The sequence below is a fragment of the Globicephala melas genome, chromosome 8, assembly GCF_963455315.2.
Source record: "Globicephala melas chromosome 8, mGloMel1.2, whole genome shotgun sequence".
Classification (NCBI taxonomy): domain Eukaryota; kingdom Metazoa; phylum Chordata; class Mammalia; order Artiodactyla; family Delphinidae; genus Globicephala; species Globicephala melas.
In genome coordinates, this window is record NC_083321.1 from 69195727 (window position 1) to 69339905 (window position 144179).

Sequence of the window (144179 nt, forward strand, 5' to 3'; positions counted from 1 at the left end):
GTTTACAGACACTACACAGATGAGACTTATTCCACAGAGATCCCCAAACCTCCCTGGCTTGGATTCTTGGGCCCTATCTTGAGAGCTGAAGTGGGTGATGTGATTGTCATCCATTTAAAGAACTTTGCTTCCCGACCCTACTCCTTGCATCCACACGGCGTTTTCTACAACAAAGATTCAGAAGGTAAATATCAATCCTATATTATTGGTGTCTTCTCTCTCCTTCTTAAGTAAGGCAACTGTCAGTTGCAATGAACGGGATTCTAAGAGCACATTCTAAGATTACATGTATTCTTTTGTCTTCTCCCTGCCTCCCCTCCCCTCCCCTCCCCTCCCCCCTCCCCTCCCCCCTCCCCTCCCCTCCCCTCCCCCTCCCTCCCCTCCCCCTCCCCCCTCCCCCTCCCCTCCCCTCCCCTCCCCCTCCCTCCCCTCCCCTCCCCCTCCCCCATCTGTCCCCACCTTTTCTTTCTCTTTTTCTTACCCTATTTCCTTCCTCTCTTCGTTCTCACTTTTGTTTATGTTGCTGCAGAACTGGGTGTTGGCGTCCCTTGACACGTGCTCCACCGCGGCCCCAGAAACACACTAACCTTCCTGTCAGTCAGTCTTGACTGGGTCCCATGTTGGATAAGGAGCAGAGTGCACAACGGATTCCTGTGTCCTATCACCAGTAACAGCCTCAGCTATGGGGAGGGTGTCTCAGTGCACGTGGACCTCAACTTCCCTGCTTAAGGATACTGTCTTTGGTACTTCCTTTCTGAAGCATCCCTGCCTTCTTTTTTTGGTTTGTTTTTTTAATTTGATTTATTTGTTTGTTTATTTATTTCTTTAGGCTGCGCTGGGTCTTCATTGCTGCGCGTGGGCTTTCTCTAGTTGTGGCAAACGGAGGCTACTCTTCATTGCAGTGCATGGGCTTCTCGTTGCAGTGGCTTCTCTTGTTGTGGAGCTCGGGCTCTAGGCACATGGACTCAGTAGTTGTGGCTCGAGGGCTCTAGAGTGCAGGCTCAGTAGTTGAGGCACACAGGCTTAGTTGCTCCGCGGCATGTTGGATCTTCCTGGACCTAGGGCTCGAACCTGTGTCCCATGCAGTGGCAGGCAGATTCTTAACCACTGCGCCACCAGGGAAGTCCCCCATCCCTATCTTCTTGTTTGTACTTAAATAGCTTCAATAGCACAGTTTCCTGAGTACTCCCTAAAGTTAAATTTTTTTTAAAAGCAACATTCTTAGGCTTTTGAGATGGAAGTATTTCTCCGTCTTCAGAAGTATTTTTCACATCTCTCATTTTATTCTTGCTCGTGACCAGGTGGAATGTGTCAAATGATGTTAAACCTGCTACACTACTGGCTCTGAGGAACATGCCAGGAACAGCACCATTAACTCTGATGCAGCTTACTTTACCACCAAGGACGAGCTTCTGGCTATTAAATATTGTCCTAAGGCAACAAAACTTGCCTGGCAGTTGTCATAGACAGGTCTGTCTAAGCAGCCAGAGGAGACACCTCTGATGATGGACACAAGATTAGGAGTGCCCTTTGTTCTTGGTGCTTTTCCTCCATCTGAAGTGCAGCAAACCTCTCGGTCCCAGATTTGGTTAGTTCTGAGTAGGTGAAGGTGAGCACGTAAAATTCATTACCTTCATGATACTTCTACTGAGCGCCCACCAGGTGCCAGAGACTGACTGTGGGTCCTGGGAATAGAAGATAAATGATTCATAGGCTATAGTTGAAAATCAATAACTATAAGTATAAGGGTTTATTTCAGGGCTTTCAATTCTGTTCCCCTGATCTATGTGCTTACCCTTGCACAAACACCACACTGTCTCGATTACTACGAATTTATAGTAAGTTTTGAAATTGGGTAGCATAAATTCTCCAACTTTGCTCTTCTCAAGACTTTTTAGCTACTCTAAGTCCTTTGCATTTCCATATAAATATCAGATGAACTCGTTAATTTTTACCAAAAAACCCCCACAGAACATCAGCCGGGTTTTCATTAGGATTGCATTGAGTTTTATCAGTCAGTTGGGGGGAAATTGTCACCTGCATTTAAAAGATGAATTGCCATTTTGACAATATTGAGTCTTTCAATCTGAACATGGAATTTAGACTTCTATTGTCTCTAAACAATGTTTAGTTTTTAGTGTACAAGATTTGCATTTCTTTTGTTAAATTTATTCAGAAATATCTTATTCTTTCTGATACTGTTATAAATGGAATAGTTTTCTTAATTTTATTTTTGATTGTTTGTTACTAGTGTGTAGAAATACAATTGAGTTTTATATATTTATCTTGAATCCTACTATCTTGTTAAACTTGTTTATTAGTAGATGTTTAAAGGGTTCCTTGGAATTTTCTAAATACAGAATCATGTCACTATGAATATAACGTTTTATTTCTTCCTTACCAATGGGTATAACTTAGCTTTTTCTTTGGCTTATTGCACTGGCTAGAACTTTCAGGACAATATTTAATAACAGTGGCAAGAGCAAACATTCTTGCCCTGTTCCCAGTCATAGGAAGAAAGCATGCAGTCTCCCTCCCATTAAGCATGATGTTAGATGTGGATTATTCTTAGAAGGAAGTTCCTGTCTATTCCTAGTTTGAGAGTTTTTAATTTGATAAGTACTGGATTTTTAAAAATTTAATCTTTATTTTATATTGGGGTGTAGTTGATTTACAATATTATGTTAGTTTCAGGTGTGCAGCTAAGTGATTCAGTTATACGTACACATATATCCATTCTTTTTCAGATTATTTTCCCATATAGGTTATTACAGAATACTGAGTAAAATTCCCTGTGCTATATAGTAGGTCCTTGTTGACTATCTATTTTATCTATAGTAGTGTGTATGTGTTAATCCCAAACTCATTATTTATCCCTCCTCCACATTTCCCCTTTAGTGATGATATGTTTGTTTTTGAAGTCTGTGAGTCTGTTTCTGTTGTGTAAATAAGTTTCAAATTTTCTACCATTTTCTTTAGATTCCACATATAAGTGATATCTTATATTTGTCTTTGTCTGACTTACTTCACTTAGTATGATAATCTCTAGGTCCATCCATGTTGCTGCAAATGGCATTATTTCATTCTTTTTTATGGTTGAGTAATATTCCATTGTATATATGTACAACATCTTCTTTATCCATTCCTGTGTCTATGGACATTAGGTTGCTTCCATGTCCTGGCTATTGTAAATAGTGCTGCAATGAACATTGGAGTGCATGTATCTTTTCAAATTATAGTTTGCTCTGGATATATGCCCAGGAGTGGGATTCCTGGATCATATGGTAGTTCTATATTTAGTTTTTAAAGAAAACTCCATACTCTTCTCCACAGTGGCTACACCAATTTACATTGCCACCAATAGTGTAGGATGGTCCCTTTTCTCCACACCCTCTCTAGCATTTATTGTTTGTAGACATTTTGATCATGGCCATTCTGACTGGTGTGAGGTGACACCTCACTGTAGTTTCAATTTGCATTTCTCTAATAATTAGTAATGCTGAGCATCTTTTCATGTGTTTTTTGGCCATCCATATGTCTTCTTTGGAGAAATGTCTATTTAGATCTTCTTCCCATTCTTTGATTGGATTGTTTGGGTTTTTTGATATTGAGCTGCATAAGCTGTTTGTATATTTTGGAGATTAATCCCTTGTTGGTCTCTTCATTTGCAAATAATTTCTCCCATTCTGTGGGTTGTTTTTTTTGTTTTGTGTATGGTTTCCTTTGCTGTGCAAAACCTTTTAAGTTTCATTAGGTCTCATTTGTTTGTTTTATATTTTATTTCCATTACTCTAGGAGGTGGGTCAAAAAAGATCTTGCTGTGATTTATGTCATAGAGTGTTTTGCCTATGTTTTCCTCTAAGAGTTTTATAGTGTCTGGCCTTACATTTAGGTCTTTTATCCATTCTGAGTTTATTTTTGTGTATGGTGTTAGAAAGTCTTCTAACTTCATTCTTTTACATGTAGCTGTCTAGTTTTCCCAGCACCACTTATTGAAGAGGCTATCTTTTCTCCATTGTTTATTCTTACCTCTTTTGTCAAAGATGACCCTAGGTGTGTGGGTTTATCTCTGGGCTTTCTATCCTGTTCCATTGATCTATATTTCTATTTTTGTGCCAGTACCATACTGTCTTGATTACTGTAGATTTGTAGTATAATCTGAAGTCATGGAGCCTGATTCCTCCAGCTTTGTTTTTCTTTCTCAAGATTGCTTTGGCTATTCGGGGTCTTTTGTAAAGACTTTTACATACAAATTGTAAAATTTTTTGTTCTAATCCTGTGAAAAATGCCATTGGTAATTTGATACAGATTGCATTGAATCTGTAGATTCCTTTAGGTAGTATAGTAATTTTCACAATTTTGATTCTTCCAATCCAAGAACGTGGTATATCTTTCCATCTGTTTGTATCATCTTTGATTTCTTTCATCAGTGTCTTATAGTTTTCTGCATACAGGTCTTTTGCCTCCTAAGGTAGGTTTATTCCTGGTATTTTATTCTTTTTGTTGCAATGGTAAATGGGAGTGTTTCCTTAATTTCTCTTTCAGATTTTTCATCATTAGTGTATAGGAATGCAAGAGATTTCTGTGCATTAATCTTCTATCCTGCAACTTTACCAAGTTCATTGATTAGCTCTAGTAGTTTTCTGGTAGCATTTTTAGGATTCTCTATGTATAGTGTCATGTCATCTGCATCAGTGACAGTTTTACTCCTTCTTTTCCAATTTGGTTTCCTTTCATTTCCTTTTCCTCTCTGATTGCTGTGGCTAAAACTTCCAAAACTATGTTGAAAAACAGTGGTGAGAGTGGATATCCTTGTCTTGTCTCTGATCTTAGAGGAAATGCTTTCAGTTTTTCACCATTGAGAATGGTGTTGGCTGTGGGTTTGTCATATATGGCTTATATTATGTTGAGGTAGGTTCCCTCTATGCTCACCCATTTACCATAAATGGGTGTTGAATTTTGTCAAAAGCTTTTTCTGCATCTTTTGAGATTATCATATGATTTTTATCCTTCAATTGGTTAATATGGTGTATCACATTGGTTGATTTGCATATATTGAAGAATCCTTGCATTCCTGGGATAAACCCCACTTGATCATGGTGTATGATCCTTTTAATGTGCTGGTGGATTCTGTTTGCTAGTATTTTGTTGAGGATTTTTGTATCTATGTTCATCAATGATATTGGCCTGTAGTTTTCTTTTTTGTGACATCTTTGGTTTTGGTGTCAGGGTGATGGTGACCTCGTAGAATGAGTTTGGGAGTGTTCCTCCCTCTGCTATATTTTGGAAGAGTCTGGAATGATTGGTGTTAGCTCTTCTCTAAATGTTTGATAGAATTCACCTGTGAAGCCATCTGGCTCTGGGCTTTTGTTTGTTGGAAGATTTTTAATCACAGTTTCAATCTCAGTGCTTGTGATTGGTCTGCTCATGTTTTCTATTTCTTCCTGGTTCAGTCTTGGAAGGCTGTACTTTTCTAAGAAATTGTCCATTTCTTCCAGGTTGTCCATTTTATTGGCATAGAGTTGCTTGTAGTAATCTCTCATGATCCTTTGTAATTCTGCAGTGTCAGTTGTTACTTCTCCTTTTTCATTTCTAATTCTGTTGATTTGAGTATTCTCCTTTTTTTCTTGATGAGTCTAATGGTTTATGAATGTTGTTTATCTTCTCAAAGAACTGGTTTTTAGTTTTATTGATCTTTGCTGTTGTTGCCTTCATTTATTTTTCCTTTATTTCTGATCTGATTTTTATTTTCTTTCCTTTTGCTAACTTTGGAGATTTTTGTTCTTCTTTCTCTAATTGCTTTAGGTGTAAGGTTAAGCTGTTTATTTGAGATTTTTCTTTTTTCTTGAGGTAGGATTGTATTGCTATAAACTACCCTCTTAGAACTGCTTCTGTTGCATCCCATAGGTTTTGGTTCGTCATATTTTCATTGTCATTTTGTTCTAAGTATTTTTTTATTTCCTCTTTGACTTCTTCAGTGATCTCTTGGTTGTCTAGTAGCATATTGTTTAGCCTCCATGTGTTTGTATTTTTTAGTTTTTTCCTGGAATTGATATCTAGTCTCATAGCATTGTGGTTGGAAAAGATGCTTGATGTGATTTTAATTTTCTTAAATTTACCTAGGCTTGATTTGTGACCCAAGATGTGCTGTATCCTGGAGAATATTCCATGTGCACTTGAGCAGAAAGTGTATTCTGTTGTTTTTGGATGGAAGTATTATTCCTTTTAAATTATTGAGATTTATTTAATGTGTAGCTTACTTTCTATCCTGAAGAATGTTCCATGTGCCCTTGTAAAGAAGGTGTATTCTGCAGTCATTGGATGGAATGTTCTATAGGTATCAGTTAAGTTGAGTTGTTTGACAGCATTGTTGAAGTCTTCTATATCCTTGCTGATGTTCTGCCTAGTTTTTCTACCAGTTATTTAGAGAAGGGTATTGAAATCTCTAACAATTACTGTTCAGTTGTGTATTTCTCCTTTCAGTTATGTCAGTTTTTGCTTTATGTGTTTTGAGACTCTTGTTAGGTATGAACAGCTTTATATTTGTTTTATCTTCCTGATATATTGACTCTTTTATCATTATGAAATATCTATCTTTGTCTCTCATTACATTTCTTGTCTTAAAATCTAGTTTGTCTGTTATTGAGAGCCACTTCAGCTCTCATATTGTTGCTATTTGCATTCTTTTGCTTTCAATCTATTTGTGTTTTGAATCTAAAATATAGACTGCATATAGTTGGATGTTACTTCTTTGTCCAATTTGACAATCTCTGCATATTGATTGGAGTGTTTAGACCATTCACATTTAATGTAATTATTGATTGGTTTGAGCTACACTTATTTTGCTAATTATTTTCTATATGCATTTTGTCTTTTTTATTCCCCTGTTCTTCCTTTACTGTCTTCTTTGGTGTGAAACAATATTTTAAAATCTACTATTTATATTTCTCTGTTAATTTTTCAACTATATATTTTGAGTTCATTTCTTATTGGCTGGCCTATGGATTGTAATGTGCATTTTAACATATCACAGTATACTTCATATTTTTTACCTACTTAATTCTGGAAATATATAAAAGCTTTACTCCAACAGAGCATCATTCTCACCCACCTCTTTTTTGTTATTATTGTTATATTGTCATTACATCTCTCTCTCTGTAAACCCAACAATGTGATGTTATACTTGGAACTGTATATTATCTTATGAATTTTAAAGAAGTTAGGATAAAAAAGGAAAAATATATTTATAGAATCTTTTATATTAACTCCCATTTTTCCTGTTTTTGGTGCTTTTCACTTCTTTCTGTGGATTCACATTCTCTGGTGTTATTTCCTTTTAGTCTGAAAAACTCTTTTAGTATTGCTTGTAAGACAGGTCTGCTAGCAACAGACTCACTTATCTTTGCTTATCTAGAGCATCTTTATTTTGCCTTATTGTTTTGAGGGCTAGTTTTGCTGGATATATTATTCTTGGTTGGTATTTTTCCTCTAGTACTTTTAGTATGTCATCCCACTGTCTTCTCATATCAAATATTTAAATGGGAAGTCAACTGTTAATCACGTTGGGGCTCCTTAGTATGTGATCATTTCTCTTTGCCTTTTTTTCCTCCCCAACAGCTTGACAACAATATATTTGTATATGAATTCTTTGTATTTATTCTACTTGTGGTTTGTTGTGCTCCTTTGATGTGTAAGTAAGTTAATGTTTTTCATCAAATTTGGTAAAAATTTCTGCAATTATTTCTTCACATATTTTTTTCTGCCCCCATTTCTTTCTCCTCTCCTTTGGCAGACTACATTACACACATGTTAATATACTTGATTTAGTCGCATAGGTCTCTGAGGTTCTGTTTATTTTCTTCAATCTTTTTTTAATCCTCTCTTTTTCAGATAGCGTAATTCTGTCAATGTCTCTTCAAGTTCACTGACTCTTTTGCCATCTTGAATCTGTTGCCAAGCCACTCTAGTGAATATTTTATTTCATTTATTGTATGTTCCAATGCCAAAACTCCAACTTGGTTCTTTTTTTTAATTTTGTATAAATTTTATCTCCTTATTGAGATTCTCTATTTGTTGAATAATTTGTCCTACTTTCCTTTAATTATTTAAACATAGCTTCTTTCAGTTGCTTGAATATATTTATAATAACTGCTTTAAAGTCTTTATCTGCTGAATTCAACACCTAGAAGCACTTAGAGATAGTTTCTGTTGGCTGCTTTTTTCCCCTTGAGTATGAATCACACTTTCTTATTTCTTTGCATGTCTCATTTTGCTGTGGCTGTTGTTCTTCTTGTTGAAAACTGTAAATTATTGAGAATATACTGTAGCAACTTTGGATTCTGGATTCTGATCCCACCATCATCCAAGTTTGTTTATGTTACTTGTTTTTCTGTTTAGTAACCTGTCCGGGTGAAACCTGTGAAATCTGTATTCCTTATAGTGTGTTGGCCACTAAGGTTTCTGCTCTTTTTTTCCCTTGTTTTTATTTTTAAGCCTGGGTGCTGAGTGTTCACCTCTATACCTGCTTAGCTTTGAGGTCAGCAGATCTTTTTCATGAGACCCAAAATCTCTCAGGTCTCAAATTTAGGTGTTGAATGTGTAGTAAGTGCCCAAGAAGTGTTTGTTATTTCTTCTGCTGCTTCTCCTTTCCTTCTTCAGTTGATGTTAAGTGAAGCAGATTGATGTCTTCCTGATTGGTACGGGAGGCCTGTCAGAAGGGGTCTTCATGAATATTTATTAAACATCTGGCTCTGTGCAGGACACTTCATATATACTGCCTCATGTAGTGGGGGTAGATATAAACATTCCAGCTTTACTGGTAGAAAACCAAGGCAGTGAGAATTTAAGTAACTAGCCTCAAGTCCCATAGCAAATAAATTTTAATTCATGTGTGTTTGATTTCAAAGTTCTAGCTCTTTCCACTATAGTGTGTGATCTCTGCATTTTAACTATGTTTTATATTTTCTTGGAAGGAGCCCTGTACCCAGATGGAACATATGGAAGGAACAAGGATGATGACAATGTTCCTCCTGGCAAAAACTATACCTATGTCTGGCCAGTGAGAGAAGAATATGCTCCTGCCCCAGCAGATGCAAATTGCCTGACCTGGGTGTACCATTCGCACATCGATGCCCCTAAGGACATCTGCTCTGGGCTAATTGGCCCACTGCTGGTGTGCAAAGAGGGTAAGACGTCTCTTCCCCACCCTCTCTGTCCCTAGGAGCCTATTCCCAGGTGTGTTGAAAAGTGTATATAATCTTCAGGTCGTCTTGCCTACCTCCCTTGCTTTACACAGAGTGTGCCTCTTCTTCCAAACTTTCTGTAACATTAAAGAAATTCTTCTAACATAGAATATCTATGACAGGGACAATAATTCAGGCTTCTGCCTAAATAAATCATAGCATTCTGAAACTTACGTGCTTTAAAAAAAATACACACTGACACCACACATAGGAAAGTGTAAAATGTAGTCAAATGACCAGGAATGCTTTTGCTTTATTATTTAACCCACATAATCACTTTGTTATTTTATTCCCTATTAATTGATATGGTGTATCTGTGCTCTGTCAATAAAGTATATTTCCTTTAAGGACAGCCAGGTTTCCAAGTCTGTGGTTGTGAGGATTTCTGTTTTATGAGTTTTCTATGGTTCTATCATTTCCATCAAAGCCTTTCACTGATTTTATGTTGTGGGTTACTCTTGTACATGTAGGTCTTTCAAACTTACCTGATACCATTGGCAGGAAGAAAAACTAATCTTGATTTAGTCCACTGTGAATTTTTTTCTTACTCTTTTGAATGTGCCTGATAGGTATCCTGCATAAATATTCAGGGACAAGGACTGATGTGAATCAAGAGTTTGTTATAATGTTTACTGTTGTGGATGAGAATCAAAGCTGGTACCTTGAGGAAAATATCAGACATTTCTGCACTGACCCTGATTCAGTTGACAAAGAAGATGCTGTTTTCCAGAAGAGTAACAAAATGCACGGTGAGTGCCTCTCATGTTATCAAGTATATACTGACTGCCTTTTGTGTATCTGGCACTACATGGGATACAGAACACACAGAAATATTAAACCTAGTTTTCCAAGATTTATAACTTCGTAATGAGAATAATAAGAAAGTGATGAAACATAATCCCTGTCAGAACCTAAAACAAAGAAAGAGAGCAAGAGAAGAAGAAAGGAACAGAGAGGAACTACAAAAATGGACAGAAATTAACAAATGGAAATAGGCACATACTTATCAATAATAACTTTAAATGTAAATGGACTAAATTCTCCATTCAAAAGACATAAAAGGGCTGAATGGGTTAAAAAAAAACAACAGCAAAAAAACAAAAACCCATCTATATACTATGTACAAGAGACACACTTTAGTTGTAAGGACACACGTAGACTGACACTGAAGGGATGGAAAAAACTATTTCATGCAAATGGAAAACAAAAGAAAGCTGGAGTAGCTACACTTATATCAGACTTGAAATTGACTTTAAAACAAAAACTATAATAAGAAGGGTGTTACATAATGGCCAATCCAACAAGAATATATAACATTTAAAATATTTGTGCACCCAACACAGAAGTGCTTAAATATATAAAGCAAATATTAACAAACATAAAGGGAGAAATAGACAGCAATACAATAATAGTAAAGTACTTTAATACCCCACTTATATCAATGTAAGTATCCAGAAAGAAAATCAGTTAGGAAACTTTAGCCCTAAACAATATGTTAGATCAGATGGACTTAGCAGATACTTATAGAACATTCCATCCCAAAACAACAGGATACACATTCTTCTCAAGTGCACATGGAACATTTTCCAAGATAGATATGTTAGGCCATAAAACAAGTCTTAATAAATAAATTTAAGAGGATTGAAATTATATCAAGCATCTTTTCTGACCACAATGATGTGAAACTAGAAATTACATGAAGAAAACTGTTTAAAAACTGTTTAACTGTTTAAACAAACATGTGGAGATTAAACAGCATGTTACTGAACAACCAACATATTGAAGAAGAAATCAATTAATCTCTATTAAATCTCTATTAAAATCCCAATGGTATTTTTTACAGAAATAGAACAATCCAAAAATTTGTATGGAACCACAAAAGACCCTGAATAGCCAAAGCAATCTTGAGAAAGAACAAAGCTAGAGGCATTGTGATCCTTGATTTTAAATGATATTACAAAACCATAGTAATTAACACAGTATGATATTGGCATAAAAACAGACACAGAGATCAATGGAACAGAATAGAGAGCCCTGAAATAAACCCATGTAAGAATATACAGGCAGAAAAGGACAGTCTCTTCAATAAATGGTGTTGGGAAAATTGAACAGCCATATACAAAAGAATGAAGCTGGACCGCTGTCTTACACACGTACACAAATATTAACTCAAATTGGATTAAAGACTTGAGTATAAGATCTGAAATTCTAGAACTCCTAGAAGAAAACATAGGTGGTGAGCTCCTTGACATAGGTCTTGGTAATGATTTTTTAAATCTGACACCAAAAGCAAAAGCAACAAAAGCAAAAATAAACAAGTGGGACTACATCAAACTAAAAACTTCTGCACAGCAAAGGAAACCATCAACGAAATGAAAAGACAACTGACTGAATGGGAGAAAATATTTGTAAATTGTATATCTGATAAGAAACTAATATCCAAATATATAAAGAACTCATACGACTCAATAGCAAAAAGCCAAACAATTTTATTTTTTAAAAATGAGCAGAAGATCTGAATAGATATATTTCTAAAGAAGAAATAGAGATGGCCAATAGGTATGTGAAAAGATGCTCAACATCATTACTCATCAGGAAATGCAAATCAAAACCACAGTGAGAGGGACTTCCCTGTGGTCCAGTGGTTAAGACTCCGAGCTCCCAATGCAGGGGGCCCAGGTTCAATCCCTGGTCAGGGAACTAGATCCCACATGCCTGCTGCAACTAAGGAAAAAGGAAAAAAAAAAAACAAGATCCCACACATTGCAACTAAGACCTGGCACAGCCAAATAAATAAATAAATATTAAAAACAAACAAACAAAAAACCCCACAAGATATCACCTCATACCTGTTAGAATGGCTATTATCAAAAAAAGAAGAAATAACAAGTGTAAATTGGTACAACCACTATGAAAACCAGTATGGAGTTTCCTTAAACAAACTAAAAATAAGCTTATCATATGATCTAGAAATTCTGCTCCTGGGTATTTATCTGAAGAAAATGAAAACACTAATTCAAAAAGATATATGCACCCCCCATGATCATTGCAGCATTATTTACAATAGCCAATATATGGAAACAGCCTAAGTGTCCGTTGATGGATGAATGGATAAAGAAATTGTGGTATATAATAATAGAATATTATTCAGCCATAAAAAAGAATGAAATCTCGCCATTTGCAACAGCATGGTGGACTTTTAGGGCATTATGCTAAGTGAAATAAGTCAGACACGGAAGGCAAATATTGTAAGACCTCTTTTATATGTGGAATCTAAGCAAACAAACAAGCAAACAAACAAAACCCCCAAAACCAAGTTCATAGATCCAGAGAACAAATTGGTGGTTAAAGAGGCAGGGGATGGGGATGGGAGAAATGGCAAAAAAAGTTAACATGTTTCATAAGTCCCTTCTAATCAGTTCTTTTCCTTTTCTTCTTGCTGCATGCTTTTGTCATTTAAGTAGCTACTATGTTTCAGCTGTCCCGCTGTGAGGTAAGACAAGGTTTCTAATTACAAGGAACAGATCTGGTGGGGAAGGTAAATATGTAAATAGAGATGGAGGTAAGAGGTGGCCAAGCTGTCCTGGAAGTATGAACAGTGCTTTTGTTTGCTCCTGATCTCATTGTGTTCACATAACAGCTCGAAGGCTGTTTGCATGTTGCTGATCACTTTTATTGAGTGCTTTTCTCTTGAAAAGACTAATGCTTTTCATTCCTTTCGGGGACTGTATTTTACCAAAGAAATCATGCCTTTCTGCACAAAAACATTACAAGCAATAATCTGTGCTAATTTTCAACTGTGCTAGAGCATGTGTTACCATTTCTTCTGGATCTGCTCGCCTCTGCAGGGGAATCTCTTCCACTAGTGTTTCTGTTTTTCAGCGCTCAATGGATACCTCTTTGGAAACTTCCCCGAGCCTGATATGTGTGTTGGTGAATCGGTGTCCTGGCACCTATTTGGAATGGGGAATGAGATAGACATCCATTCCATCTATTTTTATGGTAACACCTTCATCAGCAGAGGCCATCGGACTGATGTCGTCAACCTCTTCCCAGCCACCTTCCTGACAACAGAAATGATAGTTGAGAATCCTGGGAAGTGGATGATAACCTGCCAAGTCAGTGATCACTTTCAAGGTAAAAAGGACAGAGACCAGTGTAGAGATGCTTACAATGGTACAATTAAACCACGCAATCAATGGTGCTCATTCAGTGCCTGCTGTTGAATAGAGTCTTGTACGTGTTATATTTAATTAAATATTAAACATAGGAAAAATGTATAATGTCTATTTGGCATCTTATCGACAGATATTTATTAATCACATCCCTATGAACCAGGTAAGAGGTGATTGAAAGAAATGATAAGACCTTCTATGAACCTGGAATCTAGTAGTTAAATATAGTTAGACATTTACAAAATGAATAAAACCTGAGGCAGAATGATAAATGCTCTTTAAGTGCTCTATCACTTTGCTGGAGCAGAGAGGCTTCCTGAGGAGGTGGTCCCTAATCTGAGCCTCTAAAGGTTAGGAATTTGATAGATGAAGAAGGGGAAAAAGGTTTTCCAGGCAGAGGAAGCAACATGAGCTGGGAAAAACACATGGGCAATTGTAAATAGAATAATAAATTTTTAGCACTGAAAAGGAATTTATAGATAATCTGGACCAATCCCCCATCCAATTCTTGAATTCTCTTTTGGACATCTCTTTTTTAAATTTTTATTTTATTTTATATTGGAGTATATTTGATTTACAATGTGTTAGTTTCAGGTGTACAGCAAAGTAAGTTATACATATTCTTATATCTATTCTTTTTCAGATTCTTTTCCTATATAGGTTATTACAGAGTATTGAGTATAGTTCCCTGTGCTATACAGTAGGTCCTTGTTGATTACCTATTTTATATATAGTAGTGTGTATATGTTAATCCCAACCTAGTAATTGTAGCAGCTTGTTTCATCTCTGGGCTGCTCTGTGAGAACATTCTTCCTTATATTGAGACACAATGCAATGATAGGTACAAAATCCTATGAAAGATGAATGATAAACATTTGTTGACAAATACCTGTTGAATGATTTGGTTCAGGTTCCTTGGGAATAGGTCTTTACTTAGCTGGACCTTAGGCTCATGTCAGAGGAGTGATGAAGGAGAAGGCTTAGAGAGGCAGAATGGGCCCCAGGAAAGCATCTTTGAATGGCAAGACTGATTGTCTAGAAGGCAAGAGTAAGTGCTTCTAGATCCTTAGGCACACTAGTGACATAATCAGTGCAGTGGTTTAGGAAGATAAATATGATGTCTGTGTGCAGAAAGGACACAATGGAGAGACTCTGGCTACTGGATGCCAGTTAAGAAGCATTGGCAACATTAGAGTTATGACATATTAAAAGTTTGACCTAACATGGTAAAAACAAGAATATAAAAAGAAAATGTGTCAACGGGATAAACATAGAAGAAATAATGTGTGATTCCACTTGGATACTGACTAACTACACACAGTCACTATGAGGTCAGGGATGTAGCTCTTCAGGGCTGCTTTCATAACACATTTTTGTTCCCAAAAACCTTAAGCAAACCTCACATTTGTCCACTGGGTTATTCCAGTTAAATTCAATTCAGCAAATGTTGAGCTGATCAGTTAATATGTATAAGACACTCTCCTGGGAAGACAAAGATGAACAAGACAAAGTTACTATTCTTCCCTGCTCCTACCCCCAGCTTTATTGAGGTATAATTGACAAATAGGATTTGTATATATTTAAGAAGTACAACTTGACGTTTTGCTATACTTGTAAGGTGTGATTACCTTACACTCAAGCAATTAATATATCTATTACCTCACGTAGTTAAACATTTTTGTTGTGATGGTGGTGAGAACACTTGAGAGCTCAAAGAATACAGAGTTTCAGTTATGCAAGATGAATGGGTTCTGGAGATCTAATATACCCCGTGGTGACTACAGTCAACAATACTGTGTGGTATACCTGAAACTCCCTAAAAGGGTAAATCCTAAGTGTTCTCCACACACGATCCCTAAATCTGAGAAGAAACTAATCAAGGCATTAGCAGCCATTTGAGATTAGTAAGATTGCTAAATGTGGCCAGTAGTTGTAGACATAAGCTGGAATACGTTACTGAAATACAATGTTTCCTAAATTGTCCATAGCCTCAGAAAAAAATGTTTAAAAATTAGAAGATACGTATAATTCAATTTTAAAATTAGTAATTACCTCTAGAGATAATGGTGTCACATTTTGATGAATATCCTTCCTATTTTCTAGACCTTAATATATAAATGCTTATGTTATATATAAAATGAAATCAATCTATTAATACTGCCCTTTTCCACTTTTTAATATACCAGAAATAAATTTATATGTCAGTGAATATAGATCTACTACATCGTTGTTAATCCTTCCAGTGTCCTTTGTAAGGAGATTACAATTTACTTAACCAACAGTCTTTATTAACACTTATATTTTCCCTATTTTTTGCTAAACACTCATAAACATCAATTTATAGAAATGTTTGTACTTTGTCTGACATTTCCTTGGAAAAACTACTAGATTTAGAATTCCTGGGTTGAAGAGTTTAATTTTTTTAAGCTATGGACATATATGGCCGAATTCTCCTTTAGAAATTGTTACTCTTCACTCATAGTGTGTGAGCATTCCCTTTTCCCTGTTCATCTGACAACACTGATAATTACTAGTCTTTCTGGTCTTTACCAATCTCATAAATGAACAACAGTATCACTTGATTACTATTAAGGTTGAACTTTTCTTTTTTCTTCATTTGTTCATGGGTCAGTAGTATTTCTTCTGTGAATAACCTATAAATGTCCCTTGCACATTTTCTATTGGGATATTTACTTTTTTCTTTCTTATTTATCAAAGGTATTTACATATTAATCTTTTGTCATATGTGCTAAAATATCCCCCTACCCACTGTTTATTTTTTACTTTTAACTTTGTTTATGGTCCTGTTTTCCGTACAAAAGTTTTAAATGTTCATGAAGTCAAATCTATCATTCTTTTCCTGTATGATTTCTTTCGGAGCATTTATACCTTGGCTCATGGTTTTCCTGTCTTCTGCAGCTGGCATGCTGGGGCAATACAATGTTGGTAACTGCAAAAGTGCTATTTTTCACCCCAAGATGAAGGGTCAACAGAGGCGCTATTTTATAGCAGCTGAAAAAATTCTTTGGGATTATGGTCCTCAAGGCTATAACAAATTCAGTGGTCTTCCCCTAAATGCCTCTGGCAGGTAAGCTCTCTTTGCTGGTGTTGCTAAGTCTCTCATAAGAGAGGCATCTATCAGGCTTTTCGCTGTGATCTCATTTGTAGGCTAGGCACTGCTCTTATGAGCATATACTGCATAGATAGCATAATGGCTTCACTTAAGGAGCTCTGAGCCCTGTAATGTATACAGCTGAGACATGGAGGAGTATTTATTGCTTCATGATTTGCTGGCTAAATCAAAGCACTAGATTCATTCATTCATCAAACATTTTATGAGCATCTGCTGTGTGCAAGCTGCAGCGTTAAATGCCATGAGAAATACTAAGCTGACAGAGAAGAGAGTAAGGTGCTTGCACATATGAAGCAGACAGTTTTGAAAAGGGAATATGGCAGGACTCTCTCTTTGTTTTGTTTTGTTTTGGCCACCACGCAGCATGTGGGATCTTAGTTCCCTGACCAGGGGTCCAACCCGTGCCTCCTACATGGAAACACAGGGTCTTAACTACTGGACCACCAGGGAAGTCCCAGCAGGACTCTCTTTCATTGGAGATGAACTAGTCAAGGAAGGTTAATCTTTTTGGCTCAAGGACAGCCTGATATAACTTAAGCCCCCTCTACGCAGAATTCCTTTTTCTCCCTGTCCAGTATAATGCCATTTTTTCCTTCAAATTCTAATTCTAATGTCACCTCTTAAGTAAAGCCTCCCCTGACACCTGAATAATTTTCTCTTGGCTCCCGCAGCATATAGTATTTTTTCAAATTGAATCGAACAATTCATTAAGTGGATGCAGACTCCTGTGACTTCTTATTGTAGAATCATATGCAAAGATGTCTGTGAAAGCATTATAAAATGTGCAGTGTGATACCAACAAGTATTGCTATTATCCTATAATCCTTTTTTTAAAACATCTTTATTGGAATATAATTGCTTTACAGTGGTGTGTTAGTTTCTGCTTTATAACAAAGTGAATCTGCTATACATATATCCCCATATCTCCTCCCTCTTGTGTCTCCCTCCACCCTCAGTATCCCACCCCTTCAGGTGGTCACAAAGCACCGAGCTGATCTCCCTGTGCTATGTGGCTGCTTCCCACTAGCTAGCTATTTTACATTTGGTAGTGTATATATGTCCATACCACTCTCTCACTTCGTCCCAGCTTACCCTTCCCCTCCCCATGTCCTCAAGTCCATTCTCTACGTCCACGTCTTTATTCCTGTCCTGCCCCTAGGTTCTTCATAACCTTTTTTTTTTTAAATCCCATATATATGTGTTAGCATACGGTATTTGTTTTTCTCTTTTTGACTTACTTCACTGTGTATGACAGACTCTAGGTCCATCCACCTCACTACAAATAACTCAATTTCGTTTCTTTTTATGGCTCAGTAATATTCCATTGTATATATGAGCCACATCTTCTTTATCCAATCATCTGTTGATGGACACTTAGGTTGCTTCCATGTCCTGGCTATTGTAAATAGAGCTGGAAGTATCATTGTGGTACATAACTCTTTGGGAATTATGGTTATCTCAGGGTATGCCCAGTAGTGGGATTGCAGGGTCGTATGGTAGTTCTATTTTAGTGTTTTAAGGAACCTTCATACTGTTCTCCTTAATGGCTGTATCAACTTACATTACCACCAACAGTGCAACAGGGCTCCCTTTTCTCCACACCCTTTCCAGCATTTATTGTTTGTAGACTTTTTGATGATGGCCATTCTGACTGGTGTGAGATGATATCTCATCGTAGTTTTGATTTGCATTTCTCTAATGACTAGTGATGTTGAGCATCCTTTCATGTGTTTGTTGGCAATCTGTATATCTTCTTTGGAGGAATGTCTATTTAGGTCTTCTGCCCATTTTTGACTGGGTTGTTTGTTTTTATTGATATTGAGCTGCATGAGCTGCTTGCAAATTTTGGAGATTAATCATTTGTCAGCTGCTTCATTTGCAAATGTTTTCTCCCATTTTGAGGTTTGCCTTTTATCTTGTTTATGGTTTCCTTCGCTGTGCAAAAGCTATTAAGTTTCATTAGGTCCCATTTGTTTATTTTTGTTTTTATTTCTATTTCTCTAGGAGGTGGGTGAAAAAGGATCTTGCTGTGATTTATGTCATAGAGTATTCTGCCTATGTTTTCCTCTAAGAGTTTTAGAGTGTCTGGCCTTACACTTAGGTCTTTAATTCATTTTGAGTTTATTTTTGTGTATGGTGTTAGGGAATGTTCTAATTTCATTCTTTTACATGTAGCTGTCTAGTTTTCCCAGCACCACTTATTGAAGAGGCTGTCTTTTCTCCATTGTATGTTTATGCCTCCTTTATCAAAAATAAGGTGACCAGATGTGCATGGTTTATCTCTGAGCTTTCTATCCTGTTCCATTGATGTATATTTCTGGTTTTGTGCCAGTACCGGACTGTCTTGATTACTGTAGCTTTGTAGTATAGTCTGAAATCAGGGAGCCTGATTCCTCCAGCTCCATTTTACTTTCTCAAGATTGCTTTGGCTATTTGGGGTCTTTTGTGTTTCCATACATATTGTGAAATTTTTTGTTCTAGTTCTAATCTAAGAAAATGGTACATCTCTCCATTTGTTTGTATCATCTGTAATTTCTTTCATCAGTGTCTTATGCTTTTCTGCATACAGGTCTTTTGTCTCCTTCGGTAGGTTTATTCCTAGGTATTTTATTCTTTTTGTTGCAATGGTAAATGGGAGTCTTTCCTTAATTTCTCTTTCAGATTTTTCATCATTAGTATGTAGGAATGCAAGACATTTCTGTGCATTAATTTTGTATCCTGCTACTTTACCAAAACCATTGATTAGCTCTAGTAGTTTTCTGGTAACATCTTTAGGATTCTCTATGCATAGTATCATGTCATCTGCAAACAGTGACAGCTTTACTTCTTCCTTTCCGCTTTGTATTCCTTTTATTTATTTTAATTCTCTGATTGCTGTGGCTAAAACTTCCAAAACTATGTTGAATAATAATGGTAAGGGTGGGCAGCCTTGCCTTGTTCCTGATCTTAGTGGAAATGCTTTCAGTTTTTCACCATTGAGAACGATGTTGGCTGTGGGTTTGTCATATATGGCCTTTATTATGTTAAGGTAAGTTCCCTCTATGCCTACTTTCTGGAGGGTTTTTATCATAAATGGATGTTGAATTTTGTCAAAAGCTTTTTCTGCATCTATTGAGATGATCATATGGTTTTTCTCCTTCAATTTGTTAATATGGTGTATCAGATTGATTGATTTGTGCATACTGAAGAATCCTTGCATTTCTGGTATAAACCCCACTCGATCATGGTGTATAATCCTTTTAATGTGCTTTTGGATTCTGTTTGCTAGTATTTTGTTGAGGATTTTTGCATATGTGTTCATATCAGTTTTCTCTCTTTGTGAGATTTTGTCTGGCTTTGGTATCAGGCTGATGGTGGCCTTGTAGAATGAGTTTGGGAGTGTTCCTCCCTCTGCTATATTTTGGAAGAGTTTGAGAAGGATAGGTGTTAGCTTTTCTCTAAATGTTTGATAGAATTCGCCTGTGAAGCCATCTGGTCCTGGGCTTTTGTTTGTTGGAAGATTTTTAATCCCAGTCTCAAATTCAGTGCTTGTGATTTGTCTGTTTATATTTTCTGTTTCTTCCTGGTTCAGTCTCAGAAGGTTGTGCTTTTCTAAGTATTTGTCCATTTCTTCCAGGTTGTCCATTTTATTGGCATAGAGTTGCTTGTAGTAATCTCTAATGATCCTTTGTATTTCTGCAGTGTCATTTGTTACTTCTCCTTTTTCATTTCTAATTCTATTGATTTGAGTCTTCTCCCTTTTTTTCTTGATGAGCCTGGCTAATGGTTTATCAATTTTGTTTATCTTCTCAAAGAACCAGCTTTTAGTTTTATTGATCTTTGCTATTGTTTCCTACATTTCTTTTTCATTTATTTCTGATCTGATCCTTATGATTTCTTTCCTTCTGCTAACTTTGGGGTTTTTCTGTTCTTTCTCTAATTGCTTTATGTGTAAGGTTAGGTTGCCTATTTGAGATGTTTCTTGTTTCTTGAGGTAGGATTGTATCGCTATAATCTTCCCTCTTAGAACTGCTTTTGCTGCATCCCATAGATTTTGGGTCGTCGTGTTTTCATTGTCCTTTGTTTCTAGGTACTTTTTGATTTATTCAGTGATCCCTTGGTTATTAAGTAGTGTACTGTTTAGCCTCCATGTATTTGTATTTTTTACAGATTTTTTCCTGTAATTGATATTTAGTCTCATAGCATTGTGATCAGAAAAGATACTTGATATGATTTCACTTTTCTTAAATTTACCAAGGCTTGATTTGTGACCCAAGATATGATCTATCCTGGAGAATGTTCCATGAGCACGTGAGAAGAAGGTGTATTCTGTTGTTTTTGAATGGAATGTCCTATAAATATCAATTAAGTCCATCTTGTTTAATGTATCATTTAAAGCTTGTGTTTCCTTCTTTATTTTCATCTTGGATGATGTGTCCATTGGTGAAAGTGGGGTGTTAAAGTCTCCTGCAATAATTGTGTTACTGTTGATTTCCCCTTTTATGGCTGTTAGCCTTTGCCTTATGTATTGAGGTGCTCCTATGTTGGGTGCATAAATATTTACAATTGTTATATCTTCTTCTTGGATCGATCCCTTGATCATTATGTAGTGTCCTTCTTTCTCTTGTAATAGTCTTTATTTTAAAGTCTATTTTGTCTGATATGAGAATTGCTACTCCAGCTTTCTTTTGATTTCCATTTGCATGGAATATCTTTTTCCATCCCCTCACTTGCACTTTGTATGTGTCACTAGGTCTGAAATGGGTCTCTTGTAGACAGCATATATATGGGTCTTGTTTTTGTATCCATTCAGCCAGTCTATGTCTTTTGGTGGGAACAGTTAATCCATTTACATTTAAGGTAGTCATCGATATGTATGTTCCTATTACCATTTTCTTAATTGTTTTGGGTTTGTTATTGTAGGTCTTTTCCTTCTCTTGTGTTTCCTGCCTAGAGAAGTTCCTTTAGCATTTGTTGTAAAGCTGGTTTGGTGGTGCTGAACTCTCTTAGCTTTTGCTTGTCTGTAAAGGTTTTAATTTCTCCATTGAATCTGAATGAGATCCTTGCTGAGTAGTGTAAACTTGGTTGTAGGTTTTTCCCTTTCATCACTTTAAATATGTCCTGCCACTCCCTTCTGGCTTGCAGTGTTTCTGCTGGAAGATCAGCTGTTGACCTTATGGGGATTCCCTTGTCTGTTATCTGTTGTTTTTCCCTTGCTGCTTTTAATATTTTTTCTTTGTATTTAATTTTTGATAGTTTGATTAATATGTGTCTTCGCATGTTTCTCCTTGGATTTATCCTGTATGGGACTCTCTGCGCTTCTTGAACTTGATTAACTATTTCCTTTCCCATATTAGGAAATTTGTCAGCTATAATCTCTTCAAATATTTCCTCAGTCCCTTTGTCTTCTCTTCTTCTTCTGCGAGCCCTATAATTCGAATGTTGGTGTGTTTAATGTTGTCCCAGAGGTCTCTGAGTCTGTCCTGACTTCTTTTCATTCTTTTTTCTTTATTCTGCTCTGCAGTAGTTATTTCCACTATTTTATCTTCCGGGTCACTTGTCTGTTCTTCTGCCTCAGTTATTCTGCTATTGATTCCTTCTAGAGAATTTTAATTTCGTTTGTTGTGTTGTTCATCATTGTTTGTTTGCTCTTTAGTTTTTCTAGGTCCTTGTTAAACGTTTCTTGTATTTTCTCCTTTCTATTTCCAAGATTTTGGATTATCTTTGCTCTCATTACTCTGAATTCTTTTTCAGGTAGACTGCCTATTTCCTCTTCATTTCTTTGGTTTGTTGGGTTTTTACCTTGCTCCTTTACCTGCTATGTGTTTCTCTGTCTTCTCATTTTGCTTGACTTATTGTGTTTGGGGTCTCCTCTTCACAGGCTGCAAGTTCATAGTTCTCATTGTTTTTGGTGTCTGCCCCCAGTGGCTAAGGTTGGCTCAGTGAGTTGTGTAGGCTTCCTAGTGGAGGGGACTAATGACTGTGTTCTGGAGGATGAGGCTGGATCTTGTCTTTCTGGTGGGCAGGACCGTGTCTGGTGGTGTGTTTTGGGGTGTCTGTGACCTTAGTATGATTTTAGGCAGCCTCTCTGCCAATGGGGGGGTGGGGGTTGTGTTCCTGTCTTGCTAGTTGTTTGGCATAGGATGTTCAGCATTGTAGCTTGTTGGTCATTGAGTGTAGCTGGGTCTTAGCATTGAGTTGGAGATCTATGGGAGAACTTTTGCCATTTGATATTATGTGGAGCCAGGAGGTCTCTGGTGGACCAATGTCCTGAACTAAGCTCTCCCACCTCAGAGGCACAGGCCTGACACCCGACTGGAGCACGAAGACCCTTTTGGGAAGTCTGAGGTCTTCTGCCAGGATTCAGTAGGTGTTCTGTCAGAGTTGTTCCACATGTAGATGTTTCTGATATATTTGTGGGGAGGAAGGTGATCTCCACGTCTTACTCCTCCGCCATCTTGAAGGTCTCCCCCAAGCTTTCTCTTTAAATTCACTCTTTCCCTCACAATCCAGTAGCATGTATTATTTAATGTTCAAAATTTTCCAAGATATTACTTCCTCTAAGCTGGGGTTTTTATGAATCTGAAGTGGCTCCTCCACTGTCTTTTTCCCTTTCTGCCAATGGAAACAGAATTCTCTGAGGGTTTAGAAAGGGCAGTAGTCCTCAACATTGTCAAGATCACCAAAAATGAGGGAAGTATGAGAAATTGTCACATTCAAGAGGAGCCTATGGAGACATGAAGACTAAATGTAATGCTGTATCCTTGGCTTCCTGTGGCCATCTGGGCCCGCATCCCCAGCGAGAATCTATCCTATAATCCTTTTAATGTTTGAGGGAGTGTTTTAAAAATTGTCTTTGTGGTCAATAAGATACCCTTTGTTTCTTTCATTGTAAATTTCATTCATTCATTCATTCTTCCACCAAACCAATGCACTTGAGGCTTGCCTAAAGAATTTGTGTGGACCATATATGAAAAACTCTTTGATATGAACATTCTCTATTGACCAGTATTTCTCCATAAACAAAATAATGAAAATTAACATTGAAAATTATTTCTGAGAAGCCTTCCAGAATTCAGAAGCTCCTTATAAAATATGAAATATTAAGCTATATTCAATCAATATTTAATGTAATATGGGACAGCACAATGTACTAAGTGACATAAGGGATCCAGGGAGGTCTAAGACAATGTTCCCAATCTCAGGTAGAGAAAGATCCTGAATGCACAGGAGAAGACAAGTGATTTTGCAAGTTACAAATAAGATTTAGATGAGTTGTCCAGACAGTGAGTTCTCTGCACATTCAGAGAGAGCTACGATAACCAGAAAGACTTCACAGAGGAAGTGGAACTTAAGTAGGGTCTTAAAGAATGGTAGAATTTATATAAGTGAATTGTAAAGAGAGGGAAATTTTAGATGCAGGGGTTAATGCAAAGCATCTGCCATAAAGCAGAGTGATTAGATCAGAGAGTGAATGCCTGGTGTGGGGGATTTGCATGGGGAACGGGTACTCGCATAGAGCAATGCAGAGAGAATTGGGGTAAACTGGATATCCATTGCAGAATTCCTCCAATCATTTGAACTTTACTTGATTGGCAATTGGAAGCAAATGAAGATTTTGGAGCAAGTAAAATGACAATAAAAATTACTGTTTTGAAGATTAATGTAGTAGTAGTGTGTATGCTGAGAAAAAAATTGAATGTATGGACACCAAGGGGGGAAAGCTGCGGGGGGCGGGGGTGGGATGAATTGGGAGATTGGGACTGACATATATACACTCATATGTATAAAATAGATAGCTAATAAGAACGTGCTATATAAAAAAAAATTCAAAAAAATGCAATTTTAAAAAAGGTAAAAAAAAAAAAAAAGTGAGCCAATGTGAGATAGAGGATGCTGCGTGCACAGTTAGGAGATTTATATAATGGTCCAAGCACAAGGTGAGGAGGACATGCATGTACTGGGGTTGTGACCGTGGGAAGAAAGGAAAGGAAAAGATGGAGAAATGAAGGTGAAGAAAAGGAAGGGTGTAAAATAAAAGGTTGCAAAGTCAGGATGAACAGGATAAGGAGTTGAGGCAGAAAAAGAAGACAAAGCCTGCACATCTGCAAGAGTGATGGCACGATTGACAGAAATAGAATAGAGATAGTACTAATTGGATGTTATATCATCGTATTTCACAACTTTGAAATTTCATGTATATAGTTTGTATGGTAATTCCATTGATTAAATTATTTGATTAACTAGATGCTCCATTCCTTAATCATGCCAGATATCAGAGCATACTCTATGCAGAGTCTATTCATATTGACATCAGCAAGAGATAGAGGGATGCTTATTCTGCAAAGAAACCAGTTAGCTCTTGGTTACTTTGTAGGACACCATTCTGGGACACCAATATTGATAATGAAGGAGTTTGCCTGTGCCTTCTTCAGTAGCTGGACCTCTGGGGAAGAAAGTACAATGGCTAAGAGAGAAATGAGCTTGAGCATCAAACAGCTTCTGAAGACTTTTAAGGCTGGTTGACTATTCCTGGGAACTTTGTTGAAGACTGTGCTATCTTTTCTGGAGATAAGGGTGGATAAATGGGCTAAAGGCAGTACAATAAAGTTCCATAATTACGGCACTTGGTGGATATGCAGAGGTGTACTCTCAGCCAACTTCCTATTCTTTCCACAGTGACTCTGAGCTCTACTTCACACAAGGGGACAACAGAATAGGAGGAAAATATTGGAAGGCTCAGTATATAGAGTATGTTGATGCAACTTTTACTCGAAGAAAAAGACTCTCTGAGGCAGAAGCCCACCTTGGAATTCTTGGTACAGTGAAACCATCTGTCATGTTTTGAACAGGGGAAATGTTTTAGTAGGACATGCACACCTAACATGGAATGACTCTTCTCCTGCTCCTATCCACTTCCCTCTTTTCATCCTCTTACCTCTCCTTCTCTTAATACTTCTTAGGTCCCATCATCAAGGCAGAGGTGGGTGATACTCTGTTAGTGACCTTTGCTAACAAAGCCGACAAGGTCTACAGTATTTTGCCTCACGGTGTGATCTATGACAAGGCCTCTGATGCAGCCCCAAATGTAGATGGTAAGTCCCAGCCTCAGCCTTGGTAGGAAACAGGATGAGTGAGCAAAGGACTTAGAACTGGACAGACCTGGTTCAAATCCTGGTCCCTTTACTTACCAGCCCTGTGAGCTTGAGCAGCTATTTCAACTTTCTGAACCTTATTCTTCTCACCTATCAAATGCAGATAATGACACTCACTTCATAGGGCTTTGGGAAAGGATGGAGAGAATTTAGGACAGGGTCTGGCCCACAGTAGGTACTTAGGAAGTGTTAATGCCTTTCCTTTTCCCTCAGTAATGTAATAAATCTCAAAGTGATCTACTTTCACAGTCGCCCCCACTTCTCTAAGATGGAGAGATTTTCTGCTACATTTGGATGGAATCTGTGGCTGAAGGCTGAAAGGGAACTCTGAGTTCCAATGTTTTGTTGAAATCAAAATCTTACACGTGGTCTTTGCTTTGTCCCTATCGACAAATATTTATTTAAAACCAGTATTATGTGCTTACCATCATACACGGCCTCTCCCAATCACAGAGTATGTAGCACAGGCTCTCTACATGTAATAAAGGCATCTTCTACCCAGTGGCTGCAGGAATTATCCTTCCATTCATTATACTGCTTTTGGGAAACTCCTGGTTGCGTTGGAAGCCTTCCCCATCACTACAACAGACATCATGACTCCTGGGATACTTACTTCTTCATGCCCAAGTATGAGGCCAGTCACAGTCCAGAGCAGGTGATGGGGAGGGGACAGAGAAGGAAGGAATGGAGGGAGTATTCCCCCTCTCTACACCCACCCTCTCCTCCCCCTGCTGCAGCAACATTTCCTGTGCCTGCAGTCTCTTCCTTGGTCAAAATGCTCACAATGACTTTTGTGTGTGTGCAGGAAGAACACTAGTGACAGCACAAATGTCCACATTTTCTATTGTTTAATTTAGAAAACTTACTGGGCACCTTTTTGCCAGGCTCTGGACAAGATACAGAAAGTCTCTGGCCCCAGTCTAGTTGGAGAGATTCAATGTGTTCATCTGGCAATATAATGTAAGGGCTAAGTGCAAAGTCTTTGGAATCAGACAGCCCTGAATTTGAATCCCAGACCTGCCATTTATCAGCTTTGTTACCTTGGGCCTTCGCTTACCTCCTCTAACTTGTAGTTATTTGGGTTATTCCTAGTTCAACCTTCTAGACTTCAAACTCTTTAAAGATATGTCTCTTGTTTAACTTATTGGGGTATCCTCTGCAAGGCCAAGTATAATATATTCCACATGGAAGGTACTCAATGATATTTTATGAATTTACATTTATATATTAATATATAAATGGGCAATTATCGCTCTTCTAACATTTGCTAAACCTGGTAATTGAGTAAGAAGTAGTATCTGTGAAGATCTTAAATGTAATCTGTGAAGAAGATAATCTTTTGATATAAGCTTCTATCTCATGAAACAGCAGATTGTGGCAGTGGCCTCCCTGGTAGGATACAGTGAAAATAACTGTCCTTCCACAAAGTATATCATCAGAGAGAGACATACCAGGGCTGGAAGACCCAGTGTGACAAGTTTAGTGTTCTTGGCTGTTGCTTTGAATAACTGTTTCATTTATCTCCTCAGGATTTCTGAAGCCAGGGGCACACGTTAAGCCAGGTGAAACTTTCACATACAGGTGGACGGTGCCTGAAAGCATAAGCCCAACAGCTGATGATCCCCCCTGTCTGACCTATCTTTACTTCTCAGCTGTTGAGCCAATCAACGACACCAGCTCTGGCCTTGTAGGGCCTTTGCTAGTCTGTAAGAAGGGCATTCTCAATGCTGATGGGACACAGGTAGGCCATCAAAGGTCACCAAGTTTTTCTCAGGGTTGTATGTGAGAGAGATCAGTAATATGGCTAGAGAGTAAATATTAATAAAGAGTCAGTTTGTGTTAATTTTGAAAGTGAAGTAGAGCTAAGAAGTCCTCCAAGCTGTACTTTAATACATTCATTTCTTTCTTCTCTGTAGAAAGGAATAGACAAGGAATTTTACCTATTATTCACAGTCTTTGATGAGAATCTGAGCAGATATCTTGATGAAAATATTCAGAAGTTTACCTGGCGTCCCTTCAGTGTTGACAAGGAGGACAAAGAGTTTGTGAAGTCCAACCGAATGCATGGTATGAAAAATGTTTTTCCCTCCTGTAAAGGAAAGTCATAATTGCATTTGAAGTGAAAATGTTTGGAATGCTTTATCTTAAGTTTGGTTTCTTGGGTATTGTTCTTGGTCATGAGTAAAATATTTTGTGGCTTCAGACGCACAAGGTATGGTGAAACCTCCCTGTCTCTAGAGATGTGAAACTTAATTAATACATCTAAAGCCTTAGATAAAGCAATACAAAATTTGAACTAGCAAAGATCACAGTACATCATAAATGTAGAAAATTACTGACAAAATGCCCTCCCTTGGGTTTGCAATAATGTCATTAAGTCTGATAATCCAGCTGATAGTTGGAGATAATTATTATCCAGCAAGGCATCTCTTACCAAGTTGTATGTATAACTATCTAAAGTGTTAATTTGTAAAACATTAGCCATTCCTATCCAAGATCTTCATGTAGGAGAAATTAGTTAATTATCCTTCTCTGTCTCTTTTATATCAGTTGTTAACAATAGCAAACCCACATTGTAATTGGTGTAACATGGGATTCTTGTGAGTCTTGGAGAGATTACCCAAGGTGGCAGAGTAATGCACAAGAGTCCAAACTCAAATGGCCACCAGAGTGTGGAGTCAACAAAAATGCCTAGAGGGAAGAGATCAAGGTGGTGGAGTAAGAGAATGTGGAACTCATCTCCTCCCACAAACACATCAAAAACACATCTACAGGGTACAGAGGAAGATGGCAGAAGAGTAAGACGCGGAGATCACCTTCCTCCCCACAGATACATCAGAAATACATCTACACGTGAAACAACTCCTACAGAACACCTACTGAACGCTGGCAGAAGACCTCGGACCTCCCAGAAGGCAAGAAACTCCCCACGTAACTGGGTAGGGCAAAAGAAAAAACAGAGACAAAAGAATAGGGACGGGACCTGCACCAGTGGGAGGGAGCTGTGAAGGAGGAAAGGTTTCCACACACTAGGAAGCCCCCCCGGGCGGAGACTGCGGGTGGCGGAGGGGGAAGCTTCGGAGCCATGGAGGAGAGCGCAGCAACAGGGGTGCGGAGGGCAAAGCGGAGAGATTCCCGCACAGAGGATCGGTGCAGACCAGCACTCACCAGCCCAAGAGGCTTGTCTGCTCACCTGCCGGGACGGACGGGGGCTGGGAGTTGACGCTCGGGCTTCGGAGGACAGATCCCAGGGAGAGGACTGGGGTTGGCTGCGTGAACACACCCTGAAGGGGCTAATGCGCCACAGCTAGCCGGGAGGGAGTCCAGGAAAATGTCTGGAGCTGCCGAAGACACAGGAGAATTTTTCTTCCCTCTTTGTTTCCTGTTGCGCGAAGAGAGGGGATTAAGAGCGCTGCTTAAAGGAGCTCCAGAGATGGGCGCGAGCCGCGGCTAACAGCGTGGACCCCAGAGACGGGCATCAGACGCTAAGGCTGCTGCTGCTGCTGCCACCAAGAAGTGTGTGTGCGAGCACAGGGCACTATACACAACTCCCCTCCCAGGAGCCTGTGCAGCCCGCCACTGCCAGAGTCCCGTGATCCAGGGACAACTTCCCCGGGAGAACGCACGGCGCGCCACAGGCTGGTGCAATGTCACGCTGGCCTCTGCTGCCGCAGGCTTGTCCCACACTCCGTCCCCCTCTGTCCCCCTGGCCTGAGCGAGCCAGAGCCCCCCAATCAGCTGCTCCTTTAACCCCATCCTGAGCGAAGAACAGATGCCCTCAGGCAACCTACACGCAGAGGCAGGTCCAAATCCAAAGCTGAACCCCAGGAGCTGTGCAAACAAAGAAGAGAAAGGGAAATCTCTCCCAGCAGCCTCAGGAGCAGCAGATTAAATCTCCACAATCAACTTGATGTACCCTGCATCTGTGGAATACCTGAATAGACAACGAAACATCCCAAATTGAGGAGGTGGACTTTAGGAGCAATGATATATATATGTATTTTTTCCTTTTTCTCCTTCTGTGAGTGTGTTTGTGTAAGTTTCTGTGTGTGATTTTGTCTGTATAGCTTTGCATTTACCATTTCTCCTAGGGTTCTGTCTATCCGTCTTTTTGTTTTTTTTAGTATAGTTTTTAGCACTGGTTATCATTGGTGGACTTGTTTTTGGTTTGGTTGCTCTCTTCTTTCTTTCTTTTTTTAAATTACTTTAAAAAATTATTTTTAATAATTATTTTTTATTTTAGTAACTATTTTATTTTATTTTATTTTATGTTCTTCTTCCTTTCTTTCTTTTTTTTCTCCCTTTTATTCTGAGCTGTGTGGAGGACAGGCTCTTGGTACCTGAGCCAGGCATTAGGGCTGTGCCTCTGGGGTGGGAGAGCCAAGTTCAGGACATTGGTCCACAAAAGACCTCCCAGCTCCACGTAATATCAAATGGTGAAAATCTCCCAGAGATCTCCATCTCAATGCCAAGACCCAGCTCCACTCAACAACCAGCAAGCTACAGTGCTGGACACCCTATGCCAAACAACTAACAAGACAGGAACACAACCCTACCCATTAGCAGAGAGGCTACCTAAAATCAAAATAAGCCCACAGACACCCCAAAACACAGCACCAGACATGGACCTGCCCACCGGAAAGACAAGATCCAGTCTCATTTACCAGAACACAGGCACTAGCCCCCTCCACTAGGAAGCCTACACAGCACAGTGAACCAACTTTAGCCATTGGGGGCAGATACAAAAAACAGTGGGAACTACGAACCTGCAGCCTGTGAAAAGGAGACCCCAAACACAGTAAGTTAAGCAAAATGAGAAGAAAGAGAAACTCAGAGCAGATGAAGGAGCAAGGTAAAAACCCACCAGACCTAACAAATGAAGAGGAAATAGGCAGTCTACCTGAAAAAAATTCAGAATAATGATAGTAAAGATGATCCAAAATCTTGGAAATAGAATGGAGAAAATACAAGAAACGTTTAACAAGGAACTAGAAGAACTAAAGAGCAAACAAACAGTGATGAACAGCACAATAAATGTAATTAAAAATTCTCTAGAAGGGATCAAGAGCAGAATAACTGAGACAGAAGAATGAATAAGTGACCTGGAAGATAAAATAGTGGAAATAACTACTGCAGAGCAGAATAAAGAACAAAGAATGAAAAGAGTTGAGAACAGTCTCAGAGACCTCTGGGACAACATTAAACACATCAACATTCGAATTATAGGAGTCTCAGAAGAAGAAGAGAAAAAGAACTGAGAAAATATTTGAAGAGATTATAGTTGAAAACTTCCATAATATGGGAAAGGAAATAGTTAATCAAGTCCAGGAAGCACAGAGAGTCCTATATAGGATAAATCCAAGGAGAAACACACCAAGACACATATTAATCAAACTATCAAAAATTAAATACAAAGAAAAAGTATTAAAAGCAACAAGGGAAAAACAACAAATAACATACAAGGGAATCCCCATAAGGTTAACAGCTGATCGTTCAGCAGAAACTCTGTAAGCCAGAAGGGAGGAGCAGGACATATCTAAAGCGATGAAGGGGAAAAACCTACAACAAAGATTACTCTACCCAACAAGGATCTCATTCAGATTTGACAGAGAAATTAAAACCCATATAGACAAGCAAAAGCTAAGAGAATTCAGCACCACCAAACCAGCTTTACAACAAATGCTAAAGGAACTTCACCAGGCAGGAAACACAAGAGTAGGGAAAGACCTACAATCACAAACCCAAAACATAATAGGAACATACATATTGATAAATACTTAAATTTAAATGGATTAAGTGCTCCAACTGAAAGGCATAGACTGGCTGAATGTATACAAAAACAAAACTGGTATATATGCTGTCTACAAGAGACCAACTTCAGACCTAGGGACACATACAGACTGAAAGTGAGGGAATGCAAAAAGATATTCCATGAAAATGGAAATCAGAAGAAAGCTGGGGTAGCAATTCTCATATCAGACAAAATAGACTTTAAAATAAAGACTATTACAAGAGACAAAGAAGGACACTACATAATGATCAAGGGATCGATCCAAGAAGAAGATATAACAATTGTAAATATTTATGTACCCAACATAGAAGAACCTCAATACATAAGGCAAATACTAACAGCCATAAAAGGGGAAATCGACAGTAACACAAGCATAGTAGGGGACTTTAACACCCCACTTTCACCAATGGACACATCATCCAAAATGAAAATAAAGAAGGAAACACAAGCTTTAAATGATACATTAAACAAGATGGACTTAATTGATATTTATAGGACATTCCATTCAAAAACAACAGAATACACATTTTTCTCAAGTGCTCGTGGAACATTCTCCAGGATAGATCATACCTTGGGTCACAAATCAAGCCTTGGTAAATTTACGAAAATTGAAATTGTATCAAGTATCTTTTCTGACCCCAACGCTATGAGACTAGGTATCAATTACAGGAAAAAACTGTAAAAAATACAAACACATGGAAGCTAAACAATACACTGCTTAATAACCAAGAGATCACTGAAGAAATCAAAAAGGAAATCAAAAAATACCTAGAAACAAATGACAATGAAAACACGATGACCCATAACCTATGGGATGCAGCAAAAGCAGTTCTAACAGGGAAGTTTATAGCAATACAATCCTACCGTAAGAAACAGGAAACATCTCAAATAAACAACCTAACCTTGCACCTAAAGCAATTAGAGAAAGAAGAACAAACAACCCCAAAGTTAGCAGAAGGAAAGGAATGATAAAAATCAGATCAGAAATAAATGAAAAAGAAATGAAGGAAACGAGAGCAAAGATCAACAAAACTAAAAGCTGGTTCTTTGAGAAGATAAACAAAATTGATAAACCATTCACCAGAGTCATCAAGAAAAAAAAGAAGACTCAAATCAATAGAATTAGAAAAGAAAAAGGAGAAGTAACAAGTGACACTGCAGAAATACAAAGGATCATGAGAGATTACTACAAGCAACTCTATGCCAATAAAATGGACAACCTGGAAGAAATGGACAATTTCTTAGAAATGCACAACCTGCCAAGACTGAACCAGGAAGAAATAGAAAATATGAACAGACAAATCACAAGCACTGAAATTGAAACTGTGGTTAAAAATCTTCCAACAAACAAAAGCCCAGGACCAGATAACTTCACAGGCGACTTCTATCAAACATTTAGAGAAGAGCTAACATCTATCCTTCTCAAACTCTTCCAAAATATAGCAGAGGGAGGAACGCTCCCAAACTCATTCTACGAGGCCACCGTCAGCCTGACACCAAAACCAGACAGAGATGTCACAAAGAAAGAAAACTACAGGCCATTATCACTGATGAACATAGATGTAAAACTCCTCAACAAAATACTAGCAAACAGAATCCAACAGCACATTAAAAGGATCATACACCATGATCAAGTGGGGTTTATCCCAGGAATGCAAGACTTCTTCAATATGCTCAAATCAGTCAATGTGATACACCATATTAACAAATTGAAGGAGGAAAACAATATGATCATCTCAATAGATGCAGAGAAAGCTTTTGACAAAATTCAACACCCAATTATGATAAAAATCCTCCAGAAAGTAGTCATAGAGGGAACTTACCTCAACACAATAAAGGCCATATATAACAAACCCACAGCCAAAATCCTCCTCAATGGTGAAAAACTGAAACCATTTCCACTAAGATCAGGAACAAGACAAGGTTGCCCACTCTCACCACTATTATAGTTTTGGAAGTTTTAGCCAGAGCAATCAGAGAAGAAAAAGAAATAAAAGGAATACAAATTGGAAAAGAAGAAATAAAGCTGTCACTGTTTGCAGATGACATGATATTATACATAGAGTATCCTAAAGATGCTACCAGAAAACTACTAGAGTTAATCAATGAATTTGGTAAAGTAGCAGGATACAAAATTAATGCACAGAAATCTCTTGTATTCCTATACACTAATGATGAAAAATCTGAAAGTGAAATTAAGAAAACACTCCCCTTTACAATTGCAACAAAAAGAATAAAATATCTAGGAATAAACCTACCTAAGGAGACAAAAGACCTGTATGCAGAAACTTATAAGACACTGATGAAAGAAATTAAAGATGATACCAACAGATGGAGAGATATACCATGTTCTTGGATTGGAAGAATCAACATTGTGAAATTGACTATACTACCCCAAGCAATCTACAGATTCAGTGCAATCCCTGTCAAACTACCACTGGCATTTTTCACAGAACTAGAACAAAAAATTTCACAATATGTATGGAAACACAAAAGACCCCAAATAGCAAAAGCAGTCTTGAGAAAGAAAAACGGAGCTGGAGGAATCAGGCTCCCTGACTTCAGATTATACTACAAAGCTACAGTAATCAAGACAGTATAGTACTGGCACAAAAACAGAAATATAAATCAATGGAACAGGATAGAAATCCCAGAGAAAAACCCACGTACATATGGTCACCTTATCTTTGATAAAGGAGGCAAGACTTTACAGTGGAGAAAAAACAGCCTCTTCAATAAGTGGTGCTGGGAAAACTGGACAGCTACATCTATAAGAATGAAATTAGAACACTCCCTAACACCATACACAAAAATAAACTCAAAATGGATTAAAGACCTAAGTGTAAGGCCAGACACTATCATACTCTTAGAGGAAAACATAGGCAGGACACTCTATGACATAAATCACAGCAAGATCCTTTTTCACCCACTTCCTAGAGAAATGGAAATAAAAACAAAAATAAACAAATGTGACCTGATGAAACTTAATAACTTTTGCACAGCAAAGGAAACCATAAACAAGATGAAAAGACAACCCTCAGAATGGGAGAAAATATTTGCTAATGAAGCAACTGACAAAGGATTAATCTCCACAATTTACAAGCAGCTTATGCAGCTCAATATGAAAAAAACAAACAACCCAATCCAAAAACGGGCAGAAGACCTAGACATTTCTCCAAAGAAGATATGCAGGTTGCCAGCAAACACATGAAAGAATGCTCAGTATCATTAATCGTTAGAGAAATGCAAGTCAAAACTACAATGAGATATCATCTCACACTGATCAGAAGGGGCATCATCAAAAAATCTACAAACAATAAATGCTGGAGAGGCTGTGGAGAAAAGTGAGCCCTCTTGCACTGTTGGTGGGAATGTAAACTGATACAGCCACTATGGAGAACCGTATGGAGGTTCCTTAAAAAGCTAAAAATAGAACTACCATACGACCCAGCAATCCCACTACTGGGCATATACCCTGAGAAAACCATAGTTCAAAAAGAGTCATGGGGCTTCCCTGGTGGCGCAGTGGTTGAGAGTCCGCCTGCCGATGCAGGGGACTCGGGTTCGTGCCCCAGTCCGGGAAGATCCCACATGCTGCGGAGCAGCTGGGCCCATGAGCCATGGCCGCTGAGCCTGGGCATCCGGAGCCTGTCCTCCGCAACAGGAGAGGCCACAACAGTGAGAGGCCCGCGTACCAAAAAAAAAAAAGAATTTAAAAAAAAAAAAAAAGAGTCATGTACCACAATGTTCATTGCAGCTCTATTTACAATAGCCAGGACATGGAAGCAACCTAAGTGTCCATCAACAGATGAATGGATGAAGAAGATGTGACACATATATACAACGGAATATTACTGAGCCATAAAAAGAAAGGAAATTGCGTTATTTGTAGTGAGGTGGATGGATCTAGAGTCTGTCATACAGAGCGAAGTAAGTCAGAAAGAGAAAAACAAATACTGTATGCTAACACATATATATGGAATCTTAAACAAACAAACAAAAAATGGTCATGAAGAAGCTAGGGGCAAGATGGGAATAAAGACGCAGAACTACTAGATTGATGTGATGTACCACATTAAGAAACTGAAGAGTAAAAACTATATGATCCCCTCAATAGATGCAGAAAAAGCTTTTGACAAAACTCAACACTCATTTATGATAAAAATTCTCCAGAAAGTTGGCATAGAGGGAACATACCTCAACATAATTAAGGCCATATATGACAGCTCCACAGCTAACATCATACTCAGTTGTGAAAAGCTGAAAGCATTTCCTCTAAGATCAGGAACAAGACAATGATGCCCACTCTCACCACTTTTATTCAATAAAATATTGGAAGTCCTAGCCACAGCAATCAGAGAAGAAAAAGAAATAAAAGGCATTCAAATTGGAAAGGAAGAAGTCAAAATGTCATTGTTTGCAGATGGCATGATACTATACTTAGAAAATCCTAAAGACATTACCAGAAAACTACTAGAGCTCATCAATGAATTCAGTAAAGTTGCAGAATATAAAATTAATATATAGAAATCTGTTGTATTTATACACACTAACAATGCATTATAAGAAAAAGAAATCAAGGAAACAATCTCACTTACCATCACATCAAAAATAATAAAATACCTAGGAATGAACCTACCCCAGGAGGTAAAGGACCTGTACTCAGAAAACTATGACACTGGTGAAAGAAATTGAAGACAACAAAAACAGATGGAAAGATACTGTGTTCTTGGATAGTAAGAATCAATATGTTAAAATGACCATTCTACTCAAGGCAATCTACAGATTCAATGCAATCCCTATAAAAATACCAAGGGTATTTTTCACAGAACTAGAACAAATAATTTTATTGTTTTTTCTTTTATTCCAGTTTAATTAATCACATTAAAAAATTAATTTTTATTAGAGTATAGCTGATTTATAATGTGTTAGTTTCTGCTGTCCAGCAAAGTGAATAAATTATACATATACCCACTATTTTTAGATTCCATTCCCATATAGGTCATTACAGAGTATTGAGTAGAGTTCCTTGCGCTACACAGTACGTTTTTATTAGTTATCTATTTTATTTATAGTAGTTGTATATGTCAATCCCAATCTCCCAATTTATCCCTTCCTCCCTTTCCACCTTGGTAACCATGAGTTTGTTTTCTACATCTGTGACTCTATTTCTGTTTTGTAAATAGGTTCATTTGTACCATATTTTTAGATTCCACATATAAGCGAAATCATATATTTGTCTTTGTCTGACATACTTCACTCAGTATGACAATATCTAGTTCCATCCATGTCACTGCAAATGGCATTATTTCCTTCTGTTTTATGGATGAGTAATATTCTATTGTATATATGTACCACATCTTCTTTATCTATTCACCTGTCAATGGACATTTAAGTTGTTTCCATGACCTGGCTGTTGTAAATAGTGCTGCAATGAGCTTTGGGGTGCATGTATCTTTTTGAATTATGGCTTTCTCCACATATATGCCCAGGAGTCACATTGCTGGGTCATATGGTAGCTCCATTTTTAGTTTTTTAAGGAACCTCCATACTGTTCTCCATAGTGGCTGTACCAATTTACATTTCCACCAACAGTGTAGGAGGGTTCCCTTTTCTTTACACCCTCTCCAGCATTTATTATTCGTAGATTTTTTTGATGATGGCCATTCTGACCAGTGTGAGGTGATATCCCATTGTAGTTTTTATTTGCATTTCTCTAATAATTAGTGATGTTGAGCATAGAACAAATAATTTTTAAATTTATATGGGAACACAAAAGACCCCAAATCTCAAGAAAGAACAGAACTGGAGGATTCATGCTCCCTGACATCAGACAATATACAAAGCTATAGGAATCAAAACAGTTTGGTACTGGCACATAAACAGACACATAGATCCACAGAAGAGAATAGTGAGCCCAGAAATGCACCCACGCACTTATGGTCAATTACTCTATGACAAAGGGGGCAAGAGTATACAACGGAGAGAAGACAGTCTCTTCAATAAGTGGTTCTGGGAAAACTGGAAAGCTACATGTAAAGGAATGAAATTAGAACATTCTATAACACCATATATGAAAATAAAATTAAGATAGATTAAAGATCTAAATGTAAGACTGGATACAATGAAACTCCTAGAGAAAAACATTCGCAGAACACTCTTTGACATAAATCCCAACAATAGTTTTTTGGATCTGCCTCCTAAATTAAAGGAAATAAAAGCTAAACTAAACAAATTGGATCCAACTAAATGTAAAAGCTTTTGCACAGCAAAGGAAACCATCAATAAAATGGAAAGACAACCTACTGAATAGGAGAAAATATTTGCAAATGATATGCCTGATAAGGGATTAATAGCCAACATATATAAACAGCTTTTACAACTCAAAATCAAAGAAGCAAACAACCTGATTAAAAATGGGCAGAAGAACTGAGTAGACACTTTTCCAACGAGGAAATGCAGATGGCCAACAGGCACGTGAAAAGATGTTCAATGTTGCTAGTCATCTGAGAAATGCAAATCAAAACCACAATGAGATATCATCTCACACCTGTCAGAACAGCTATTATCAAAAAGAACACAAATAGCAAATGTTGGCGGGGATGTGGAGAAAAGGGAACCCTCCTACACAGTTGGTGGGAATGTAAATTGGTACAGCCACTGTGGAAAACAGTATGGAAGTGTCTCAAAAAACTAAAAACAGAACTACCATATGACCCAGCTATTCCACTCCTGGGTATATATATATCCAAACAAACAAACAAAAAAACCCCAAACCACTAATTCGAAAAGATACATTCAGGACTTCCCTGGTGGTCCAGTGGTTAAGACTCCGCACTTCCAATGCAGGGGGCCCAGCTTCGATCCCTGGAAGGGTAACTAAGATCCTGCACGCCACATGGCGTAGTCAAAAAATTTAAAAAAAGAAAAGATACATGCACTCCAATGTTCATAGCAACATTATTTACAATTGCCAAGATATGGAAGCAACCTAAGTGTCCATGAAGAGATAAAATGGATAAAGACATGGTATATATATATATATATATATATATATATATATATATATATATATAGGAGGAAATAAAACTCAATAAAAAGGAATGAAATTCTGCCATTTGCTACTATGTGGATGGTCCTAGAGAGTATTATGCTTACTGAAATAAGTCAGACAGAGAAATACAAATACTGTATGTTTCACTTATATGTGGAATCTAAAAAGTAAAACAAATGAATGTATATAACAAAATAGAAACAGACTCAGACATAGAGAATAAACTAGGGGTTACCAGTGGGGAGAGGGAAGGGTGAAGGGGCAAGATAGGGCTATGGGATTAAGAGAAAATAACTACTATGAATAAAATAAATAAGCTATAAGGATATATTGTACAACACAGAGAAATATCACCATTATTTTGTAATAACTTTAAATGTAGTATAATGTATAAAAATATTGAATCACTATGTTGTACACCTAAAACTAGTATAATATTGTAAATTAAATATACTTCAATAAAAATTTTCTTCAGTGCTTAAAGCAAGCATGGCGAGATAACAGGCCTTGTCTTAGGACCAAGCATAACATCTGATTATTGGGAAACAATAAATAAATGTTTATTAAACATTATGGGAAACATTATAGGAAAATAATGAAATAGCACTTTCCCTCTCTCCCAAGGAAGTCCAAAAACTGTTCAAGGTTCCAAGTGATGCACAGCACCAGCTCAGACTCCTGTGGTCCTGGATGTTCTGTTCCAACAGGGTCCCCTCTTGGACCAATGGAAACCATGGAATAGTGCACCTTCAATATCATCTTCTACGAAAAATTTTGTTATAACTGAATACAAAATGTAGTTCCTACCTCTCTAGTAGCCAATAGAAAAGGTAAACTCAACTATAAATTAGGAAACATAACAATTCCTTAGTGGAGAAGCTAGGTTGCAAAAGAAATTTATCATGAGAGGCCTGTATATAGAAAACAAAAAACAATCTAATGGACCATGTCAAATCCAGTCCCATCCTGGTTTGGCAATTTGAAATACATTTGTATATTCTGAACATGTAGAATATGTCATTTTTCAAGCAAAATTCAAGGAAAATTACGTGTTTTACTTTAAATTTCACATTAATTATAAATTAAATTTTGTCTCCAGTCTTGCTTGCATGAGTGGGAGAAAGAAAGCTGGCAACAATACCAAAGAGAAAATGCCTTATATAGCATACAATTCTTTGCATTGCTCGTATTATATAGTCTATATTCAACGCTGTTTGTTGAATGTCTGAATGAATGTTCCAGAAAGAGAGACTTTTTGGGGGTGTTGGGGGGCACGCTGTTTGGCTCGTGGGATCTTAGTTCCCTGACCCAGGCCCTCAGGCCCTTGGCAGTGAGAGCACCGAGTCCTAACCAGTGGACCACAAGGGAATTCCCGGGAAAGAGAGGCTTTAAACTAGAGCTCCAAGGCAACAGAGGATTCTCTACCAGCCAGCCAAGGACTAAATTATTAGCATCACAATCTACAACGATATCTCTTTAACATTCAACAGACAAGACTTAGTTTATTTGCAAGAGCATTATCAAAGATTTTTTTCAGAAAACGTGATATTCTTCTCAGCAGCCCCAGGGCTTCTTGGAATTTCTACTAATAATTCCAGATATTTGAGTAAAATTACCAAGCACCCCTCATTCTGCAGATAAAGAAACAAAAAGTAATTTTATTTGACAATGAGATTGTAACAGATCATTCATGTACATGATGAATGGGCATTAGAAGGAGTGGGAGTGGGAATATCTCTCTAAGGGCCACCAAGCATGAGACATAATTAGGTGCAGTAACCCTTCAGTGCTATTCAATCACGGCATTCATCCCCCAGAGTGGGAATGTGGTTTCTCAATTCTTCTCAAGGCACTGCTCCAGGTAACCACTATTGATGGATTGAGGTTGATGTAAAAGAGAAAAACAATTTGCATTTCTGGAGATACAAAGTGTTTTCATATCTAAGTGATCATTATTCAAAGTTCTGTCAGTTATTTTATTGGTAAATGGAAATCAAAGTTATCATAAGGCCAAATTATTTACTCAAGGGCCAACCTCTTATAACTTAGTGTCCCTTCCCCCTACCGCAAAATCCCTCTCCACTGACTAGACATGCAAGTATAATGTCAATCAACTGCAATTTTTTCAAATGATGCAAGATCCATGAAATCAGTGAAGAGATGTGTGATAACTTCTAGAATCAAATGCAAAGCCATTTGCAAATGAGGATCTGACAAAATTAAATAAATAACTGAGGAAAAGACACTTAACAAGGGAGATGACAGGATAAGAACCTCAAAAGAAAATGATTTTCATATCAAGACCTTTAAAAAAGACTTCGAGAAAATTAACGAAGTCTGTAAATATTTTTGCAAGGATGATACTCTTTATAATCTGCAAACCTAAAATGTGAAATGAAGGATATCATATTATACTATCAAACAATTTTGTCAGAAAAAATTACTCCAGAAAACAACCTGGTTTATTTCTTATTGATTCTTAGAATTAAAGCCCTGTGTATACATTATTAAATAGAACAGATTCACAGTTTTAGCGTATTTTCATTATTCATTGTTAATTTCAGTCTCCATTTAAGTTTGATTCACCACGTGACTTTTCCCCAGGACTATTTATTCTCTGATAATAAGGATCTTCTGTAAATAGTTTGAACTTGAACACCACTGCCCCTACACACACTGATAATCTTTCACTAAGATGACGTGTTTTCAGTACATCTACAGAATTATAGTGGGCTCTGCTATCTTTTTCCTTCCATTTAGCTATTAACGGCTATATGTATGGCAACCAGCCAGGCCTAACCATGTGCAAAAAGGATAGAGTTTCCTGGCATATGATTGGAATGGGCACCGACACTGACATGCATGGAGTTTATTTTCAAGGGAACACCATCCACCTACGAGGGACTCACCGCGACTCCCTGGCCCTGTTTCCCCACGTCTCCACAACAGCATTCATGCAGCCGGACCATGCAGGTAAACTGAGGGCCAGCTCAGGTGATCAAATTCCTATCTTCAGGCATATACTCTTTTTTTTTTAACATCTTTATTGGAGTATAATTTCTTTACAATGGTGTGTTAGTTTCTGCTTTATAACAAAGTGAATCAGCTATTACATATACATATATCCCCATATCCCCTCTCTCTTGTGTCTCCCTCCCACCCTCCCTATCCCACCCCTCTAGGTGGTCACAGAGCACCGAGCTGATCTCCCTGTGCTATGCAGCTGCTTCCCACCCCTCTAGGTGGTCACAGAGCACTGAGCTGATCTCCCTGTGCTATGCAGCTGCTTCCCACTAGCTATCTATTTTACATTTGGTAGTGTATATGTAAGTCCATACCACTCTCTCACTTTGTCCCAGCTTACCCTTCCCCCTCCCCCAGAAGAAATTGTTTGAATTAGGGCGCTTCTGGGTGTACAGAAAGAGGTATAGTCCTGATTAGAATCAGAGAATCCTGACTATTTTATTTCAAGTATATAGTGTAAAGGACAAAGGAAAGGTGTCTAAAATAACATCCACAAAGCAGAAGTGGGAGTACTCCAAATGACCTCGCCTCACAAATCCTAGAAGAATGCTCTTGATTTATATCCATGAGCAATTCAGGCCAAGAAAGAGGAATTTTTGTTGTTGTTCTCTTTAAGCACAAACATCATTTTAGTTACTGCTCTGAAGCATCAACCAGGCATGAGCAGCCCAGTGGTTGCTTCCAGGTTATGGACATGAACTTGTCTGCCTTCTTTAGTGACTGATGGTGGTCTCTTGATGAGTCCCAGATGGGGACTTCCCTATTTTCATTCTCTTGGGCACCCAGAAAGCAAGCTGCATTGGGTCTTAAGTTCATGGAGAGCCCATTGAAATACCAGTACCTGTCCCTTCTCTTAGAGATTCCCAAGCTAATTATATAACGGGGGCATTTTAATAAAAGATATAGAACAATATATGGCAGCATATGCTGTCTCATGAAAAATAAGAATAGCAAGTGCTACGGGTGTTCAACATGTTTCTCCAACCCAACTTTTTCATTAGTCTTAAGAAGAAACCAATATTCTACCCAAGATGAGTACTTGCCAGCTCTGTCTCCTTTATGAATGGGTATTTGCTCCTTTACTCCACACTAGAACTGCAGTTTAGATGCCTCTCCGTGTCACTGGTTAAGAACTTGAGGTTTGAGCTTCAAAACTTTTGCCTAAGAACTGTCTCAGAGTAGGAGCTGCATAATCCTTGCCTTGTAAACTTCTAGTATTCAACATTTCTATATTAATACAATTGATCAATTATGAATCATGCCAAGGGACGCCTTGGGAACAATGATCTTTTTTTTAATGCACTCTTCAAGACCAAAGAGGGAAGAGGAGGAAAACAGCCAAATAGGTTTAACCCGTAGAAAGAGGCATTCAAAACTAGAGATGGCTGGAATAATTTTAGGGTTTTGGCTACTTACTCATGTGCCCTACAGGCTTCTAAAGAGCTACATGACGATGTTTTCCAGTTTATATTTGGTGGTGAGTATAAATCGGTTATTGCTGAAAAGCTTAGTTATTTCACCAATTCCTGTCCCATATCTCTAAGCCAAAAGGAGTGCCCAAAACATGGGTAGAGGAGCCTGTCAGTTGCAAGTCAAACGTTTTCTCTTTGAATCTTTTTTTTTTAAACCACCTTTTTGATGTATGACTGATACACAAAAAGCTGTATATTTAATATATGTAAATTGATGAGTTTGGAGAGAAGTATGCATCTGTGAAAACATCACCACAATCAAGGCCTTAAGCTCCTCTTAGAGAAGATAATTCCTCATCTGTTGAAGGAATGATGAACACATCAATAATGAGCTGCCTGGAGACCCACATAGGCAGAGGAAGCTCTCGCCATGTCTGTCTTCCGAGGTATCTTCTCTCTGGTTTTATAGAGACCCTTCCTCATGACGGTCACCACGGGGTGCTAGGGTACCCCATGAACCAGTGGTTTGGGCTCATCCTGAAGGGGTAACTTGTCAGTATTTAGACATGTGTAGCATGATAGAAGCTATCTCTGTGCTTTGTAGGTAGTTAACGAGACCTGCACTCTCACTCACCTCTGAGAACAGTCTACTAGAGGAAGGGAAGATTTATTGATCCAATAATTTCACTGAAAGTTGATACTTGCCAATAATTTGGTTTTATATGATTTTATGGTGAATTCAGTTAAGATATGTGTACCTGATGCCAAGGCATCTAGAAAATTCAGCTTAAAAATTATATTGTTCTCAGTCAGACATGAGTGTTGGTTTTTCTTTTCATCTGGCATCATGTAGACTTACCATTGGAAACAAGACCATCCTCTGCTCAAGGGCTTAATGAAGAAATACATTTGGCTTTAATAATAATACCTTACTTGTGTATTGTACTTTGCAGCTTATGAACACCTTTAGGGCAAAAGTCATGACTTCAGAAACGTGACCTAATTTGAATTTTGTCTAGAATATTCATCTTACGGATAATGAGTTCCTTTTAAACTGGGTGGGGCGAAGATAATCATCACCTATCAGTGATTTTCTAGGAGTGACCATCTTCTAATAGGTGTGTACAATAGGGAAGACCCAGAGAAATCACCTGTTGGCAACAACTTTGCAAGTTTTATTTGTCCATGACAAATGAATTTCAGATGGTATTTTTTCCCCATAAGTAAATATATTCAGAGTAATTTGTTCCCCTTGGTGTCTGATTTTTAAATACTATATAAAGATGATATTTTAAAAATCCACCTTATCGGTCATTTTGAAATAAATTATATAGTTTTGCTAACAAACCAAAATCAAACTCTCGAGCATCGCACACAACGCCAAGCTATTTCTCTTCCAGGCATCTTCAGGGTGTTTTGCTCCACCCTGTACCACTTCCAGAGAGGCATGAATCAAATATATGAGGTCAGCAGCTGCGGCAACAAGGACCCTTCTGAACAGCCGTACGGGATGATAAGAACCTTTTACATCGCCGCTGAAGAGGTAGAATGGGATTACGCCCCTAACAAAAACTGGGAGTTCGAAAAGCAGCACTCGGACGGAGGATGGGAAAGGTACCACAGGCGAAGCCGCCGCGGAGTCTCTCGGGTGGGGTCTCACATGCTCCGTGGACGTTTGTCAAATGTGGAAACTAAAAATGCCCTGTTTTTGTCTGCCCAGTTCTGGCAGACAAGAGATTTTATTCAGGGGCACGAAAGCTTAGGGAAACTGCCCTCTGCGTCCCGGGAAAGGGTCTGAAGTCATTTTAAGGGCGCTCCCGCGGCGGGCTCCGTCCACATCCGCTGGCTAGTTTCAAGGGTGGCTGTCGAACCAGCGAATGTGGCTTTGAGTGAGCGTCTGGACTGAAAGGGTTTGGGCAAAGAGGCCCATCTCACAGTAATCCTGGGAGGACAAAAGGATGCAGAGGGAGGCAGAGATGGTGCGTAGATCTGGGGTGAGAATGGGCAGCTGTAGATTGAGGACCGCGGGGGCCGTTGGCCGAGCGCTGACCGTGGGGGACAACCAAGGAGCACGTAGGAGGCATTGGCAGAGATCCCCGAGTTGGGACAGGAAAAGCAGTTCTCTTTGGATGACCTGGTACCCAGAAAGTCCGCCAGATTGACCCTCCTGGGCAGGACTGTCGGCCAATGCTAAGCACCAATGAATGAGCGGAGGCAATGAGATGCTGGGGTAACACCCAGGCATTGGTTTTGGTTTTTTTTTTTTTTTCCGGTACGCAGGCCTCTCACTGTTGTGGCCTCTCCCATTGCGGAGCACAGGCTCCGGACGCGCAGGCTCAGCGGCCATGGCTCACGGGCCCAGCCGCTCCGCAGCATGTGGGATCTTCCCGGACCGGGGCACGAACCTGTGTCCCCTGCATCGGCAGGCGGACTCTCAACCACTGCGCCACCAGGGAAGCCCGGCATTGGTATTTTTAAAAGCTCCCCAAATAATTCGAAAAGCAGATTCTAGATTAAGAACCACAGCACGGGGCTGTTTTGTTTCTCTTCTTACTTGGCCTGTTTTGAGGGTTCAGGCTAATGCAAAGAATGTAATGGTGCCACCTTATGGACAAATGAAGAAACACAATGACTCTCCATTTTTAAAAGATTTGCCTCAAGGACAGGACGGTTTAAAATTCATTCAATGATTCACCAACCCAGTTTGCTGAACCAGACACCCCTCCTGCTAAACCAGTGCCGCCAATACAAGTTAAAGACTGATACTGCAGTAGAAAATGAAATGAATATTAATTTTGCTTTTTATAAAATGATTATTTCATTAACAGGCTGCCATCACTGAAGAAATCATCATATAATAATTTTGTCATGTGTACAATCTTAGCCCATGAGTGTGTAAGAAATTTATTTTCTTGAAACTCAGTGTACTTTCTGTTCTCAGCCCCATCCCTCTGGGCTGGCAGGGAAGAGCTAGCTTTGGTCTTCTGAGATTGTCTCCCAAGCTGCATGGAGAGACAGAGGGTGCTGAGTGTGTCTGCACCCTGCCCCTGCCACTGTGGATTGTGCCCATAAATAAATAAAAACAAAGTGAGATGAGAGCATTTTCACCTATTAAAAATACAACAGATCTGTAGATAAAAGTGCAGGACAGAAATGAAATGCCAAGTCATCCCAGTGGCAATCTGTAGCACCCCTGTAGACCAGAGCCCAGGAACGAATGCCCCTCTGCACCCCAGTTGCTATGCCTCTGCCGTTTGACCCAAGGCCATATCGTAGGACACCTCTAGTTTTCAGACTACCCCTCAGTATGTGTTTTCCCTGAGACATTTATTGTCCTGGTCAGCACAGACCCTCTGCGTCAACTTGGAACCTGGAAGTCTTTCCCAGAAAGGCAACAAATGGGACCATTGGCACAATGCCAGGGTCTGTGCAATGAGAAGGAATTTGAAAATAGAGAGTAGGTTGCTATAGAGAAATAAAGTTATACCTAGCACTCCTGACCTTGTGGACTGATATGCATGTAATTTAACTAACCTGGGATTCCAGACAAGACTCGCCATCTACCTAGAGTCTGTCATACAGAGTGAAATAAGTCAGAAAGAGAGAAACAAATACCGTGTGCTAATGCACATATATGGAATCTACACTAACAGTACCGATGAACCCAGTGACAGGGCAGGAATAAAGACGTGGACGTAGAAAACGGACTTAAGGACACGGGGGGGAAGGGGAAGTTGGGACGAAGTGAGAGAGTAGCATGGACATATATACACTACCAAACGTAAAATAGATAGCTGGTGGGAAGCAGCCGCATAGCACAGGGAGATCAGCTCGGTGCTTTGTGACCACCTAGAGGGGTGGGACAGGGAGGGTGGGAGGGAGATGCAAGAGGGAGGGGATATGGGGATATATGTATACATATAGCTGATTCACTTTGTTGTACAACAGAAACTAACACACCATTGTAAAGCAATTATAGTCCAATAAAGATATATATATAAAAGACTCGCCATCTATTGAGCACCCCCCATGAGCGAGGCATTTTACTAGGCCTTTTACAAACCCTATCTGATATGACCCTCGCCACACACTTGACCCATTCCATCAGCTCTGGCCCAGGATAATCATGTGACATCCTAGTGAGATGATAGAGCAAGCGCTTATGTGTTTCTTAATAGGTGTCTGACACAGACACAGCTTTACGGGTCTTAACTTACATGATCCTCACACCAGTCCTGGGAGGTAGATGAATTATCATCACGTCATTCTGCAGAGAAGGGAAGCTGGAAAACAGCAGAGGTGGCTCGAGAGTCTGTGCTTGTCGCCACCACACGTTACTAGGACTCCTGGAAAAATAAAAGTAGGAGAAAAATTCTCTTCTCTTGGAAAGCACACAGTGGTGGGTAGAAGATATACATGCATTTGTTAACTACCTACTGTGTGCTAGGCATTGTGCAAAGTGCTGAGAAGGGCACACAAGGTCCTTTTCATACAGAATTCATGGTCCATGGGGCAGACACTAGAACAAGCACACTGAGTCATGCAGTCACTGTGGGGAGGGAAGCCCCATCTTGGGGGAAAGCGGGGGAGAGGGTAGGTGATCAGGGAAAGCTTCTGGGAAGAAGTAGTCTTTGAGCTGGGACAAGAAGAGAGGGTCAGTTGAAGAGGTGGAAGTGTGCTCTCAGCACAGGAAGGCAGCAAGTGGGTGCCTGGAGGAGTGGAGGGCACGTGGAGCTCAAGAGAGTGAATGTTTAGAATGGCATGAGCATAGGGCATGTGGGGGGCAATGATAGGAAACCAGGTTTGGGAGGTTGGCAGAGGCAGATAGGGAAAGGGTATGAGAGCTAAATTGAGGAGTCTGCCAGTGGGAAGCCTTAAAAAGCTTTTCCACAAGGACCGACCAACATGTTCAAATTTGTGGCTTAGGATCACTCTGCCTGCAACGTGGAGCAGCGGTCCCCAACCTTTTCGGCACTAAGGACCGGTTTCGTGGAAGATAATTTTTCCACGGAAGGGGGAAGGCGGGTGGATAGTTCAGGCAGTAACGCAAGCGATGGGGAGCGGCAGATGAAGCTTCGCTTGCTCGCCTGCCGCTCACCTCCTGCTCTGTGGCCCGGTTCCTAACAGGTCGCGGACCAGTACCGTACCGGTCTGTGGCCCAGGGGTTGGGGACCCCTGGAGTAGAGACTAGAGAGAGGAAAGGAGCACTGGAGGCAGAGAACATGGTTAGGAACGATTCCAGTTAATACAGGTAAGTGATTAGATTAGGTAGGTGGCTTAGAGTGTCGGCAGTTTAATAGTAGGGAAATGGAAGGATATGAGACACACTGTATTTAGAGATAAAGTCAATAGATTTGTTTCTATCTTCTGTGATGATCTAGCTTGGTGCTAGATAAAATATATAGTTGATCCTCATTATTTGCAGATTCCATGTGTGTGAATTTGCCTACTCGCTGAAATTTATCTGTAACCCCCAAGTCAATGCTTGTGGTGCTTTTGTGGTCACTTGCAGATATGAATAAAGCAGTAAAAAATGTATGTCCCTTGATGTTCACATTCCCAGCAGAGGTCAAACCAACAATGCATCCTTCTGCCTTCTTGTTTCAGCTCTCCTACAGAAACAAGTGTCCTCTTGGTCATCTATTTAGTGCCACTTTTTTTTTTTTCTTCTTTGTGCTTTCTGTTGGTGATTTAGCTGTTTAAAATGGCTCCCCCAGCTTGGGACTGAAGTGCTGTCTAGGGTCCCTTAGCACGGGAAGGCTGTAATGTGCCCTTACAGAGTAAATACAGGTGCTAGATAAGCTTCATTCAGGCATGAGTCATAGTACTATTGGCCATGAGTTCAGTATTTATGGATCAGCAATATCTATTGCATAAGATGTCTTTAAACAGAAACACACATCAAACAAGGTTATATATTGATCTGTTGATGAAAATATTGTGACCCGAGGTTCGAAGGAACCTAACCCGGTGTTTCCCCTAGGAAAAATGGTTCAGTATTTGTTCATTCAGTGTTTGGGGTGACTCTCTAGAATGTAACTACTGTGAATAACAAGAATCAATTGTATCTCTATTTAGGGAATTCCCTGATGGTCCAGTGATTAGGACTCTGCACTCTCACAGTTGGGGTCCAGGTTCAATCCCTGATCAGGGAACTAAGATCCTGCAAGCCGTGCAACATGGCCAAAATATATGTATCTATTTGTATGTATATGCACAATACACAACCCACAGACTTTCTTGAGCTCTTTAAAATGGAAAAGCATAACAAGGTACAGAATGAGACATATAAAATCTGGAGGAATGCAGGGTGGTAGAATGTGTGTGTATGTGCATGGGTGAGCATGTGGGTGAGGTTAGTTAGTTCCAAGAAGAGAAGTGCAACCTCAAAGGGCTCTTATGAGTCTCTAACTAAAGCTGGTCAGGGATTGAGTGCCAGTAGGGCTTTAGAGCAATGGTTCCCAAGAGTGGACCATAGTCCAGTGCCGGACTGCCTACATCTGAGCACCCAGAGATGCTTTCAAATGCAGAATCCTGGTCCCACTCCCCGAGAGCCTGGTACAAAAAACCAGCTCCCCACAGAGATCCTGATTGCTGCCAAATTTGGGAAGCACTGCTCCAGTGCACCCCCGAATCATGCAGAAGCACTCAAGGATTTTCTTACCCTCTAACAACTTTAATTCCTGTTGCTTCTGATTTGCAGACATGGAGATATATTTATGAACCACACTGAAAACTGGATTGGCTCTCAGTACAAGAAAGTGGTTTACAGGGAATACACCAATGGAGAATTTGTGGAGATCAAAGCCCAACCGCCACAAGAGGAACACTTGGCACTCCTGGGTATGGCACAGATCGCAGCCGTGCACTGCCAGCACACACACACACACACACACACACACACACACACACACACACACACACACACACACACACGTCTGGTTAGACTTCTGCCCAAGAAGGGATGGAAGGAACAGAGCAGCCTGACTGCATTCATCCAAGTAGGACAACTTCCTGCTCTCCCGTTATCAGGGAGTGTGCTGCATGCTCGGCTCATACAAACAGTAGCCGTAAGAAGACTACCAGATGATGCGCAAACAGGAATTCATATCATCAGGGCAGTCTAACCAGTACCTGTTGCCCTGAAGTTCCTTTGCCACCCCTCTGCTGAGCCAGGAAATTTTCATCTGAAACAAGCTGATGCCTCAGAACAGCAGGCAGAGTGTTTGCATAACTTCACCAAAGTTCTCAATCATCCATGCACAGCGCCTTACCAACACACCATGAAAATCATTCTGACAAAAGAAGAACCCCTTACTTAAGAGCGGTGCTTGGGTGAACGGCCTAGATTCAGTTCCAGGGGCCCTAACTCCTGGCCTTCTCAGAACCGACTCTGCCTGTGTGGGCTACCTGACCTGGAGATCAGATAAGCTCTTCCTGCTAACCTTCCCCACTTTTCTTCACCTGAGCATCACCAAACCTGACTCCATTACGAAGATGCCATCTTAAAGCAGAGGGCTAATCTAGAGGACTTTTAGAAATCCGTCTCCATTTTTAAAAGTACAAGGCAACTTATATAAATAGTAAGGCTGTAATGTGTTTTATTATTAAAATAAGGCACCACGAGGTTACTAGATTCATAAATTATGAGACAGCCCGTCCATCTTCACCATCTATTAACATCAGCTCCCAAGCTTGTTTGTCATACCAAATGAGTAATCTCCCACGGGAACGTTCCTTCTTTTGAGCCCTGTGTGTGGACAGATCTCTGAAGAAAGGGTGCTGATCTTGCGGAGGCGGCTGGGCTGCACCCCCACCCCCCAAGAGCCCCGGTTTGGTTTGCTCAGTAAAATGACACAAACCAGCGACTTCATCAGAGGCAAGCCCAGCAGCACTTCAGCCAGTGGAGCGGGAGGCCCATCTATTCATTTTCTGCAGCTCAGGGAGAGGTCTGCATTCCTGAAGCTGCAAAGGGCACAGGACAGGCCCGCCTCTGGTCATTACTGTTCCCTGTGACCCACCAGGCGGTAAATCAGAAAGCATCTGCTCCCTCTCACCAATCCAGCAAGGCATGTGCAATTTACGTGGTCGTGTATACATAAATAGTGATCTTAACATATGTATGCACATGCCCCATCTGTAACTCTACCCCAAACTGCTGCTTAAAAACATGCCTAGATTTTTCTTTTCTAGATTTATCATTAAAAGAGTGCTTTTCAGACACTTTCTGATTCATACTAAATATTTCTTCTGAAGACAATAATAGTCCAACAAATTTTAGATTTATTTAGGCCTTTCATCAGTAAGGTTATCCCTTGGTATCCACAGGGGATTTGTTCCAGGACCTCCATGGGTACCCAGATGCTCAAGTCTCTTATATTAAATGGCTTAGTGCTGTCGGCCCTCCGTATTCATGGACTCTGCATCCACTCATACGGACAGCCAACTACATTTCTCAGAAGAGCAATTAAAACCATGGTTTGAACCAGTGAAGAATGGATGGGTGTGGTCTGACTCTCAACCGTGGTATATCTCCCTATGAATGTAGAATGCAAATACATATTGAGAACCACTGAGATTGGGTCTGATGTGCTTCCAAGATGGAAGTCTGTTTCCACCTCTCTCAGGCAATGCCTTGTGCAGACCCCTTTGTGTATGATACTTTGTCAGTGTGGCTGAGCAAACTAGGTTTGTGGCACATTCTGGGCACCAAGAGGCACCTGTCATAGGTGAGGGTCATCCCACAGTAACGTGGGTGCAGGCCTCTTCAGAGATGTGTGGGCCTATTTCCACTGGCACTCAGGCTGGTTGCTTGTAACAGAAATGTGTACACATGAGGTGCTGAAAAGCACATGTCTCATGCAGGTATCCAAATACTGAGAAACAGCATTGGACATTTGGACATGCATTAGTGAAATCACTGTATTGGTCATACATCAATACATATGTTTTAATTTTGTTATCTTAGCAATCCCTTTTATACACATCATTTCATTGCATCCTCACTATTATATCCATTAACCAGATAATGAGTAGTTTTAGGCTTACCAAAGGTTACACACAGAGGGATTACAACTGAAAGTCACCATATCCTACATCATTAGTATGCATGGAATTATATATATAAAATATACATATATTTTAATTTAAAATTTTTAAATTGACATTATATTTTCATAGTCATTTGTTTTCCAATCCCTTAATGATAACAAAACGGGCACTTGTTTCTGAAATAAAAACAAACAAACAAACAAAAAAAGTCACCATGTCCTGTGGCTATAGCTTTTCCTGGAGAGTATGTCTCAGCAATATAAAAGTTTAAGCATTTATTGAGTATTTACTGTGCTTCAATCCTTACTGTAACCCTCTGAGAAAGGTGTTATTAAACTCATGTTACAGATAAGGAAGTTGACTCAGGTCACTTAACTTACTCAAGGCCTCTCCAATAAGTAAGTAAAGGAGGCAGGATTTGAACCCAGGCTGGTGCAATCGCCAAACATGACGTGATATTTAATGCTATCAATATCTCCCTCTAGAGGAAATACACTAATAACGGTGCTAACCTTCGTTTATTTTGTCAAATACTACCTACATGTAAATTACACCAATGTTGAAAAGAGCAACGACAATGCACACAGGTCTGTGTTTTGCCTTCAGGCCCAATGATTCATGCTGAGGTGGGCGACTCCATCCTGATCATATTTATGAACAAGGCCAGTCGGCCCTACTCCATCTCAGCCCACGGAGTGGAGGACATGGAGAGTGGGAAGGGACTCCCAGTGCCTGTCACAAAGCCAGGTAACTTACCCCACAGATCTGCTCCATCCCGATGAATACTGCAGACTCAACTCTTCTCTGATCTTTTCTGAACTCTGAAGGGTTTTGGAGAGCTCATTGTAATGTCAATTAATGGTGTTCCAACCATTACCCCAATATGAAATCACCATTCACCCAATGGCCAAGTGCTTATGGAGCTCCTACAGCTCCATTAGGAACCTTAAAGGGTATTAAGACGTAACAGCTAACACATATTCAGTGTTAACATTGTGCCAGCTTTTACATTTAAAACAAAAATTTTTAAACTCATTTATCCTTAAAATAACCCGGGGAGGTAGACACTAACATATTTCATTTAACCTGATACCATCAATTGTAATGGCCATGATTACTTTATCTGTTACTAAAGAAAGAAAAGAAAAAACATGCTGCCAATTAAACTTTAACATGCCACTGATTGAAAGATGCATCCTGACATCAGATGTGCTAAACTCTGAAAAATGTGCATCCTGTAATTGATGAAGTGTGGTAGTTATGCCCATTTAACAGGTGACTGAAGCAAAGAGGAGTAAGGAACTTAACCACGTCAGACGTTAGTAATAGCGGAACTCAGCTTGTTTGACTTCAGGACCTGAGCTCTTAACCACACATTTCTCTCAAGATGCTTAAAATGAGTTTGAAAGAAAAAAAGATGAATCATTTCAGCAAGAGTGCAGATTATGCAAGATGAAATTCTAAGTGGTGAAGAATTTCAAGAATATATCTGAGAGTGTTGATAAAATTTCAGAGAAGGAAAACCCGTGAAGACTGATTGTCTAATTAGGAACAATTAGGGAAGGCTTTATAAAGGAGATAGAACTCCAGCTGGCTTTTAAAAGATGCATTGAAGGGAGAGAAGAGCTCACAATTTAAGGAGCTTCCATAATATTTACACAGTTAAAGTGTGCTTGTGATAAATGTCAAGAGCCCCTGTGACCTTCAGTTATGAAATTGATAGCAACCATAGGTATAATTACAGGGGAGTTATATTCCATTTTACCTCTGATGAATACATAATAGCATTATAATAATCCTATATAATTGCAATAAAGGTCATATAAATTTTAAAAAATTTAAATAGGTATAAAGAAAAGAAAACAATCTAACGCATCACGAGAAAAGGTTAGCAAGGTATCTATTCAAGGTTGGGTTGTGGGAAGGAAAATCATTATTGGCTACTATTCCAACTTCTGCCACTCCCTACTCCCAGTATCAGAAGCTGCTTCAAGAAACTTCTCATGAACATCTAAATGTCTATCTACAGAGAAATAGTCAATTTTGGAATATTCTTAGAATGGACCATTGTACAATCATTAAATGACATTTAAGAAAGTTTTAATAACATGGGAAAGACTTGTTAAGCAAAATACAAGCATAGAAGAAAGACCAGAAGGGAAATAAGCCAAAATGTTAATAATGGTTTTATCTTTGTGGTGGTATTTTAAACAGCAGAGTGATCATCTTTTCTACTTCCTCACATTTTTTATACCTTCTAGGTTTTCTCTAATGGATGTGTCTTGCTTTGATGAAGAGGAAAATGGTTTAAAATGGATCAAAAAAGCTATTAAATATATTTATTTTTGATGGTTGAAAGCAACTCTAGAGGGAGGAAGAAAGGTGCCTATTAGCCATGGGGAGTGGGGAGCTCTGGTAGGGCTGTGGGCAAGTTGGTGTGACCCCTCCCAGGCTGTTGTGCCCTGGTGGTGAGGAGTGGCAAGGGACACAACTTCTCTATGCTGACTGGCCTTCCAAGAGTCCTAGATGTGAGGGTTATGAGAGTAGGGAGAAAAATGTTTAGAGCATGGCAAAGGAGAAATTATTACTATTTTTTTACTGGAACTCAGAGGGATTCAGTCCCCACAAGGGTCTCTAATAAGGCAGAAAGATTTGGAAGAACCCAGAGATTAGATGTAGGAGCAATAAACTAACCTTGTGCAGGAAGTCCAGGCAACTTGGAGAAGAAAGTTTAATCAGGGCATGCATGCGATGAAGAGAGCAAACTAGCATTTTAAGAAAAGTAAGCCCCTATCAGTTTTCTCCTCCCCCTCCCCCCTCCCCCTCCCCTCCCCTCCCCCTCCCCTCCCCTCCCCCTCCCCTCCCCTCCCCCTCCCCTCCCCCTCCCCTCCCCCTCCCCTCCCCCTCCCCTCCCCCTCCCCTCCCCCTCCCTCCTCTTTCCCCACTTTCTCCTCCTCCTCCCTTTCCCCTTCTCCTTTCCTCCTCCTCCTCCTTCTTCTCTTTCTTCTTCTCCTCCTTCCTCTTCCTCTCCTCCTTCTTCTCCTCCTTCCTCTTCTTCTTCTTCTTCTCCTTTTTATTAAATCACTCAACAAACATTTACTTAGCATCCTCTTTTTGTTGAGAGGTGGGCTCCCAGCTGGGGTAGACGATGGATTGTTTCAACTTTAACACCATCCCTGGAGTCACTTGCATTTAGAAAGCTAAATATCAGTTGTTTATCTTGTGATTACCAAGACATAGGGGCTATAATGAAAATCATGGAAACTAGACCTAAAATTATATCGCTAACCAACTGGTGCATGAGCAAACCTGGAGCAAAGTTTCATGTAAGCATTACTTTTGTTTTGCTTTGTGGCTCACATTCAGCTGTAGGTTGCTTGTCCTGATAGGGTGGGGAAGGGACACAGTTCAAAAGGAGATAACAATTTAAATGAGCCTTTTACAATGTGATTATCTTGATAATTCATGAATATGTTTATGACTCCTTTGCAAGGCTCTGGGTCAGCCCCAGGGGATGCACAGATATGGGGCCTCACAAGAGGGAGTGCATGTATTTTTTATTAGTATACATACAAATTAGCAATTATTGACTTCCTTCAATGTGAGGCACTATTCTAGGTATTTTATTTCATTTAATCCTCACAACAATTTGAAAACTGGCATAACTAATCCACTTTACAAATAAGGAAACTAAAAGTCAGTGAGATTAAGTAGCTTGTCAAGGTTGAGTGAAAACAAGTCATTAGGGTTGGGATTTGAAACTAGGCCTCTCTGGTTCTCTCTGGTTCCAACTAGATCTCACCTGCCTGCACATTAGAATCACCTGAGAAGCTTAAGGAATATACTGGTACCCTAGTACCAGATCCCAGATACTCTAATTTCATTGGTTTGGGATAAGGCCTGAGCAGTGAGAGTTTACAAAGCTCCCTGCTGATTCCACAAGAAGCCAAGGCTGAGGCCCATAGTAACTCAAGCATGCTCAAGCATAACTCTTAGGAAAAAGGTACAAAATTTGAGGAAAGAAACATTGAGGTGTAAAATAAGTCTTCATTTCCTGAATAAACATCAGCTGATAATAGAAAAGGCAAACTAAGATGGAAGGCTATAGTCTGAAATGAAAATCTATCATTTTGAACCTGCATAAAATCAAGATGTGAATTTAATGGGAACATTTCTAATGAATGGGCAATTCTACTCAGCAATAAACTTTAACCAAAATATACGAAGAATCTCTTTGTATTTCTTCAGATAAATTGTCTGGAACAGAGGTAACATGAACAAAAATTTTTTCTATTTCTTCTCATTTGTTTCAGGAGAAATAAAAACTTACAGATGGAATGTCCCTAAAAGGTCCGGTCCAGGGCCCTCTGACCCAAATTGTATTCCATGGGTTTACTATTCAACAGTAAACTTTGTGAAGGTAAGGTGGAGAGAGCCACCAAATTGCTCAAAGTGATGTGGCTTTAAGCTGACTCTTCAAGTTATCACAACTATGGTGGGTATATGTGAAGAGATGTATTGGTTTAGAGCAGGGGTCTCAAACTATGGCCATGCCTGTTTGTTTGCATTATTGATGATGAAGTTGAGTAGTTGTGATGGAAATGGTATGGGTCACACAGTAAAAAATACTTGCTATCTGGTGCTTTACAAAAACAAAGTTTGCCGACACTTGATCTAAAGTATACGGGGAAAAAAATAAAATCTCGATGTTTCAATTACCAAATTTAGAACTTACAAGGTAGTTTGAAGCAAGAGTGGATATGTAAAATAGATAATCATAAATAAATATATATTTTTAATTTAATTTATACCATGGTTTTTGATGTGTGAAAAAGGGCTCAGGAAAGAAAACACACTCCAAGTAAACTTGGTAACTGAAACTACAAAATATTTGAATGATAAATAGGCTAACTTTACTTAGAAATTAAAGGCAAAGATTCAATATTGAACTTGAATCAGGTATGTGTATATAAAACAACTAGTCTAGAATTATACTTCATAAATTGAAGTCCAAATTAAGGTCATATCTGATATAAAATGTAAACATTGCCCATTATTCTAAAAAGTGAGGGATTATCTTAGCCTTCATTTTAAATATTAGATGGCTGCATTAATGTCCTTGAGTTGTATTGGAGAGCACAAGAGTTCAGGAGAAACATACCAGACCCTTGAAAAAAAAACTTACATATTAGAATTATGGGAAACCCACATTTATGTGTTGGTTCCTTTGTGCATCCCAGCAAATATTTATTGAGCCCTTGTGATGCGCAAATGACCCCACCAAGTACTATGAGGGCTGCAAATATTCTTGTCTTGAAGGAACTTATCATCTTCGGGGAAAATAATACGTGTACACACCCATAATGATACTACAACTCTGAATCTGGTGAGTTTTATAGGAGTGCAGGGCTATAGAGGAGGCATTGGGAAGAGAGTCTAGGAAGAGAAAACATCATGAGTCAAGCTGAAAATAGGGAAGTAGAAAGTGTGTTTGGGAAACGTTGACAGTCCCATGCGGCTATCATCTAGGGTAGAAAAGGAAAGCAGCAAGGGAGCATAAGCTAGAAAAGTCCACTGGGAGAGCACATGAGGGGCTTCAGGTCCTGTCGAGGATTAGTCTTTTATTCAGTAGGACCATCACTGGAAAGTCACTGAAGACCTCTAGATATGGGAGTGATGACATTAATCTGATGGTTGTCAACAGGATGCGCTGGAGGTGCGGAGAGCAGAGACCAGAGAGGAGCCAATTTCTAGTCCAGGGTGAGGTATTAATATCCTACACTAGAAGGATGGCAGATAGAATGGAAAGGGAGTTACAGAATGGAGAGGCATTGTGAAGGGAAAAGAAATGTAAGATTTGATAGCAAATGAGATGGGATGGAGTGAGGAAGATGGAGGAAGTAAACACTGAAATCAAGTTTCCTGAACTAAATGACAAGGAATATCATAGTGCTATTAGCAGAAATAGAGAATTCAGGAGAAGGAAACGGTTTGAGGGAAATACTAAAATTCACTTTAGAAATGCTTAGCAGATTGAATTATTGCAAGAGGTACATCCAGGTAGAATAGCTAATATGCAGTTGAAAATGTGGGAGTTTTCCATCAAAAGAAATCTCAGGGCTGAGTAAGTTGACATGGAAGTCATCCATGGGCTCATATCAATTCCTAAATCATCCAGCTAACTTTTACCCATACGATGTGGAATATAAGCATCTGTATATACCTATAAATACAGTCTCACTTGGGTTTCACCTCACACCAGTCAAAATGGCCATCATCAAAAAGTCTACAAATAATAAATGCTGGAGAGGGTGTGGAGAAAAGGGAACCCTCCTTCACTGTTGGTGGGAATGTGAATTGGTGCAGCCACTATGGAGAACAGTATGGAGGTTCCTTAAAAAACTAAAAATACAGTTACCATATGACCCAGCAATCCCACTATTGGGTATATATCCAGAAAAGATGAAAACTCTAATTCAAAAAGATACATGCACCCCAATGTTCATAGTAGCACTATTTACAATAGCCAAGGCATGGAAGCAACCTAAATGTCTATCAACAGATGAATGGATAAAGAAGATGTGGTGTACACACACACACACACACACACACACACACACACACACAATGGAATATTACTCAGTAATTAAAAGGAATGAAATAACATCATTTGCAGCAACATGGGTGGAACTAGAGATGATCATACTAAGTGAAGTAAGCCAGACAGACAAAGACAAATATCATACGGTATCACTTGTATGTGGAATCTAAAAAAAATGATACAAATGAACATATTTACAAAACGGAAATAGACTCACAGACATAGCAAACAAACTTATGGTTACCGAAGGGGAAAGCGGGGGTGGGGGATAAATTAGGAGTTTGGGATTAACAGATACACACTACATAAAAAATAGATAAACAAGCACCTAATGTATAGCACAGAGAACTATAGTCAACATCTTGTAATAACCTATAATGGAAAAAAATCTGAAAAAGAATATTATATATTTTTATATATATGTATATATGCATAACTGAATCACTGTGCTGTACACCTGAACCTAACACAACATTGTAAATGAACTACACTTCTATAAAAAAATACAGTCTCACTTGAAAAGCACACAGGAAAATAAAAATAAGCATTTGTTTATTCAACAAATATTTATTTAACACCTTCTATGTAGTAGACATTGGGCTCTGCTCCGGAGACTCAGCTATGAGTGAAGGACACAGCCTCAGCCCTCAAAAAGCTCACTCTTGGGCTTCCCTGGTGGCGCAGTGGTTGAGAGTCTGCCTGCCGATGCAGAGGACACGAGTTCGTGCCCCGACCCGGGAAGATCCCACATGCCGCGGAGCAGCTGTGCCCGTGAGCCATGGCCGCTGAGCCTGCGCGTCCGGAGCCTGTGCTCCGCAACGGGAGAGGCCACAACAGCGAGAGGCCCGCGTACCGCAAAAAAAAAAAAAAAAAGCGCTCACTGTTAGCAAATTTTTAGAAATAGTCCTAAATTTTCACAAAGATCACCCTATTCTTCAGGATTTCTTAGTACTTATTCCTTGGTCAATAGTCTTTTAGTAGTTTTACAATGACTTTCTTACAAGCAAATAATCAGTGTTATTAAATTATTCAAAGGCTCTTCTAATTCAGTTTATTTTTCTTTCAGGATACCTATAGTGGTTTGATGGGTCCTCTGATTACATGCAGGGAAGGAGTGTTGAATGAAAAGGGAAGAAGAAGCGACGTTGACTCTGAATTTGTTCTCTTGTTTTTGGTATTTAATGAGAATGAATCCTGGTATCTGGATGACAATATTAAGAAGTATCTTAATAAAGATCCACGAGATTTTAAACCCTCTGATGATTTTGAGGAGAGCAACAAAATGCATGGTATATCACAGGTTTAAAAAGGAGACAAGCTCATAGAAATCTGTGGAAGGTCCCAGCCTCCCTCTTGTCGAGATAAGCTCACAGAAATCTGTGCAAGGTCCCAGCCTCCCTCTCTGAGCCCTTCTTTATTCCCAGGGGCACCTGGACTGAAGAAAGTCCTCTACAGCCTTCCTTCAGAGGGAACCAGACAAGCCACTGATTGGCTGCCCGCAAGATCCAATGAGGTTTTGGACCAACTGTTTAGGGAGCTGTATCTCTGAATGCTGGGATCCCTAAACTATCAGACTGTAAAGTAAATCCTAGGAAATTAATTATCACTTTTTGGTATATTTCTGTAAGAATACAGGATAACTTCTAGTTGATCAAATTTGAGGGGCTGGTTTAACTGTCTCTGGAACATGAAACACCATCACCAAATTTCTGTTTTAATGTGTCTATGTTATTTAATTCTTTGAAATTTAAGGTACTTCTTTTTTTTAAGTGTAAGTAATGTGTTCTAATTGACATACCTATCCTCTCTCACCGAGATCTACCTTTGGCCAAAAGTGTGCAAAAACATAGGTCTTGCCCAAGATAACAAAGCTAGTTAATTGCTAACATTGATTAGAATATAGTAGCCTGATCTCTGATTCAGCTACTCTTTCCCCTACAATTTTGCCTCCCTCTCCCAAAGGTTTCTTAGTAGGCTCTCGCTTTTTAATGAATGTAACTCATTTGGTTGTGTCATGATGCAAAGAATAAAAAGTTAGTAGAAAGCGGAGGAGTGAACGTCCCCGCCATGTCAGCCCAACTTGAGCTTGCTTTAGTAATTGTCAGATCATGGGTTCAGCCCATGTGAAGTTTTCCTTTTTTTGGAGATTCAGCCAGGTTTAGGAACTTGACCCAAACTAGTTCTCAGAAAGTGAAATACCTTTTAATTGCTTCAGTTTTGATTTATATAAACTTAATTCTCTGGCTTTTGTCCACTCAACTGTAGAACGGTATAAATCTGGCGACCTCACACATGAGGCGGTAATCCACCCCATAAAGGGAATATGCCTATTTGGCATGTTCCAACCAACATGTACTGCTACCCAAGAGATAGCTTTTAAAAACAAACTACTATTTCTCTTTTCTGGCTATCTTTTATAGGGATTTCTTAGTACTCTGAATTTAGGGTCTTAGATGGTGGGGACATTGGCAAGTGTGAGTGAGATTATTACATGTTTACCAGGCAGACGAAAATATGGGTGACCTAAAGATCTTCTTGAATCAGTTCTAAAACCAGATTAAGTAATCATCACTAATCAAAGGCTGTTCTCTTTTTACCTTCTTAGCTATTAATGGAAAGATTTTTGGGAATCTCCATGGCCTCATCATGAAAGAAAATACAATGACAAACTGGTATCTATTAGGAATAGGAAGTGAAGTGGACATACACACCATTCATTATCATGCTGAGAGCTTTCTTTTCAAGGTAAGTGTAAGAAAAGTGTTTTGAGGAAGACTTACTAACAGATTCAATATATTTCCATTGTGAAAAGAGAGTTATTTGGCAATAAGGCTTGTGAGGGCTATTAGTGAATATTAGAGAATGGAACAGAAAAATATGATTGTATCCTTCCACTGGTAGATATTTCTTAATATGTATTTTATTATGCTTGTAAAAAAAAAAAACAAACCTCTGAGCGCTTCCCTGGTGGCTCAGTGGTTGAGAGTCCGCCTGCCGATGCAGGGGACACGGGTTCGTGCCCCGGTCTGGGAAGATCCCACATGCCGCGGAGCGGCTGGGCCCGTGAGCCATGGCCGCTGAGCCCGCGCGTCCAGAGCCTGCGCTCCGCAACGGGAGAGGCCACAACAGTAAAAAAACCTCTGAGCTTCAGATGAGTTTTCTCATCAGTTATATGGGAATAATTCTGACCACCCTGGAGTATCGTATATGAAAGTACCCATAGTATTTTGTCCCTTTTCCTCTTTTATTTTTTTTCTTTTCTCTTTCCCTTCCCTTTTTCCATTTCTTTTCTGTGTGATTAGCCAACAGAATAGTCCTCTCTAGTAAAGGAGATATTTCAAGCTTTGGCTTGGGCCCAAAATTTTACCTTGACTTTTGCCCTAGTGGGCTGGGCTGGACCATGTGTGGCTTTCTGCCTTTCGAGCATCAAGCTACACCGTATGGGTGATGCTGGCTGTGCTGAATCACGTGGGGAGCCATTGAAGAAGCAGATTGCCAGGCCCCACCCCAGACCTGATGAATCAGAATCTCAGGGATAAGGTCCAAATATTCTGTCATCTCAAGAGCTGTGCAGTCTACAAGGAAGTAGAATAGAAAAGAATAATCACATCTAATCTGCAGGGAAAACCTGCGCTGCTCCTTTTCCAATTATACAGGAATGAACAGCGACTAATGAAACATCTACTATCCTCTCCCCTCTGTATATTCATTCAACACAGTTTAAGATCCCAAGTATCTTAAACCTACAATGATTTTAGTTTCACATATTAAATGGCTATGCTGCTTTTCAGAACTTGGCTTTTTCAATCCGCATTTTTAAAATTATATTAAAATATATAAAATTTAGTAAAATTTATAAAATCATACAATTATTTTACATACATATAAAAATTATTTTATATACATACATAAATATTTTAAATTAAGCTATAGTTTACACTGAGTAAAATGCACGCTACTTAGTATACAGTTCTGTTGTGATAAACACATACAGTGGTGTAACCAACACCAATCAAAATACGGAACACCTCTGTCAACCCCCTAAAATGTCCCCTTTGTCCCCTCTAGAGTCGTCTACTTCCCTATGTTTAACCCCTGGCAACCACTGAACTATTTTTTGTCTCTATAGTTTTGCCTTTTCTGAAATGTCATACAAATGAAATCATACAGTCTGTAGCATTATGAGTCTGGCTTGTTTCATTTTGTATTGGCATTTGAATTGCATCCACCTTGCTGTAACGGCAATTTTTTCCATTCGATCTTTGAGCAATATTCCATTGTATGGATGTATTGCAGTTTGTTTATCCGATCCCCCACTGAGGGACATTTGGGTTGTTTCCAGTTTGGGGTTACTAAAAATAAAGTCATTATAAACCTTTGTGTGCAAGCTTTTGTGGGAACATAAGTTTTCATTTTCCTTGAGAAAATATCTAGGGGTTGGATTGCTAGGCCACGTGGTAAGTAGATGCTTAACTTTATGAAACCTGCCAAACTGTTTTCCACAGAGGCAGTACATTTTGCACGCCTACCAGAAATATATGAGAGTACCACCTGACCACAACTACATCCACATCAGCACTTGGTATCTTCCATTCTTACTTTATTTTTTCTTAGCCAAACATTTAAGTATATTCTGGTATCTCGTTTTTTATTTGAATTTTCCTAATGGCTATGATACTGATTATCTTTTCTACCATCTGCCATCTGTAAATCTTTGGTGAGGTGTCCAAATTTTATGCCCATCTTTAAATTGGATTGTTTGTTTCCTTATTGGTGAGTTTGAGGGCTGTATATATTCTGGATACAAATCCTTTCTATCTATATGATCTGTAAATATTTGCTCCTAGTCTGTGGCTTATCTTTTCATTCCCTTAACATTATCTATCAAAGAGCAGAAATCCTTAATTTTGATATAGTCCAAATTATCATTTTTTTTCTTTCATGGATCATGCTTTTGGTGTCATGTCTAAGAAATCTTTGTTTAACTCAAGGTCACAAAGATTTTCTTCTAGAAGTTTTATGGTTTTAGGTTTTATATTTAGGTCTCTGGTCCATCTTAATTTTTTTTTTTTTTTTTTTTTGCGGTACGCGGGCCTCTCACTGTTGTGGCCTCTCCCGTTGCGGAGCGCAGGCTCCGGATGCACAGGCTCAGCGGCCATGGCTCACGGGCCCAGCGGCTCCGCGGCATGTGGGATCTTCCCGGACCGGGGCATGAACCCGTGTCCCCTGCATCGGCAGGCGGACTCTCAACCACTGCGCCACCAGGGAAGCCCCATCTTAATTTTTATATGTGGTTCAAGGTTTATTTTTTGCATAGAGACATCCAAGTTTTCTTTTCTTTCTTTCTTCCTTTTTTTTTTTTTGGCTGCACCACGGCATGTGGGATCTTAGTTCCCCAAGCAGGGATCAAACCCATGCCCCCTGCATTGGAAGCATGGAGTCTTAACCACTGGACCACCAGGGAAGTCCCTAGACGTCCAATTCTTCCATCACCTTTCAGCAAAAAGACTATCCTTTCTCCCTCTGTGTCAAAATCATATCGATCATATACATGTGGGTTATTTCTGGGCTCTCTGTTCTATTACATTGATTTATATGCCTGTCCTTTCTTAAATGCCACACTGTCTTGATTGCTTTAGTGTAATAAAAAGTCTTGAAATCAGATGGTGATTGTTTGGGCTGTTCTAGATCTTTGCCATATAAATTTTAGAATCAGCTTTTAAAATTGTGCTGGGATTTTGATTGAGATTGCATTGAATCGGTAGAACTTCTTTGATTTTTTTCATCAATGTTTTGTAGTTGTCATCACACAGATCTTGCATATATTTTTTTAGATTATTACCAATATCATGGGTTTTGGTGATAGTGTAAATGGTATTCTTTTTATTTCAATTTCTAATTATCATGCCAGTATATAGAAATACAACTGATTTTTGTATAATTGACCTTGTATCCTGCAACTTTGCTGACAAATTCTAGTAGCTTTTGTAGATTTTCTTTTTGTAGACGGTTATTTTTGGGGGGCGGGGGTTCCTACATGGCAAATCATGTTGTCTGTGAATAGAGATGGTTTTATTTCTTTATTTTCAATCTGTATGCACCCCGCCCCCGCTCCTTTTTGGTGTTCTTGCACTAGCCAGGATCTCCAGTAAAATGTTGAATATTAGTGGCAAAAGTAGAGATCCCTGCCTTATTCTTAATCTTAGGGGGAAAGCATTCAGTCACTCACCATTGAATATAAAGTGAGCTGTAGGTTTTTGTAGACCCCATTACCAGGTTGAAGAAGTTTCCTTCTATTCTCGGTTTGCTGAGGGTTTTAATCATGAACAGATGTTAAATCCTATTTTTTTCTGCATCTATTGCGATGATCATATTTTATTTTCTTTAGTCTATTGGTGAATTACATTGACTGATTTTCAAATGTTGAACCAGCTTTTCATTCCCCGCTAAACCTTACTTTGTCATGATGCACTATCCTTTTTTATATATTGCTGGATTTAGTTTGCTAGTGTTTTGTTAAGGATTTTTGCATATATGTTCATAAAGAATATCGGTTATGGCTTTCTTCTCTTGTAAATTATATGTCTGGTTTTAGAATTGGGCTAATGCTGGCCTCATAAAATGAGTTGGTAGTGTTCTGTCCTCTTCTGTTTTCTGGAAGAGTTTTTTAGAAATGGTATTATTTTTTTCTCTAAATGTTTGGTAGAATTTGCCAATGAAGCAATCTGGACCTGGAGTTTAATCTGTTGGAAGGTCTTAATACAATTTCAGTTTCTTTAATAGATATAATTTCAGTTTCTTTAACAGATAACCTGAATAGATCTAATCTGAATAGATAATCTATTCAGGTCATCTATTTCTTCTTGAGTGAACTTTGGTAGTTTTCATCTTAAGCAACTTGTCCATACCATCTAAGTTGTAGAATTCATGGACAAAACAGTTGTTCATAACATTCCTTTATTATCCTTTTTAATGTCTATAAAGTCTTAGCGATATCTCCTCTTTCATCTCTGATATTTGTAATTTGTGTTTTTTAAAGTTTTCCTTGGTCAGTTTGTCTAGAGGTTTGTATTAGTTATCTATTGCTGCATAGCACATCACCCCAAAACATAGTGACCTAAAACAACACACTCTTATTATCTCACAATTTCTCTGGGTTAGGCTGGAAATAGTTTAGTTAGTTGGTTCTGAATCAGCACCTCTCATCAGGCTACAGTCAAGATGTCAGCTGGAACTACAGTCATCAGGTTGGACTGAGGCTGGATGAACCACTTCCAAGCTCACTCATAGGACTATTGACCAGAGGCTTCAGTTCCTCACCATGTGGGTATGACATGGGAGCTGGCTTTCCCCAGAGTGAATGATCCAAGGGGAGAGAGTGAGAGAGAGGGTCTAAGACTCTTGGAAGTAGAATGCCCTGCCTTCTGCCATATGCTATTGCTTACAAGGACCAACCCTCAGACAATGTAGGAGGTGACTACAAAGGTTATGAGTTTCAGGAGGCAGGGATCCTTGGGGGCCATCACAAGCTGGCTTCCACAGGGTTTAACAATTTTATTGATCTGTTCAAAGAACGAGCTTTTGGTTTCTTTGATTTATCTTTATTATGTTCCTCTTCTTGATTTTATTGACTTCTGCTCTTATCCTTATTATTCCCTTCTTTCCACAGATAGATAAATCTTACCGAGAAGATGTATATGACCTCTTTCCCGGGACATTCCAAACCATTGAACTGTTTGTGGATCACCCAGGGACATGGTTATTACATTGTCATGTATCTGACCACATCCATGCTGGCATGGAGACAACCTACACAGTCCTTCGAAACATCGGTACTGTTATCTGTCGGTGATGCTGACTTAGATAGCACCAGGCTTCCTGTAGACCCTGAAAATAGGAGGCATGAGAACATAGGAGGCATGAGCTCCCCAAGGAGCTCAGAGTCAAGTAAGAGAGACAGACATTTAACCATAATAGAATATGACATATGCCAAGATAGAGTGCAGAGTGCAGGGTTCAGTGACAGCAGCAGGAGGCAATGATTAACAGTTTGGACACATGAGCCAAGGTTCCATAGATGAATCTTAACAGGTGAGCAGAAGCTTGCAATGTGGATGGGGTATGAACAGCATGTGTACTGGCATGAAGTAGCACAGTGAGTATCCAACAAAGACTTACAGATACTGGTGGGATAAAGTCTTTGTTGGTGAAATGACATAACTCCTGAAACAACTCATGTCATGAAAAGAATCTACTCCTATTGTTTGTAAACCATCCAATTGTCTTCTTTGTCCAGACAACAGGATTCCTTACTCCACCAAGCCTCCTTCTGGAGGAGCGTCCCACCCGGCCACAGCGCCCTCTAATGGTATTGATACCCTCCCCCAATCCTGCACGTGAATGGTCAGTATTCACTCCCCAGGGAAAGGCAGAGGCCTGACACCTTACTTTTCTTTTGCGCAGAAGAACCTGGCAAGGAGCAGCTCTACTTCTTCGGCAAGAATCTGGGTCCCAGAGGAGCCAAAGCAGCCTTGGTCATCCTTTTCATCATCGGACTCCTCCTTCTGGTTGTCACGGTGATTCTCTCCCTCACACTGTGCTCTGCAAGGAAGCGGGTGGCATATCAGGAAGTCCAGTCCTGTGCGCTCCCCACGGATGCTCTGTGACCTGCTCGTCTTTCTCAGTAGGGAAAATGGACCAGGGTCTCGTTCACCAAGGAAGTCTGACACTGTTCCTGGATCAGTCTCTGATCCTCTGGAACACATTCAAAGCAATTTGCTTTTATTTATTTATTTTAAAGGGGCTGTGGATAATCTTCAGGATAAAACAGAGAAAAGGAAGGGTGGGCATGACTGAGAAAACTGACCCAGTCTGTTCTCTGAATGAATTCGCTGAAGTGGGAAGACCCTCTGAAAGATGTCTTTGTTTTCTTTCTTTCATAATTCTTGGATTAGATAGTGCTTCCTTAACAAACCGTCAAATTCTCTAGATGGACAATTTCGGGAAAGAGTTACACTGCGTCAGACATCTAACTTGAATGGTGCTGATTTTTCAACGTTGTTATGAAACATGCTTCCCTTAGTGGTTCCAGGAAAAATAACTTTCTGAGGAGTTCATGAAAATGTCTAAATCAGTATCTGCTGATAGAATTTGACCAAATGAAATTTTTGGAGGCTTTAGCCAGCTCCCCTGGCCTTTTCCTCTTTCATATAAATAGCTTGTGCACTGTTTGCTACAAAAGGCAGAGTTATATGCATTTTTTAAAATTCTGCCATTTTTATGCAAACCTGTAGAGATACTTAAATGTTTACGACTCACTTCATGTTACACATTTTTACAAGATGTTTCTGTGGCAATGCTTGTATTTTCAAAAATCGGCTGGAGAATTTGTATTTGTATTTCAGAATGTGGAGGGCTGGGATCTGAAATAGCAGGCTAGTTCTCCCACTGTGAGTCAAGACACTCCCTGAGAGTTTAGTGGGAGCTTCTAAGGGGAGGGAGGACTTTGCAGGAGGCAAGTCTGACCTTGAATCTTGAGTCTGATTTTTCATTCAGTTAGGAGGATCTTCCCCAGTCTCCATCTTTTATGGAATAAAGACAGTCTCATCATGTAAAAAAACACCAGGAAGAATTAGTCGATGCAGCTGACTGGCTGGGAGGAGAAGGGATCTCACAAAATCCTTGAGTCCATGCCTCTTAAAAACATAGCCTCTGATGGGAAGAGGAGAGAAAAGAAAAGGCAAAATTGTCCTGGTGGCAATTTTTCAAACCAACAAGTCAGCTCTGAGATATGTATTACAGTTTTCAAGTCTCAAATACAAAATAAAATATTGAACAACTAAACTCAACCCATTACGAGGCAATCCATACTCTCTATATGCATGCCTAAGCTTTAGGTGTAAGATTGATAAAAGCAACATTTATTACTAGACTGAGAAATTGCCTTTAGCCCACGCTGCTGCCAGATGAGTGATACTAGTCCATCTGCCTTAACAGTGGATCATTTGGCTGTCCAGGTGAACAAGTAGGACCTAAAAAATACTCTGGTGGAGGGACTTTTCATACCTTCTCATCTTCATCTTGGTGAGGGGAAACAGGTATTTTGATATAGACTATAGTCTTACATAAAACAGGATGCGAATGCTAATAGTTCTGTTCATAATCTGCTTGAATGTCATATCAAACATGGTACCCAAGGATTTTGAATTCCAGCCTGCTAACCACTGGTAATGAGATTTTGTAGTACGTGCTCTACAGTTTTCAGACATGTGTAGGCTGTATAATTTCATAATAATAATCATGACAAATGACAGACTTATAACTCACCTAGACAACAAATTATTTAGTTATAAGTTTTTTCCTTTTCTCTTAGGTTATTTTTTTAATGAAAATGAAACCACAAAGTAGTTTGATTATACCGTTTCTCTTTTTAATAAAGTTTCACATATCATAAAGATGGCTATTTGCATGTTTTTTTTCCAACCCCCTACCCCAGGTACAGTGATAGGTAATTTATTTTACCTGGAGCAGACGTTTAGTTAAAGGAGAATTATCTTTTAGATATTTACCAACTATCCTAGTTATACTCGTTAGAAGAAATGAAACAAAGTAACAATATATCTCTACAGATAACACACTCTCCCCAGACATTGTTTCCTCAAATGTACCACATTTCTTCATTCTAATCAACCACATTTATACACGTCTTTTCCTCCTGTTACAACAGAAGAAGTGTCCCTGCTCCTAGCAGGGCCAATCTCTCCCTTAACTCTGGACCTCATCCCTTCTTGCTTTCCCAAGAACTTCATTCCCTCACTTTTCAGTTTTCCCTCCTGCATGAAGTCATCAAAAATACCCTTCATTAAAAATAGAAAACAAACAAAGAGCCACTGCCTTTAACTCCATAACCTCCTCCAACCCAGTTTCTCTGGGCCCTTGATAGCAGAACTGAAAGTACTGCCCACACATTGTCTATATCACCTCACCCTATGCATCCCTCCACCCATTCCAATGGCTTCCCATCCAGAGGGCCCTGCCCCACCCCGACTTTGCGTCCCAATCTGCTGTTCTCAAAACCATAAGAACCATAATAATCATAATGGAAATGATTCCGTTTCCTGTGGCTTCTTCCCCATCTTTATTTTACTTGACATCTCAGTAACCATTGGCAGCTCCTTGCTTTTAGATCCCCTGTAGTTCCTTGGCTCTACAACATGACCTGCCAGCCTTGCTTCTTCCTCAGTGGCTACTCCCTCTCAGTCTCTTGCTAGGTCCTTCTTCTCCCTCTGACTTACATGTTAGCATGACCCAGGGCTTGAACTGGGCCCTTTACTCCCTTTTGCCCTCTGGGGTGTGCTGAATAATATCTCCATAGATTCCATGTCCCTGAACCTGTGAATGTTATCTTATATAGCAAAAAGACTTTGTAGCTATGACTAAGTTAAAAATCTTGAGATGGGAAGTTTATACTGGATTACCTAGATTGGCCCTAAATGTAATCACAAATGTTCTTATAAGATAGAGACAGAGGGAGATTTGACTACAGAAGGAGGCTTTGTGACAACTGAAGTAAGATGCTGAGCTGCTAGCTTTGGAGATGGAGGAATGCTGCTCTAAAAGCTGGACATATATACACTACCAAACGTAAAATAGATAGCTAGTGGGAAGCAGCCGCATGGCACAGGGAGATCAGCTTGGTGCTTTGTGACCACCTAGAGGGGTGGGATAGGGAGGGTGGGAGGGAGGGAGATGCAAGAGGGAAGAGATATGGGAGCATATGTATATGTATAACTGATTCACTCTGTTATAAAGCAGAAACTAACACACCATTGTAAAGCAATTATACTCCAATAAAGATGTTAAAAAAAAAAAAAAGCTGGAAAAGGCATGGGAATGCATTCCCCACTAGAGCCTCCGGAGGGAGCTTTGTCCTGCTGGCACCTTGATTTTATTCCATTGAAAGTGATTTCGGACTTCAGATTTCCAGAACCATTAGAGGATAAACGTGTGCCACGAAGTTTGTGGTAATTTGTTACACCCTCTCCATAGGTTATTTCACTCATCCTCATGGATCTGAAAACCACCTTTATGCTAATAAATTCAAAATGTGTTCCTCCTTGGGTTGCAAACTACAAGTCCTATTCAAGCAGATCACGGTAGCAGTCCCCTAACCAGTCTCTCCCTTTGTCACTCCTGTCCCTTCCAGCCACAGTCCACACAGCTGCAGCAGTGTTCTTCCACATCTGATCACATCACTTCCCTGGTGAATCTCCTTTACTGTCTTTCCACTTCACTTTCAATAATATCTACACTCCTTACCTTCGTCAGTAAGACTCAGACCGATTTGGCTGCCCAACATGTCCACCTCTCCAACTTTATCTCTGGCTCCTCTCTGCTCCAGCTTTTATCAGTTCCTGTGCCCTGCTAGTTCCTTCTTGCCTCAGAGCCTTTGCACCTACCGCTTTCTGTGCCTGGAATGGTCTTTCTCTCTAGCACCCTCATCCCCTTTCCTGCCTTTCCTACTTCAGATGTGAGCTCCCCAGACTGCCCTTTCTAAAGTGTTATTTCCAATTTCCATTATTTTCCTTTGTAGCACATATCACGGGACATATCCATTTTACTCGTTAGTTTGATTTTTGTCTGCTTCTTTGACTGAAATGTAGGCTCCATGGAAGCAAGGACCCCAGACCTGTTTTGCTCACTGCTGCATCCCCAGCACAGACCATAGTGTAGATACATAATAGTTGCTCAGCAAATATTACTTGAATGAATAAATGAATATATAAACTGAACAGGCAGAACAGGGCTTAACTATCTTGACTTTGACTATTTTGGTCATGAAAGAGCTCATATTCAAATGTCAATTGTCGAGGATACCAAGCAAACAAAAACCAGTTCTGGCACCATAGCTGTGAAGCCCACAGCTGCTTTGGCCTTCTAACTACTGACACTGGGACAAGGAGTGGGGGAAGGGAGGATTTGGAGGAGGATGTGTTATTTAATCCCTAAATGCATGTTATAATTAGAAAAAGCAATGTCATCAAAAATAAGGAAATCCTAAGAAATTTTCACGGCTAAGGGGAGCTAATGAGACAAGACAACGAAAAATAATATGGTATCCCTGTATGGGATCCTAGAACAGAAGAAGGATAGTAGGTAAAAATTAAGGAAATCTCAATAAACTAGACTTTAATGAATATAAATTTATCAATATTGGTTTGCTAATTGTACCAAATGTACCATGTAGGGGAAACCGCTACAGGTGTCTTGTACCATCTACTCAATTTTTCTGTAAATCTGAAACTGTTCTAAAAATTAAAGTTTATTTTTTAAAAAAGCAACATTATACATACTGTCATGTGATACCTTAAACTCCTGAGATTGGTAGTGACAAGCTATTAAAAGCTAAGTGCCCTGGGGAGGGGGAAGGGTAAACTGGGACAACGTGAGAGAGTGGCATGGACATATATACACTACCAAATGTAAAATAGATAGCTAGTGGGAAGCAGCCACATAGCACAGGGAGATCAGCTCGGTGCTTTGTGACCACCTAGAGGGGTGGGATAGGGAGGGTGGGAGGGGAATGCAAGAGGGAGGGCATATGGGGATATATGTATACGTATAGCTGATTCACTTTGTTATACAGCAGAAACTAACACAATGATGTAAAGCAATTATACTCCAATAAAGAAGTTAAAAAAAAATCTGCCATGATGTGGCAGGCACTGTTACATATATGATCACATGTAATCCTTAGAACAACCCAATGAGGTAGGCGGTCTTACCCTTATTTGGCAAATGAGGACATTGAGACTTAGAGATTCTCAGTGATATACCCTTGGTCACATAGCAAGTAAGTAGCCAGTCCAGGAGTTGAACCCAGGCCCTTACTTTCTCATTTCCTGCCAGAGAAACTTGGCACACATTGGATTATTCGATCTGATTTTTGCAGTAGGAAAAATGGCTCCTTTAACCACCACTTTTTTTTTTTTTAATCAGGATAATCTTTATTGATATGCTCGGCGGTACCTTGTTAATACGGTCACGTTGTCGCTGTGGCTGAGGTAATGGGGAGAGCCCCGCCCAGCGCCGGCCCAGGCCCTGGGGGTGGGGGGTGGGGTTGGCTTGGACGAGACCTGGTTATTCCACTGATACCGACCAGAGTTCTTGGCCTTCCCCAATCAATAGAAATTGACTAGAGGCCAGACAAGAAATTCAGGAAGGCTTTATTGCGGCCGCTGCTGTAGCAGGGGGAAGTGAGAGCAAACCACAGGTTCCCCTGCTTGCTTACTCTCATATGGGGTGAGGGTAGGGGTGTGTCCAGGGGTCAGGCCAGAGGGGTGGCTTGGGTGTCTTGCCCATCCCTTAGGTGGTGCTGTGTGCAGGAGGCATGCGCAGTACCCTGCTTTTGCTCCCAACACCCTGTTTTTGTTCCCTGCTCTTCAGAAGTGGCAGCTGAGTTGTTTTTGTTTTTGTCTTTTGTATCTTTTGGTCCAGAATTTGCCTCAACTGTGCATGCACACAGTTACTTTTAGTCCCATAGAGTTTCTTTGTATTTTGTAGCTTGAGGAGAGGTGTGTCCACCTGCAAGCTTTGCAGCACTGCAGCAAAGGGTCCCAGGTCCCAGGGCTATCTCACCACCACCCCCAGCTCCCTCCTGAGTTGTCCCGCCACCCCCCAGGCCCTTCACAGGCCAGCATCCCAGGCCCAAGAGAAAATCAACCAGAAAAATTAATTCTTCTTCTCTCAGCTGAGCACCTAATGTAGGGGAGAGGGGCGGCTCCAGGCCTTTCTGGCCAGGGGCTCCACTAGGGTCATGGTCAGCCCCTCCCCAGCCAGTGCCCTGATGATGCCATCTGGGGCACCGGGTGGGAGAGGTGCTGAGCCCCACAGCATGCGGACAGGAGGCTGGGGGTGTACCACCACTCTTTTCTGTGCCATTCATGTCTGTTCTCAAAGACAAGGGGCCAGTTTGGGCTCTGATTACTTCTCATGTGCAAAATTTCAGCAGCCTCTTACCTGGCCTCTCCACCTCCACTCTGCATTTCAATCCACTCTACATGTGGCTGGAAGACATCTTTCTAAAGCGCAGCTCTCTGTATATTACTCCCGTCCAAAACCTCTCTAATGCCTACTGAAAAAAAAATTCCAGGCTACCTTCTCCGGCCCCAACCCCTTCACTTTTGTCTCCCTCACCTTCCTCTTCCCTATACCAGTGTCAGAGGTCTCCACTTCCCATTTCCTAATGGGAAGGTCTCCACTTCCTATTTCCCACTTTCACTCCCTCCTAGAAAGTTCCTGTGCCAGCTCTGCCTGCCACAAACGGACGCATCCCACCAGGCCCCATCTTTTTATGCACACCCCTCGGCATACCCCACATTTCTCAATATTACTTACACTTTCTAACCTGTATCATAGTTAATTGTGCACATACCTTATTTCTCTTACTAAGCCATGAGATCTTTAAGGAAATGGAATGCGTCACTTCATCTTTGCTTCCCCATCCATCGAGCCCACACCTGGCCCATCACTACCCTCTAATACATGCGTTGAATGTATGGCAAAATGAATGTAAGTTGGGCCACCTGTTTTTAAACAATTTTCAAAGTGAAAGATTTTCATCTTCCTTCATTTAATAAACCTTTTTTAAAATACCTACTATGTGTCAGGCATTTGTGCTAAGTGCTGGAGATGAGAGTGGTTGGTATACATGGGTGCAGACCTGCCCTCATGAAGCTTACCATATAAAGGGGGAGACAAATGTTAAATAAATGGACAAACACATATTTGTTGAATTATAATTGTGATTTTCATTAAGAAGGAAAAATAGAGGGCAACAGTAATGGATAACATTTACATAGCACTCATCAATTGCCGGGCAATGTCCTAGGCGCTTTACACATATTAACTCTTTTTTTGTTTGTTTGCGGTACGCGGGCCTCTCACTGTTGTGGCCTCTCCCGTTGCGGAGCACAGGCTCCGGACGCGCAGGCTCAGTGGCCATGGCTCACGGGCCCAGCCGCTCCGCGGCATGTGGGATCTTCCCGGACCGGGGCACGAACCCGTGTCCCCTGCATCGGCAGGCAGACTCCCAACCACTGTGCCACCAGGGAAGCCCTATATTAACTCTTTTGATCTTTATCTCAATCCTAAGCAGTATAAACACTTTACAGATGAAAAAACTGAGGTACAGGAGGGGCAAGTAACTTTCCCAAGGCCCACAGCTAGTATTACAAGAATATTTAACAAAGGGACCTAATCTAGTTCAGCATTTTCAGGGAAGACTCTCCTGGGAAGTGACAACCAGTAGAAATCAGGAGGGTGAATCTGAGTTGGCCAGGCAAAGAGGCTACCGTGGAAGTGTTTTGGGCAGGGGAAGGTCTGGAGGAGGCATGGGGCTGGCTAACTTGAAGAACTGACTGGAAAGTAGTGAAGCTGATAAGGCAGGCAGTGGCCATGGTAAGAAATTTGGATCTTATCCTAAAAACAATGTACACTTTAAGTAGGGGAGTGAAAGGATCAGACGGGAGCTTTTAAAAGCTCCCTCTGGCAGCCATGGGGGAGAATGGCTTGCGGGCCTGCAGGGTACATAACCTGTATGCGGTTAGGAGACAGGATGGCGGCAAGGAGCGTTGGCAGCGCAGGTGGAGAAAAACTATGAGATTTTCTACATTTAGGAGAGAGACGCCGCAGGATTTGGAAACTGGTTATGGCACCTGGGGAGAGACTGCAATGTTCCACAGGGCCCTCCAGTTTTCTGCTTTGGGCATCCCGGTGGATGGCGGCGCACTGAGCAAGATGGGGAAGACTGGAGTTCAGGTTGAGACAAGCATAAGGATTGCGGTCCTGGCCATTGTGTGGTCCTGGTCTTGTGAGTCATCTAAGTGGAGAGTGGTGCAGGCCATTGGATGAGGGTTCAGAGGGCAGGGCAGGGTGGAGATGTACATATGGCAGTCGAGGGCACAAAGAAGAGGCTTGCGTGCACGGACCTGCCCATGTACAAAGAGCAGAAAGCGCAGCCCAGCCCCAAGGAGCCCTCACGTTCAAAGGTGCTGTCTGCCCCAAATGTTGCTGATTAGAGCGTCTCTTGACTATTTCTCAGCATCCACTACCTGAAAGTCGTTCAGAAGTAGCTCTCCCCCAACACCCGCTTCCCGCAGACACCCACTGCTGGCTCCCAGACCGAGGCTCCCACGGGGAAAGCAGGAGGCTAAGCACAGACACCTGAGACCTAGTCAGACGCAGGGCTCACCACCACTGACCCCGCGCCTCCCAGTCCCGCAGTGCTTCTGGAAGAGTCCAGCGTCCCCTCTTCCACAGCGGCTTGGTCTAACCCGCTCGATAGCCCTTTAGGGCCCCGTTGCTCTTTGAAGCGTTTGCACCTCCTTTTAACCTGATTCCGCCACGTAGAAATGTTGGGGGTGAGGCGTAAAAGGGGGCCATCCTGTCCACTGGGTAACAGGTCGCTTTCAGAAATGATTTCAAAAATCCCGGGTGCCAGGAAGTGGAGAGAATGAGGTTGGGAGAGGCGCGAGGATTTGACGAGGTACCGCTCGCCGGGAAGTTCCCTTTGCTGGGGGTGGATCCCAGTGTCGCGGGATGCTGCCGCGCCCACCCGCCCCGCGTCGCCTCAGCTTCCGGAAACTCCAAGTCGCCAGGGCGCAGCGGCAGAGCCGCGGCGAGGCTAGCGCTTTGTTCCGCGGTTGAGTCTCGCGCCCTCGGGCGCGCGCATCCCGGGGACCTGCGGGTGCGGCTCTGCCCCAGGCCCGCGGCGGAGGAGCAGGCGCGATCCCGTGCGCCCGAAGCAATCCCGGGACCCGCCAGGCCAGGCCCCCAGAGAAGACAGCTGCGGCGCTTCGAGACACAAAGACCAGTGGGATGTGGAAGCAAACGGGGAGCCGGCAAAGGGAAAGCGAAAGCCGCGGGCCCAGTCAGTAACCGGGTGAAGGCACCGCGCCGCCCTCCCGACGCCGGCGGTACCCGGGCCTGCCCTTGCGAGCCTTCCTGGCCCTGCCCCGTGCGCCGCAGCCATGGCCATTGCTCACCTGGCCACCGAGTACGTCTTCTCAGACTTTTTGCTGAAGGAGCCCTCGGAGCCCAAGTTCAAGGGGCTGCGGCTGGAGCTGGCCGTGGACAAGATGGTCACGTGCATCGCCGTGGGGTTGCCGCTGCTGCTCATCTCGCTGGCCTTCGCACAGGAAATCTCGATAGGTAAGGCCCGGGGACAGCGTCACCGGGGCGGGCTGGGCCGGCGTTATCAGAGGTGCCCGGGTCTCTGGCGAGAAGTGATTTAACCGCGCGTCCCTGGCGGTGCCCGCCGTTGTCATGGGCGTGAACGTTGGGAAGGAAGGTAGCCCGAGTTGATGGGCCGAAGCATTCTTTGTTCGCGTGCTCCCTTCCCCGCCCCCCCCCCCCCCTTGCTGTGGACCCTTCTCGCATCCCTGCTACCCATTTCTGTTCCCTGCTGCCCACTGATCCCGGCTCTGGCTTAGTGTTCAAGTCCCACTCTTAAGACCGGCGCCGTTGTCACCAGATTTGCCTCTCTTTTCCCTCCCACACATTTCTGCGGTCACCCAAAATTTGTATCAGAGAAGCTCCCGAGTGGCTAATCGGAGGACGTGAAGAAAAGTAGCCCATGAAAAGTGCTTTCTCCCGTATCTTACATTTAGTTGATGTGTACTGAGACTTTAGCTCTGCAGGGTTGTGAGTGATGGGAAGTAACTGCTCTTGGCCAGTATTAGAAGGGATACCCAAATCCTCTACCTGGACGGCCTTATTTTGAATGTGAGATGAACGAGCCCCTTCTTGTAAACTCTCCTGTATCCTAATAACAGTTCTGTGAGATTCAGAGAGTCTGGTGGTTTGGTCAGGATCACGTGGCTAATAAGCAGCTGGTCTTCCTCATCATCTCTTCTGACTTTGAGCGCAGGAGAGAGTGTCTGTGAGTCAAGAGGAAGGCCGTGTATGAGGCTAGACACAGCTCTGTGGGGAAGGAGGCCGGTGGGGCTGGACAATGGGGAAAGCTTATGTGAAAGATTGGGCTGGCGCTGAGCCCCTGCCTGTGGGTGGGATTTGGATAAGCAGAGGTGAGACCTTTGCCAAGATTTTGGGATGTCAAAGAATAGTACGTGTTCCTGGAAGGAGAGAAACAGTGAGGAGCGTCCGAACTGAGGCAGGAGGATTAGTCAGGGTTCCTGGAATATGAGAGTGAATAAGGGCCTGGGTTAGTGAGAACAGAGGAGTACAGACTTGATGGTTTAAAAAGTGCAAAGTTGGGCTTCCCTGGTGGCACAGTGGTTGAGAGTCCGCCTGCCGATGCAGGGGACATGGGTTCGTGCCCCGGTTCGGGAAGATCCCACATGCCGCGGAGCGGCTAGGCCCTTGAGCCATGGCCGCTGAGCCTGCGCGTCCGGAACCTGTGCTCCGCAACGGGAGAGGCCACAACAGTGAGAGGCCCGCGAACCGCAAAATAAATAAATAAAAAGTACAAAGTTATTATTTGAGCAGAGGCTGGACTGGTTGAAAACAGCCCTGAATAAGTAATAACCTGAGGGTACATGTAGGGTCTGTGAAAGAGGGGAGTTGGAGCTAGGGAGGATGCCATAAAGATGAGGCATCAGCTGAGGTCTTGTGCGAGGGTGGGTGCCAAGACTAGAAGGGAAAGGATGGGAAATTTCCAAGATCAAGGAGTAATAATCCACTCTTGGCCCCTAGCTTTTCATCGGCCACAAAGGGCTGAGACTGATCAGAGGTATCAGAAAGGCTGCAGGTCTGGGTGATTGGAGAATGATATTGATGGAAATGGTGACGTTGAAGGAAGAGTTGGTTAGAAAAAGGTTACAGTGAGCTTGATTTTGTGATCCACACCGCTAAGTTGTTCAACTTGGCAGGAAGCCGCCAAATTCATTTTGGAAGGTAGTCTTCAGTTTTCCTTGTCATTGGGCAGGCATAGATATAGTCAAGGCTTTCCCTCCGCCTTCCAGATGGCCGGGAGTTGAGGCTTCCGGTTGGAAGGAAAACCACCAAGTAGCATGGGTCCTGGAGATAATCTTTCCCTTCAGCAAATGTTTCTTGATAATCTTTCCCTTCAGCAAATATTTCTTGAGTACCAGCTGTGGGCTGGACCCAGTGCTGGGCACTGAGGACCCAGGAGTCAGGGAGCCATGGACCCTGTCATGGGGGAGCAGCCATCTGATGCCAGGAGGGCGGACTGGTTACCGTTCATGATGAGCCCCGTTCAGTTGCCCCACTTGACTTATAAGCATAGGTTGTATTGCAAGTACCTCAAATTTCCTTTTGCAGTCATTTCCTTTCGCAGTATTTTTAGGCAAGGAAGAAGCTGTGTTTGAAATGTTGAAAGGCTCAGTGGAAGGTGGATGAGTGTCATTCCATGTGGCTGCATGGACCACATGAATGTCGCCATATGGTAGGTGCAGGAGACCAGAGTTCTGTGCCACAGAAGGACCTTCATTTCTACCACACCTGTCCCCAGATGCCTCTAGAGGTGCAGCCCCTTTCCCCTGGAGGTGCATCTATATGGAGAGAGAGCTAGTGAGTTAGTTTAGGAAATAGCTGAGTGACAACTCTGTGTAGAATGCAAGCATAATTAGGCTACATGGCCTTCAGACTCTGAAATTCTAGGAGTATTTATCTAAATTGTTGAAGAAACTAATTCCCTAAGCGTGCTACTTTTCAACAGACCAGACTCTGAATGGGATTCTTATTCTTGGGGTCTTTTGATGGGTCAGCAGTACCCTTGGCTTAGGGCTACTCAGGACCTGGGACCGAGATGTCCTCCCTCAGGGACTGCTTTGACTCTCTGGTGCCCTAGTCTGGTGTCTTAGGAGACGCTGGGAGAGCAGAGCTCCTATCGCCCACCAGGATGCTTCATGCCCGGTGCCAGGGTGGCTGGACCAGATGAGCAGCAGGGGCAGCCACTGGACCCCTGGGGAAGGGTGTCTGGTCCGCCCAGGGAGCCTTCTCTCCCTGCTGCCCTCCCAGCAGGCAGCTGTAGTTCTGGACAGAGGGACTTGGTCCCTTAGGGTTAGCTCTGCTCTGCTGCTGTCATTACAGGGCAGGCGCTGGGCCAACCCCAGTGAGCCAGGGGACAGAGAGAGCTGCAGCTGCTTCCAATGCTGTCAGTCCCCAGTTCCCCTCTTGTTTCCTCCGAGTCAGCAACCAGGTGGCTTAAGTCATCTGCCCTGTCGTGGCTGCTGTAGGCACGTCTTGGGAAATGGGTTCAGGCTGCACTTCAGCATGTACCAGGTGGCAAAGCTGATTCTTCTCTTCAGGGGTGTCTTATAACAATGGGCTAATACTTAGGGTCTCAGGGCAAAGGTCCCAAAACAGCACATCCTCAGCTCACGTTTAAAGGCAAAGCACCAAGGGAGCCTCCTGGTCCCTTTCCAGAAAGATGCCTGCTATCCAGAGAGGCTACTGATACATACATGTTTTTCTTTGTTAATTTTTTTTTGGTACTTTATTGTACAGATAGTACCTAAATACCTTCTCATGGTAAAGGATTCATAAACCTCCTTCACTATGTGTACAGGTGAACACCGTGGACACTGGACAGACATAAAATCCCCTTTCTCTGCATTAATATAACGTATACACATTTTTTTTTTAACCAAACTGAGTCACATCATAGTGGTTTGCATTTTCCTGCTTAGTATGGAAAGCACACTGTGTGGAAAGGTGTGGGAAGCCTTCTGTGTCAGTACAGAGGTGTCACCTCGCTGGGTTTTTTTTGTTGTTGTTGTTGTTGTTGTTTTTGCGGTGCGCAGGTCTCTCACTGTGTGGCCTCTCCCGTTGCGGAGCACAGGCTCCGGACGCGCAGGCCCAGCGGCCATGGCTCACGGGCCCAGCCGCACCGCGGTATGTGGGATCCTCCCGGACCGGGGCACGAACCCGTGTCCCCTGCATCGGCAGGCAGACTCTCAACCACTGCGCCACCAGGGAAGCCCCACCATGGTGCTTTGTATGGGGCAGATAGTTTATAAAAGTTTATCGGGAGCCATTGCTGGGAGCTCTGCGGGCACACCCGATACCTCCCGTTGTTCTGGGATGTTGGAGCTGATTTGGGAAGGCCCCAAGCTGGCTGCATTCAGCGGTTCTGCTCTGGGGCTCCACGGTCTCGTGGAAGCCCGGCCTGGAGCAGTGGACTGTCAGGAAGCCTGTGCCTGGCAGGGGTGGGCCGGGTCCATGCGGAAGCCTGGTCCAGGGTAGACCCCAGCAGCCGGCTCTCATCGCCTGGCACAGCAGGAAGCCCTGTCCGCTGAGGGCCTGGGAGAAGCTGCAGCTCTGGAAGGGCCTGGCCGGGGCCCTGCAGGTGACCAGCCAGAGGGCTTGGTGTCCAGAGGGAAATGTTGCCTCTCCCCTCTGCACTTAGGCAGTTGCTTCTAATGCCTTCCTTCCCCTGCTGTCCTTAGGAGCGATGTTAATAGCTGCTGTTGTACGTGCACACACACGCGTACGTTTTCATCAAGACTTTACTTTTTTAGAGCAGTTTTAGTTTCACAGCAAAATTGAGGGGAAGGCACAGAGATTTGCCATATACTCCCTGCTCCCACACATGCACGGCCTTCTCTGTTATCAACATTCCCCACCAGAGTCGTACATTCTGTGGGTTTGGAAAAGTGTATAATTATCCATCATTATGGTATCGTATGGAGTATTTTCACTGCCCTCAAAATCCTCTGTGCTCTACCTATTCAACCCTCACCTGTGTGACCCTTGGCAACCACTGGCTTCTTTACAGTCTCTATAGTTCTGCCTTTTCTACAATTTCATACAGTTGGAATCATGCAGTACGTAGCCTTTTCAGAGTGGCTTCTTTCACTTAGTAACATGCATTTAAGATTCCTCCATGTCTTTCCATGGCTTGGTAGCTGTTTCTTTTTAACACTGAATAATATTCCATTGTCTGGATGTACCACAGTTTATTTTTCCATTCACCTACTAAAGGACGTCTTTGGTTGCTTCCAAGTTTTGGCAGTTACGACCAAAGCTGTAATAAACATCCATGGGCAGGTTTTTGTGTGGACATGAGTTTTCAGGTCCTTTGGGTAAATACCAAGGAGCACATTTGCTGTAAAAGTACGTTCAGTTTTGTAAGAAGCTACCAAACTGTCTTCCAAAGTGGCTGCACTACTTTGCAGTCTGACCAGCAGTCAATGAAAGTTCCTATTGCTCCACATCCTTGCCAGCACTTGGTGTTGTCTGTGTTCCAGATTTTGGCCCTTCTAATAGGTGTTTACTGGTATCTTGTTGTTCCATGTGCTTATTTTCTATCTGCATACCTTCTTGGGTGAGGTGTCTGTTAAGATCTTTGGCCCATGTTTTGAGTTGTTTGCTTCTTATTGTTGAGTTTTAAGAATTTTTTGTATATGTATTTTTTATTTGAGGTATAGTTGATTTACAATGTCGTGTTAGTTTCTGGTGCACAGCAAAGTGATTCAGCGATATATATATTCTTTTTCAGATTCTTTTCCATTATAATTTACTACAAGATATTGAATATACAGGAGGACCTTGTTGTTTATCTATTATATATATAGTAGTTTTTATGTGCTAATCCCAAACTCCTAATTCATCCTCCCCCCCACCCCACCGTGCTCCCCTTTGGTAACCATAAGTTTGTTTTCTCTGTGTATGAGTCTGTTTCTGTTTTATAGATAAGTTCATTTGTATCATTTTTTTAGATTCCCCATGTAAGTGATATTATATGAAATTTGTCTTGCTCTGTCTGACTTACTTCACTTAGTATGGTAATCTCTAGGTCCATCCATGTTGCTACAAATGACATTATTTCATTCTTTTCTATGGCTGAGTAATATTCTATTATGTATATATACACCACATCTTCTATATCCAAGGAATTCTTTGTATATATTTAATAACAGTCCTTTATCACATGAAGCCACCATATATTGACGCTGCCTGTGTGCTAGGTCCTTCTAGCGTGATATTTTTCCCAGCAGAAATTCTTCAAAACAGGTGTATATTTTAATTCTGGGGAGACTGTGGAATATTGGTTAAGATGTGAGTCTGGAGACAGACTGCCTGGGTTCCAATCCTGGTGCATCACACATACACTGTGACACATTGGGCAAGTTCCATAATTTCTCTGTGCCCCAGTTTCCTCATCAATAAATGGGGTAATAGTAAAACCTATCTCACAGGGTGGTGAGAATTAAACGCATTAACACACGCGAGCCCTAGAACCATATCTGGGACATAGTAACCTTACAGTAAAGGTTAGCTGCTAAACACGCCCCAGTACTGTATGACTCTGACAGATGAGGAACTGAGGCCAATAGAGGCCAGATAACGTGCTCAAGGGCACACAGAGCAGAGCGGGACGGTAGCTTTGATTCTGAAGCCCGAATTCTCGGGCACTGCTGTGTCCTCTGCCCTCTCCCTGTCCTGTGCATGAGGAAGAGTGCACTGAAAGCAGAACGAGCTTGTACCCGGCACAGAAGCTACTAGTTTGTTCTGAGTCTCGGCCCTGCTGCCACGGGATCATCCTCCCCACTCTCGGGACCATCTTCCCCACTCCTGGCTTTCTTGCTGGGGAGGGTGCCTTCTCTGTTAGAATCATGGCCAGCACTGCAGCCTCAGCAGGGCATCAGGACCATGGGTGCATGAATTACAGCCCTAAGGATATTAAAACACAGTCCCTCCACCCATCCTGCCACACCTCCTTGCCATTATCATAGCATCAAGTCTAGACTTTGCAGCATGTCATCCCAGGACGTCCTTTATCTGATTCCCAGCTGGACTCTGTTCCAGGCACAGTGCTGTGCTCCCCTTCGTAATATGCGGTGAACTTTAAAGACTCCGAGCCTTTCTCATGCTCTTTCCCAGCCTGGGTTTTCTCCTCTCCTCCCTTCAAGTATGAAAGTCTGCCATGACTCAGCCATTACCTTATGCAATTTTTTTGTTTGTTATCGTTAGTGGTTCGTATTCTTGGCCTCCTCCTGCACTGCAAGCTCTTGGAGGACAGGGACCACGCTTTCTTTGTCTTTGAATCCCCCGTGGTATCATGCCCAATAAATGCTTCTTGGGTGGAGTGCAACGCCATCGAGGCCTGCATACCTTCGGGAGAACAGCTGTGCTCTGTTGTACCATAAGAGAAACAGAAGGAACAGCCCTTGGGGAGAGCAAGGTCCTTGGCTTTTTTTGGTACGCTGCTGGCACAAAAGCTCTGTGACATTAAATACCAAATTTAGACACTCAAGGCCGTCTACAACACAATAGGATTTCTTTATTGCAGGAACTACAAGATCTAGCTCTTAAAAGGCAACTTTGAGGGAGAGGTGATACAAAAGGGCTTAACAAAGTTGGGTCTGGTTTCAGGCTGGGGCCCCGTTAAATCTCAAATCCCGATTATCCAAGGCCTGCTTTCACAATGCATATGTTCAAGATTTATAGAAGATAAGACAAACAGGTAAACCAGTAAGAACGGTGAAATTCAAATAATTATAAGTGCACTGAAGAAAATAATACAGGATGTGACAAAGGAACCGTATACCTTTGTATCTCCAGAGCTTACCATGGTGCGCCCGACGCATAGAAATAAAAACAGCTACCGTTTATTGAGTTCTTACTATCTGCTTGCACTGTGGTAGATATTTCATTAATCTTTATAGGAATTCTATGAGGTTTTGCAAACAAGAAATATTAGGTTCAGAGAGGTTAAGTAACTTACTAGCAAGTAAAAGAGAAAACTTAATAACTATTGGATATAATGAGATCTTAAAGCAATATTCAGGAAATAAAGATTCTAGAACCTCTTCTTACAGATGTACCTAATTTTTTCCCTTTAGGCTAAAATCCCTTCCCCACTCCTAACTGGACTTCCATGTTGTTTCACACCAATTAGGCCTCTGGCCCTTTCCTGCTCTGCTTGTGTTACTGGCTGGCCTTGCTGTCCACAGCGCCTGTCCTCCACTCCGCCCCCCCCCACCTTCTCTTTCCCCTGGTCCCTTGTTCTCAGGGTGTCATCATATTGGGGAAAGAGGAGGGCCACACACTTGGGATTGATTGGAACCTACACCAAGTATTAGCTGTCTGCCTCTGGAAGTTGCTTAACCCCTCTGAGCCTCTGTTTCCACATCTGACAGATGACACTAAATGATAACTAGTTCACAGTTCTTTTATTCGATTGAGTGAGAGCATCTAGTTCCTATCTACTCGTAGTATTTAGTAAATGACATCTGTCCTTGGTGATTCTGTGATGGAAAGTAGCTTATGTGTGATTAGCGTATAGGGAATACCAGCATCATGTGTGAGTCACATCGGTTCCTATACGTTTTTTCAGCATGTGAGTGATTTGTGCCACCAAAGAAGATCTGGATGAAGCAAGCTTCAGAGGAATATGGCGCACGTGATGCCCATTAACCCCACGCTGTTCCTCTTGGCTGCACGTTGGTCAAACGCCCTGTTCTGGAGGTGCTATCAGGCGGTTCTGTCTGGTCTTTGTGTGTTTCACTTTTTTACTTGGGTGCATAACTCAGCAGCCTTTCTTACACACCCTTCATCACACTACTGTGTTTTTTGTTTTTTTGCGGTACGCGGGCCTCTCACTGTCGTGGCCTCTCCCGTTGCGGAGCACAGGCTCCGGACGCGTAGGCTCAGCGGCCATGGCTCACGGGCTCAGCCGCTCCGCGGCACGTGGGATCTTCCCGGACCGGGGCACGAACCCGTGTCCCCTGCATCGGCAGGCGGACTCTCAACCACTGCGCCACCAGGGAAGCCCACACTACTGTGTTTTTAATCAGGATTGTTGCTGTTTGATTAGTGCTCGAGGTACAAAATCTGCAGAGACTTGGAGTGATCTGCCTCAATCCTATATACTCCATAGCTCTGTTATTTTAGTGATTTTGCAGAATACTACTTTTTTTTTTTTAAATACACAAATTGTATTATAGCAGAGATGTTTGTGTTAATTTCCCTTTTTACCTTTCATCTACCTTTTGTGTTAATCTTCATTTTATAGAAGCAAAACCTTTGCCCTGGACCAGGCTAGGACCTAGAGGTGATGGAAGAGACTTCAGGCAGACGTGTGCTGTGACTATTTCTTCATACTCTCTCTCATCTGGACTATTTTTTTTTATTTGTGTTATCGTTATTTTTATTTTTATTATTTTTAAATTAATTCTTATTAGAGTATAGTTGATTTACAATGTTGTGTTAGTTTCTGCTATACAGCAAAGTGACTCAGCTATGCATATACACATATACACTCTTTTTTAGATGCTATTCCCATATAGGTCATTACAGAGTATTGAGTAGAGTTCACTGTACTATACAGTAGGTTCTTATTAGTTATCTATTTGATATATAGATTCTGTTCCCATATAGGTCATTACAGAGTACTGAGTAGAGTTCCCTGTACTATACAGTAGGTTCTTATTAGTTATCTGTTTGATATATAGTAGTGTGTATATGTCAGTCCCAGTCTCCCAATTTATCCCTCCCCCCCTTGCTAACCATAAATTTGTTTTCTACATCTGTGACTCTACTTCTGTTTTATAAATGTTTTTAGATTCCACATGTAAGCGGTATCATATTTGTCTTTCTCTGTCTGACTTACTTCACTCAGTATGACAATCTCTAGGTCCATCCACGTCGCCGCAAATGGCATTATTTCATTCTTTTTTACGTCACTTGGACTATTGCAACAGATTCCTGACTGGTCTCTACTTCGGTTCTTGACCCTGAATGGCCAGTTTTTGACATAGCATCCAGAGTGAACCTTTTAAAATGAATACCAGAAGATGTCTTTGCTTTAAAAATTCTGCAATTATTATTTATTTATATTTTTGGCTGCATTGGGTCTTCGTTGCTGCGTGCGGGCTTTCTCTAGTTACAGCGGGGGGTGCTACTCTTCGTTGTGGTGCACAGCCTTCTCCTTGCGGTAGCTTCTCTTGTTGTGGAGCACAGGCTCTACGTGCGCAGGCTTTAGTAGTTGCAGCACACAGGGCCCAGAGCGTGGGGCTTCAGTAGTTGAGGCGTGCGGGCTCAGTAGTCCTGGTGCACGGGCTTAGTTGCTCTGCAACATGTGGGATCTTCCCGGACCAGAGATCGAACCTGTGTCCCCTGCATTGGCAGGCGGATTCCTAACGACTGTGCCACCAAGAAAGTCCCTAAAAGTTCTGAAATTATTTTGTGTGAACTTTTAGGATTGAGCCAATGAGTAACTATGTTGATGTATTTGGGAGCTAAGGGTCTAAATGAAAGAAGGATACAAACATGGAATGAGGGAAGACAAGGAAGATCCCAGTGGTGTTGGATTGGAATTAGAAGTCTCATCATAAACTCACACACACACACAGACACACACAAATAGATTTCCTATCTGTGTCTGTTGAAAGGGCCTGGGAGCAATGACATCTCAGTAGCAGTGAGCACAGCTAAGATCCAAATCTTCGTTTTAAAATTTTATTACCGGGACTTCCCTGGTGGCGCAGTGGTTAAGAATCCGCCTGCCAATGCAAGGGACACGGGACACAGGTTCAAGCCCTGGTCCGGGAAGATCCCACATGCTGCGGAGCAACTAAGCCCATGCACCACAACTACTGAGCCTGCGCTCTAGAGCCTATGAGCCACAACTACTGAGCCTGCGTGCTGCAACTACTGAAGCCGGCGAGCCTAGAGCCCGTGCTCCGCAACAAGAGAAGCCACCGCATGAGAAGCCTGCACACTGCAACGAAGAGTAGCCCCCACTCGCCACAACTAGAGAAAGCCCGCGCGCAACAACGAGGACCCAGTGCAGCCAAAAATTAAATAAATAAATTTATTAAATTTTTTTTTTTTTTAATACCGACTAAAGGAACTGAAGGTTCGTTGGAGAAATGGCCAATTGTAGGGCTGGGGCAGGGAAAGTACAAGATAAGCCCAGAACATTTTGTGCCAGGAAGTATGGAAGTGCTCAAAACCAAAGGGAACATATTAGGTATAGGAGCTAGTTTGAAACAATTTAAGCATCAAAATAAATAAAAGTAACGGATTATAAAATATTGAAAAACAAAAGACTACCTGAGTCCATGTTTATGCTACAAAAGAAAAAAATGTGGGGAAGGTGAAGTTCCTTTTTGTAGTAAAATGCCAGCTAATAAATGTAGAGGGAAGAATAAAGTTGGAAAATCTTCACTTTGCAACCACAGTTGAAGTATTTGATTCACCACTGGATGAAAGCTTGTTGGGGAACAGAATACTTACAGTCTAGGAGGGTCGTCTCCCCATAGACCACTTATTTCTCAAGGGAAAAAGCCACTTTTACAGCAGAGCCCTAGCAGAAGGCACCTTAACCAAGTGACCATCATAGGTGACATTACCTGTCATGGGGGAAACTGTTGTCAGGCGCCTCCGGGGGTGTCCTGTGGATGACCAACAACCCTTCCCTTATTGGGATCCCTGCCAATAATGCAGAACCTAGATCAGAGTATGGAGAAACAATGAACAAACACAAATGAAGGGGTGTCGCACAAAACAGAGGGCCAGTGCTCTTCACACGTTAGGGTCTTGAATGACAGAGAGGGGCTGTGGAACCCTCCCAGGATAAAGCAACTAAGGAGATACGACATCTGAATGCACTGTGTGTGGTGCGGGATTGGATCCTGAGTAGAGGGAAAAAAAAAAAATTGCCGTAAAGGATAGTTCGGGAAATCTGAATATAGATAGCAGTAGTGTTTTCGTTTTTTTGTTGCTGCTTTTAATTTGGTAATTGGACTGGGTTATGTAAGAGAATATCTTATTTTAGAAGATACACACTTTGAGAGGAAAGGGTCATAACCTCTGCAAGTGGTTCAGAAAAAAGGTATATATTATACATACATGTGTATAAAAGGAGGATGTGTGGCAGAATGTTGACAATGTGGTATTTCATTGTAATATTATTTTTTATGGTGATGCTGTATTTTATATGTTTACAAATTTTATTTATTTTTTCCAGTTTTATTGAGCTGTAATTGACACATAACATTGCATAAGTTTAAGGTGTGCAACATAATGAATTGATATATGTACCTATTGTGAAATGATCACCACAGTAAATTTCATTAATATCATCACCTCAAATAGTTATATATTTTTTTCTTATGATGAGAACTTTAAAGATCTACTTGCTTAGCTTTCAAATATACCATACGGTATGGTTAACTATAGGCACTGTGCTGACGTTACATCCCAGAATTTATTTATCTTATAACTGGAAGTTTTTACCTTTTGGCCACCTTTACCCATTTCCCTCACCCCACCATGCCCGGCCTCTGTCAACTACCAATCTGTTTTCTGTCTCAGTGCGTTCAGTTCTATTAGATAAAACATATAAATAAGATCAGAAGTATTTGTCTTTCTCTGTCTAATTTATTGCACTAAACATAATGCCCTCAAGGTCCATCCATGTTGACACAAATTGCAGGATTTCCTTCTTTTTCATAGCTGAATATCGCTGTAATATTCTTGTAACTTTTCTATAGGTCTGAAAATAATTCAAAATAAAATGTTTAATTTTAAAGAAGAGATGAGGTAAACAAAGCAAAATGTCAATATTGTTTTAAACCCCTAGGTATCTGTTATATTATTTTCTGTAATTTTCTGTATGTTTGAACTAGTTAATCTCAGATGATAAAAATTTTTTTTTAATTTATTTATTTATTTATTTTTGCTGTGTTGGGTCTTCGTTTCTGTGCGAGGGCTTTCTCTAGTTGTGGTAAGCGGGGGCCACTGTTCATCGCAGTGCGCGGGCTTCTCACTATCGCGGCCTCTCTTGTTGCGGAGCACAGGCTCCAGACGCGCAGGCTCAGTAGCTGTGGCTCACGGGCCCAGTTGCTCCGCGGCATGTGGGATCTTCCCAGACCAGGGCTCGAACCCGTTTCCCCTGCATTGGCAGGCGGATTCTCAACCACTGCGCCACCAGGGAAGCCCGATGATCAAAATTTAAAAAGAAATAATATTTAAATACATTGAGTACTTTTTTTTGCATCTTTACTAGAACATTAAGTTCTCATATCTTTTTTCCCTGGTACCCGGGTCATTGAAACTTTATTCACTGGACAGTTGTCAGATTCTACATTGGATTAATACAAGTTCTTCTTTTGTGTGGTCTAGACGTTCTGGATGTACTAAGGGACTGGATTCTCCACCTCAGGAAAGCGACACTTCAGACTGCTGCTTAGTTGTCTAGTCTGTTCTTCTGGGTATAGTGCTGGCCTCGTGGTTCCTTCAAGCAGCGGTCTCTGTCTAGCTCCCTTTTCACTTCCGCTCTTGCACTTAGCAGGCTGTGTAATATTATATTGTTTACGCCATCATTCTTGACTGAATTAAAGGAGCCCTGCAGTTTCCATCGGAGCCTCGCCACCTTAACTGTATGTTCCCTTGGCTTTCTGCCCTGTAGTCACAAATCCTGGACCATGTGGTCCGGGCTGTTATTCCCCTCCATACGTGAGAGCACTGTGCACTGATGGGCCTTTGTCTAAAGCAGAAAACTATTAATGCAGAAATGCCAAACAGTTTATTGTTTGGGATGGGTAGTGAAGTATCTGGGGACTCCTTGGGACTCATTTAGAAGATAACACTAGATTATGCCCATTTTATCAAGGAGCAGATATTAGCTCCGGTTGGGTTGTCTTTAAAAGCCAGGCTTAGCTGTGGGAAAAAAGAGAACTGGTGAATCAACTTGGTTTAAAGGAAAAGAAAACTATCATTCCAATTCAGTTTTTTCAGTTTGGGCTACAGAGAGTACTTATATATTTTCACACTGGTTTAAAACACCTGTGCCGTGGGGTCAGTTCCCGCAAAGCAAAAGTGAAGGCCAGAATGGACCATTTGGAACTTTATGTATTTGCTTGTGTTTGAAGCTAGAGGTTGGTTTGAAGTCGCCTGGAGAGGTGAAAGGGGAGGAATTTGTTTCTGTTTTAGAGAGAGAAGTAGTCCTGAGATTCTTGGAATTTTACTCTATTTTATCAGGGTTGGGCTCTCTGAGTATATGGCAAGAAGCGATCCTTTGGGACAGACTTCATTTGGTCTTATGTTGGTGTCGAAGGTGCTTGAAACAGATTCAGGCCTGTTTCATCCTTATGAGTTCTTGTTACTATTTCACGTTTATTTTTAAGCGCTGACCACTACCCATCTCTTTCTCTACCGCACAATCAGGGTCCCTTTCTATGTGATTATTCCCATTGAACTTGAGAGTTTATAATACAGTTGTTTTCAGTTTTTTTGGCAACCTTAAAATATAGCAAGAACTTTCAAATTCAGGGCTTCATAGGTTGTATTATGACCTACCTGGATCCCCTGGGTACGTGTATATATATGTGTGAATGGTGTATATATATGTGTGAATGGTATCATTTACATTAAAGTGAAATAGAACTGAGTTTTAGTTTTGCAAAATAAAAACATTTTGCAAACTTTTAAAATATTCTATCGATAGTAATGACTGCTGTGTTCCCTTTCTGCCTCCCAGAAACAGCAAGCCCAGGGCTTACTGTTTTGTTCAAAGAAACTTTCCTGTCTCCCTCCTTCTCTTTCGACCTTCTCTGACCCAACTTTCTTCAATAACCTGTGCTTCTTGCCTCCTCTTCCTCGTGTTTGGAAGGTAAAGATGGAAACCTGGGTTGATACCCCATCTCTATAACGCACTAGTCACGAAATCCTCACTTTCCCCATTTTAAAATGGGGTCAGAGTACACAGCAAGGGGTGGTTCCCTTTTCTTGCTTCTGCTGCCCCTTCACTCTCTTCACTGTGCTGGTTACCAGGTTAGAATCTCTTCCGTTTGAAAATTCCTCTAATGTCCTCCCAGGCAGTTAACTAGATCTTTCTATTGGTGTGTTGTTAAACTTGCGATTTTGGTGAGTTGCATTAACTTCTCAGGAAGCCTGATTCCTGCGCTACCCTCACAGTTGCATGTAGCATTTAAATGCAGAAGCAACGCAGATAACCTATTCCCACACAACACCCGGGGAGGGAGGATGCATATGTTTGTCAGAAGATGCTAGGGGCTGGCTCAGAACTCACAGCCCTTCAGATGTGGGCCCTCCTAACCAACTGGGTGATAATAATGAGAAGAATGAAAAGAAAGCTTATCAAAAAAAGAGGGACAGCAAAACGAGGCCAAAGCCCCTCTGGATGGGTTGGACCAGGAGCAGAGAGCCTTGCACTAGCCTTGCACTAGCTAGTGTTGGTGCCACGGAGAAGCTGCTGGGCTGGCCCACCTCCCTGGCTCCCGTCCTGTCTCCCCTCAGGCTGTGTTACCCTCTGGTTCTCCACCAGCTGCGTCTGTGGTACAGGAACAGGTTTTAGCTGGGCTGACACTTAGGAGAAGGGGTGACCAGTGCCCTAGGCTCCAGACCGGGGCCCGGAGAGTGGGTGGAGGGACGTCTGTGATGTGGGTCACTTGTTAGCAGATGTTGCAGCTGCTGCCATGGAGCCCCCGGAGCACATGTTTCCTGCCCATCTTTCATTCTATCCGGCCAGACACATATGGAAAGCCCACAGCTCAGTCTGCACTCTCAGCTGGACAGAAGTGGTGGTATTGTTCTTGGTGTAAAGCCAAAACTTATTTCTTGGTTTCTGTACAGTTGTGAAAGGCAATGCAGATCTCACTTAAAGCTACTCCCTAGAAAGAAATGAGTGCCCTCATTCAGCCAACATGCGGCAGAGCGGAGTGGAAAGGGCATGGGACCAGGCTGGAGGATCACTGTGGATTAGGGACTCTGTTTCCTCAGCTGGGATAGTGGTATCTGACAGGGAGTGCGTGACTGTTAGTTGAGATACTATTTATCATAATACTTGGGAACGTTTAAAGCACTCAGACAGGTGTTATTTATTTGATACAAGGTGCTCTATGAAGTTGAGAGGGAGGGAAGGAGGGACGGAGGGAGAGAGAGAGAGAGAGATAGAGAGAGAGAGTGTGTGTGTGTGTGTGTGTGTGTGTGTGTGTGTTCACTCTGCTAGTCAAGAGTTGAGATATTACTAGAGGAGATAAGACGTGCATGTCTGTACAACATGGTTGAAGGTGATTCTCTGTCTCTGATGGCTTTAAAGGGCTCTGGGAGTTGAGTGGGGACGGTTTCATGCAGAGGGTGATATCTGAGCTGGGCTTTGAAGGATGGGCCATGGAGGTGGACATGGAGGGGCATTGACTTTAACAAGTATTGGAGAGGGGGCCCCCTGGGCAGAGGGATTGATGTGAGGAAAGGCACAGATTTAGGAGCAGATGGGGCCTGCGCAAGCCACAGCAATAATTGGGTTGGACTGGAGTATCGGTTCGGATTTGTCTTCTGGGTGGCGGGGAACCAATGAAAAAATGTTGAGTCAAGGGAGTGTCAAGATCAGAACTGAGCTTGAGGGTCAATGATCTGGCAACAGTTTAAAAAGGTGGACGAAGGAGACCAGAAGCTCTCCTTACTGGAAGACTGCTAGGAAAATATATAAAACACCTGTTTGCCTCCCAAAATTATTGGTTTTTTCTTCCAGTTTTACTGAGGTATCATTAACAGACAGCACTGTATAAGTTTAAGGTGCACAGGGTAATGATTGGACTTACATGCATCCTGAAATGATCACCACAGTAAGTTTAGTGAACACCCGTTGTCTCATACAGATACAAAATAAAAGGAAAAACAATTTTTCTTTGTGATGAGAACTCTTAGGATTTGCTCTCTTCAGCACTTTCATATAGAACGTACAGCAGTGTTCATTCTATGTGTCATGTTGCACGTTATGTCCGTAACACTTATTTACCTTCTAACCGGAAGTTTGTACATTTGACAGCCTTCATCCGGTTCCCCCGCCCCCCATCTTCCACCTCTGGTAACCACAAATCGTATCTCTTTTTCTATGAGTTTGTTTGTTTGTGAAGTACAATCAACCTACAACACTGTGCTAGTCCCTGGTGCGCAACATGGTGATTTCGACATTTTTATCCATTACAAAATCATCACCCCCCCAATATCATTTTGAAGAGTAAATGAGATAAAGGATGTGGAGTTAACATTTGGAGATGAATCACGATGGTCCAGGTGCCGAACATCCTAGCCTCATGGCTGCAGCTGAGCCTCCTGACATGTGCTTTTCGGCCAGGTTAGGCTGTCAGGCCCTGGGTGAAGGTGTAGGGCTGCACAGCCCAGCTCGGGCAGGTCCTGGCACCCTCCCGCTTGGACCTCCCGCAGGTCCCTCCCTTTACTCCTACCCCTGCCTGGTTCTTGACTTCCTTTGTTTCCCGTTTCTGGCCTGGGAATATCCAATACCCGGGGCTTGATCTGCTCCTTTTCTCCGATTTGACCTTGACCCTTGCTAGGAAGCTCTGCCCATGCTGGTTAGTTGGAGTAACCGAGTGTTCAAACCACCCTGCTCCACCAGGCTCCTGGGACCTCCTCCAGCTCGGCCTTGTTGGAGTGACTGGTCCAGAGAGGAGCATTTTAAGAGACTGAGAGTTAGACACACATTCAAATTCTGATGCTACCACTGACTTCCTCGGGTGAGGGATCGCTGAATTACTGTGAGCTTCGGTTTCCTCCAGGGTAAAATGAAGATAAGACCCATCTATCTGTCTATTCCCCTCCCTCGATTTGGTTGTGAGGTTTAAATGAGGTAATGTAATGATTTAAAGGTGGCGTGGTGTCCTGTGAATGTCGGTTGTCTTTTCTTCTCATCTTCCATTCCAGATGAAGAATGTTTACTTAGGAGCTCAACGTGTGCTCAACCTCTGTCTGTAGACTCTGTTAAATTTCCTTTCTTCTTCGTTTGCAAAAGCTTTGGTGTGAAAAAATTGAGTTATTTATGCTCCAGCAGTTTCCATCACTGCCCTGGGGGAGGCACCTGACGTCCCAGGAAAACTCGAAGCACTTTTCCTATGGAAAGAAGGTTACTAGATGCTGGCTACATGCACGAGGACTGCAGGCCGGAAGGGTTTCCATGAAATCCTAACAGCATTGTCCCTTTTCAGGAGAATGTGTTTGGACAGCAGCTTGCCAGAAACCATCCATCTATAACCTGGGGCCTGTCTGTCCTTCTTACAGTATCTGCTGTTTTATGCCCAGTAAGCCTTGGTGTCTGGACCTCATCAGAAGCATTTGACAGAGGAATACTGATGCAAGAGCAAAGTGAGGCTAGCCCCGGGGTCCTGTGCTATCCTGATTGCTCTAGTTTTTATAAAACGTAGGAACTCAAGTTTAATGGGGTAAGAGTTGGAAGGGACCTTAAATGTCTTTCCCACCCCCAACTCATATTTAAACCATTCCTGGTTGGCAAGAAGTTACCCTATTAGAGGATGCTTTCAGAAAGTGTGTGACTTTTCACAGTCGTCTCCAAAGGCTCTATCTGAGAAGTCCCTTCTTGACGTCTGTGGGCATAAAGACACCTGATGAAGAAGAGGGGGTGCTCAGAACCTGGCCTGTTGCACCCCCTTCACCACAAGAATCTACTCTCTAGACAACATACCCATCACTACCCTCTCCTGTCACAAGTATAAAGGCCGACCCCTCACCAGAGGAGGGCGACCCTTTGAGGCTTTTTATGTCCCTCATAAAGGGACCAGGGAAGTCCAGCTCAGTGTCTTCCTACTGTCCTGTCCTCTCTGCAGGGTGGGAGGGAGAATGGTGGGCACCCCCTCCCCCATCTCTGAAGCTGTAACAGAATCTGCTAGCCACTTGGTACAGAAGGATGTCCCGTGTGCAACTGCCGGGAACCAGGTAACACTACTCAGAATCTAGACATTAACGTCATCCCCATTTGGAGATCCCTGGCTTTGTAAGTAAGTGACCTGAGGTCACCCGGCTGTGAGGGTCAGAGGTAGGTTTAGATGCAGCTAACATCAGAGCCCAGGCACTTGGCACTCTCCCACTGTGCAGGCTGTGGAAGAGAGTGTGTCAGCTGTCCCCCAGCAGCTGTGCCTGGAAGGGACACATGTTCCTGTACCTGCTTGATGGGGCAGGGGAGTGGGGCTGGGCTCAGGGCTGTCAGGACAGGCTCGGCACCAGGCCCTCTGCCTACTGGCAAGGAGGGGAGACACGGCTTCAGCCCTGCACCCTGAAAGTCCTACTGGCCTGTTTTCCACGGTGGCCCATGTGAGTCGGGAGGCACTCAGGGGCATGAAGAATCTTCCAGGTAGTAACGGTAGCCTTTGCAGAGCGATGTAGTTCTCAGTTTGCAGAGGAGAAAACCGAGGTCCAGAGCTCCTTCCCAGAAGAGCAACTTAACGGCAGAGCCTCGAGTGGGACCCAGCTGTCCTGGTTTCCCATCCTGCGCCCATCTCCCTGCCTGCAGGCTCGCAGTTTGGAGCATCTGCCTTCTGAATGGAAACCACTGGGACCGCAGTTTGGGCCTGTGCCTTCTTTTTTCTTAGAGGAGTTGGAAAACGGTCGATTTGCCGTCCAGTGGTGTATTACCAAATGTTCCGTCAGCATTCTCGTCCTCAGGCTGAATGTCCTTTGTTCCTTTGCTCTAAAAAGGACTCCTTTTCTGGTTCAATTTTCTGCATTGACTCTCCTCCTCGCTTCCTACTCCCCGCCCTATAACCCTCTCCTTTCTCTCAATCCTCACCCCAAATTAAACCAACTCAGCGTGTTTCCTTTGCACTTTTCCTTTATGATGGTTTCACTTCTTTCGAGGGTTTTTCCCCACCTGAGCCCAAGCTGCTGTCACGACCAGTGTTGGCCAGAAAGCTCGCAAGTATTCAGCTTTACTGCAGACTTGGGGGTTTGGTTTTGGTGCCGACCTCGCTCCTGTAGTGGTGTTTGGTGACTTAGCAAACACCTGAAAGTCTGAGGCAGGGAGGGAGGGATTATGGGTGGGGCAGGAGGGGTCCAGACACCTGCACTTTCATTTACTTGGAACAATCTGTTCTTGCTTCTCAGGTACCCAAATAAGCTGCTTCTCCCCCAGTTCTTTCTCGTGGCGTCAGGCCTCCTTCGTGGACTCTTATTGCTGGGCAGCTGTCCAGCAGAAGGACTCCTTGCAGGGTGACTCTGGAAACCTTCCATTGTGTCTGCATAAGGTAACTGGGGACATTGCAAATCTAACCTGTTTGCTTTATAGACGCGGGAACTGAGGCCCAGAGAGGCTGCACCAGTCCAAAGCCACATGGATGCCTGTGGCCAACCAGGGCTGTAACTCAGATCGTAAAACTGTAGCACATTAAAATCAGAAGGAACCTCAGAGATTACCTGGTCCAGCACCTTCCTTGAGGAGATGGGAAACTGAGGCGCTCCTTGATTTTAGCTCCATAGTGGCCGGCACCTCATGTGTCTCGGTGGCCTTTCTACCCTTGATGCCCAGTGGTGTCTGAACCATACGAGGCTCTCAGTACATTTTTTATGCCTCAGTGAGCTTTGTTAGAGAACAGCAGAGTTGGGAATCAGAGCTTGGACCAGCTCCTATTCCACCACACACAGGGTCTCTTGAAAAAAGTAAAGACCAACGTAGAGGTCAGCAGCTTCCAGCGCATGTGTTACTGCAGCATCGAGAAGCCCAGGGATGATTCCATCTGGGGGTATTGATCGCAGCACAGCTTTTGGAATACATGCCTTTGCTTTCTGATGGGTCCACATGCTGCAAGGAAGGGGAGCTGCTACCTGGGAGACTCCAATGTCCTGCAGAGAAGAGGAGCAGGTCAGCAGCTCCGTGGTCGGGAGATTGTGGAGGCAGGGCTCACAAAGGCTGGGCCGTGTGGAACTTGGGCCAGATTTGGCAGGTTTGTGCAGCAGGACGTTCTCTGCGTAATGAAGCAGCTCCGCTGGGTCTTCTCCGTACTTGTGAAAGTAGGACTTTGTTTCAGCCTGTCATTACTTTCAGCCACTGGTTCTTCTGTTCATCATGCAAATGAATAGAATGTTTGTGCATCTTCAGCGTCCACCAAGGAAAGCATGGAATGTTAGCTTTTTTATTTCTTTATTTTTGGCTGCGTTGGGTCTTCGTTGCTGCGTGCAGGCTTTCTCTAGTTGTGGCGAGCGGGGGCTATTCTCTGTTGTGGCGCGTGGGCTTCTCATTGCAGTGGCTTCTCTTGTTGCAGAGCGGGCTCTAGGCATGCGGGCTTCAGTAGATGTGGCACATGGGCTCAGTAGTTGTGGCACGTGGGCTTAGTTGCTCTGCGGCATGTGGGATCTTCCCAGACCAGGGCTCAAACCCGTGTCCCCTGCATGGGCAGGCGGATTCTTAACCACTGTGCCACCCAGGAATTCCCGGTGTGTTAGCTTCTAAAAAGCCAAAGACTGATGTTTGTTTGACTCTCTCCTGCCTCGACCTGTTGCTGAACAGTCAGCATACTTCTTTTTTAAAAAGAACAGTTTAAGTCCTTTGCTGTGACTCAGGCTTGTTTCCCTCATGTTTATGTATTGCGTGCCATTTGGCACAATGATGCCCTACACTGACTCCTTTCTTCTTTGGGGTTGGGCTTTTCTCTTTGACTTTCGGCCTTAGCGTCAGTTGGGTCCTCATCGACTTTGCATGACATAGTAGCCCAGGCAGCTAGTGATAAGGATCTTCCGTATGAATGGGCACAGTTCTAGAAACTGAACATCTTTGTTTGCAAATCTAAATGCATGCTGTTGTAGTTTAAATCTGTTTGTTTTAATGGTCTTCTGAGAACGGAAAGTTGTAATCAGTGGCCGGGCTGGAGATTGACGGATCCACGGAAGAAGAATGTATATTCTGGGATTGTCCAATGTAAGAGTTGACAGGGACGTTAGCGACTGCAAAACCTTCAGAGCAGGAAGAAATTCAAAGATTGTCATCCACGAATGCATTTTACACGTGAGGATAAGGACACCTTGAGAGGTCACGCCCAGGAGTCACAGGACTAGTTGCTGGCTGTAAGATGAGAATCAGGTCTCTGGGCTCCCACTGCCCCTGCAGGATAGAGGGGAAGTCTTGTAGAGCAGCGCGGGTAGTCAAGCTTAAGTTTTCGATGTTAGAGAAAGACGAAGGAGCTCTCTTTCTGGTGATGGTAGTCTAGCTGGTTTTGGTGGAAGTTTGGCCGAGGATCTGAGCAGAGTTCTTGCCAGATTCACAGGGCTGGAGACAAAGATTGAATAGCCCAAGTTGGAAGGACCGTGGTCAACACCGTAGGCTTGAAAGGCCATCGCTGAGGAGTGAGGGGTGATCCAGAGTTCAGCCAGCCCTCATAGGGTCTAGAGTCTTGGTTCAGAGCATTTCAGTATCGATCGAATGAAGAAGATTTGGGATTGTCAGTGTCTCTAGTCCACCTGCCAGCCAGAAGCAGAAACAAGCCAGTCCTCCCTGGAGGAAGTAACTTCATCCAGAGCCTCAGATTCTCGCTCCGGTTTTTCACCTGTGATGTTCAGCACTCAATCAAAAATAACCAGAGCACGAGAGAAAACCCAGAACTAGAAACAGACCCACAGGAGATCCAGATAAGGTAGGAGGATCTTACCTGGATACGTGTGACTTTCTTAGCCAGGCCAGATTCTGTAATCACAGCTGCCTTATTTTCACACTGATGCCTTTTCAAGTGGTGTGTGTATGTGAGAAAGTATACACATCGTTAAGATTCACCGTGTTAGCCATTTTTACGTGTGCAGTTCAGTGGCATTAAGTACGTTCACATTGTTGTGCCGCCATCATCACCATCCATCTGAACCTTTTCGTCTTCCCAAACTGACATTCTGTACTCATTAAACACTAACTCCCTGTCTCCCCTTCCCCGACCCTGGCAACCACCACTCTGCTCTCTGTCTTTTTGAGTCTGCCTACTCTAGGTACCTCATATAAGTGGAATCAAATAATATTTGTTCGGTTGTGTCTGGCTTATTTCACTTAGCATAATGTTTTCAAGTTTCCCCCGTGTTGTAGCATGATGCGTCGGAATCCTCTCCCTTTTAAAGGCTGAATAATATTCCATTGTATGTATACGCCACATTTTGTTTAGCCATTCATCCATCAGTGGATACTTGAGTTGCTTCCACCTCCTGGCTTTTGTGAATAATGCTGCTGTGATCGTGGGTGGATAGATATCTGTTCAAGTCCCTCCTTTCGGTTCTTTTGAGCACATGCCCAAATGTTGGGTTGTTGGATTCTTTTTCAAGTTTAGAAAGCTTTTCCTGTTGGTTTTCTTTTGGCCTCTCCACACTCAATGGACTCATGAATCTTCAGCTGGCTGGGACCATCTCCTCCAGGCTCCTCATTTCACAGAGCGGATGCGGAGGACAACGGCAGGCGATTGTCCAAAGTCCTCGTCCAGAGTCCCATGGCCAGACGGGTTGAGCACATGGCCTCTGTCAGATTTCAGGTGTTTTTCACATGTGAAAAGGTACAGGTTTGATTTGTGCGGCTTCAGAAATCTAGACTCTCACCTGTTAGTGAAAGTTACCAGTTGGTGACCTTTAGCTCGGCACCAGGAGGGTCTTCCCAGCAGAAGAGCTGTCCAGTGGGGGAGCCCACTGTTGACCCAGGAGGTCCTTAATTCAGGGTGGATGTGGAGATGTGTGTCGTCTTCCCATATCTTTACTCGTCACTCTGTCTGTGCTTCCGTCATGTAAAAACCCGCCTCCTTAGATTAGTTCTTCGTTCTCGACACCGAGCTACATCATCCCCACCCCCTCATTCATTCAGGACTCTGGTGAGAGTTCATTACCCTAGGGTGCGTCCTCCCAGATACACATCTGATGCACCATTCTCTGTCTCCGAGGACTTTCACCCCCTTGCCACTTGTCACCGTTCCGGCGGCTGCCTCGCTCTGTGTGCGTCATTACCTGGAGCTACGTTAGGACATCCCGCTCCCTACTGCCACCTCCTGCCCTCCAAGGCCCTCCGCCACCCCCTTCAGAGCAGACAGAAGCTCGAACACGAGAACACCCTCAGCTCCCTGCCATCACACGTCCCTGCTGTCCCCATGCAGCACCAGCCTTCTCTGTCCTTTTGGTGAATGGATGAGGCCCCTTCTCCCGAGCGAAGCTGCTCTCCTGTGTGACCCACTGTGCTCTGGATCCCCCTCCCCATCTTTCTCCTCTGCATCCTCAACCCGTCCCTTCTCGCAGGCTCTCTTCCCACTGACATTTTAGCATGTCCGTCTCCACCAAACTGGTCTTGCCCAGGGTCACCTACGACCTCCCTGTTGCTAAGTTAATTCTCACTCGCAGGGGCTTATGCTACTTGGCTTCTCTCTGACATCCAGTCTGGTGGACCACGCCCTCCTGCAGATGCTCTCTTGACTCTCCGGTTAGAGTCTCCCTTTGTCCGTCTCTGAGAAGTTGGAGTTCTGTCCTAGGCCACCTCCTCTGCACCCCCTCCCTGGACCATTTCATGTCCCTGGTTTCACTTTCTTTCCATGGGCTGTTCACAGCCAGGTCTTTGTCTCCAACCCAGCCTTCTCTCTCTCTCTCTTTTTTTTTTTTGCGGTACGTGGGCCTCTCACTGTTGTGGCCTCTCCCGTTGCAGAGCACAGGCTCCGGACGCGCAGGCTCAGCGGCCATGGCTCATGGGCCCAGCCGCTCCGTGGCATGTGGGAACCTCCCGGACCGGGGCACGAACCCGTGTCCCCTGCATCAGCAAGCGGACTCTCAACGACTGCGCCACCAGGGAAGCCCCCAGCCTTCTCTCTTGAGCTCCAGATCCACACACCCAGCTGAACCCTGAAGTCTGGCACAGCTTGTCCAGAGCTGAACTTCTGTTTCCTGCCTGTCCCCACTGTGACCTCTAGCTCAGTTAATGACACCACCAGCCACCTTGTTACATCAGCCCGAAGTCTGAGGGCCATTCTGACTCTTTCTCCATCCCCACATCCTGTCAGTCACTGAGCCCCATCGGGTCTGTCTTCGTAAGGAGCTCTTAAACTCTTCATCCTTCTTCCCAGCCCCTAGGGCAGCGGCCGTCCTCTTGCCCATCTTGCCGCTGTCATTCCTACTCTCCTTCTACCCCTTTCCACATAATCACAGGTGTTCTTTTTTGCCTGACTGTCATTTCCCTAAACAAAACCCTCCAGTGTCCCTATGAAATGTCTTTATTTCTCTAAAAAAGCAAAACAAAAAGAAACTATTCTGGCTGACAAGGTTCAGTCTCCCTCTGGCCCTTGTGAACCGCCGCAGCCTCACTTCCAAATCCGGTGAACTCCTAATGCATTTTCCCAGTCTCAGCTTAAATATCATTTCCACCTAGAAGCTTCCTCTAAACCTCTAGACTGAGGGTTGTTGCCAGTTCAGACTGCTTCAAGGGCCAGGTGGGCCAATGTGAAGCGTCCAGGAATAAAACTGTGGGCCTGCTGTGTAGACCGTAGACTGCATGCCCTGCCTCAGACATTCAGATCCTAGAAATGGGCCACTGGCCAAGCAGAATATCAACTGCCCTCCACGCTGGTCTGTGTTGCGTGGGTGTGTGTTCCCAGAGCAGCCTGCACTTTTCCTGGAATCACCCTGGGATATGGTCCTTACTTGCCTTAATTCTCCTTAATTGATTCTTTATTTCCAAGACTCTAAGTTCCACGCAGGCGGAGACCACGACGTGTCTTGTTCATCACTCTACCCCGAGAACAATGCAGTCCACAGTGGGCGATCAGGACACACATATGGAAGGGAGGAGAGGAATGAGGCAGCTTGCAGGTCATGATCAGAGCCAGACTTAGGTCTCTAGGAGCATTCTGACTGGTGCTCACCATGAGGGGGTTAGAGGCACAGGGTTTATGTGAACACTTCTCAACGCACTTCCGATGCCAGAGTTAAAACCAGGAGACCCAAATTCCCCTCCCCAAAGAAGTTTCTCAGTGTAATATTGAAGTAGGTATTGGTGTAGTTTATGGCAGTGGTATAATTCATGCTGTCATCCCTCCCCACCTCCTTCTTTCATTTCTCCTGCCCTGTTTCTCCTCCCTTTCTCTCCCGCTCCCTTTATTTCTAGTAGCCTCTAGTATCTCTGAGGAGTCGTCTCCGGTGGAAGTATGGGTGCATTCACGGGGCCAGCAGGTGGCACTCTAGGACTGTTTGACAACCGGCCTTTTTTGGGTGTTCTGGTCTCTTTGTTCAAGTTCATAAAGTAAGCAACTGTTAGGCAAGATTTCTTCCTGAAACAGAAAAGCCAGTTTTTGACTGAAAAACAAACAAAAAAAAACAAGAAAATAAAATGAACAGAGTTGTCAAATCTTGCTGTATTTCCTTTAAGTGGATTCACAGAAACTTAGTTGCAGGGGTTCTCTGAGGCTTCCAGACCAGTTTTTCAAACCTTAGCATTATCTGTGTGAAAACACAGTGTCCTAGGCCCCATCCAGAACACAAGTTGGAACCTGTGGGGTTAAGGCCAGGAATGTGTTTTTTTATCTACTTTTCAGGAGAGTCTGCTTCTGCTGGGCCAGCTTGGGTTCCAGTGTAGACACCACTCATCTAAACCAGGGTTTCCCAAACTCTGTGCGCACGCAGATCATCTGGAGATCTTATTGAAATATAGACTCAGATTCAGCAGGTCTGATGGGGGCCTGCATTCTGCATTTCTGACAAGCTCCCAGGTGATACTGAGGGTGCCTGTCTGTGGACCACTCTTTGCAAAGCAAAGGTCCAGGGCAGGGGCTGGCAAACTGACATACACGCTCTGGCCAAATCCAGCCCATTTCTGCAGATAGTTTTATTGGAATACAGCCATGCCCATTCATTTACACATTATTACCTGTGTCTGCTTTTACACTATGACTGAGTTGCCTAGTTGTGACAGAGGCCCTATGGCTCACAGGCATTTCCCGTCTGGCCCTTTGCGGGAAAAGGTTTGCCCATCCCTGATCTAGAGCTCTGAAGCCCTCCCAGATGATCCAGTGAAAGAGAACTCCCTGCCTCGTACGACAGGCCGTATCACGTTCGTACAGATCTTTAGGAAGGTTTTTCCTTGCTTCCTTGTAACTTGGTTCTAATTCTCTTGACAGGAGTCTTTTCTTCTTTCACACACAAATGCTCTGCTTGTCATCTTCTCTTTGACAGGTCTCTCCTCCTGTTAGGTGCCTTCCAGAATGTCACCCAGCACGAAGCCTGCTGCCTTGGGTGTCTTCCCTTGAGTGCAGAATAGAATGACATACCCCCTTAATTCTCTCTCCTCTGTAAACTGCCCATGGAATGCATCAGCCTTTCTGGGGAGCTCTTCACTCATTGGACTTCCCACAATTGAGGTTATCTTTAAATGCACCACTATCCAAACAACATGCATTCAAGGACCCACATCTTTCACGAATCCTTACATGTCGCTTCCCCTATGGAATTTGTTCTTGGTTTACCTGCTTCCCGCTAACTGACCCTTAAACGTTAGGGTCTCATGTCCTCCCTGGTTCTCTTGTCTTCTTCTCCGTGTTCTCCTTGGACGATCCCAGCCACGTTCTTGGCTTTGACCATCTATATACTACAAAATCCAGAGTTGCGAGGATGGCCAGGCTGTCTTCTTTTTTTTAGTTATGTAGACACACCTCCACCAGGGCAGTGCCTTAACTACACCTCCACCACCCCTGCCTTAACTACAGGTATCTCGCGTTCAGACTCTCATCTTCTCAGGTCTGCCTCACTCCCCTCTGCTGTGAATCTTTTCCTCCTTGTTTCTTTATTTCAACTACTGGTACCACCACCCATGCCCTCATGTAAGCCATAAACCCAGGATTAGCCTTAGTTCTTCCCCTTTTCCATCCATCACTTCCAACTGGGCACTGGAAGGTATGTTCCCCCTCTGTGTAGTCTCAAGTCTGTCTTCCTCTCCCCACTGCTGCTGCCTTAGTTAATGCTTATCACTTACCCCCTCTTTGCTGCAGGAAACTCCTGCCTCGTCTCTCCTCTCCAGTGTCTTCCTTTCTCCACGGCTGTAATAATCTTTCTAAAATAAATTCCCATCATGCCCTCCACCGGCGGCTTCCCGTACTGTGGGAGCTTCATAATAAGGTCCCTGCTTCCCCTTTGTATGAGTTTCCTAGGACTGCCGTGACAAATGACCACAAACTCAGTAGCTTGAAAGGACAGAAATGTCTTCTCTCCTAGATTTGGAAATCAGGGTGTCAGCAGTCGGTTCCTTCTATGGGGCTCAGAGGGGAGGGTCCATTGCATGCCTCTCTGCTAGTTTCTGGTGGTGGCCGGCAGTCCTTGGCGTTCCTTGCCTTGTAGAAGCATCGCTCCAGTCTCTGCCTCTGTCTTCACGTGGCGTCTCCCCTGTGTGTCTCTGTGTGCTTAGAGGGATACCAGTCACTGGATTAGGGTCCACCTTAAGTAAGTATGACCTCATCTTCGCTAGTTACATCTGCAAAAACTCTATGTCCAAACAGTGTCGTATTCTGAGGTTCGGGGTGGACATGAGTGTTTCAACCTACTACACACCCTTCCACCCTCAGCTCTTACTACTTCCTCAGCTGTGGGCTTGCTCATTTCCTTTGGTGCCCGGGATGGGTGAGAATTCACCAGGTAGACAAGGAGAAAGAATTCTAGACAGAGGAAAGAGGATATCTGAAGGGCCACAGAGAGCTGAGTGTTAACATAATAGTGCTTTTTTTTTTGGCTTCATTGGGTCTTTGTTGCTGTGCACGGGCTTTCTCTAGTTGCGGCGAGCAGGGGCTACTCTTCGTTGTGGTGTGCGGGCTTCTCATTGCAGTGGCTTCTGTTGTTGTGGAGCGTGGGCTCTAGGTCTGCGGGCTTCAGTAATTGTGGCACATGGGCTCAGTAGTTGTGGCTCGCAGATTCTAGAGCACAGGCTCAGTAGTTGTGGTGCACGGGCTTAGTTGCTTGGCGGCATGTGGGATCTTCCCGGACCAGGGCTCGAACCCGTGTCGCGTGCATTGGCAGGCGGATTCTTAACCACTGTGCCGCCAGGGAATTCCCCATAATAGTGCTTTATGGGTTGTTTGTTGTTGTTGTTTTGCCTCACTGTACTTTAAGACATAGCTCAGATGTTACCTCTTTTACAAAGCCTTGCCTCACCTCCCCAAGGACATCTCTATTCCCTCAGTACTACATATTTTATGATCATCACTTTTACGTTTTGATTATTTAATTATTAGCTGGTATTCCCACCTGACCTGTGTGTTCCTGGGGAAAACTGTGCACTTCCTCTTTGGGGCCATGCTCCCAGCCCACTGCCTAGTACCTGGCAAGTGCCCAGGAGATGTTTTTGAATGAATTTACCCATCTGCATTTAATCCCATAAGACGTGATCACATCCATTTCACAGGAGGAGTCACTCCGTCCTAATTGGATGTTCCTTTGCCTTAGATGAGCTAGAGGGGATTTGAACATGGAGGGAGGCTGGGGCGGATCCCCTCCAAGGTCCCTGCCATCTGGAGGGTCTGTTGTTCTAACTACAACCCTTTCCAGAAACAAAACAAGATTTTAAGGCAGATAAAAAAAGAGACTTTTCAGTCTCTTTTCAGAGACTGAAAAGTGTACCAAGTTCTTGGTTTCACCTTGCTGTGAGAAGCTTCACCAACTGTGGAACAGCTCAGCACTAACTAACATGGGCATCGTACAGAATCATGCAGTCATAGCTTTGAAAGATGCCAAGCGTCTCGGAACTCATTGGGTGTAGACAGAGCTTAGAAACAGAGCCGTTCCCATCCAGCAGATGTACTCATAAGGCTCGGTAGTTTTTCCATGTTCCTTATTTGGACAAAAGGATTTTAAAGACTATAATTTAATGCTTTTTTTTGGATTCTGATTTCATTTGAATTCATTTTAAAGCCATCTCGCTGCAGATTCACTGCAAATCACCTTTTTATTTTTGATGAAAAAGAAAAAAGAGGTTTAACTCTGGAGAAAAACTAAGAAACGGGGCATTCAACTACATTCCCCTAGAGGTGATCAAGGTACAAGGATATTTTAGAAGAAAGCAAACACCTTTAAACGTTCATTTATCAGATTTCAGTGAGCTGTGTTGAACTGTTCATTGGTGCTAATTATTACACCGTGTTGGCATGTTAGAAAAATTGCTACAGACTGTAAACAGTCACTTCCTACTTCACAAGAACAGTTCGAGATAAAATACTATTATTCAAATAGCTTTGAACCAAAAGTGACTTATACACATACTCCACAGCCCCAAGTTAGAAATAGTGTTCCCTCTGTGGTTCCCAAAGCAAATGTCTGGTTCTTTCCGTTATGGAAGCAGCACAAACTCTACGTCACGCAGTTAAATTTTTATACTAATGAGCACCCTTCAGAGTGACTAGGATTGAAGGAACACTGCGTTTCAGTGTAGCCAACTATGAGTTATGTAGCCAAAATGCAGCTAATCACAGCCTGTTGTGTGTGTCATTGTGTAGCAGCTCTTTGCAAATTGGATTAATAGTTGTTTGGTTTTTTTTGTTTGTTTGTTTTTGCGGTATGCGGGCCTCTCACTGTTGTGGCCTCTCCCGTTGCGGAGCACAGGCTCTGGACGCGCAGGCTCAGCGGCCATGGCTCACGGGCCCAGCCACTCCGCGGCATGTGGGATCTTCCCGGACCGGGGCACGAACCCGCGTCCCCTGCATCGGCAGGCAGACTCTCAACAACTGCGCCACCAGGGAAGCCCGGATTAATAGTTTTGAGGACCCCATCCCATGCCAGAACCCCAAAGGGAAGCAGCTGCGTTGGTGAGGGCTTTGCGGAGTTTCTGAGCCATTTGTGCTATTTCTCTTGCCCTTGGGGCAGGGATTCCTAAAGTGGGCTCCATGATAGCATCAGGAAGTCCACGAACTAGGATAAGAAAACACAGGGCAGCTTTATTTTTTATGTACCTCAAGCTAAAACTTAACATTAAAAAATATGTATGTAAATAGGCAAGAATCTATAGTGGTATTAGTGCCATGTGTGACTGTCACCAACAGAAATCGCAGCTATCTTAGAGTATTTTTTACTCTTCATCACTTCAGAGTTACTGTGTTGTTGGACCATCTGTTAGATCCCATTAAATGTGTTGACAATGACGCACATACAAATTTGTCTTTTAATGTTGTGACAGCTGTATGTCAACATCATCCATTTCCTTTGCGAATTTATGTGTTCTTTTATGCATTTAAAAACGTTATTCTTCACGAAAAACAAGGAAAGACTGAGGAGCTGTCACAGAACCGAGGTGTCTAGGGAGACGTGACAACAAAATGCAATGCATACCCTGGATGGGATCTTGAAACAGAAAGAAGACAATAATGAGAACACTGGAGAAATCCAAATAAAAGCCTGAAATGTAGCTAGTGGTAATGTGCCAACGATGGTTCCTTCGTCTTGACAAGTGCGCCATGGAGATGTCCGATGTCAACAGAGGGGAAAACTGGATGAGGGTTATTCGAGAATGCGCTGGACCATCTTTGCAACTTTTCTGTACATCTGATCTATAGTGAGAGTCACACTCTTACTTGGTCTGCTGCCGGCTCCCAGAGAGGTCGGGGTGGGAGTTTTGTGTCAACTCAAGGCCATCGTAGCCTCTTCCTGTGACAGCTCTGAGCAGCTGTGGAGAGAGACCAATCCAAAGGTAGGGAGGAGTTTTCCAGAGAAGTAAAATAATTTGCAGTGTATTATGGTGAAAGAGGCATGGTTCTGGGATCAGAAAGGTCAAGCTTCATATTCTGTCTCTATCCCCAGCTTTGTGCTCTGTGGCCAGAAACTGCTCTGGGCGTCTTCTTTGCAGAGTGAGGCCATCGGCAACGGCTTTGCCAGGGTCACTGTGAGGACTGAAGATAACGTGCTCACTCACTAGCCTTTCCGTTGGTTTTAGCTGCTGTGTTTTAGTGCCTACGACGTGCCAGGCACCATGCAAAGCATTTTTCATAAATTATCTAATTTAATCTTTATAACACCTGTATTACGCGACCATTTGATAGATAGGGAAACTGAGGTCAGAGGCTCAGCAACCTCTCTGCGAAGACCGCTCAGCTGAGTTTAGTCTCAGATCTGTTCTGGCTGCAGCTTCCTGGTCTTCTCTGAGGCTAAGCCTTTCCTTACCGCCCCGCGGACCTGGTTACTGGAGGCACTGCGCTCTCTCTGACTTCTGAATCCCCTCTCATTTGTTCTGAATGTACATCGAGATCGGGTTGCTCCCCTCATGACTGTCACCCATTGTGGTTGGCTTCTCCAGGCTTGAGATTATCTGGCTGTAAAATGAGGATGTTGGGTGGTCCTCACGGTCTGTCCACTATGGAAGTCTGTTCTGCATTTTGTGAATTTTACCTGCTTATTTCAGCTGTTTCATGGGGGTGATTACAGGATCACTGAAGCCAACATTTTTCTAATTTGTTTTGAACAACGTTATGCATTTCTGTCATTCTCCCAAATTCCAGAGAGGAAAACAACAGAGTTCTAAAAGCCTTGGTGACCTCCTAAAACCATAGCAATTAAAAAAAAAAAAAGAAGAAGAAGAACCCAGAGGCCACTGTGACATTTACATGTTCCTTAATTGCGCTTTTGTCAAGGGATTATTCTAAAGGACAGGGAAATAATTTTATTTTTTTGTTTCCTTCTGTAATTAGGGAGGAGACACCATGTGTCACCATGTAGCTGCCAACGATTTCAAATTAAAGTCTATCGAAGTGGAGGGGAAAGGTAGTTACCAGTGTCACGTATTACCTGGACAGGTGAATTTAGCCATAAGAAGTAGTTGTTGGAGAAAACCGCTAGCAGTGCTTAACATGGTTACTTCAGGGGGTGGTCTGTTGATCCCGTGATTCGCTCTCTTATTTTTCAGTTTTTCCCCTACATCCTGTTACTGGTGGCGATCCTGCTGTACCTTCCCTCCCTGTTCTGGCGTTTCGCAGCTGTTCCTCATCTTTGCTCAGATTTGAAATTTATCATGGAAGAACTTGACAAAGTTTACAACCGTGCAATTAGAGCTGCAAAGAGCGTGCGTGACCTTGACTTGAGAGACGGTGCCTGCCCAGCTCAAGAAGTTAATGAGAACCTGGGGCAAAGGTAACTTAGCCCCCAGCCGCTGGCCCATCAGGATTTGGGAGTATGAGTTAGCAGCCCTGCTCTTGCCCATCTGGGCTTAGGGTTCTCACTACCAGTACATGGGGAGCTGTCATCCACCTGGTGACCCCCTTTGAGAGCCAGGAAGGCCCACTGCCCCAAATCTCACCCTCACCTGTCTGCCCCAGCACCTGTCGTCACAGCAAGAGTTCTTCCCTTGGGACTTCCCTGGTGGCGCAGTGGTTGAGAGTCCGCCTGCCGATGCAGGGGACATGGGTTCGTGCCCCGGTCCGGGAAGATCCCACATGCCGCGGAGCGGCTGGACCCGTGAGCCATGGCCACTGAGCCTGCGCGTCCGGAGCCTGTGCTCTGCAGTGGGAGAGGCCACAGCAGTGAGAGGCCTGCGTACCGCAAAAAAAAAAAAAAAAAAATTAAGCGGGGGAAAGTGATTTATTATTGCTTTTCCTTTTTTTTTTTTAAAAAAAAAAAACACCTGATTTTATTCCCTGGTACTCTAGTGAAGTTACAGGTAGAGAAGTACGGGAGGGAAGGCATTGGAGATTTTCGGTGTGATACTGTTGAATGTGTTTCTATTTGACAGTCTTGGTTAAGGGTTTAAGTTATTTTTATTTGTTTCTTTTCAGTTTGTGGGAGATATCGGAAAGCCACTTCAAGTACCCAATTGTGGAGCAGTACTTAAAGACAAAGAAAAACTCCAAAAATTTAATTGTCAAGTACATCAGCTGTCGGGTGCTGTCACTCAGCATTATACTGTTAGCAGGCGTCTACCTGGGCTATTACTTTAGCCTCTCCTCCCTCTCGGATGAGTTCATCTGCAACATCAAATCTGGCATCCTGAAAAATGACAGCACTGTCCCCGATCGATTCCAGTGCAAACTCATTGCCGTTGGCATCTTCCAGTTGCTCAGTTTCATCAACCTCGTGGTGTACGTCGTGCTGGCTCCTCTGGTGGTCTACACGCTGTTTGTTCCATTCCGACAGAAGACGGATGTTCTCAAAGTGTATGAAATCCTGCCCACTTTTGATGTTCTGCATTTCAAGTCGGAAGGGTACAACGACTTGAGCCTCTACATTCTTTTCTTGGAGGAGAATATTAGTGAACTCAAGTCGTACAAGTGTCTTAAGGTTCTGGAGAATATTAAAAGCAGTTGTCAGGGCATTGACCCCATGCTTCTCCTGACAAACCTCGGCATGATCAAGATGGACGTGGTTGATGGCAAAAATCCTGAGCCCGTGCAGATGATGGCAGAGGAGCAGGGGGACCAGACGGCAGATCTCAAAGGTAGGCTTAGCTCTCAGGGTGGAAGCTGCGGAAGCCCACGGAGCACCTCTGCAGCCGCCTTTTATGAATGACCGACAGTCTTTACCCCTGCCCACCGTTGTTAAACCGTTTTCCTGGTGTGGTTTTAGGTGAAACCCCTCAGTGCTGGGAGAGAGAGGGGAAAGCATTGGTGCTGCCCCAGATTTCCAAAGGAAAGCATCTGTGCTTTCTCTGGGCTGTGCTGTCTTCCTTCTCCTCATTCTCTGTCTTTCTCATACTCCATCTCTTGCTCAAGCATTCTTCTCTCATGTCATTCTTGCTAATTTTTGTCTTGTTTTACCGGCTTTTCTCCCTATACTGCCGATCGTCTTGTCTGTCACTCTCCAACGCTTACAAAAGGGACTGACAGTTTATTGATTTAACTGTCGCCCTGACCCAACTTCTGCTGCTCTGCAACGAGGCTAAGATTAACTGGGTAAGGCAAAGACCAGGAGGTAGATTTATAGCAGAAGTTCATTAGCGCCGATGGGTCCTGCCGAGGGACTTCCGTCATAAATGCTTGTTTTCCATTTTGACAGATTTGAATGGACACAGTGGAACGAAAATAAATAACGGAGAGCAGAATGCTCGACAGAGGCTTCTGGATACTTCTTGCTGACGATTTTTTTCCCGTGAACTTCAGATCAGCGACCTGGGCAACATGGGATTCATTTTGGCTGAAGAACCTCTGGCAGGTACCCAGCTGGTTCGCAGTAGATGGTTCTCAGCAGAGATACTGGGTATGTCTTACTGAGTCCCTGGTGAAAACGATGGTTAACAAAACGTTGTGGAGGATGGTTCGTGAGCTTCCTACGAGACAACGTGGAGACAAGTAACACAGCAAACGTAGATGTGTACGTCATCATCAGACGGAAAGTGGAAAGACTAATCCTAGTAAGAGTAAGAGACCTTTTAGTGCCTCAGAGAAAAACACCTTTATGTACAGATAGTGCAACGAGCCTCAGAGCTACTGGAAAGCAAGGACTTTGGGATCCAATCACTTTGGAAGAGGTTGTCTGCAGGGAAGTCCTCTATGGTCAAAAGCATTTGAGACAGGACGTTACTTAAACAAATTCACAGAACACAGAAGGCTTAAAGTGAGGGACGTTTCGCCTATTACGATCAGAACGTATAAATGACATCTGCCACATGGGTGTGCTTGGAGCCAGAACAACTTCGCAGTTTATTTATATTTAAGAACATCTTTTAAAAATTCATTTAAATTTAGAATCGTGTGATGTCAAAATTGAAGGCATTTGGGAAGAACATTCTAGCATTGATGGGGAATTATAGAATAAATGTTACAAATGGGTATATAGTGTATCACCCAAGCATTGTTTCATAAACATTTAAGGCTGACCCAGAATATCAAAACCCTTTTTCCAATTCTGATCATGTAAATAGATCCTAACTATGTTTACATTTTATACAAAATTCTTAAAAATGACATCTGTGGGGCTTCCCTGGTGGTGCAGTGGTTGAGAGTCCGCCTGCCGATGCAGAGGACACGGGTTTGTGCCCTGGTCCGGGAAGATCCCACATGCCGCGGAGCGGCTGTGCCCGTGAGCCATGGCCGCTGAGCCTGCGCGTCCAGAGCCTGTTGCTCCGCAACGGGAGAGGCCACAACAGTGAGAGGCCCGCGTACCGCCAAAAAAAAAAAAAAAAAAAAAAAAAGACATCTGTGGACCTCCCTGTTTTTATTCTTAGAAAGTTAATACATTGCTAGTGAATAATCCTCAGGAGCTTCAAAGTTTATGGATGGCTCTTAGGGACAGTTGTTTACCTGATCTAATTACATAAGCTGCTCTCCACCTTTCAGAATATTCACAAAAGCAGATTTTATTTATGCTTCTGTGATGGTTTCTGAGATGGAAAGCTAATGATAAATATCCAGGATGCAATCAGTGTTTTAAATTATTCTTACTGCATAATATTTATTACCATTGAATAATAGTGTGACTTAGAAATGTCAGTAACCTAAATCATCAATTTTGCTGCATTTTTATGTCACTATATCTGAGATATTATATCGCAGTTCTCTACACTGGTTTCTTTTTATAATTTGAAAATTTTCTGAAGTATATTTTTCTGTGCTATCCTTTTTTTTTTTTCAAAAAGCCTCAACTTCTTTATAGATAGCCCCTAATTTATAGTTTGAAGTGGTAAAAATAGGTACATTATTTTAGGGGACCAGGGACTCTCTAAGCCCTGTCACATGTAATTCTTTAATTAGAGCCCCTAACCTCTGCATCCCCCCATCCCTACTCTCTGAGTTCCAATAACATCTGTGATGTCCCGGACATCACACTAGTGACCGGCTATAAGGATGTGAATAAGGCAGGTCCTCATCTTTGAGGAGTTTAGAGACTAATAAAAGGCAGTGAAGACAGAGGCAGGTATCTAGAGGAAGAGTGGCTACACTGAAGGCCCTTCCAGAAAACTCCCAGCAAATGCTCTGTGTTCTCAGGAGACACCATATTGTTCTTCTCTTTCCCATCATTTCTGTAGCTGATGGTTTCGAGAGTCTAGTTACAGTTCTTCCCAGAGGTTCTTGAGCCACGTATCCCCCAGGCTGAAGCTTAAACAAAACAATAACACAGACTGATTTTGAACAGAAAGTGCTCCAGTCACCTTTTGTACCTTACTTGCAGGGTCTGGGGAACCCAGGCCTTGGGGTACATGATGCTGTCCGTGAAGAGTCATGGCACTAAGAGTCTGGTGTGGATGTCTGGTCACACATTTTGGCTTGAGAAAAAGTGTTATTAGGAAAGTTAACTCCTCCATCCACTGCTGGCTTAGAGGGAGGACTCCGTTTGAGGTGGCAGATTTCCAAGGATGAGGAGTCATCATTGCTTTACAAAAGGGGGCAAACAGACCCTCAGTGACCACCGCCAGTAGTAGCTGACCTTGTTTCTGGCCTGTATCTTCCTAACAAACCACCACGAGGCCTCCAAACCAGACTTGTAACACCAGCATTACAGCTGGGGCTGGGACTGATTGTTCTGACAGCCGTGTCCAGCTCCACACTTAATTTCACCAAGGGACAGGCAGAGACCCTCTAATATGGAGGCTCTTAAACTTTTGGGAGGTTACAAACCCCCCTTGTAAGTATATTCTTTAAAGCTATGGACCCTCTCCTCAGATATACACACAACACTACATACACCTTCAAGGGTCATGGTGGTCCACGCACCCCAGGTTAAGAAGCTGTGCTGTAACGCCTGGGGACCGAGCCGCACGGCAGGGAGGCTCCCGTGACCCTTGTGGAAAGCGTCTGCTTTCGACAGTAAGTCTCAGCTGTACATTTACTTAGTGAAACCACATTTGCACACTTTTGAATGAACTGTCGTCCCCTTTGAGTAACTGACATCATTTCCTAGAGTCAGACTGAAAATGTCAATTAAAAGAGGCGGTGGGGTGGGGGCAGTAGCTTGGAGTGATCAGGGAGCTGGCATGGACTGCGATTGTCTCTCTGGCCACCAGAAGTGATCTTATTCCAAACCCAAGTCATCGTCCCTGTGCAGCCAGCCTCACTGGAATGTGGGGAGAGAGGGCGTACACCTGACCTGTAAGGTGCTTTGTCCTACTTTGTAGTCATCCTGGGAGAACGCGAGAAACGTCCCATTGTATGGCGGGTCTGGTTGCATGTTTGCGTTTCATGTGTGGAAGCTTCGTCCTGTTCCGAGTACCCTCTCCTTTCCAAAAATGAGCTAAGGTGGGATGGCAGGGCACCGTGGGCATTGGCCCTGTGAGAACCGTTCAGCTCTTAGAAGCGGATTGTTGCACAGCATTTAAAATGCGTCCGTGTTGGTTTCTTTTGCTTATCTCCGGGATAAATCGAAGATCTAGGAGGGTGGGAGTTTTTACCCATTGCTATATCACAAGCTCCTGAAAAACAGTGGCTGGCGTGTAGTAGGCATTCTGTAAATATTTGAATAAATGAACACATCGTTATAATAAATCCTAGTTTGTGGGCAACTGTAACTTGTTTTTAAAAGGCAAATGGTCCTCTGCAAGGGAGGGGAGGCTCATTTGGCCTCTTGGTGGAGAGAGGAGTAGTTCTGCAAATGAATAGGTTTCTGCATGTAAGTAGTGACGATTTTTAGCTTTTTATTGTGGAGTAAGTTGTGATCACTTTCCAAGTTCAATACAAGTTCAGTGTTGCCTCGCAGTGATTAGGGCAATTGAAATTATAAAGGTCCTTGTCTCTGTAATTTCCCAAAATAACCTCTTGAAAAGGGATGTTGAAATGTGCAATTGTGAGTAACTGAGGTTTCATCTGATGGCACTGGGATGAAATGGCTCCTTCTGGGCAGTCATTGGCATTTTCGCCTTATTTTTCACAAGTAAAGTGAAACCTTCGAAAAAGGTTGGCAAAGATGATATTGTGTGGTTTGTGGAATATAATAGATATGAGTCTGTGATTGATTTGTCCTGCCTGCTTTAGATGAAATGTATTGTTTCTGGGTTCTCATTTTAGCTGTAAAAATACTTTGTCAGTTAAAGCATGCGGGTTTGATCAGTCATTGTTCTTCAAGTTCCTGAAATTTATAAAAGTTTCTTATGCCTTGAGTGCCTCCCCCTGCCCCACCAGAAGAGGAAGAAAGAATTCCACAATGTCACAAGCGTTTCCTACAAAAACTGAAGCCATCTGCTCCTGTTTAACAAGTTGGCTCTTTTTAAAGCACCAGAATGACAATTTGATGGTATTCTATAATGTGGTGCTAGGCGTAAATTCTTTCTAATGACTGCATTTCTTCAAAACTTCTAATGAAAAATAAGTACGTTCCTTCTGCTGTGTCATTTGGTAAGAATGATTGGTTTCTATTCCACAGAGGTTGAAGGATGGGAACAAATTACGGTCTTAGAAAATGACCTTTTAAAAAAACCAAGAACCTTGAAAGCTCTGCATTTGGGTGGTTATCGCTGTTATCTTTCATATTTCCACATATGTCACCTGTCCACGTCCTACATTCTGACCATGCTGACTTCTGTGTAAGGAGAGTTGAAAGACTGAAAATCAAGGCTGCTGTGTCTATACATACAAGTGAAACAGTGTTTTTGTTCTGCACTGGCCTGTCTACCTAAATAAAACTTCTTTTCTAATGAAAAATGTGTCTTAATATTTCTCACCTTCTCTTCAGGGAAGATGTAGCAGAAGCTCAGTTCTGAAATGTCTTGAGGCTCATTCCTCTCTGCTGGATACACAACATTCAGTAGGCTTCATGGCACATATTAAAATCCATTTGTCAGTAACTAAAGGAAAAAAGTCCTTGATGAAGGGCCCACAGATTCTGGAATTTCTGAAGCAGAAATCAGATGCTTTCTGATTGGGAATTGTTTGCCTGGGGTTGGAGAGGAAGGAATAGAGGCTGTCTACTGCCAAACATGGGTTGGCCTGCCTCCCTCTCTTAAGAAGGGGACGTCCTTGTACAATGGTCAATTAACACAATTGACTGTTGTGGGTAATAAATGCTGCATGAAATCTTAATACAGTGCCTGCCACATAGTGAGTACTCCGTAAGTACTAGCTGCGACTGTCATCACCTCCTCTAGCTCCCCCACTGTTTCCTAGGGTGCCCCCCACAAGGAACCTTGGAGGTTGTATTAGTTGCCTCTTGTTCCATAACTCTTTACTATAATCACGGCAGCTTAAAGCAACACATATTTGTTTTCTGGAAGTTTTCTAGGTTAGAAGTCTGGACATGGCTGAGCTGGGTCCCCTCCCCAGCGTCTGACAAGGCTGCAGTCAAGGTGTGGGTGGGCAGCGTTCTCATCCGGAGGCGACCCTGGGGAAGGAGCCGCTTCCAAGCTCCCTCCGGTTGTTGGCAGAATTCATTTCCCTTGCGATTGTCTGACTGCTTTCTCTGACCGTGCGCTGGAGGCCACCCACAGGTCCTGGCATGTGAGTTTCTCTAGCATGACTGCGTAAGTCAAGCCCATAGGGCTGTCTCTCACAAAAGGAGGGACCTGGTCCCTCTTAAGGGTTTTGACCTGATGAAGTCTCTCCCTCTTGATGAACTCAAAATGAACTGCTTTGCAGCTGCATTTCATCTGCAAAATCCCTCCTCCTTTGCCTTGTTCTGTTGCCTAGAGGCGAATCACAGGTGCTGCCCCACTCGGGGAGGAGATTACACAGGACGTGAACATCAGGGAATCACGGGGGCCACCTTAGTGTCTTGCCTGCCAGGGAAGTCATCCTAAATCCCAGCCTCTCTGTTTCGGAGCCTACGGTTTAACCTACCCCGCACCCTTCTGAGGCGCTCGTTCCCAACACTGTTTTTCAGGCTCTTGTCACTGCTTCCCTGAATTCCTCTAATGGTCCTTCTGTGTCTAACGCCTCTTCTGCATTCAGTGGCCTTCGTGGGAAGCAGATCTGATAATGCCAACCCTCATCACCACCCCAGCCCCACCGCTTCTAAATCCCTTGGGACTCTCCATGGATTTCAGTACAAAAAGCAAACTTGGGCTTCCCTGGTGGCGCAGTGGTTGAGAGTCCGCCTGCTGATGCAGGGGACACGGGTTCGTGCCCCGGTCTGGGAAGATCCCACATGCCGCGGAGCGGCTGGGCCCGTGAGCCATGGCCGCTGAGCCTGCGCGTCCGGAGCCTGTGCTCCGCAACAAGAGAGGCCACAACAGTGAGAGGCCCGCGTACCGCAAAAAAGAAAAAAAAAAAATTATTGCATTTGCCATAAAACACATATAACATAAATATGTAATTTAACCATTGTTAAGTATACAATTAAGAAGCGTCAATTACTTTCACAGTGCTGTGCAACCATTACCGGTATCTATTTCCAGAGCTTTTTTTTATCACCCCAAACATAAAATGTGTACCTATTAAGCAATAACGCCCCATTCCACATCCTCTCCACCTAGCTCCTGGTAAGCTCTAATCGACTCTCTGTTTCTATGAATTTGCCTATGCTAGATATTTCATATAAGTGAAATAATACACTATTTGTCCTTCTGTGTCGGGCTTATTTCAGTTAGCATAATGCTTTCAAGGTTCATCCATATTGTAGCATATATCACAACTCTGTTCCTTTTTATGACTGAATAATATTCCATTACATGGATATATCACATTCTGTTTATCCATTTATTTGTTGATGGACACTTGGGTTGTTCATTGCAGTATTACTTACAATAGCCAAGATATAGAAACAACCTAAGTGTTCGTTGACAGATAAATTGAATATTATTCAGCCATAAAAAAGAATGAAATCCTGCCATTGTGACACTATGGATGGACCTTAAGGGCGTGATGCTAAGTGAATAAGTCAGCCAGGGAAAGCCAAATACTGTACGATCTCACTTATACATTTCATCTATTAAAACCAAACTCATAGAAACAGAGAACAGATTGGCAGTTGCCAGAGGCAGGGGGTGAGGGGTGAGGGAAATGGGTGAAGGTGGCCGAAAGGTAAAAGCTTCCAGTCATAAGATAAATAACCTCTGGGGATGTAACTGTACAGCATGGTAGCTACAGTCAGCAGCACTGTATTGCATATTTGAAAGTCGCTAAGAGAGTACATCTTAAAAGTTTTCATCGCAAGAAAAAATTTTTGTAACTACGTGAGTGATTGATATTAACTAAACTTGTGCCAATCATTTCACAGTGTATACATATGTCAACTATTATGTTGTGTGCCTTGGACGAATACAATGTTATATGTCAATCATAGCTCAATAAACTGGACAAAATACAATATGAAAAAGAAGAAAAAGAAAAAAAAGGCAGATTCCTGGGCCTCTCCACAGACCCACTGAATCAGAACCTCTGAGGTAGGACCTGGGAATGTGCATTTATTCCACCTTCCTGGAGACTCTGAAATGGGCCATCGTTGGAGAATCCATGCCCTACGCTGTACTGCCTACCCCTGCACTGGACCAGGGGAAGGGAGTGGGGAGGCCACTCTAGCAGAGGCTATTCTGCTGAGACCTATTGATGTGGAAGACTGTGGAGTTTCAGGGATTGCAGGAACAATGGGCGTGCCTGAGGATCCACTACCCCAGACCTGCTGGAGGCCTGCTGACCCCCACGTTCTTTTCATACTCACATCTCCAACTTCCTTCACCAGGTCCAAGACAAGACAAAACCCTGGTGCTCTTCAAGGGCACTTGCTTTCACAGAACCCAGAAGGCAGCAACAACACTGACCCACTGGACACTCTTAGGCTGCCGACCCTGATCTAAAGGCTGAGCAACCCTGAAGGCCCTCGGTACCACACCCCCTACTCCCAGTGTAGCCCGCTCTGAACTTGGGGCTAATGGCTGCTAATGTGGCAGCCATGCTTAGCAGGGAGGGAACCAAAGGAGTTAGAAACATCCTTTTGGAGATGTCATGACTCTTTACTGGTGTCATCTCATTTTGTCCTTCAACAGCAGGTGAGAGAGGGTTGATTATCCCCGTTTTACAGATGAGGAAGATGAAGGCTGAGACAGGGAATGGGGAGGTAGAATTCCCTGATTGGTCCTGCATGGATATAGAGCGGGGCCCAGATCCTGTGGGGCAGAACTCAGAAGCACTGGTAGAGGGCCTGGCCCAGGGAAGGAACCCCCAAAATGATACCACTATAATTACTGTCTGATCGTCCATTCACTGGACGTTTCCTGAATGAGTGCTCTGTACCAAGCGCTGTCCATATGTCCATTCTAACCCTCATGGTCACAGCACCCCGACTTGGCCTGTGGTGTCTGGAGACCTGGGGAGGGGCCATACTGAAGCCCCTAGAGCTGCCCTGCCATCCAGATGGAGCAAGGCTTTAGGGCTGGCAAACATGAGTGCCAGTCCTGCCCTGCCACTGACTAACTTCAGGGCCTTGGGTGGCCACTGGCCTCCCCAGGGAAGGTGCTCTTATCCCATTTAAAACTGAGAGGATGAGGGCTTCCCTGGTGGCGCAGTGGTTGAGAGTCCGCCTGCTGATGCAGGGGACATGGGTTCGTGCCCCGGTCCGGGAAGATCCCACATGCCGCGGAGCAGCTGGGCCTGTGAGCCATGGCCGTTGAGCCTGCGCGTCCGGAGCCTGTGCTCCGCAACGGGAGAGGCCACAACAGTGAGAGGCCCGGGTACTGCAAAAAAACCAAAACCAAAAGCAAAAACTGAGAGGATGAGACTTGAGAGGTGGGAGCACAGACTTGTTTTCCAAGGGTGGTCCCACAGGCTTCAGGATCTTCTGGCGTGTTCAGAGAGTGCAGATTCCTGGCCCGCCTCCGATTCACTGATGGAATCTCAGCGGTGTGGCCCTAGGACCTGCACTTCCCACAAGCTCTGCAGGTGATTCCTTTGCACAAAAAGCCTTGAGATCTGGTTCTCCTGCCACCTCAGTTCCAGTTATAAACAGGCATCTGCACGGCAGCTGGCGGCAGAAATTGTCAGCACTCTGGGAATCTGGTTGGTGAAGGCTCTGTCCATTACAGCTAACCGGGAGAAAGTTGCCTCCATGGCTGGCATGACATCTGTGACAGAAGGAAGTGACTGAGCCACGAAGAACTGCTGTGGGTCAGTGGGTCCAACAGAAAACCAGGGCCTAGCCTTTACTGCTCAGAATTTTACCCATTGCCCAGTCAGAAAGAACTAGAGAGGACATCAGAGCTGCACTGTGATTATCTTGGTATATTTTAATTCTAAAAATTTATATTTGTTATAAGTGTGTTAAATTCACCATTTCTTAGAGTGTGCTCAGTTCTCCTCAATCTCTGCCCTACCTATAAAATCCCCAGTGAAGGCACAGTGATGTGAGCTTGAAATATCTTTTTAAAATTATTTTAAACTAGAGGTGACATACAATATTATATAAGTTGCAGGTGTACAATATAGTGAGTCACAATTTTTAAAGGATATATTCCACTTGCAGTTATTATAAAATATTAGCTATATTCCCCATATTGTACAATATATCCTTGTAGCTTATTTTATAACTAATAGTTTGTACCTCTCAATCCCCTGCCCCTATATTGCCCCTCCCCTCCCCCTTCCCTCTCCCCACTGGTAACCCCTAGTTTTCTCTCTAAATCTGTGTGTCTGCTTCTTTTTGTTATATTCACTAGTTTGTTGTATTTTTTAGATTCTACATATAAATGATATCATACAGTATTTGTCTTTCTCTGTCTGACTTATTTCACTTAGCATAATGCCCTCCAAGTGAATCCATGTTGCTGCAAATGGCCAAATTTCATTCTTTTTTATGGCTGAGTAGTATTCCATTGTATATACGTACCACATCTTTTTTGGGCGGGGGGATTTTTTTTTTATTCAAACAGAAATTCACAAAAATTATAATCATCCTCATCAGTTTACTCAGTCTCATATAATTAATTGCTTTTCATCTTGATCTTTTGTTAGCACTTTTATGAACTCATCAGTTTTCCATTAGTGTTCTGAAAATGCTTATTCATTCAGTTCTGCAGTATGGTCAGTTACCAGAAACCTGTACCTGTCAGGGTCTTTTCCATGAATTCCTTGAAGATGAAACCCTTTTATAGGAACATTTTTGCAAAAGCATCAGAGTACACCCAGAACTGTCTGTAAATGACAAAAGACTTAAAAATGACCACAGTTAAAGATTTGATGAAAGTTCATAATAATGCAATTGACAAGGAAATTTAGTTATTTCTGAGATATACATTTTAAAGTAGTAACTAGAATTATGACTTATAACATTATACCAGAACATATAAGATTTTTAGAAATTTCATGTAATGTCCGAAACATTTATATTAACATATTTCCATACAAATAACCCAAAGAAAGTTTAGTATTAGTTGTTTTTTTTTTGTTTGTTTGTTTATATGGCAGGCTCTTATTAGTCATCAATTTTATACACATCAGTGTATACATGTCAATGCCAATCGCCCAATTCAGCACACCACCATCCCCACCCCACCACGGTTTTCTCCCCTTTGTGTCCATACATTTGTTCTCTACATCTGTGTCTCAACTTCTGCCCTGCAAACCGGTTCATCTGTACATTTTTCTAGGTTCCACATATATGCGTTAATATATAATATTTGTTTTTCTGTTTCTGACTTACTTCACTCTGTATGACAGTCTCTAGGTCCATCCATGTCTCAACAAATGACTCAATTTCATTCCTTTTTATGGCTGAGTAATATTCCATTGTATATATGTACCACATCTTCTTCATCCATTTGTCTGTCGATGGGCATTTAGGTTGCTTCCATGACCTGGCTATTGTAAATAGTGCTGCAATGAACATTGGGGTGCATGTGTCTTTTTGAATTATGGTTTTTTCTGGATATATACCCAGTAGTGGGATTACAGGGTCATATGGCAATTCTACTTTTAGTTTTTTAAGAACCTCCATACTGTTCTCCATAGTGGCTGTATCAATTTACATTCCCACCAACAGTGCAAGAGGGTTCCCTTTTCTCCACAACCTCTCTAGCATTTGTTGTTTATAGATTTTCTGATGATGCCCATTCTAACTGGTGTGAGGTGATACCTCATTGTAGTTTTGATTTGCATTTCTCTAATAATTAGTGATGTTGAGCAGCTTTTCATGTGCTTCTTGGCCATCTGTATGTCTTCTTTGGAGAAATGTCTGTTTAGGTCTTCTGCCCATTTTTGGATTGGGTTGTTTGTTTCTTTAATATCGAGCTGCATGAGATGTTTATATATATTGGAGATTAATCCTTTGTCCATTGATACGTTTGCAAATATTTTCTCCCATTCTGAGGGTTGTCTTTTGGTCTTGTTTATGGTTTCCTTTGCTGTGCAAAAGCTTTTAAGTTTCATTACGTCCCATTTGTTTATTTTTGTTTTTATTTCCTTTACTCTAGGAGGTGGATCAAAAAATATCTTTCTGTGGGCTTCCCTGGTGGCACAGTGGTTGAGAGTCCACCTGCCAATGCAGGGGACACAGGTTCGTGCCCCGGTCTGGGAGGATCCCACGTGCCATGGAGCGGCTGTGCCCGTGAGCCATGGCTGCTGAGCCTGTGTGTCCGGAGCCTGTGCTCTGCAATGGGAGAGGCCACAACAGGGAGAGGCCACAACAGGGAGAGGCCTGCGTACTGCAAAAAAAAAAAAAAATCTTGCTGTGATTTATGTCAAAGAGTGTTCTTCCTATGTTTTCCTCTAAGAGTTTTATAGTGTCCGGTCTTAAATTTAGGTCTCTAATCCATTTTGAGTTTATTTTTTTGTGTGGTGTTGGGGAGTGTTCTAATTTCATTCTTTTACATGTAGCTGTCCAGTTTTCCCAGCACCACTTATTGAAGAGACTGTCTTTTCTCTATTTTATATCTTTGCCTCCTTTGTCATAGATTAGGTGCGTAGGTTTACCTCTGGGCTTTCTATCTTGTTCCATTGATCTATGTTTCTGTTTTTGTGCCAGTACCATATTGTCTTGATTACTGTAGCTTTGTAGTATAGTCTGAAGTCAGGGAGTCTGATTCCTCCAGCTCTGTTTTTATCACTCAAGACTGCTTTCGCTGTTCGGGGTATTTTGTGTCTCCATACAAATTTTAAGATGATTTGTTCTAGTTCCATAAAAAATGCCATTGGTAATTTGATAGGGATTGCATTGAATCTGTAGATTGCTTTGGGTAGTATAGTCATTTTCACAATATTGATTCTTCCAATCCAATAACATGGTATATCTCTCCATCTGTTGGTATCCTCTTTAATTTCTTTCATCAGTGTCTTATAGTTTTCTGCATACAGGTCTTTTGTCTCCCAGGTAGGTTTATTCCTAGGTATTTTATTCTTTTTGTTGCAATGGTAAATGGGAGTGTTTCCATAATTTATCTCAGATTTTTCATCATCAGTGTATAGGAATGCAAGAGATTTCTGTGTATTAATTTTGTATCCTGCACCTTTACCAAGTTCATTGATTAGCTCTAGTAGTTTTCTGGTGGCATTTTTAGGATTCTCTATGTATAGTATCATGTCATCTGCAAACAGTGACAATTTTACTTCTTCTTTTCCAATTTGTATTACTTTTATTTCTTTTTCTTCTCTGATTGCTGTGGCTAGGACTTCCAAAACTATGTTGAATAATAGTGGTGAGAGTGGACATCCTTGTCTCATTCCTGATCTTAGAGGAAATGCTTTCAGTGTTTCACCATTGAGAATGATGTTTGCTGTGGGTTTGTTGTATATGGCCTTTATTATGTTGAGGTAGGTTCCCTCTATGCCCACTTTCTGGAGAGTTTTATCATAAATGGGTGTTGAATTTTGTCAAAAGCTTTTTCTGCATCTATTGAGATGATCATATGGCTTTTTTTCTTCAATTTGTTAATATGGTATATCACATTGATTGATTTGCGTATATTGAAGAATCCTTGCATCCGTGGGATAAATTCCACTTTATCATGGTGTATGATCCTTTTAATGTGTGGTTGGATTCTGTTTGCTAGTATTTTGTTGAGGATTTTTGCATCTATATTCATCAGTGATATTGGTCTGTAATTTTCTTTTTTTTGTGGTATCTTTGTCTGGTTTTGGTATCAGGGTGATGGTGGCCTCATAGAATGAGTTTGGGAGTGTTACTTCCTCTGCAAGTTTCTGGAAGAGTTTGAGAAGGCTGGGTGTTAGCTCTTCTCTAAATGTTTGATAGAATTCACCTGTGAAGCCATCTGGTCCTGGCCTTTTGTTTGTTGGAAGATTTTAAACCCCAGGTTCAATTTAATTCCTTGTGATTGGTCTGTTCATATTTTCTGTTTCTTCCTGGTTCAGTCTTGGAAGGTTATACATTTCTAAGAATTTGTCCATTTCTTCCAGGTTGTCCATTTTATTGGCATAGAGTTGCTTGTAATAGTCTCTTAAGGAGCTTTGTATTTATGTGGTGTCTGTGGTAACTTCTCCTTCTTCATTTCTAATTTTATTGATTTGAGTCCTCTCCCTCTTTTTCTTGATGAGTCTGGCTAATGGTTTATCAATTTTGTTTATCTTCTCAAAGAACCAGATTTTAGTTTTATTGATCTTTGCTATTGTTGTCTTTGTTTCTATTTCTGCTCTGATGTTTATGATTTCTTTCCTTCTGCTAACTTTGGGTTTTGTTTGTTCTTCTTTCTCTAGTTCCTTTAAGTGTAAGGTTAGATTGTTTACTTGAGATTTTCCTTGTTTCTTGAGGTTGGCTTGTATAGCTCTAAAGTTCCCTCTTAGAACTGCTTTTGCTTCACCCCATAGGTTTTGGATTGTTGTGTTTTCATTGGCATTGGTTTCTAGGTATTTTTTGATTTCCTCTTTGATTTCTTCAGTGATCCCTTGGTTATTTAGTTACGTATTGTTTAGCCTCCATGTGTTTCTGGTTTTTACTTTTTTTCCCTGTAATTCATTTCTAATCTCCTAGCATTATGGTCAGAAAAGGTGCTTGATATGATTTCATTTTCTTAAATTTATTGAGGCTTGATTTGTGACCCAGGATGTGATCTATCCTGGAGAAGGTTCCGTGCGCACTTGAGAAGAAAGTGTAATCTGCTATTTTTGGATGGAATGTCCTATACATATCAATTAAATCTACCTGGTCTATTGTGTCATTTAAAGCTTCTGTTTCCTTATTAGTTACCTGTTTGGATGATCTGTCCATTGGTGTAAGTGAGGTGTTAAAGTCCCTCACTATTATTTTGTTACTGTTGATTTCCTCTTTTATAGCTGTTAGCAGTTGCCTTATGTATTGAGGTGCTCCTATGTTGGGTGCATATATTTTTATAATTTTTATATCTTCTTCTTGGACTTATCCCTTGATCATTATGTAGTGTCCTTCCTTGTCTCTTGTAACAGTCTTTATTTTAAAGTCTATTTTATCTGATATGATTATTTCTACTCCAACTTACTTTTGATTTCCATTTGCATGGAATAATTTTTCCATCCCCTCACTTTCACTCTGTTTGTGTCCCTAGGTCTGAAGTGGGTCTCTTGTAGACAGCATATATATGGATCTTGTTTTTGTATCCATTCAACAAGTCTTTTGGTTGGAGCATTTAATCCATTCACGTTTAAGGTAATTATGGATATGGATGTTCCTGTGACCATTTTCTTAATTGTTTTGGGTTTGTTTTTGTAGGTCCTTTTATTCTCTTGAGTTTCCCACTTAGAGAAGTTCCTTTAGCATTTGTTGTAAAGCTGGTTTGGTGGTGCTGAATTCTCTTAGCTTTTGCTTGTCTGTAAAGCTTTTGATTTCTTCATTGAATCTGAATGAGATCCTTGCCGGGTAGAGTAATCTTGGTTGTAGGTTCTTCCCTTTCATCACTTTGAGTATATCATGCCACTCCCTTCTGGCTTGTAGAGTTTCTGCTGAGAAATCAGCTGTTAACCTTATGAGAGTTACCTTGTATGTTATTTGTCGTTTTTCCCTTGCTGCTTTCAATAATTTTTCTTTGTCTTTAATTTTTGCCAATTTGATTACTATGTGTCTCAGCATGTTTCTCCTTGAGTTTATCCTGTATGGGACCCTCTGCACTTCCTGGACTTGGGTGGCTATTTCCTTTCCCATGTTAGGGAAGTTTTCGACTATAACCTCTTCAAATATTTTCTCTGGTCCTTTCTCTCCCTCTTTTCCTTCTGGAGCCCTATAATGCGAATGTTGTTGCATTTAATGTTGTCTCAGAGGTCTCTTAGGCTGTCTTCATTTCTTTTCATTCTTTTTTCTTTAGTCTGTTCCACAGCAGTGACTTCCACCATTCTGTCTTCCAGGTCACTTATCCATTCTTCTGCCTCATTTATTCTGCTATTGGTTCCTTCCTGTGTAGTTTTCATTTCAGTTATTGTATTGTTCATCTCTGTTTGTTTGTTCTTTAATTCTTCTAGGTCTTTGTTGAACATTTCTTGAAGCTTCTCGATCTTTGCCTCCATTCTTTTTCTGAGGTCCTGGATCATCTTCACTATCATTATTCTGAATTCTTTTTCTGGAAGGTTGCCTCTCTCCACTTCATTTAGTTGTTTTTCTGGGGTTTTATCTTGTTCTTTCATCTGGTACATAGCCCTGTGCCTTTTCATCTTGTCTATCTTTCTGTGAATATGGTTTTTGTTCCACAGCCTGCAGGATTGTAGTTCTTCTTGCTTCTGCTGTCTGCCCTCTGGTGGATGAGGCTATCTAAGAGGCTTGATGGGAGGGACTAGTGGTGGGTAGAGCTGACTGTTGCTCTGGTGGGCAGAGCTCAGTAAAACTTTAATCCACTTGACTGTTGATGGGTGGGGCTGGGTTCCTTCCCTGTTGGTTGTTTGGCCTGAGGCAACCCAGCACTGGAGCCTACCTGGGCTCTTTGGTGGGGCTAATGACAGATTCTGGGAGGGCTCACACCAAGGAGTACTTCCCAGAACTTCTGCTGCCAGTGTCCTTGTCCTCACAGTGAAGCAGAGCCACCCCCGCCTCTGCAGTACACCCTCCAACACTAGCAGGTAGGTCTGGTTCAGCCCGCCCCGGGGTCACTGCTCCTTTCCCCTGGGTCTTGATGCACACACTACTTTGTGTGTGCCCTCCAAGAGTGGAATCTGTGTTTCCCCCAGTCCTGTCAAAGTCCTGCAATCAAATCCCACTAGTCTTCAAAGTCTGATTCTCTAGGAATTCCTCCTCACGTTGCTGGACCCCCAGGTTGGGAAGCCTGACGTGGGGCTGAGAACCTTCACTCCCGTGGGTGGACCTCTGTGATATAAGTGTTCGCCAGTCTGTGAATCACCCACCCACAAGTTATGGGATTTGATTTTACTGTGATTGCGCCCCTCATACTGCCTCATTGTGGCTTCTCCTTTGTCTTTGGATGTGGGGTATCTTTTTTGGTGAGTTCCCGTGTCTTCCTGTCGATGATTGTCCAGCAGCTATTTGTGATTCTGGTGTTCTTGCAAGAGGGAGTGAGAGCACATCCTTCTACTCCGCCATCTTGGTTCCTCCTGTACCACATCTTCTTTATCCATTCATCCATTGTTGGATGCTTAGGCTGATTCCATATCTTGTCAATTACCTTGAAAGATATTTAATAAGTACTTGTATGTGTGTGTCGGGGGAGTGGCTTAATTCCCTGTAATCTTCATCAGGCCCAGCTACCCTAAATAAACATTTAATTTAAGTCAAAGTCAATATGCTTAGTATTTACCTGCAGTTTCAGGACAAAACTTTAGCCCATACCCACACCAACTACATGGCTACAACTCTGTGGCTACCCTAATACCTCTTTTATAGACATTGAGGAGCTGCCAGGGTTCCTGTTGAATTTCCTGAACACAGTGGACCAGCCAGTGGCCGTGGGGTCCAGAGTGGTGAGTGGTAGCACAGAACAATGTCTCTTAGCCTCTGAATCAGCCTGCTTCCAGCCCCTCAGAACACAGAGGTTCCCTGGAATCAGCCAGACCCACACCACAGCAGGCCTGTGTCTCCTTGTCTGTGCATTCCTGCTCCATGCCCACCCTCCTCTTCCCACTCCTCAGTTAGACTAAGGTGCAGATGACAGGCTGAGTTTAAGGTGACACTCAAGAACTTGTTGATTGATTGATTCTGTTGCTATGGGAACCACCAGATTCTAGTGCAATGGTTGGCCTCCTTCCTGACTTTCTGCTCAATGAAACACTGACCCTCTGGGCTTGCTTCTCTGTGAGCTGCCCCATCTGGGTCAGGAGGAACAACTACACACAGACACTCCAAGAGAAAAGTGGGGATGGTGGTGAACGTCGGTGGAAGAAAGCAGGGAGGAGGGGACGAGTGGCCCTGAGATGTGGAAAATTCTGCCTGAAGCAGCCTGTGCTGTGAATATGGGCATCAGGACTTCAGGTTCAAATTAGACCTGGGTTCAGGTCGCAGTTCCTCCACTTATCAGGCTTAAGTTTAGGTAAGCCTCCGTTTCTTCATTTGTAAAGTTGGGGTAATAATACCAGTGCCTTTGGGTTGCTTTGTAAAATGAATGAAATGTGGGAATTCCCTGGCCGTCCAGTGGTTAGGACTTGGTAATTTCACTGCCTGCCCTGCCCTGGTCGGGGAACTAAGATCCTGCAAGGTGTGCCGTGTGGCCTGGAGGAAAAAAAAAAGAATGAAATGATGCCAATGAGGTGGAAGGTGCAGTGCCTTGTACCCACAGGGACCTCGCCTGGGTCAAGAGGGGCTCAAGCCATTTCATTTCTTAAGGCTCTTGGATAGAAAATGCATAACAAAACAATATTACATAAATTGGGGAAGAACTTAGATGTGTACATTTAATGAATTTTCACATCAAAAAATACAATGTAATATAATTACAAGAATTCTAGAAAATATTAATTCAAGGGGTCTGAAGACTCTGTGTCCAGAAATTAGACACAAGCATATATGATGAATAGCCTTTTCTCAGGGTCTCTTTGTGATTATATTTATATCATTTTTGGACATAACAAAAATAGTTTAAATGTACAGTCGTTTGTGAATGAGCTACCCAGGTGACCTTTCTAGCCCCAGTACACCTTGCTGGGCACAGAGTGTTTCAGTAAACAGTAGTGACCTATAGCATCATCATAATATCTCCAGCAAAGCTAAAACCACTGTATTTACTGCAGACGGAGTCCTGCATGGCATGCTTTGTCAATGCAGAGCATGACATTCTTTTTTTTTCTTTTTTTTTTTGTTTTTGCAGTACGCGGGCCTCTCACTGCTGTGGCCTCTCCCATTGTGGAGCACAGGCTCCGGACGCGCAGGCTCAGCAGCCATGGCTCGCGGGCCCAGCTGCTCCGCGGCATGTGGGATCTTCTCGGACTGGGGCACGAACCTGTGTCCCCCGCATCGGCAGGCGGACTCTCAACCACTGCGCCACCAGGGAAGCCCAGAGCATGACATTCTTAAGAAACCAAATTTGGCGAATTCCCTGGCAGTCCAATGATTAGGATTCTGTGCTTCCACTGCAGGGGACACGTGTTTGATCCATGGTCAGGGAATTAAGATCCCGTGTGTCTCATGGCCCCTCCTGCCGCCTCCCAAAGAAAGAAAAAATAAATAAATAAAATTGATTCTTTAAAAAAAAAAGAAAAGAAAAGAAAAAGAAAGAAACCAAATCTGGATTTAAGTATGTCCAAGTCAGTACCCAAACACAGAACTGTTTTTTACCCCTGTGGATGGCTTCATGCAGTTTTTTCCTTGCACAGAATTGAAGCTAATAAGGATACAGTGTTTGCCTCTAAGCTCATTGCAGATTCCAGCAGGTTTCATTTGGATGAACTACTTTGCTTTAGAAAGAGACATGGATTACAGCCAGACACCCCATGCGCACAGTTAACCAAGTCTGTTGAAACACTGAAATACTAAAATCGAATGCAAAATTTCTGCTGTGCTTCACCCAGAGTTTTAGAGAACTCTGAAGCCCAAACTGCCCATAGAAATCACTGTTTGTGACCCAAATGTGACCCACAAAAGGGATGTGACGAAGACAAAATTCAGGCTGTTCTGAACCAGGGCCAGGGGAGACTGGGTGACATAAGCCATCTTTCAACTTTCAGGACATATGCAGCCATAAAATGAACATAGCATCCAGAAACAATCTTGCCAGAAGTCAGGAAAGATCTGCAGGGGAAAAGAATTGGAAGTTGTTTGACAAGTGAAGACATTTTAAATCTCTTTGGTCCTCATAATCTCTGTGTTGCTCCAGGCCAGGTTCCAGTCTCCATCATGTCAGGTGAAGGGCAGGTAGAGACCCATGGTGGAGGGGGAAACTCCATGTGTACCTGGGTCCAGCCTGGGTCCAGGTGTGCTCATAATTTGAAGGTTGAGGGAAAGTTGAAGATCAGGATGAGGCATACGGAAGGTAATCGGGAGGACCCACGCTCTCCAATGACAGAAGCAATCATCCAAAACGCTATGACATGAGCAACTCCTTGCTTAGGAAATTTTCTGGAGCCATCGCCTTCCTTGAAATTCACAAAACATGTGACTGCCTCTCAAAATGTCCTGCTATGAGCTGAGCACAGTCTTCCACTTGTAGTATGAAAGAGCAGAGGGTTATTAATGCTCATGACCTAAAACCCAATGAACTCAGAGCCTTTAATAGCACTGAGTTTACCCCCATTCTAAATCCTCTCAATGGTTTTGAATTTGACATTGTTAAATTACACGTCTATGTACCCATTCACTCATCAACGAATTTATACTGCTACTAAATGCCTTCCTTTTCGAAATGTCACAGCCCTGACCCCACATCCCAGGATTGTGACACCCTCTTCTTCCATTCTTCTTGTAACTCCTTCTCCTTTTCTTCCTAGGAAATTTCTTTATGGCAAGCATTGTGGTATAATTTATTCAATACCCATGATCTGTGTAGCGAGCTACGTGTTTTCACTTACATCTTTATTTGCTTTTATCTGATGTGATAAATGAGTATTACAGAGATAAAACCAGAGACCTGAATTTGAAGGTTAGGTGGTGCTGCGTGCTGAATACAATCAATAGCTTGTTCCTGGAGCCCAGAGATGGGATCCTCGTGATATGCTTTAACCAATATTAGAAACATGCTGCTCCTTCGACCACCTCCCCTACCCCAGCCTTTCTCTCCCATTCCCCAGTGGGCATCAGTTGTCCTGATTCTCTGTATATCCTCTTTAATCTCTTGTCCGCCTGGAGAGAAAATAATGGGAGAATGAAGAGTCGAACTAATGGTTCTCGAAGTATAATCTCTGGACCTGCAGCAGCAGCAGCACCTGCGAGCTTGTTGGAAATGAAAATCCTTAGTCCCAACCCCCAACCTACTGATTTTGAACTCTGGGGGTAGGGCCAACTATCTTAACCAACTATTTTAACCACCATCCAGGTGATTCTGAAGATTGAGAATAACTGAAATCATTGCATAGGATGGAAGGCATCCCTTTGGGTACTAAATTAAGCACCCATATAAAATGTCTGTTTAGCCCAATCTAAACTGATAAGGATTAGGGGATGTTAATTTCCTTGCGAGCTCTCCCAGCAGGTGACTGCTGCCTTTATCCTGCCTTCTTGATTTTCAGAGGCTCACAGAAGAGGAAAGTCTTTCAGAGAAGGGAGTATCAGTCCCATTGTCCACATTCTCACTCCTGCCGTTTTCCAGTGTCCTTGGAGGTGTCAGCGATCTATTGTGTGCCCTCTGGGTCTGCCGTCTCAGTGTTCCTACATCTGCTGGGAAATAAAAACCAGTCTCTTCCCACAAAAAGTTGAGGATGTGTTTCACGCCAATTCTTTAAAAAATCTGCTTCAAGATATTGCATTGTCACTTCATGATAACTGAGGGAGAAGGGGGAGGAATGAGGCACTTTTGTTCATGGAGATAAAGCAGCTGAAAGCTTAATATACACCCATCTATGTCTTTGCGGGTGTTGGGAGAGGGTGTCCAAGACATTCTGGGAGGAGATCTCAAAGCTCAGACAAGGTCAGCCCCTTACATAGCCCCACTTGTCTAACTTTCTCCTCCACATGAGTTTAGAAACAAGACTGGATCAGGGACAGGGCTCTGAGGTGAGTCTGACTGGCAATGACCCCTGGAGAGTCAAGAGCAAAGGCAAGCCAGGAAGTGAGGCAGGGCTCACTTCTCCTGCAGCAACAAAGCCTGTTCTCAAATTCATGCCAAAAGCATGGAAACCACAGGGGTTGTTTATCTCTCTCCTTTTCCCCTCTAAATACAGTAATAATTGCAATTTTTAAATGTTAAAAGAGAGAGAAACAAATCATCATTTGACAACTAACCTAGTGGTTAATGTAGATTTTTGTATGAGCTTTTCAGTCTTGGTCCACTTACATTCTGTGCTAATGCATGCCTTGTGTTTCATAGGGGGTCTTTTAACCTTCTCGTTCATGATTTTTCCCCAGGTTGTTGCCGGACAAACCCTGCAATCCAACCAGAATGTTGCCCTAGAATTATAGAATATCTGAGCTATATAGGACTTCTGAGATCATCTTCAAAGGAACTCCTGACAAGCTCTTCAGAGATGGGCTTCAGGCAGTTTGTATCACTTCGAAAATTATTTGCCGAATTCTACCATAAACATGTACGCCTTTCTAGGGACAGTCATATCCCTGTATTCCATCAGATTCTCAAAGCAGTTTAGACCATCAAAATGTTGTCCATTCTTTCTACAATGGGCGCCGTATGCAGCCATTCAGGCTGTGCCTTGCGCAACTCTGGGTCGGAGAGGAGTCACAGAGACCATAACACCCCCTGGAGTTGTGCAGTGCACAGCCCACACGACCATGGCTGATGGGCCTGCATTCTATTCCATACTCATCTGATGGTTGGCACACGGCTGAGAAATGATTTGCCTTTTCCCTGCTTCCATAACTCCCTGTATATATTTCTTCCATCACATTTAGATTCTATTGAAATAATTTCAAGAGGTATGTCTGTCTAATTCTAGGATCCAATATGAAGAAATTCATTGTTGCACGTACATGAGAGTATCAGCTTTATTGCTAACAAAATCAATATTTTATTCTCCTTGTGCCTGACTTCCACTTTTCAGCCAGTCCAAAATCAGGTAGAGAAGAAGGAAGCTATTTATTGCCCCCTAAGCCTTAAGCATGTTCAAGAAGAGTCAATCAACAATTTTTGGATAAAAGGAATATTTAAAATATTAAAAAGGCAGTGAGGACTAAGGACCCAACAAAAAATGAATCCCTTCTCTAATGCTAGCTGCTAGAAATGGCTCCCCTAAGTGTATTTTTGTGCTTGGTTGTTTCTCTATTTAGAAACCTCAGCTCCCTCTGCTATTAAATTTTGCAAGGGCTTCTATTAATTTTAACTATTAATAGCTAATGCTTACAGTTATCAAAACACTTGCAATTACATTAGATCATTTGAATCGCAACAGGAAAAATGGGTGCTGTCTCCACTTTACACAAAGAGAAGAAAAAAGACTCAGGGAGATGGAATGACTTGTCCATGTAAGTGTCAGAGCATGGACTCAAACAATATGTGTCTGACTTGAAATTCATTACTCCAAGGCCCCATGCCAGGCAGTGCGGTAGACAATACAAATGATCACCAACATCTCTAGGTAAACAGAGGATTGTGTTTCCCTGCCCCCTTGAAGTCGGATGTGGTTGTCTATATTGGCCAGATATGGCCAACAAAATGCGATAACAGGGATCTGTGTCCGTTTTAGACCAAAGCATTTAATTCTTGGTGGTCAACTCACCAGCTCACCCTCTCTCCTTGTTACAACTTCCAATACATGAGCACATATTTTGGTATGAAGGTACCATAAGATCAGAGCAGCCTGGAACAAGGAGCCAACACATGGAGGACGTCAGGTCTGGTAAGTCACCTGGTCCTTCCGAAAATTTTGCTAGAGCAAGAATTTAACTTTTACTGTGGTCAGACAAGTAGATTTTGGGGGTTTTTGTTACCTCAGCATGACCTAGCCTATCCTGACTAATACTGGTGGAGTCCATCAGGAACTGGACTTCTCTCTCTTAGAGCTCAAACTAATGCTCGAGATGCATATGTATATGCTCAACTGTACTTCGCTCTCCCAATTCAGCAATTCCCTTGGCTTTTTGTCCCATGAGCCTTTAGTTACCATATTTTAAACTATGGATACAGCAAGAGATACAGTCCAGAGGAGGAGAGATGGGAGGAGCGGATTCCTGCATGGTTGAGGGCAGAAATAAACACTCTTAGCTGAGTGGTAAACGCTCTCAGCTGAGTCACATATGAATTTCCCATAATTGGTTGTAGTGGCCTAATGAGATGAGGTGAAGATCATGGTTCCAAGATCAGTAAGAAAGGAAAAGATCAAAGTAGCAGAGATCAAAATCAAGTAAGAGAGAAGATGGGCTCAACATGGCTGGAAGCTGATAGATAGATAGAGCATCTCTCTACTGATTATTTTTCCAGGACAGCTCAATCTTCTCCACTTAGCCCTGCCCTTGAAGTGTCCTTGTAGGTCTTGAAATGCCCAGTGCCTCCCAAGAAACCTCTCATCGTGCCCTAGGCCAGGGACAATTTGTTATTCATCCCAAACAGTACGTCCCAATTTCTTTTTCTCCATTTTATGAAACTCTTCAACCAATCCGCAATTATAAGCAAGTCTGTTCAGCATTATGATGGGAGCTATGTAGGGATGCTATGGGGTTGCCTAGCTGGGGAAACTAATTCATTTGGTGATGCAGTGAGTGGGTGGTTCAGGGAGGACTTTTGATCATTTAATCTCCCTTTGAATTTTCTCTTACTATGTATCTGACTACATGTAACTGAGGGGAGTGAGGCGTGGCATATAGTGTAGACTTCCCATGATTTTAAATTCCACAAACATTTTCCAGGCACCGTGTTGGACAGTGCCCTTGCATTTCCTCCCACAGCCCTCACAGCGACCCCGAGTGACAGGGTTTTGTATTGTCTCAGCTTCCCTGCAGCTCAGAGGGGTCCCACAGCTAGTGCATAATGGACTCACATGCTGGACTCTTTCCCACGTCACACCAAACCTATGGGAACCCCACTCGCCCTTTGTCCTGCCCCTGGGGAAACACGCCTCCAAATTCTGATAGCTCAGGTCCTCCCACCCTGAAGCCTCCTGTGTAGAAGCAGTGTCCAGGGCAGCTGCAATTTCCTCAGGATGTCTACTCGCTTCAGAAAGTGCTCACTGCATGTTTTGGTCGCAATGGGACTGCCTTCATGGCTCCTCTTTGCCAGAGGGTGGCAAATGTCCCTCTCTCATATCACTGAGGATTTCCTTTCTGCCAGATGAAAGTGTCTCATGGAACAGAACAGTGACCCTCCAATCCTCAGAGCCCTCCAACCAGGGGCCCAGACATTGCCCAAGGCAGAGTGAAATCCCCAGAGACCCGCCTCTGTCCTGTCCGATTGTGAAGGTTTGTCTCATCCTTACTGTGAAACTGGAGGATGGAGTGATGTTTGCCTCAGACTTGACGACTCTGGCTGTATTCTTGCCAGAGTTACCCATCCTTCTCTATGTTTAAAAACAGGAATACCTGTTTACCTCTTTTTCTATGGGTTACTGTGAGGCAGTGATTCTCAAAATAAAGTCAAGGACCACTGGGGCCCGGAAGAGCACCCATGGGTGGGCCTCAGCTGATTTTATTGCATATAATGTGGAAAGGTCTGCGCTTCCCTTGAAGGCAGAACTTCAGTCGGTCTTCTTTCTCTTCTCACCTCAAGTAAATGCTACTTTCAGGCCTTTGCTCTCATTATTTTCTGTATCAGTGATGCCTTTTTCCTTGCTGACTGCCTGGCCGAAATCAGCACATCTTCCAAATCTCAAATTTCCCTCTCAGTGAGGCCCTTCCTCACCACACTCCTCTGCAAGGTGGAATTAATTTTCCCACTTTATGCCTCCACCATGCATACGTCTATTTCAGCATCTCATGAGATAATGTCATATCTCGTCCCTCACAGGTGCAGGATGGACACTCAGTAAATACTTGCTGAATGAGCTCATGCGTTTGATGCTCTGAAAAGAGCCCTGAATGGAGGCCAGAAGGCCTGGGGTTTGATAAGTACGTGAGCTTGGCTAAATCACTGCATAGCACTGAGCCTCAATTCTCTCTCCTCTAAAATGTGGAAGTTGAAATTGATAAGTGCCAAGGCAACTTCCTGCTCTAAATTACTAATTTGAAGGCCAAATGAAAAGAACATTGTGATTGTCTTTTAATGTGTCAACTTGCTAGTCCATACTCCCTACTTATTCAAACACTAACCTAGGTTTTGCTGCGAAGGTATTTTGTAGATGTAATTAATGTCCATAATCAGTTGATTATCCTAGATAATCTGGGTGGGCCTGCTCCAATCAGTTGAAAGGCCTTAGGAGCAGAGCTGAGGTTTCCTCGAAGAAGGGGAAATTCTGCCTGTGGACTCCAGCATCAGCTCATGCCTGAGAATTCCAGCCTGCCTGTCCTGAGTGCCTACCCTGTGGACTTCTAACTTGCCTAGGCAGTCTTTGCAATTATATAAGCCAATTCCTTGCAGTAAATCTCTTATTATCGCTATATATCTCTTACTGGTTCTGTTTTTCTGGTCAAACTCTGGCATAAGCTTTATACTCATAGAAACCCCACTTAAGACCCCAGCTCTATGACTTATTAGCTCTGTGATCTTAGAAAAGCTGTTGAATGGCTCTGAGCCTCTGCTTTCTGATCTGTAAAATGAGGAATAACTACTCCATAGTTATTACCAAAAACCATTCTTTTTTTTTTTTTTTTTTTTGTGGTACGCGGGCCTCTCACTGCTGTGGCCTCTCCCACCGCGGAGCAACAGGCTCCGGACGCGCAGGCCCAGCAGCCATGGCTCACGGGCGCAGCCGCTCCGCGGCATGTGGGATCCTCCCGGACCGGGGCACAAACCCGTGTCCCCTTCATCGGCAGGCGGACTCTCAACCACTGTGCCACCAGGGAAGCCCCCAAAAACTTTTCTTATTTCATTGTTTTGGAGCACTACTATTTTTGGTGTTTTCTATGTAACAGTTTCTGTGCTAAGTACTTTACCTGTATTATCTCATTTAATTCTCTATGAACTCTTATATTATTAAATGACCTAACGCATGTATATTATATAACCATAAACACAGTCATATCTAGCACACTGAAGATGCTTAATAAGAGTTAATTCTGACTTTTCCTTTCCTTGGTCTCTATAATATTTCTAAATGATAAGTTATCTTAAGGCAAAGTGATTCTTTGCATCCTTTCTAATGAGGCTTTATAGTGATGGGGCAGGGGCTGAGGCTACGGGTACAGATTTGAGTGGGGCAATTGGTAAAAAAGTTACCCTGTCATTTTAGGGGATTTTTTTCCCCTAACCCACTGGCCTGTACCATTGAAAAGTTCCAGAAAAAAATGGTTTAGACTGCGTATGTGACTTCAAGGAACCAGGCCATGGGCCAGAAAACAATTAATTTACTTCACCCACTTAATCTCCAGGTTGGTTTGCAGATACAGCCCTCTGAACATCAAATTGCCTTGGAATTCTAGTGCCTTCTGTATGAGGACTTATGGAGATAATCCACATGAAACAGAGAGGAACAGAAGCTACTCCTCACTCAGTGGAAAAAGTGAGGTGACCAGAAATGTTATAAAGCCAAATTAGAAAATATCAGGCCTCTAAATTAAGTCATTCTTTAAGTCAGACTGAAATAATTATGGATGAAACACTAACTGAATGTGCAGGGCTGGTCTAGGATTTGTGAGGGAATAGAGAAGTAGAAGTCGCTCCCTGTCAGTAAGGGGTTTACTGAATTCTAGGAACTCAATGCCATTTACTACAACCAACCTCACTTTTCATTCTGGTCAATCATTGAACAGCAATGGGCCTGTCTACCACCTCGTCTTCATGCTCAAGCATAGAGGAAGAGGAGAAGACAAAGTCAGTAGTAAATGAAGGGTTTGTGAGTGGGGGTAGAAGGTGATTAGATACATGGCTTGGGAAGGTAGTGCCTGGGAGAAGAGGTGGATTGGTAAGTGGGTGCATGGGAGGAAATGTGTGAGCACGTGAGGAAAGGATTAGACAAGCACCCAGGATGCAAGCTTCCATGCTAAGTCCCAATTCCCATGTTGGCTTGGCTCTTTTCCCAGGTCCACAGCCCTTCTTAATTGGCCTTACTGATATCCATCCCCTCTTGAAGTCTCTGTCGTGACCCAATTTCCAAGCCAGCTCTGACCGATGTGATCTGTTTAAACTGCTTATTACAGAAAATTCTAAAAATTCCAAACGCATACAGAAGTAGAGAAGACACATGTATCCATTCCTTAGCTTCAGCAATTTCCAGCTCATTTATACTCCCATATACTTCTCTCACTCCATGGATTATTTTGAAGAAAATTACAGACAACATATAATTTTATTCATAAAGATTTCAGTATGCATCTCTAAAAGATACAGACTCTAAAAAACAACTACAACACATTTCTCAAACCTTAATATTAATAATAATTCCTAATAACAAGTATTCTGTCAACAAACTTTTTGTTAATATAGTTTGTTTGAATCAAGTTCCAACTAAGATCCATTTATTGTGATTTATTTTTATATCTGACAAGTCTCTTTTGATCTAGTAATACCTCCTTCATCTCTTTTCTTCCTCTTGCGATTATTTGTTGAAGACGACAAGATGTTTGTCCTCTAGAGTCTCCCACAGTTTGATTTTGCTGCTTGCATCCTTATGGTGTCACTTAACACGTTTCCTTGTCCCCTGTATTTCCTGTAAATTGGTAGTTAGTTCTAAAGACTTAATCAGATTCACATTTGATTATTTTGGCAAGACACCCTTATAAGTGGTGCTGGGTACTTCTTTCAGGAGGCATATCAGGTCTGGCTGTTTCTCTTTCTGTGATGTCAACAGTTGTTGCTGATCATTGCCTAGATCCATTAATTAGCTGTTGCAAGCAGTGATTTTCCAGTTTTTTTCTTTCCTTCTTTATTTATATATAGACTTCCCCTCATTTACTATTTGTTACCCAGAGGAAAGACAGAAAAAAATGTTGTTTCTTTTATTTGCCAGTTTTCAAATAATAAGCTTGTTTCTGATCATCCCCCAAAGACAATGATGTTTTTCTTTGTGTGTGTGTGTGTGTGTGTGTGTGTGTGTGTGTATATATAAAATATATTACGTATATAATATAATATATAGTATATTATATATCAATATATATTAATGTATAATATCATAATGTACATAATATAATATGTATAATATATTACATATAATAAAATCTTGGATTTAAATCTATTTGGTATGTTTCAATCCATTGCAGTTATTATCCTTATCACTGCTCAAATTCTCCCATCACTGGTCAATGGGAGCCTCTCCAAGTTACTTCCTGAATTTTTTTAAGACACTAGTGGTTTTCAATAAATGCCCTACATTCTAGTATGATGTGATGTTCTAAACTCCACTTGTTCATTTTTCTGCCTCAGATCTGGAAAGGGCCATTTTTACAAGGAGCCTTGTTCCCATTAGAGAGAAATGGTATTTAGAGACTGCAATCTGAGCATTAGCGTGTGCAGTTTCTACTGATGGACATTTAGTTCTTTCTAATCTTTAAGTGCAGAACTGTTCCTCTACTTTCCGGTGTGGAACATAGCATTAGTTCCCCCTTACAGCCATTAAAGCAACGTGGTCTTCCTACATTGCCTTTTCTGCGCCTCATTTATTCTACAGAATATTGTTAAGTATTTGGTTTCTAAGAAGCAAACTAGCATAGCTGTTAAGAACACATATTCTGGAGCCAGTCTTCCTAGTTTTATATCCTAGCTTTGCTACTTACTAGTTCTCTGGCCTTTCTGTGCCTTGATTTTCTAATCTCTAAAAGAGGTATGAAAATATTAGTATTTACCCAATGACATCATTTTTGAATAAACTAATATGCATAAGGCATTTCAACAATGGAAGCATTATAAGTGTTTTCCATTATTAATATTTTCAGTGGGCATTGAGCATATAACCATGTGTACCTTAGGATTCTTTTGGTAGTAAGCAACAGAAATTGAGCTGAAGCTTTCTTAACAAAAAAGTAGGACTTATTGGATTACAGGCTTGCAGGGGTCCCGGGGAGGTGACAGAATCAAAGGAGGAAGTTCGAGAGTTAAGACCTTACCCAGAAACTGGAGTAGGGGACTCAAGGCTCCTCACTCTGTACATCGCTGCCTGTCTCTGGTTCTCCTTGTGTCTTGGCCTCATTCTTTTTCCTGCAGATAGGCTTACTTGGTATCAGGGAAGAGGGCTACTGAAGCCCCAAAGCAACATTCTTCCCATCTCAGAAAAGAAAAATGGTTACCCCACTCCCTCTAATTCAGAGAATTTTATGAAAAACTCTGACGGTTGACCTTAAGTCACGTGCTCACACTTGGACTAATCCATGGCTTTGAAGGAGCACTGAATTATAGTTGGCCCTGTCTGGATCACATGCCCATCCCACTGAATGGGTGAAATCATCATAAGTGAAAGTCCACCAGGACCACATGGGGTGACGCAGAGGTCCCCAAAGGAAAGGGAACCCCCTTTCCAGAAGAAAGGAGAAACGAAAGCATGCTGGAGGATAAAAACGATAGCTGCCAGGGCTGACTACAGATAAAATAAAACATGGTCTCTACTTTCAAGGAACTCACATTTTAGTGGGAGAAAAACAGGGACAGATAAATGAATCCTGTAATTACAGTTATACCATGTCAGGCACCACAATGGTGGTGGAGTTAAGAGAGGCCTTCACTCTCAGCTGCTGGTCTTGCAAAAGTATCTGGCTTTCCCCATGGTGTTCCTGGATGCCCTCTGCCCACTCTGACATTTGAAATGCAGCAGACAAACTGGGGGCAGAGATTTCATGCCAGACTTCAAAGGATTAAAATACAAGCATTCACTTCCAACTTAGAAAGGAGCTTGTCTGGGCAGAGTTTTTATTTTTTTTTTATTATTTAATTACATCATGGGGAAATTGGCTAAAGTGGCTGAATGAGTAACTGGCACTGCTTTGTCTGCTGGTGGGGGGAGAGCACACCTTTAATTCTGAAGGTCCAAGAGGTCTTTTTGCTCATATCCTCTATTATTTACCATCACAAGAGAAGGTAGAGCTACAAAAGTATTGATATTTGTAAAACAGAAATGCCAAGTATTTATACATGTTGTGTTTCTACTTTCACATTTTAATAATTAACAGCCCTGCATTGGTTTCCTAGCCACCATAGCACATGGCCATAAACTAGGTATCTTAAAACAGAAATGTATCCTCTCACAGTTCTAAAGGCCAGTGTCCAAAACCAACCTGTCACCAGGGCCATGCTCTCTCTGAAGGCTCAAGGGAAGGATCTTTCCTTCTTCCAACTCACGGTGGTTGCTGGCAATCCTTGGTGTTCCTGGGCTTCAGGGTGCATCACTCCAATCTATGCCTCCATCTTCAAATAGTCTTCTTCCCAGCGTGTGTTTCTGTGTCTCTTCTCCTCTTCTCATAAGTACACCAGTCATATTGGATTAGAGCTCACTTTTTTTTTTAATGTCTTTGTTGGAGCATAATTGCTTCACAATCGTGTGTTAGTTTCTGCTGTATAACAAAGTGAATCAACTATACATATACATATATCCCCATATACCCTCCCTCTTGGGTCTCCCTCCCACCCTCCCTATCCCACCCCTCTAGGTAGTCACAAAGCACCGAGCTGATCTCCCTGTGCTATGCGGCTGCTTCCCACTAGATATTTTATGTTTGTTAGTATATATAAGTCCATGCCACTCTCTCACTTCGTCCCAACTTACCCTTCCCCCTCCCCGTGTCCTCAAGTCCATTCTCTATGTCTGCGTCTTTATTCCTGTCCTGCCCTTAAGTTCTTCATAACAATTTTTTTTTTGTGAATTCCATATATATGTGTCAGCATATGGTATTTGTTTTTCTCTTTCTGACTTACTTCACTCTGTATGACAGACTCTAGGTCCATCCACCTCACTACAAACAGCTCAATTTCATTTCTTTTTATGTCTGAGTAATATTCAATTGTATATATGTGCCACATCTTCTTTATCCATTCATCTGTTGATGGACGCTTAGGTTGCTTCCATGTCCTGGCTATTGTAAATAGAGCTGCAATGAACATTGCGGTTATGACCATTTTTGAATTATGGTTTTCTCAGGGTATATGCCCAGTAGTGGGATTGCAGGGTCATACGGTAGTTCTATTTCTAGTTTTTTAAGGAAACTCCATACTGTTCTCCATAGTAGCTGTGTCAATTTACATTCCCACCAGCAGTGCAAGAGGGTTCCCTGTTCTCCACACGCTGTCCAGCATTTATTGTTTGTAGATTTTTTGATGATGCCCATTCTGACTGGTGTGAGGTGATACCTCATTGTAGTTTTGATTTGCATTTCTCTAATGATTAGTGATGTTGAGCATTCTTTCATGTGCTTGTTGACAGTCTGTATATCTTCTTTGGAGAAATGTCTATGTCGGTCTTCTGCCATTTTGAGATTGGGTTGTTTGTTTTTTTGATTTTGACCTGCATGAGCTCCTTGTAAAGTTTGGAGATTAATCCTTTGTCAGTTGCTTCATTTGCAAATATTTTCTCCCATTCTGAGGGTTGTCTTTTCATTTTGTTTATGGTTGCCTTTGCTGTGCAAAACCTTTAAAGTTTCATTAGGTCCCATTTGTTTATTTTTATTTCCATTTCTTTAGGATGTGGGTCAAAAAGTATCTTGCTGTGATTTATGTCATAGAGTGTTCTGCCTATGTTTTCCTCTAAGAGTTTTATAGGGTCTGGCCTTACATTTAAGTCTTTAACCCATTGTGAGTTTATTTTTGTGTATGGTGTTAGGGAGTGTTCTAATTTCATTCTTTTACATGTAGCTGTCCAGTTTTCCCACCACCACTTATTGAAGAGACTTTCTTTTCTCCATTGTATATTCTTGCCACCTTTATCAAAGATAAGGTGACCATATGTGCATGGGTTTATCTCTGGGCTTTCTATCCTGTTCCGTTGATCTACATTTCTCTTTTTGTGCCAGTACCATACTGTCTTGATTACTGTAGCTTTGTAGTATAGTCCGAAGTCAGAGAGTCTGATTACTCCAGCTCCATGTTTCGTTCTGAAGATTACTTTGGCTCTTCGGGGTCTTTTGTGTTTCCATACAAATTGTGAAATTTTTTGTTCTAGTTCTGTGAAAAATGCCATTTGTAGTTTGAGACAAATTGCATTGAGTCTGTAGACTGCTTTGGATAGTAGTCATTTTCACAATGTTGATTCTTCCAATCCAGGAACATGGTATATCTCTTCATCTGTTTGTATCATCTTTAATTTCTTTCATCAGCGTCTTATGGTTTTCTCCATACAGGTGTTTTTTCTCCTTAGGTAGGTTTATTCCTAGGTATTTTAATCTTTTTGTTGCAGTGGTAAATTGGAGTGTTTCCTTAATTTCTCTTTCAGATTTTCATCATTAGTGTACAGGAATGCAAGAGATTTCTGTGCATTAATTTTGTATCCTGCTACTTTACCAAATTCATTGATTAGCCTTAGTAGTTTTCCGGTAGAGTTTTTAGGATTCTCTAGGTACAGTATCATGTTATCTGCAAACAGTGACACCTTTACTTCTTCTTTTCCAATTTGGATTCCTTTTATTTCTTTTTCTTCTCTGATTGCTGTGGCTAAAACTTCCAAAACTATGTTGAATAAGAGTGGTGAGAGTGGGCAACCTTGTCTTCTTCCTGATCTTAGTGAAAATGGTTTCAGTTTTCCACCACTGAGGACAATGTTGGCTGTGGGTTTGTCATATATGGCCTTTATTATGTTGAGGTAAGTTCCCTCTATGCCTACTTTCTGGTGAGTTTTTATCATAAATGCGTGTTGAATTTTGTCAAAAGCTTTTTCTGCATCTATTGAGATGATCATATGGTTTTTCTCCTTCAGTTTGTTAATATGGTGTATCACATTGATTGATTTGCATATATTGAAGAAGCCTTGCATTCCTGGGATAAACCCCACTTGATCATGGTGTATGATCCTTTTAATGTGCTTTTGGATTCTGTTTGCTAGTATTTT

General features: G+C 42.3%; 2 protein-coding genes across 3 annotated transcripts; both read left to right on the plus strand.

Annotated features, from left to right (window-relative positions):
* Window positions 1-634: 634 nt before the first annotated feature.
* On the plus strand, window positions 635-69053 carry HEPHL1 (hephaestin like 1). Of its 2 annotated transcripts, XM_060303925.2 has the most exons (19): window positions 635-743; window positions 8973-9185; window positions 9812-9991; window positions 13125-13379; window positions 16337-16505; window positions 25209-25348; window positions 25493-25624; window positions 27214-27425; window positions 27601-27751; window positions 41290-41502; window positions 44366-44579; window positions 49669-49808; window positions 52623-52763; window positions 56330-56436; window positions 59684-59906; window positions 61223-61362; window positions 66287-66449; window positions 66914-66985; window positions 67081-69053. In XM_060303925.2, the coding sequence occupies exons 1-19, from the start codon at window positions 683-685 to the stop codon at window positions 67281-67283; spliced, it is 3129 nt and encodes a 1042-aa protein (XP_060159908.1). In that variant the 5' UTR covers window positions 635-682; the 3' UTR covers window positions 67284-69053. The 2 variants fall into 2 exon arrangements, with proteins under 2 accessions (XP_060159908.1, XP_060159909.1); XM_060303926.1 differs by lacking the exons at window positions 635-743; window positions 8973-9185 and having other exon boundaries at window positions 9865-9991; window positions 12707-13379.
* Window positions 69054-76223: 7170 nt separating this feature from the next.
* Window positions 76224-112444, plus strand: PANX1 (pannexin 1). Its single transcript, XM_030883753.2, has 5 exons — window positions 76224-76827; window positions 96484-96623; window positions 109235-109458; window positions 110100-110758; window positions 111316-112444. The coding sequence occupies exons 1-5, from the start codon at window positions 76647-76649 to the stop codon at window positions 111393-111395; spliced, it is 1284 nt and encodes a 427-aa protein (XP_030739613.1). The 5' UTR covers window positions 76224-76646; the 3' UTR covers window positions 111396-112444.
* Window positions 112445-144179: the final 31735 nt, after the last annotated feature.

What these genes read in the sequence shown, in the direction of transcription:
- HEPHL1 (XM_060303925.2), top strand. Translation starts at nt 683, where the DNA reads ATGGGGAGGGTGTCTCAGTGCACGTGGACCTCAACTTCCCTGCTTAAG. An exon ending in TGCAGCCCCAAATGTAGATG is followed by an intron (nt 25,625 to 27,213) that starts GTAAGTCCCAGC and finishes TTATCTCCTCAG; the next exon opens with GATTTCTGAAGCCAGGGGCA. An exon ending in GGCCACAGCGCCCTCTAATG is followed by an intron (nt 66,986 to 67,080) that starts GTATTGATACCC and finishes TCTTTTGCGCAG; the next exon opens with AAGAACCTGGCAAGGAGCAG.
- PANX1 (XM_030883753.2), top strand. Translation starts at nt 76,647, where the DNA reads ATGGCCATTGCTCACCTGGCCACCGAGTACGTCTTCTCAGACTTTTTG. An exon ending in CGCACAGGAAATCTCGATAG is followed by an intron (nt 76,828 to 96,483) that starts GTAAGGCCCGGG and finishes CTTGCTTCTCAG; the next exon opens with GTACCCAAATAAGCTGCTTC. An exon ending in TTCCATTGTGTCTGCATAAG is followed by an intron (nt 96,624 to 109,234) that starts GTAACTGGGGAC and finishes CTTATTTTTCAG; the next exon opens with TTTTTCCCCTACATCCTGTT.